The 142,551-nt window shown below is 47.0% G+C and overlaps 3 protein-coding genes and 1 long non-coding RNA gene across 11 annotated transcripts; 2 read left to right on the top strand and 2 right to left on the bottom strand.

Annotated features, from left to right (window-relative positions):
• Positions 1 to 33,588: 33,588 nt before the first annotated feature.
• Positions 33,589 to 70,584, bottom strand: TMEM44 (transmembrane protein 44). 7 transcript variants are annotated; one of them, XM_032337416.1, is made up of 11 exons: positions 70,205 to 70,583; positions 67,687 to 67,813; positions 65,508 to 65,601; positions 64,038 to 64,204; positions 63,765 to 63,851; positions 59,687 to 59,857; positions 57,784 to 57,912; positions 55,680 to 55,784; positions 50,626 to 50,784; positions 41,510 to 41,539; positions 37,261 to 38,942 (listed from the first exon to the last, which is right to left on the bottom strand). In XM_032337416.1, the coding sequence occupies exons 1-11, from the start codon at positions 70,345 to 70,347 to the stop codon at positions 38,754 to 38,756; spliced, it is 1,401 nt and encodes a 466-aa protein (XP_032193307.1). In that variant the 5' UTR covers positions 70,348 to 70,583; the 3' UTR covers positions 37,261 to 38,753. The 7 variants fall into 7 exon arrangements, with proteins under 7 accessions (XP_032193330.1, XP_032193307.1, XP_032193303.1 ...); XM_032337412.1 differs by having other exon boundaries at positions 41,510 to 41,542; positions 70,205 to 70,582; XM_032337439.1 differs by lacking the exons at positions 37,261 to 38,942; positions 41,510 to 41,539 and adding an exon at positions 33,589 to 34,009 and having other exon boundaries at positions 70,205 to 70,584.
• LOC116586919 lies at positions 70,207 to 86,025 on the top strand. Its single transcript, XR_004284203.1, has 2 exons — positions 70,207 to 70,293; positions 85,505 to 86,025. It is a non-coding gene; the product is annotated as an uncharacterized LOC116586919 (long non-coding RNA).
• On the bottom strand, positions 81,827 to 114,103 carry LSG1 (large 60S subunit nuclear export GTPase 1). 2 transcript variants are annotated; one of them, XM_032337395.1, is made up of 14 exons: positions 113,933 to 114,101; positions 112,255 to 112,381; positions 106,457 to 106,577; positions 106,201 to 106,287; positions 105,610 to 105,696; positions 101,200 to 101,260; positions 99,502 to 99,678; positions 94,718 to 95,134; positions 91,638 to 91,739; positions 91,364 to 91,507; positions 89,212 to 89,335; positions 86,902 to 86,981; positions 85,403 to 85,576; positions 81,827 to 82,319 (listed from the first exon to the last, which is right to left on the bottom strand). In XM_032337395.1, the coding sequence occupies exons 1-14, from the start codon at positions 114,029 to 114,031 to the stop codon at positions 82,140 to 82,142; spliced, it is 1,980 nt and encodes a 659-aa protein (XP_032193286.1). In that variant the 5' UTR covers positions 114,032 to 114,101; the 3' UTR covers positions 81,827 to 82,139. The 2 variants fall into 2 exon arrangements, with proteins under 2 accessions (XP_032193286.1, XP_032193293.1); XM_032337402.1 differs by lacking the exon at positions 94,718 to 95,134 and having other exon boundaries at positions 113,933 to 114,103.
• Positions 114,104 to 126,986: 12,883 nt separating this feature from the next.
• Positions 126,987 to 130,493, top strand: FAM43A (family with sequence similarity 43 member A). The gene has a single exon (XM_032337383.1). The coding sequence runs from the start codon at positions 128,003 to 128,005 to the stop codon at positions 129,290 to 129,292; it is 1,290 nt and encodes a 429-aa protein (XP_032193274.1). The 5' UTR covers positions 126,987 to 128,002; the 3' UTR covers positions 129,293 to 130,493.
• Positions 130,494 to 142,551: the final 12,058 nt, after the last annotated feature.

Genomic DNA, 142,551 nt, shown 5'->3' with positions numbered 1-142,551 from the left:
TAGAGCAAGAGGTAGAAAATAAGAGAGAAAAGATAAGAAATAGAGTACTAGTTTGGAAGGTCTTGCATCCAAATTGCAGTATTTTCAGAAAGAGAGAAGAGGAGACAAGGGGTGGGGAGAGGACTATCAATGGTATAATTCAGAAACAGAATGAAGGGCTGCCAGATTGAAGCACTCCTAAGTGGCCAGTACCATTTTAGGGACCAAGAGATTTCACTACTTCCAGAGGGGATAAAAAGTGGGTTGTATACAAAGCTGAGGAACCAGAATGGCTTCTGATTTCTTTCTTTCTTTCTTTCTTTTTTTTTTTTTTTTTTTTTTTTGGCTTCTGATTTCTAATCAAACACTAGAAACCAAATTAGTAAGAAGGATTTGAAATTCTGGGGACGCCTGGGTGGCTTAGTCAGTTGGGTTCAGGTCATGATCCTGAGGTCCTAGGATTGAGTCCTGCATTGGGCTCCCTGTTCAGTTGGAAGCCTGCTTCTCCCTCTGCCTGCTGCTCCCCCTGCTTGTGTTCACTCTCTCTCTTCCCCTCCAACAAAAAATAAATAGAATCTTAAAAAAAAAAAAAAAAAAGCCGAAGAAGGCTTTGAAATTCTGGAGGATGTCATTTCCAATCTAGAAATCTATACATAGTCACACTAACTATCAAGTATAAAGTCAACAAAACCAAAAGACAACTGACAGAATGGGAGAAGATATTTGCAAATGATATATCAGATAAAGGGCTAGTATCCAAAATCTATAAAGAACTATTCAAAGTCAACACCCAAAGAACAAATAATCCAATCAAGAAATGTGCAGAGGACATGAACAGACATTTCTGCAAAGAACATCTGAGTGGCCAACAGACACTTGAAAAGATGTTCAACATCACTCAGCATCAGGGAAATAAAAATCAAAACCACAATAAGACACCACCTCATGCTAATCGGAATGGCTAAAATTAACAAGTCAGGAAATGACAGATGTTGGTGAGGATGCAGAGCAAAGGGAAAGGGAACCCTCCTACACTGTTGGTGGTAATGCAAGCTGGTGCAGCCACTCTGGAATACAGTATGGAGGTTCCTCAAGAAGTTGAAAATAGAGCTACCCTATGACCCAGCAACTGCACTACTGGGTATTTACCCCAAAGATAAAAATGTAGTGATCCGAAAGGGCATGTGCACCCCAGTGTTTATAGCTGCAATGTCCACAATGGCCAAGCTATGGAAAGAGCCCAGATGTCTTTTGACAGATGAATGGATCAAGAAGAGGTTATATATATATATATATATATATATATATATATATATAAAATGGAATATTATGCAGCCATCAAAAATGAAAGCTTGCTATTTGCAACGACGTGGATGGAACTAGAAGGTATTATGCTAAGCAAAATAAGTCAATCAGAGAAAGACAATTATCATATGATCTCCCTGATATGTGGAATTTAAGAAACAAGGCAGAGGATCAGAGGGGAAGAGAGGAAAAAATGAAACAAGATGAAACCAGAGAGGGAGACAACCATAAGAGAGACTCTTAATTTTAGGAAACAAACTGAGGGTTGCTAGAAGGGAGGGGAGAGGGGAGGTAGGGTAACTGGGTGATTGACATTGGGAAGGGTATGTGTTATAATGAGCCCTGGGTATTATATAAGACTAATGAATCACAGACCTGTACCCCTGAAATAAATAATACATTATATGCTAATTAATTGAATTTAAATTTTTAAAAACCCCACCCAAACTGTAAGAAAAAAAAAAAAAGAAAGAAAAAAAAGGAAGGAAAGAAAGAGAAAAGAAAAGAAAAAGAGGTTGAGTTTGCAACAGAAAAATAAAATCAAGTATGAGAGTAAAAACAGTATTTTCAAGTCTGTAAAGTCAAAATTTTTCCTATTGTGCACTCTTTCTCAAAAAGCTCCTGGACAATATACTCCACTAAAAAATAAAGCAAATCAAGGAGAACGATCCAAAATACCAGAGAGAAGAAGAGATTTCCCTGGAGGATGGTGAAGGGAAATCCCATAATAGCTGTGTACCAGATACAGAGAGCAACCATTCCATTTGGGGAAGTGTGACTCAAGAAACAAATCTTATAGGAACTCTCGCCATCAAAATCCCCACTAACATTACACCCTCATTTAAACTGGAGGACCGGGGCGCCTGGGTGGCTCAGTGGGTTAAGCCGCTGCCTTCGGCTCAGGTCATGATCTCAGGGTCCTGGGATCGAGTCCCGCATCGGGCTCTCTGCTCGGCAGGGAGCCTGCTTCCTCCTCTCTCTCTCCGCCTGCCTCTCTGCCTACTTGTAATCTCTGTCTGTCAAATAAAAAATAATAAATAAAAATAAAATCTTTAAACTGGAGGACCAGTTTATCTGTATTTGTCATGCCTTCACCATGTATTGAGGAAATTCCTGCCCATCTTTCTATCCCTTGCTGCTAGAAACAGCTGAGAACATTCATTTCCCCCCAAATTCCCATTTCTGCAGTGTTCTGCTTTGACCTACCCTTGAGAGGTACACGTAAGCTATGGTCCCCTTAGAAGCAGAAAATACAAAGCATCACTCTCCCTCTGCCTCCATTTCTATAAGGTGTTCAGCACAGGGCCCATACTGCAGATGTCCCCAATGCCCAGGCACAGGTAAGCCCTCTCTGCTAGGGACTTACTTACCTTATAAACTTAAGTTCTTTATTCATCATTGCCCCATCCAAGGCCCTGTACCCAATTCAGTACTTGTAATTTTGAACTCATAATTTTTTTTTTTAAAGTAGTCTCCACATCCAGTGTCGGCTTGAGTTTATGACCCTGAGATCGAGAGTCCCATGCTCTATCAACTGGGCCAGCCTGGTGTCCCTAAACTCATAATCTTAAAGAGCCCCCCAAATTTACATAATTGTGAGGCCCAACAAATCCTAGATCTGCCTCTACTCATAATTTTGCCTTCTGACTTCCCCAAAAGAGGCTTATGAAAACTCAGGAAAGGGGCTCCTGGGTGGCTCAGTGAGTTAAAGCCTCTGCCTTCAGCTCAGGTCATGATCCCAGGGCTCTGGGATGGAGCCCCTTATCCAGCTTCCTGCTCAGCCGGGAGCCTGCTTCACACACACCTCCCCCCGGCCCCTGCCTGCCTTTCTACCTACTTGTGGTCTCTCTGTCAGATTAAAAAAAAAAAAAAAAAAAAAAAAAATCTTAAAAAAGAAAAGAAAAGAAAACTCAGGAAAGTGGCAGCTTAACCCAGTGGCTTTATTCCCCTTGTCTTTCTGGAACCATCTCATCTAATACTGGCAAGAGGACTCATTCCTCACATAGCTGGCTTTGTGTTTTTGAAATCTGAGGCATAGATTGTTTAGGGCGTGTAAGGCGGGGAGCAGAACGGTAAAGAAAACTAGAATGATGAACAGCGACGTCAGCACAGTGCTTCCTGGGGACCATGGCATAGTCAGAAAAGGCAGAGACTCGGAAAAGGCACATATCTGGGCTTCAGACATTACTGGGTAACAGGGGTTTGTTTTATTATTTATCTTTAAACTGTGCATATACTTTTCTGTAAATATGATGCACTTCATAATTTAAAAGGAGGCAGAGGTGCTTCCGGGGCACCTAGGTGGCTCAGTCTTTGAGTGTCTGCCTTCGGCACTGGTCATGATCCCAGGGTCCTGGAATCAAGCCCCACATTGGGATCCTTACTCAGCAGGGAGCCTGTTTCTCCCTCTCCCGCTCCTCCTGCTTGTGTTCCCTCTCTCGCTATTTCCCTTTGTCAAATAAATTTTTTTTTAATTAAAAAAAAAAAACAGAAATAAAGGAGACAGAGGTGCTTTCAAGGACCTTGTTTCCTTCCGTAAGGGTGGGAGCTGGAGAGAGCAAGGGAATATGTAGTCGCGGTCAATAGCAAGCTAAGTACAAAAGGAAATGATTGTTTTCTAGCGGTGTCATAAATCTATGCCTGGTTAGAGAGGAAAGCAGTTCCTGCAATAAAATCCATTGGCTGAACAGAGAAAGGGCAAAATCCAGCTGGCTTTCCAGGCCCTCCTGGAGGTGATAGCACCTTGCTGTGGTCCAACCGTGTTGAGGTCCTTGAGATGGGGAAACTGAAAGGACCCCGTGGAGGGCTGCTTGTTTGCTGCCTCTGTCTTTGCCAGAACCTGCAGCCCCGCCTTTCCCATACCTTAAAGTACATACTCCTCATAAAAGGTGAGAAACTTAATGATTTCTTTGGAGCCTTCCAGCACAAGAGATAACGTCTAAGAGTGACTTGTGGCTGGGATGGGGATGGGGGTGGGAGGGTGTCATGATGTACATTTTCCAGACCAAGGACTCACCAAGACCCCTGGCTCCAGCGTATAAGGGACTCATGACTCGTGGAGGACCCTTATTTGTTTTAACCAGTTCCTGGATGCCTGAGAAGACTCATATACCAGACCACAATCCTCAGTAAAAACTCCAACACCAAGCAAAGATGAGACTCACTCTTCTGTCCTTTCCATCCAGAGTCTTACTGCTCTAGAGGAATAGCTCCCTTCCCAGTGACAAAGGAGCAAAAGCCAAGCCGAGGACAAAGCAGAGGGTGACATCCTGCAAACCACCCTCCACCACCCCTGCTCCCTGTGCGATATATGTGACATTCTTCCAGGAAACTTCCAACTACCTTTTTTTAGACTTTATTTGAAAGAGAGAGAGAGAGGGCCTGAGCAGAGCAGAGGCAGAGGGAGACCCAGAAGCAGGCTCTCCGCTGAGCAAGGAGCCCAATGCGGGACTCGATCCCAGGAGCCTGGGATCATGACCTGAGCCAAAGACAGACCCAAGTGGCTGAGCCACCCAGGAGCCCCAACTTCTAACTACTTTAATGCTTTGCTAGAGGGGAAAAAAACAACTTTAGCCTGATAACAGCAAGGCCTCCAGTATCCTGAGAGATTAGATACCTCCCTTTTCCCTTACCTCCCCCCAACCCCATGGTATATAATCCCCCATTCCTCACAATGCCAGTGCAGCAGCTTGTTCTGCCCATAGCTCCTGTCCCTATGCTTTACTAAAACCACCTTTCTACAAAAACATCCCAAGCATTCTTTCTTGGCTGTCGGCCCCGGACCTCACCGACATTCAAAAACTCTATCACCAGGACCTGGAGGGCCGATCCTCTGCTGAGGACAGACAGCACCCACCATCACCCTGCCGAGGGCTGAATATTCAGCCCGGAGACAGTCCGTTGCTAATAGTAAGGGCTCAGGAGTTCCAGAAAGAGACATAGAAGCCATGCAGCTCAGGTTACAGGCACATTTTTTCCCCCAGTCAGTTCTCCTTCTGGTCTCTGCCTCCCTTATCTACCACATATATAACCCTCTAGACAAGCCTGTGGATAAGCTCAAACCAGGAGTTTCTGGACCAGACTCACCCCTCGCAAATCCAGCACAGGTGATTAGAACAATCGGACTAGGCTCCACACAGTCACTGAGAGGGGCTAACTGCCCTGGGGACAAGCAGCTGGTGGCTGTGCCTGAAGGGACAAGCAGAGCGTGCAAGGCCTGGCCCACAGCCAGAAATAGTTTCGATTCCAGAAGTTCTTGCTGTGTCAGAGCAGCTAGAACACTTCCTTTTATCTAGTCCATCAAGAAGCAGCCTCAGAAATGAAGTAGTAAAACCAAGCCTAGAACAGAATTCTCCTAACAGCCCCGTGTTTGTTGTTCTTACCATCATACTGTGCGTCTTTGATCCCACGATCTGAGCATCCCACAGTCAAGGGCCTGCCACCAGCCACAGCAAGGTTATGGGTCTTCTGCTGGCATTTATATAGGGTTATATCTTTGTAACTGCAAAAACCATATGGGCTCAGCTAGGCTGCTGAGTGGATAAACAGTGATTACCCCTTCTTGATTCTACCTTCATAATATGGCAAGTTCTTGGTAGTGAGAATTCTAATTTGCCATCTATTTTGCATTCCCCAGGCCCTGAGGAAATGCCATGAATTAATTAGTGGAATCTGTAATAGCCAAATCCCTGTACATTGTGCATTAGGACATCTACAATAAACTGAAAGACTTACAACTTTTTAGTGAGTAGACTGATACACCCTAAAGGTATGAATTCTGAATTCCTTTCCAGAACAAAATGGGGTATGTATGAATAAATATGTTATCCATGCCCAGTTTAGGAAAAGAGCTACTGTAGCTCTGTTGTTTGTTACTGTAGCTCTGATATCTGTTACTCTGAATGTCAAGGAGACCGGGCACCTTTTTTCTGCTCTATCCTTGGCTTATTTAGAAATAGTGATGTAGGGGTAAGTAGGGAATTACATACAAGATGGGCTTCCCTGTAAGGAAGAGTGAGACAGAAGAAGAAGGATGGCCTGAGTGTCCATGATTCACTAACTGAGAAAATATTCCTTCTCTATGCGAGGTTTTATGTAAGGGGGTGACCGAACATCTAGTAAGATCTGCGAAGAGCCTGACGTAAATAACCACCATACAGGACAAAGAGCAGACAGGATGACTGAGAAAATGTCTGCGGCCTTGTGATGGAAGTGTCCTCAGCAGGAAGCCCAGCCATCTGATGCCAACCAAAGCTTTGCCATTCGCTCTGGGAAAATCACATCCCCTCTATGGGTCTCAGTGTCCTTGGCTGTGGCATTAGAGGTGGGGAAGAATTACAGACCCCCACCTGTATAAGGACCCCACCGTCCATCTGTAGCTTTCAGTCTACGGCTGTCCTACTCTCTTCAGAAACCATTTCAAACCTTCTCCACTTTTCTCAGATCCCCAATCCCCAGTCTTAGCAAATGATCTGGGTCCTTCATGCACAAAGAAAAGACCAGTCCTCTACCAGGGCCTGGTAGCCTCAGCCTCCCTGAGGAGCCTCAGCCTCCCTCTGCCACATCTGCACCCGTGCTCTTCCCTGTCACTCACAGGCATGAAGGAAGCATCCTTTCTCATTGGTGTTTAAATGACACATGTCTCAGGATGCCTGGGTGGCTCAGTCGGTTCAACTCAGGTCATGATCACAGGGTCCTGGGAGCCTGCTTCTCCCTCTGTCAGCTGCTCTCCCTGTTTGGGCTCTCTCTCTCTGACAAATAAATAAAATCTTTAATAAATTAATTAATTAATTAAACATGTCCCAGTCATTCCCACCTTAGAAACAAAACACCTAGATATTCTGCTATGTTACCATCTAAGGGTTTTATAGTTTTGTGTTTTACATGGAGATCTAGGATTCATTTTGAGTTAATTTTTATGAAGGGTATAAGGTCTGCATCTCAATTTCTATTTTTGCTTGAAGATGTCCAGTTGGTCCAGCACCATGTGCTTTAAAAGACTGGTTTTTTTCCTCCATAGAATTGCCTTAGGTACTGTTGCTATACACATTATATAGAAGAAAAGAAGTTAAGGAACTTTCTGTAGGATCACACAGCAAGTCACTGGAAGACAAAATCCAACTCAGGTTATCTGCTGATGAACTTACGCTCTTATCCAGGGATCTCCGTGGTTCCTCTGTTTCATGCCTGTCTATGTATTAATGAAGAAACACATTTCATTCTAGAAATAAACAAAGAGGCTAAAAAGGACAAGTAAATATTAGCTATAAATTTATTACACGGAGATAACCGCTGTTGACCTTTCCACATAAACCCTTCCAACCTTTATCCTCCGCATTCATCCATGGTAGGTTTTTACTATAAAAATCGGATGATGGGGGGGCACCTGGGTGGCTCAGTGGGTTAAGCCTCTGCCTTCGGCTCAGGTCATGATCCCAGGGTCCTGGGATCGAGCCTCACATCGGGCTCTCTGCTCAGCAGGGAGCCTGCTTTCCTCCTCTCTCTCTGCCTGCCTCTCTGCCTACTTGTGATCTCTGTCTTTAAGATAAATAAATAAAATCTTAAAAAAAAAAAAAAATCGGATGATGGGGAGTCCGGTGGCTCAGTGGGTTAAAGCCTCTGTCTTTAGTTCAGATCGTGATCTCAGAGTCCTGGCACTGGGCCCCGCATTGGGCTTTCTGCTCCATGGGGAGCCTGCTTCGCCTTCTCTCTCAGCCTGCCTCTCTGCCTACCTGTGATCTCTGTCTTTCTGTCAAATAAATAGATAAAATCTTTTAAAAAATTGGATGATGATAATGTATTCTGTTTTATAACCTGATTTATTATTATTATTATTTTTATTTTTTACTAATAATAAGCCATGGACAGTTTTCTTGTCAGTAAACATACCTTTGAAACACAGTTTTTATTGATGTGTAATACACCCTCACACAGGTCCCCATTTTTTAGCCTGTCCTTTCTGGTGGGCATGTCATTTGCTCTTCTTTGCCCTTTGTATTTAAATTTTATTCCTCAAGCTTAATTCCTAGCAAAATAATTCTTGGTCAAAGAGGCAGGCACTCACCTTTCTAAGCCTATGCTCAGGCAGCTGCCTTGGTCAAGTGTCCGGCCATAGCCTTCTTGGAACCACAGTGGGAAGGTGTTTGATGTGCCCAAGTCCCAGGCTATGTGCCAGGTTTTCTTTGTTTTTGAAAATGGCAAGTTTCATCTTTTTTTGGAATCCTCCTATAGGAAATTAGCAGAAAGTGCATGGGAGCTGCTAGCCTGGTACCATTTTGAAATAGAAAGTCTTCTTTATCTTGCTTCTATAGAAGTGCCTGAGCCTCTGCCAGTGTGACTGTCGCCAGTGCTAATTTGCCCTCAAAGGGCTCAACCTCCAGTGTGCATGAGTGTGAAGTTGGGGCGGGGTGGGGGCAGAGACAAGGACGGGAGCGTTGGGGGAGGAACCCACACAGCTAGTGAGTGCCATGCAGACTGTGAGAAGTCATATTATAAATTCCTCTGACTAGAGGCATAGCCCAGGGAGGAGAACAAGGTTAATTTAGGGTTTAGGAAGGTGGATTTGAGAGCCAAGAGACAAAGGAAAGGCTTGGACAAAGTTCCCAGAGAGATGTGGGAAGACTTTGCGGCCACACTTGTAGCCATAGTGGATAGAACATTAGAGCGTGTGTGTGTGTGTGTGTGTGTGTGTGTGTGTGTGTGTGTGTCCCATACAGGAAATAGTGAAAAGGATTTGATTTATTATTGTGAAGGGTCTAAATGATATGAGACTTTGAATGAGGAGCCACAAGGTTAGTTCCTGTACTACAGGTACCAGGAAATTAAGGAAGGACTTTCAAAATACTATGTACTCTGATCAGGGTCCTACAGCCAGGAACAAAAACCCACTTTCTGTGAGGCTGTATTCTGGCCCCAGTGTTGTTCCCTGCCCTGCCCCCCCTCCCTCCACACGGCTTGTTAGGAGAGCTACCTGCCTCTCCCTCAGCCTGACAAGTACACGCTCAGAAGGTTTCAAAATGTTCAACACGTCTCCCTTTTTGATTCAGACAATATTTAACTACACTGAGTCTCTTGGGTGGTGAGCCTCCAAATTCCCCTTGTCTTGCAAGGTAATCATTTCGGGAGTTTGGTGGTCGAAGGGCCAAGAGGGTGAAAAAAAAGAAAGGAAGGGAAAGGCCCAGGGTAGAGTTCTGGAACGCACGGGGTCTGGCTTGGTTGCCCAGAGAAGTCACCATAGAATCAGAGAACTGGTTGCCAGGGGAAGGAAGGGGTCCAGGCGGCAGAGGACAATGGTGGCAGTGGTTGGCGGGGGGCAGTTTAGGAAGTTTTCCTGGGGTGCAAAAATTGCTAGTTCCATTTGTGGCTGCTCCTAATATAGCAGTCTGCTTTCCCCTCTAATCTCCGTGTGGCCACCACAGCCTTCCAGCCCCCGGATCACAAGGGCCCATAGGAGCTGCTGTTGAGATCCGGCACCGACAGACAGACACCCCCTGTGCCCCTACTGGTTTTGCTGAACATTGCAGTTTGGACCCCCCCCACCAACTTTCTTTTTTTTTTCCCCCAGAAGACAAGTTTTCATGAGCCCTGGCTTGTATTCCATCCTCCTCAACTTGAAAATTCCTCCACTCCTGGCTGGAGAGCTAGTCCTGAAGCCTGAGAAGACACTGAAGAGGCGTGGGCTGAGGGCTTCAAGCTGCCCTTCCTGGGAAGGAAGGAGCGATTTCCAGGCTCAGGACCTGGTCCCTGCTGTCACACTACAAGAGGGCCTTTTGCGGGCAGACAGGAGCAGAGTTGGGGGGGTGTCCAGTCTGCAGGGGCCCTCCAGGCCTGGGGCTTATCACCGGTCTGAGTGGTGGCTGAAAGTAAATAAGCTGCCATTACCCACTTTTTTCACAACACCAAGAAACTGGAAGAAACTCTGAGTCAGTCCCTATGTGTGTATTTCCACTTAACCCACCAGGAATCTTCTGCCTTGCTTTATGCAAGAAGCTATCATCGTCGTAATCAGGAATGAAAATTTTAGCAATGATGGGTAGGAAAACCATTCTAATTATGTCAAAACAAAACCCACATTTTTCAGATTTTCCTCTTCTCATTCAGCAACCTCTTCTGAAAAGAATCAGAGAGTCAAATAACATTAGCTGGTTCTTCCTCATTTTTTAGGACCCCTTGACAGTTGGGGGGGTGCCTGGAGACCAGCCCCGGGGGCCTCTTCTAATCACCGTGTAGCCCCTCCCGAGGGGGCCGTGGATCCAGCCCCCTGACCTTCCGGCTCGTCCTGTGATTGTTCCCAAATGCCTCTCCCAGATCCAGACCACCAAGTACCACTGACATCCATCACCACACGCGCGGCTAAGAAGCAAGCCTCCCTCACATTTCCCTCGTCCTCCCTTCCTCAAAGCCTTTCCTCCTAGCCTCCTCATCACCCTAAATCAGAACTATTTCCAGCTGCTCAGGCCTCACACCCTGAATTCATCCTACATCCTTCTTCCGCCCTTGCTTCCTATCTAAACCATCAGCAAATCTTAAATTGTTCTATTTCCAAAATCTACATCCTTCTCCCCTCCCCCCTCCCCCATCCTGGGGCCAGACGTCATTATCTCAATTCTGGAGGGTTAGGGGAGGCCCTGAGCTCACCTCCTCAAGTCTATGGGGATCCTTTTGTGACATGAGTCAGATCAGGGGGTTTCTCCTCCCCTGACCCTGGCCTTCTCTCTCTCTCTGCCCTGTCAGCCGGCCCCTACCCCTGACTCTGCTCCAGCTGCTCTAGCCTCTTCCTTGAACAAGGCAGGCACATTCCAGCCTTGGCAGATAACTGCTGGGCTGGAGGCCTTCACTTTCTTTCTCAGTGTCTCCACTGAGTATCACCTTATCAGAAAGGCCTCCCGGTAAACCACGAAGCCCACACCCTTCAGATGTCTCCTGCTGCTTATCCGGTCATCCCTCAGCATTTTATCTATTCCTTCCTTTGCTGATTGTCTGTCAACGAAAGCCCCAGCCCCAGCCCCAGAATATAAACTCAGTGAGAGCGAGGTCTTTGCTGCTAAATCCCCAGAGCTTGGCACTTAGTAGGTGCTCAATAAACACGTGTTAAGGGGGATGGAAAGGCCCTGAGGTCACTGGGGCCAAATGGATCACTTTACACAAGAAGATACCAAGACCAGAGAGGACACGTGTCTAGAGGAGGCCACTTAAGGAGATTAATAGCTATGTTGGAACAATGGCCCAAGTGTCCTGATGAGGAGTCAGCTCTAGTAAATTGAAGCCCACAGCCAAGAGGCATTCCTACACAAATAGCCAATACATGTTTGTCTGTGTGTATTGTGCACTAGTTAACTTTAGTGTATAATATACTCCCATGCTCATATTCTGTTCTTACTCCATTTTGTGAAATTTTGTGAAAAATGCTGACCATTAATTGAACTGCATGAACTGTTTCTGGGTTGTGACCTGGAGTTTGAAACTAGTACTCTATGCTACAGAGTTTAAAAAAAAAAAGAGAGAGAGAGAGAGAGAGAGAAGAAAGAAAGAAAAAAAAATCTTTCTACACCTTCTCCCATTTTTATAGTACTAAGAGACATGGCCAATGCACACACTCATTCATTTTAAAACTTTTAAAAGTGCTGTAGGAAAACGATCTGACAGTAATTCCATAGTGGATGTGGCCATGCAAAGTCATAAAAGAAACACCTAAGGTCTGGTGTCTTGGCTCTCCCAGCTCATGTATATTAATCTCAAAATGTCATCCGATTCCTGATTCTATCGCTGTCATTTTACAGTTCTGAATTTCATGCTATGCCTAGTCACATTCATTTGCTTGGTTTTGTGTCTTGTTTTCTGCAGCAACTCAAGCTTGTAAATTGCTGCTTTGTGCTTACAGTCAGAACAGTGCATTCCAAAAGGAGGCAGTCGGAATGGCGAGGGTTTTCACATAGCTGACTTTGTTTTGACAGTGATGGTATCTGACAGAGCGGGAACTGATTACAGCCCGACACCCAGTTGCATTGTACACACCGACTATTCACAGCTGCTGGGGGTGGGAGGTACACAGGAGTATGGGGGCAAGAGACTGAGAAGTTGATCAAGCCCAGGACAGGGAATACGCAGTTATGCAAGGCACGGAGGTCAAGGTCATGTTTAAAATCAAGTCTTTAAAATAATTGGCTCCAGCATAATAACCCTCTGGTCTAAATTTATCCCCCTCCTAGCTCTCACAGGTCTGAGAGCAGCTACTGTCACCGGTCAGGAAAAAGGGAGAACAGGGTCCAAATCTGTGTCTAAAGAAAATCTCAAATGAAAGACAGAGAAGATTTGACCTGGCTCCTTCCATGTTGTGGGATGCCCCCTGTCATGGGATCTTACTGCAGGAGAATATGGTTATATAAGACTCAAGATAAAATCATCACCTTCATATTTATTGCTGTCGTCAGCCACGTGGCTGGGAATTTCCTTGGGACTGTGCCCCCCTCCCACTCTGCTCCAGGCTCTTCTCACATTGTTGGGGAGAAAGACCGGGTGAGCTCTGAGACCGGAGTCCTCCATATTCTCCACCTGTCTCCTCATCCGTTCCCTGCCCTGCTCTATGCCCTCTGTTTGCTGTGCCCTCTGTTTGCTGTCACACCGGGCTCCCTGTTCCTCTGGCTTCCTGTGGGGCTCAACCAATGGGAGGCACTGGCAAGACATTCCAGGTCGACTTGCTTCCCTCACTGCCTCCCACCACATCCGCACTGCTTTGCTGCCCGCTGGACGGCTCTTCCAACAACGGTCACGGCCTTTGCTGCTCTGGCTTCTGTGGGGAAGCCCTTCTGTCATGGCTAAAGTTGTCAAGGCCTCAGGCACACCATCTGCTCCCCTAATCCTCTGGGTCTGGTCCTACTTCTGGGCACCTGGCCATTCTGTGTTAGTTCCTTCACTCTAGCCATACCTTTGCAAACTGTTCCTTCATGAAGCCCCTATTCTCCCCACTTCCTCCTCTTAAACACTTCTGAGTAGGCACCTGCTGCCCACTGGGACCCTGATGGGATGGGCTCACTCTCATATCCATGAATGCTCTGGGCCTTGCTCGTGCTCTGGATCTCACTGAGGTCCAAGCAGGCAGAACACTTTGTGACCTTAAATCTGACCTATGCTCCCAGCACAGGCCTGTGGCTCTCCCTCTGTATCTATTCAGGTCCTGCTTTTTTTCTCTTTCTTTCTTTCCTTTTTGGATAGTTATCAGCTACTAAACACCCAGCTGAAGGAATCTCTTGATTTTGTTACACAACTTTGGGCAGGTTCCGGTTGGGTCAAAGCTCACGGTGGTCACTCCAAGTTTTTCAGGCCTCGTTCCTTTCCAAGGGCTGGGGAGAGCTGGAAATGTGCTGGTGCAAGCTAGTCCCTAAGGAGAAGGAGATTCTCGGGTCTGGAAAGAACAGGAAAGGTCATCTGGGCCAATCCACTCCCTCTGCCGCTGGGAAAGTAAGATCCAGGAAGAAGAGACACCCTTGAGAGAGTCAGGATGGGAATTCAAAGCCCCTGAATATTTGTCATCAGATCTCAGAGTTGGAAGGAGGACTAAAGGTTGCACCACCTGGCCACAGTCAACAGCGAAGTTCAGGGCTCTGCTGGTTACAAGGGGGCACTGCCAGAGCCACAGTAGCCTCTGGCAGCCTCCCAAGCTGTCCCTAACCAAGGACAGTTCAGACAGCGCTCTGGGGTGTGATCTGCAGTGAAGACACACCAACCATGTCCCCTCTCCTGGCAGGGCACGCTCCCTGCCCGAAGATCGGCCCCCCCAGCGCAGCTCAGGTGTGGGCGGCACAACCTTCCAGCTGGGGGGAGTCAACCCCAGGCTGCGCACTGCCTATGTTCCCGACCCAGACTCACTTCCTGGGTCCATGTCTAAACCAGCATTCTCGGCTCCTGGGGGCTAGATGGGGCCTTGTAAATCATCCTTACCCACAAAAACAAGTGAAAGCGATGGATCACTGCCATCCATGGTGGTGGGGACAAAGCTTCACTTTCTCTTCTGTCCATCTGGCTGGAAGCAAAGGATTCCAAGATGGCAAAGTTAGCAGGGGGTCCAGCCAGGATGCCGATTGAAGTCTCTGGAAGGGAGCTGTATGGGAACCCTGCCTCACCAGTGCCACCCACATCTTACTGTTAGAGGAGTGGGAAATAAATAAGTCTTTGTCACCCCTAATATTGAGATGAGGGGTGGAGGAAGGGGGGGGGCGGCAGCTAGTGCCAAGAGCCCAGGCTAATACAGAAATTGAGTCACTTTCCCGGTAACCCCTCAGTTCCTCAGGCTTGATCTTTGAGAGACTTCTTCAAACCCTCCTGTCTGCCCCTCAAGGAAGTCGCATTCCGCAGTGTCTCCCTCCCACCCCTCCTCTCCCGGCTTCCCCTCTCCCCTGCGGCTACCTCCTGGATGGCTCAAAGGGCCTTCTAGAGGGTGGTTTGCTTCCCTTGGAAGCTCCCTCCAACTCTGCCAGAACCATTTCTTTATGGGGCCCTCTGACCCTCTTCGGTCCTCAAACAACACACCTAGTTTGCTCTGGGAATTGCCTGGGTCCCCATGGTCATCTCTCGGCCAATTTTCTTAAAGCAAAGTTGCTGGTGAACAGCAGTATTCTCTCGGCAAAAGCACACAGAAGGCTCCATTAGCTCCTTTATTGTTTTAAAGGGACAATCATTTAGGAGCACTATTTACAAGTTTTTGATAACAACAACAATAATAGCAGTGACAGAGATGATAACCCCACCTTTTTTTTTCCATTGTAGAAACTTCCAGTCATTCACCCTATCAACCCCTTAAAATAGTCCTTCCTATCTCCACTCTTCCCTTTTGGGACATGACCTGGGTTTCTATGTCTAATCTCCAAGATCCTAGGGTGGTACCCATGTAGAGATTTTTTTAATTGCTTCAGGCCATAGGGGAATTTTCTGCTGAGAAGACAATGAAATTTGTCCTTTTTCCCACCCTTCTGGAGGAAGAAACATTTCAGGGGGTACCCCACCTAAACATCCTGGGCATTTCCAGCAAATCTCAGCAGATGATGAGATGGGGCAGGGGGGAAAAATAGGACGGTTGAACCTGTAATACGGTAGGGTTTTGTTTTGTTTTGTTTTTCAGTCATTGTAGGTGGCCAATTACAATAGATTAGCCTAGTCTTTTACTAGTTTCTCTTGACTAGCTCTTGAGTTCTTAAAAGGGCAAAAATCTTTAGCGAGATGATTATATATGATTATGGGATGGTGCCTTAGTGATGAGAGAGGGAAGGATGGAGTCAATTATTGACTAATTATCCACTGGCCTCATGGTCATGTTAGGGTCATAGAAAGCGGGCTTGCCAGAGTCAACAGACCTGGGCCTAAGACTCAGCCCTGACACTTGGTGTCATCACTGATAAAATGAGGAGTATGGTCTACACAGGGGCTTTTCACGCTTCTGTGTGGACATAGATGGCCTGGGGATCTTCTTGTTTGTTTTGTTTTGTTTAGTTAAAATAAATTTTTTTTAAGATTCTATTTATTTATTTGATAGAGAGAGAGACAGCAAGAGAGCAAACACAAGCACAGGGAGTGGGAGAGGGAGAAGCAGGCTCCCCACTGAGTGGGGAGCCCGTTGCAGGACTCAATGCCATGACCCTGGGCTCATGACCTGAGGTAGAGGCAGATGCTTAACCACTGAGCCACCCAGGTGCCCCGAGATCTTGTTTTAAATGCAGATTCTGATTCAGGAGGTCTGGGATGAAGTCCAGGTTTCTTCACGTCTAACAAGCTCCATGTGACGCCAGTTCTTCTGGCCTTCAGGTCACACTTTGAGTAACAGAGGTCTCAGTGGCCAAGGTCCCTTTCCTAATGTTCTGTTTTTGTCACATGAGTAATCAGTTTGTTCACCACTCAGCTGCCAAACTCCTTATAAAAGGTAAGTTTATTTGACCCTTTGGTGGCTTCCATATAATTCAGAAAAAAATCCAATTTTGGCAATGTAGGCCCACCAAGCCCTAGATGATCTGATTCCCCCCACCTCATGACTTCTCTGACCCCATTTCCTATCACATCTTCCCTTTATTTATATATATATACATATATATATATATATATAGACACACACACACACACACTCACACACACACACACATACATACATAGGCTAGCCGCACTGGCTTCTTTGCTGGTCTGCTCTAGACTCAGAGTTATTTTTTTTTTCCCAAGATATTTAGAGAGAGAGGGACAGAGAGAGTGACAGTGGGTGCAAGCAGGGAGGAAAGGGAGAAGGAGACTCACCACTGAGCAGGGAGCCCGATGTGGGGCTTGATCCCAGCATCCTGGGATAATGACTGGAGCCAAAGGCAGACACTTAACCAACTTAGCCACTCAGGCGCTGGGACTCAGAGCCTTTGCATGTACTGTTCCTTCCACCTGGAATACATTTCCCCCAGTATCTGTATAGTCTGATCTTTGCTCAAATGTTGCCTTATTAGAAAGACCTTCCTGATCCCCCTATAAAAATTATTCCCCCCATCCAATCATTCTGTAACTCCTTACCTCACTTAATTTTTATTCATAGCAAATATGGCCATCTAATATCTTGCATATAGGTTTTGCAGTTAGTCATTGTCTTATTTATTCATTGGCATATTTGCTTTGATTTTTGTGTATTTATTAGGCTATATGTCTATTGTTTTCCTCTCCCACTAGAATATGAACTCTGCAAGAGCAGGAATTTTATCTACTTTGCTCACTGCTGTCCTCCAGGACCTGAACAGACCCAACCATCACTTTTAAATAAGTAAATGAATAGTTGAAAAGTGAGATATGGATAGGCTATTAAAAAAAATAGGGTCCTATGCTGTCATTTGATCCATCGGCCCCCTCTTTGTTTGCAAGAAAAGCTGTGAGTCCCCAAGACTCTGGAGACTGCCAGAAAGAAGAGAGCCGTCTGTAAGGAGAAGGGCTTGGGGTTCACCTTAGCCACAGAGCCGTCTCTCACCTGACTTCCCTTTGCAACCCTTGTCACCTGAGACGTGTCCATCACCCTGGTGTGGGAGTGACTGCAGCGGGCCCCCATTCAGATCACCAAACTAACTCTCATTACTCTATTCTAGGGGCACCATTAGCCTCCTGATTTCCATTTGACTTTGCAAACGGACTCCCCATGGTGAGAAAGAGCAGGCTGGTCAGGCTGACCCAAATGTCCGCTTCACCTGGCATTTATACGTCTCATTATAAATTAATCATTTGGCATTCTGCTTGATCCCCTCCGGTCTCCTCTGAGTGAGTCAGCTTTCCGAGTCCCATGAACATTAGGGCCCTGAAGAGATCAAGTTTCTGAACCTTCAAGGCCAGACCCTGGACAGCGGCTACTTCTACACTGGGTTTCTACCCTGTGAAGGCGCTCAGCAGTGGGCCAGCTGGGCCTTCCCAGGCACCACCCACTATTCCCGCAAGATCTGTTTAGCATTTTTCCACAGACCCAGCAACTCCACCTAGAGGAGTTTGTGCCAAGGAGAGAGTTAGATAAGTTGGGAAAGGCATAAGCAGAAAAATTGTATTGCCATCTGCCTTCTTCCTCAGCTACCAGTGATGGTGGTGGTGGTGGTGGTGGTGGTACATTTGCAGACCACGCAGTCCCCAGAGTGCAGATGGGTGCCACGGTGCCAGTGCCTGCCTCAGAGAGCACCTGTGGGAGTTAATGGATGTGGTGGTATCTCTCGCTATAATTGTGAGGGGAAGAGTTCGTGACAGAGTGGCAGTTGTTTAAATAATCCGTACCCCAAACCGGAAGTGAATGAAACTTTGGCTTCATTTAGTGAATTAAGGAATGAGGTAGCCACCTCGCTCGCTGGGGCTGGGAGCGGAGTCCGGATCATGCAACAACAGCTGGCGTGCCTGAGCTGAGTCCTGGGCCAGGTACTGGCACCGTCCTTGGTTCTGGCTGTGGCTCTGGGCATGGCGGGGTGGGTTAGCAAGGTCAGATGGGCTCCAGTCACTGCCCTCTCCTTGAGGCCTCCACCTGGAGCACGGTAGCTTCACCAGCAGACCAAAAGCCCCCTTCTATTCCCCTTCCCAGTGGGGGGCCGAGGGGGAGACAGTAGCACCTCTCCCCCCTCACCCCCACCCCAGCCCTCACTCTCCGAGGAGCCTTAGCCCCACACTCACTCTCCTCACCACTGGAGAGGAACCAAGCTACTTTTAGTTTCCAGACATGATTCACCCCCAAGGGTGACCAAGATGACCTCTCTCCCTGAAGGAGGAAATAACCCCCAAGTTAGCAAAAACCTGGGAACCACTAATCCCTCAGGCAGGGTCTGGCTCACTGTATTAAGGTGTATTCATACAGCATATTAAGGTTTATCATGAAACTGTTAAAGTGAAAATAGAGATCTATACAAATCGTGAACAAAAAAAGAATGTGACAAAACTGCACATTCTTAGACTCTCGTCCTAATTTTACAAAACTGTGGATATACAAGTGTAAACAGACGTGCATAGAGAAGTAATTGAATGATGCTGCTTAAAATGCTGACAACGGTTATCTCTGGGTGGTGAGATTTCTGGTAAGTCTTTTTTTATTCATCTGCATTATTTAAAATTTCATAATGAGCGTGTTTATTTTATAAATAGGAAAAACCCGACTCTCGGTTCACAAGAAAAAGCTTCCGTTCAATCTGGAATACTGTAACATTCAAAATGCTGGAGCAGCAGCTGGTATGTGGTACCCCGGAAACAAGGTTGAGGATGGCATTCGCCCTGCCCCATATTTGTAGGATCAGCATGCCCTGATCAGATGACCTCCATGGTAGGTCTTCCTATTTCAAGAATCTGTGATTTGAAGACGCCAAACAGTATCTCTAGATCAAAACTATTTATAAGAATCATTTCCTTCATAATGAGCTGGAACTTCCACAAACTGCTTGTATGTTTAGATGACATCATCTCTGAGATTTATGTGAAATGACTCTTTTTCCTTGATGTTATCAAGGAGCTTCAGCAGTTGAGTTCCTTGTATTTCTTTGTGTTTAAATGATATCCGAAGAAGCTGTCATTTGTCAGGATTTAATTGTTTCCATGATTTTTTTTTCCTGGTAAGTTTCCAGATATTGCTGAAGAGATATTATGAGACCAGCAAAGATGTTGAGAGGTGGAACTTCCCTCCAAGTTCCAGGTTCCAGCCCAGCTCTTCCAATTTTTTAATTTATTTTTTTAAAGATTTTATTTATTTATTTGACAGAGAGAGAGAGAGATCGCAAGTAGGCAGAGAGGCAGGTGGGGGGGGGGGGGTGGAGCAGGCTCCCGCTGAGCAGAGAGCCCGATGTGGGGCCCGATCCCAGGACCCTGGGCTCATGACCTGAGCCAAAGGCAGAGGCTTAACCCACTGAGCCACCCAGGCACCTCAAGTTTATCCTTTCCTAGAAGGGAAGCATCAGCTGAAACCTTCAAGGCAAGCCACACAAAGCCACTTTCCTGGGCTGGACAAACTCTTTGCTTGCTACGTGTCTACCAGAGGCACGGCGGCAGAATGTACTCTGTGACTTTAAATGAATTTCAAGCTGAGTGGGAAGGGGTCCTGAAATCACAGAAGGGCTTCAGGAATGATTCTCCACTGAGCAAAGCTAAAAAGAAATCTACATGACATCGTGGAGTGGGACAGAAATAGTCTTCTCGCTCTTTGTAAACAGCCATAAATACGCATGCGTGGTGATACGCCGAGGTCTGCAGGAGCCAGCATGACTTTGGAGGGTGGCAGGCTACAGTTCAATGCCAGGGCACCTCGCAGCTGTTCTGCTGACCTACAGGACAACTGAAGGCCTTACGGTTTTCCTTCTCATCCCCTCCTACGCACCCCCACCCAGAGGGAATGATGTGGGCAGGGGGCAGCTGGGAGAGCTCTCGTCTGAACACCGGGCAGGAGGTACTCTCTTTTCTTCCTGGGACATCCAGGGGGCAGGAGCCACGCAGACAGGCATGCCCCTGTTCTCAGTGGAGCTCACAGCACCTGAGCCCTGCTGCTTCTCAACAGCTCAGTCAAGGTGAAAAGGAAAGAAACAAGGGCTTCTGTTTCATTGACACCACCTTTGTTCTCATGGTGCCATATGACCAAGTCTACTTTCCACCTGTAGCTTGTTCCTCTGTGATGATAACATCCAGCTTCTCTGGGGATTGGAAACATGGTTATTAAGTGCAGGAGTCTGTGGGCAAAAGTGTTATTTTAAAAGTGATGTCCCCTGGCTTCCTCCAGCATTGTGTGGCATTAAGGCAGGGTCAATGGCTTAGGGGCGGGACGCCTGGACATCTGCTTCCTTGGCCTGGCTGTGTGCCTGGGCCCATTGCTCCCCAGGGGCTCTGCCGTTTAAAATAAGGGACTTGACCAGTGGCCTCTGTACAGTGCTGTCTGCTCTTGTCTTTCATGACTGAGTCTAAAGGCTGGAGTGGCCCCATGATGCATTGCAGAAAGTGAACCAAATGGACACCTGAGTTTTTACCCAGCTCTTCAGGGGAGCTCAGAAATGAACCCGTCCTCCTTCTTCACCCTGACTATACGATAGATCTCCAGGGAGACCTTGTAAATCATACCACTTCTCAACCTCACGCGGACCAATTGATTAAGAATCTGAATCCCTGCTTAGGTATTGCTTAAAAAACTCCCCAGTTGATTTGAATGTCCACGGGAGCCTGAAACCACTTAACCCTTCATGACAACAGGCCTCAGCAGAGAGACCCAGTTCCCAGCACTGGCCTGTTCGTTGGCAACAGACCTGGGACTGGAGCTCGAAGCTTGTGAACCCCAATCCTTGAAAAGGACCGAGAAGTGATCAATGGAAATTTTTATATTCCCCATCAATGAAAACTCTTGGGTATCCTCAATAAACATCACTCCTAATCCTAAAGGTAGTGATGCAGGGACATCTTCACAGGGGGAGGGCAGCTGGACTTATTTTCTGAGTCACCTTACCTTTGGTGACCTCAGTAATCACAGGCGCTACTATCTCGCTGGACAGAGGAGCCCTAATTCCCAGTGAAGTACAGCCCAGCCAAAAGCTGAGGGACAACGGATAGGAATTAGCCACGAGAAGCCACATCTTTTAAGAAAATCTGCTCCCGCTTCAGCACACTTGTCTTCTGAGAGGGATGTTGCTTGTCTCCCTGCCTTAGGCCCAGGTGGAAGGCCAGCAAGTTTCTGAGGCCCTTGGGCAGTCATTTATTTATCTCTGTCAGATAAATAAAAAAATAATCTTTTAAAAAAAGCTCAGAATCAGAGAGAAAGGCCAGCAGGAAGTGTAATGTCTATCCCCTACATTCGAGCTGCTTCTCCTGCTAGCTGACACATGGAAGGGCCACCCAGCCTCCAGCCCCACATCTCCCACAGCTGTGAGGCCTCACCAGGGCCCCTTCCTGACCCTGTCAGGAATAAGACGATGTGGGGTGGTTTTGATATCCTGCTTCATCTTTTCCGAGCTAAGAGACCCAAGATCCTGTCACAACAGAAAGAATGGCTGGACGTATAGTCAGCAGGTCTGGTTGGGGTTTTGTGTATTTACTTTACCTGCTAAGACCTTGGGTTGACCCCTTCATTCTTCTGAGCTTTTGGCAACTCAACTTAAAAATGGGGATCTAGAGGAGCGGCGGGAGGAGAGGGAGGAGGAAGCGCACGGAGGAGGTGGGCGAAGCGTGACGGGGAGGGTCATTAAAAAAAAAAGGGGGATTTAGGGGTGCCTAAGTGGCTCTGTTGGTTAAATGTCTGCCTTTGGCTCAGGGGCTCAGGTCATCATCCTGGGGTCCTGGGATCAAGCGCAGCAGCTAGCTCTCTGCTCTGCGGGGAGTCTGCCTCTCCCTCTCCCTCTGCCCCTCTCCCTGCCCTCTGCTCCTGCCCATTGTGCATGCCCCCCCCAAATAAGTAGATAAATAAATAATCTTTTTTAAAAAATGGGTATCAAACTCTTCCCCACTTACCCCTCAGAATCAAGACAAAGATCAGCAACATCTTTAAACTACAAAGACCACTTGGGGGGGGGGCCTTTATTTGGGGGAATCGAGGCTTGGATGGGAGTACAAATATTCAGAAGGGCTAATGTTGCAGAGAATGAGGCATTTCTGCCCAAACATCTGCAGTTGGAAAATAGCTTCAAGGGATACTTGTTTAGGTCTGACACCGATCATCATATTTATGGGCTCCCTGAGGGCACACCATGGGACTGACTGAGAGAGGCACAGCACAGGCCCTGTTTTCTCCTAAGTGGCAGAAGCTGTCCTAGAACCAACGCCCTCCAAAGGAAGGCTACACGCCCCTGTGCTGTTGCTAAGCAAATGTGATGCTCTTCACCCCATCATTATTGTGCCTGGTACATGGAAGATGCCAGACATATTCATTGAGTGAACTGATCCCAATATAAGGTAAAGCCCATGCTCCTCCAATATTCTCTTGAGATCTGCAGCTTGTTAGGGCAGAAGTCACAGATGTGACTGAAGATTAAATTAATTGGGGGAAAAAAAAAAAAAGAAATAGCCAGGGGTGCCTGGGTGGCTCAGTGGGTTAAAGCCTCTGCCTTCGGCTCAGGTCATGATCCCAGGATCCTGGGATCGAGCCCTGCATCAGTCTCTCTGTTCAGTGGGGAGCCTGCTTCCTCCCTCTTTCTCTCTGCCTGCCTCTCTGCCTACTTGTGATCTCTGTCAGATAAATTAAAAAAAAATCTTTAAAAAAATTAAATAAAAAAAAAGAAATAACCAAACCAACTGCTCCAATTATAGAATAATACGTATGTATCTATTGTGGCGAAGGAGTAGGCATTACAGGTATGTACTACACATGCACAACCAAAAGAAATAAGAGCACAATTCCGTTACAGAAGACTTTGCTAGTGACAGTTATTAATATGTGCCTCAGACCACGCTGGCCACGGCTGTAGGCAGGACAGAGAAAGAAATCATCTGCAGTGTTACAATTGGGGTGAAAGACAGGATGGCACCTGGGGAGACCGGAAAGGACTGGAGGAGGGGGAGGTGGTGGGGGAGGGAAGTGGGAGAACAAGCAGGGAATCACGGGACAAATGGAAACTCTAGGGCACATACGATTAAGTCCCGAGAGCCACTGCTTAGCGAGACTTTGCTCTGTGTAAGGGCTAAATGCTCTGTATACACCATCTTATTTGCTCCTCATGGTAACTCCATGAGGAAGATATTTTTATTCCCCTTGTGCATGTGAAGCAACTGGAATTCAGGTGGTCACAAATCTAGTAAATGGCAGGAACAGGATTCAGACTGGCCTGACTCCCCCCAGTCCTTGCCCTTCTGTAATCCAGCAAGAAGGAAGGAACTGCTATTGCAACAACACAACGGGAGAAAAGACAGGATGAAAACGAATCAAGGAACCTTTTGTTTATGGATTCTGAGGTGCCATGAATTAACATAGAAGCTCAGGTGGGGGTGGGAGGGATAGAAGGAGGAAGAACGGAATTAGAATTGTGTCATTCTGGTGGCCGTCGGGAGGGTGGACAAGAGATCAGTCAGGAGGCTGTGGCCATGATCCGGGCTCAGAGCGAGAGGCTCACTGCGGGTCCTCAGGCTTTGCCACTCAGTCATGTGGTCCGGGGGCCAGCAAACTCTGAGTCACATAGAGATGGTCAGAAATGCAGACTCTGAGCCCCACCCAGACCTACTGGTTTAACTATGTTTTAACCTGATACCCAGCCAATTCTAACGCACATTGGAATCTGACCAGCATTGCCATGAAGGACAGGAGCTCCGCCCGGCCCTCACACTCCTTCTAGATGTACACGTCTTTTTTGGATGGTAGATCCCTTTGAGAATCAGAGGAAAGTCAAGGATCCTCACCCCTGAAAAAAGTGCTAATGCATACCAACGGTAACCTACAACTTTAGGGGTATCACAGAGCCTGGAAGAGCATGAGGACAGCTGCTGGTTTGTAAGGAATCCCCGAATCTTAATTCATTGATAATTTAGTTGGGGAGCCATGGTGAGGAGTTTGCAGCTAAAAAAAATTCAAGTCTGGGGGCGCCTGGGTGGCTCAGTGGGTTAAGCCGCTGCCTTCGGCTCAGGTCATGATCTCAGGGTTCTGGGATCGAGTCCCACATCGGGCTCTCTGCTCAGCAGGGAGTCTGCTTCCTCCTCTCTCTCTCTGCCTGCCTCTCTGCCTACTGTGATCTCTCTATGTCAAATAAATAAATAAAATCTTTAAAAAAAAAAAAAAAAAAATTCAAGTCTGAAGTCATGGGTTGTCATCTTAAGAGACCTCTCCAGAGCCTGGACCAGACTTCCGGCTCCATGGCTGGGGCCGAGACTCTGTTCCCATCGTCCCCACCCCACTGGCATTGTTCTCCAAATCCCCCGGGTGATCTGAGCAGATACCCTGGAGCAATGAAACCAGGCCCACCCCGGCTTCCTCCAGCTGGATGGGGCCTGCCTGCCTCTTTTTCTTAAGTCCCAGAAAAGCCAAAATTAGCCTCACTTTTGTTTCTTTTCTCAGGAGCCTCTACATTGTATCTCAGGAAAGGATTATTGTGCTCTGGGGACCCTATCTTATCATGGGGTGTGGGGGAGGTGATGAGTGAAAGGAAAATGATCTTTGACAAATTGGTTCAGTGTGGCCAATCACGTGACTTTCCAGCACTCCCGCACTACTGCTCCAGTGAGGGTATTGTTTTGGCTCCCAAATATTTAGCCAAGCAGGAGCCCGGGAAGGTTGGGGAACGGTCAGAGGCTTGAGGGCATGATAATGCGGGGAAAGGACTGATTTGGGTGACCCTCTGGCATTATGTGGAGAACCAGTGATACCCGGGAGGCTCTGGTCCCACAGCCCGAGTGCCTTATCACTCCCTGAGTTCTTTGGAAAGGTCACTGAGGGTCACTGCCTGAATGCAGAGAGCTGGGCGGGCGAGACCCCTTCTGAGGAATCTGGCTCTGAGGCTCCTCTGATTCAGTAATTACCTGCTTCCTGGCTGGACAGGCTGCCCGCCTAACTCCTCTGGGGCCCGAGGAAAATACTCTTTTACCTCTCACAAAGCACAGTGCTCAGAAAAACAAAACCATGCCCAGCAAGGCAAGGAGCAAATGTGACTTGAGCTGTCAGAGCTAAAGGCTTCACACAGAGAATTCAAGGCCTGACCAGGCATTTGCCCTTGTACGACTTTTCCCAAAAAATTCCTGCGTCTCCAGGGAGAGAACGTTCCTGCTGACCTCACTCAGGCTCACTCAGCCTGACATCACGGGACTTTCGGGAGATGAGGCCACAGCAGCACGTGACAATGTGTGTTATCGATGGGGAACACTTTTCCCCCGTGCTCATGTGGTCATCTGTTTGATATGCCTGTGGGTGGAGGTGGGCAGAGGGGAAGGGAGTGTCCGGTCACCGGCGACAGAAAAGAGCCATGAGGTCATCGGAGCCCGAGGCTTTCCTCACTGACTAGCGGCAGCAATTGTCTTCCTGGCTTGCTTTCCCAGGGGCTCACCTCCGCTCTCATGGAGGGTGCTGATACTGGGGTTCCTGCTTTGGACATACATTTTCTTCCATCTGAAAATATGCTCCAAAAGCCAGATAGGAGATATATTATTTGGCAAGAGATTTAAAATTTAGCTTGGAGAACTGCACTCTTGTTTCTAGGTCCTGATTCTCCCTGGGATGCCCCCACTCTGGGGCCTCACACAACTCCCTGCTTAGGCACGGCTGAGTGGGCAGCCTTCCAACCACTTTGTCCACACCCTCCTCTCACTAGTGGCCTCTCACTAGTTCGGGATTTCCCCCCACTCCTCCACTCCAGAGCCATGGACTCAGCAGAATGTGAGAATGCGTATGATAAGCAGACCCCCCCACACACCCCAATTCCAATGTTTTAGTATCAAAATATTCTGAAGGGGACGCCGGGGTGACTCAATTGGTTAAGCAGCTGCCTTCAGCTCAGGTCATGATCCTGGCATCCTGGGATCGAGTCCCACATTGGGCTCCTTGCTCGGCAGGGAGCCTGCTTCCCCCTCTGCTTCTGCCTGCCATTCTGTCTGCCTGTGCTCGCTCTCTCTCCCTCTCTCTCTCTGACAAATAAATAAATAAAATCTTTAAAAAAAAAAATGTTCTGAGGAATGGCAGCCTTTAGGAAATAAGCACACAGCCATTGGCACGGGTGAGTTTTAAATACCATTAGGTGTCAGTCCTCCTATTTCAATGGTTCTCTACCTTGGCTGCATATTAGAAATACACGTGGGGTTTTTAAAAACTACACACGACATGATTTCGAAGAAGAGATTCTTTCCTCTTCTCTAAGAAGCAAAAAAGCGCCTCAGGATCCCTGGCAGTATTTCCAGTAGAAGGAGGCCTATTGGACACCTGGTAATCTCTTGGGGAATCTTCCTCATGAAGGTGAATAGCTTGGAGCCACAGAGAACAGACAGCCTTCTGAACAAAATGGGGTGTGGGGACCCCAAGACTCACTCTGGTAACTTCCTTTGAAAGAGTAGCCTCAGGGGGCGCTTGGGTGGCTCAGTGGGTTAAAGCCTCTGCCTTCAGTTCAGGTTGTGATCCAAACATGGTCCCAGGGTTCTGGGATCGAGCCCCACATCAGGCTCTCTGCTCAGCAGGGTGCCTTTCCCCCCCCCCCCCCCCGCCTACCTCTCTGCCTACTTGTGATCTCTGTCTGCCAAATGAATAAATAAAATCTTTTTTTTAAAAAAGATTTTATTTATTTGACAGAGAGAGACCACAAGTAGGCAGAGAGGCAGGCAGAGAGAGAGAGAGGAGGAAGCAGGCTCCCCGCTGAGCAGAGAGCCCGATGCGGGACTCGATCCCAGGACCCCGAGATCATGACCCGAGCCGAAGGCAGCGGCTTAACCCACTGAGCCACCCAGGTGCCCCTGAATAAATAAAATCTTAAAAAAAAAAAAAAGAGTAGCCTCAGGGCACTTGGGTGGCACAGTCAGTTGAAAGAGGGACTCCTGGTGTCAGCTCAGTGTGTGATCTCATGGTCATGAGATCAAGCCCCTCGTTGGGCTCCATGCTCAGCACTGACTCTGTTTAAGATTCTCTCCCTCTGCCCCTCCTGCTCGTGCGCGTCTGCTCTCTCTCTCTCTCTGATAAGTAATTGATATATACATATATATTTTTAAAGGTTTTATTTATTTACCTGTCAGAGAGAGAAATACGGAGAGAGAGCACAGCAGGGAGAGCAGCAGGCAGAGGGAGAAACAGTCTCCCCGCTGAGCAAGGAGCCCAATTCGGTACTCGATCCCAGGATCCCGGGATCATGACCTGAGCTGAAGGTAGATTCCCAACTGACTGAGCCACCTAGGCATCCCCAAATAAATCTTTAAAGAAAAAAAAAAAAAGAGTAGCTTCACTGGGGAAGGGGATAGGCTCAGATCCTTAGAGTCCAGGATGGTCACAGAAAAGCTATGGGCGCCGATCGGTCTCTGTGGGGAAGAGGGTGGGAGAATGGAGAATCTGGAACTGCCAACTGAAGGGCCTGGATCCGGGTCTGACTCAGCACCATGAGGCCAGCCGGTCTCCTGGGAGGAGGCTGTGTAGGTGAGCTATTTTAGGAGACTAAGTCAGGGTACCCTCGGCCACTGGTAGCAAAGGGGGAGGCAGCTGACCCTTCTGGAAGGGCCACAGCTGGTCCTGAAAGGCTGCCAGGACCCGGGGGCAAACAGCAATGAAGTGAGAGGCTCGGTGTCCAACACTGACACCACGAGGCCGCAAGAGGTCACGGCAGAAGTCACGACAACGGCTAGTCTTGTCTTGGGTGCTGTTTGCCCCATGTTGATCTCACTGCCTTGAGCTTATTCATTCATTTAATAACACCCAAGAACAGTTCTGGGAGAGAGTCACAACCACCCCTGTTGTACAGAGAAGAAAACTGAGGCACAGAGGTTATACAGAGAGTAGCTGGCAGGCTGCGAACCCGAGCGTCTGGCTCCAGAGCCCACTCCCCTAACCACAGGCAGCCATCATCACTGAGCCCTCACTGTGTGCCCTTATGTTCTCTGAGCTCCTTTAGCCTAGCTTACGAAGGAAGAACTGTTTTTATTCCCATTTCACAAATGAGGTAAGTGAGGCATGGGAAAGTTAAGTGGTGGACGTCCATTGCCCATCCTCTCTCTTCTGGGAATGAGGCCGGACTAGTGCCACCTAACCCTATCGCAGCTCCTTCACTTTGGGGACCAGCTAAGCCCTTAGGGTTCTCGGCGACCCCAAGTGAGGTGGGAATCTTCTAGGCGATGCTGAGCTTCCCGCAATAAAACGTGTGCGGTCCTTAGGGAGAGAGTGGAAAAGCAAAGTGGGTGTGACGATATTTCCACCTCAGTTTTGTGAGAGCAGACCATACCAATCTCAGGGCTCCTGTCCCGGATTTACTGAATCAGAAGATACAAAAGGTGGGGCCAGGAAACCTGGATTAAAAGAAAACCCAAACCAAACCCCAGGTGATTCTGGTGCCTGGCCAGGGTTGAGAATTACTGCCTTGATTTCATAGTAATATTTTACAAGCCCTGGCAGCAGTGATTCTAGGATGCGCTGCTAGCTTTCAGATCATCTGGCTAGAAAGAAGCTGCCTGTAGAAGCTGAAGAGAGAGAAGGAGCTGGTGAAGGACAGGGGGAGCAGAGAATCAAAGTCCACGGGGCTCCAGACTCACCCACACAAGCGTGAGGTGGAAAGCATCTGTTTTTCAAACATAGCCTCAAATATCTGGTTCTCAGTGAACACTTGCCTTGTGTGGGCCCCACTCTTCCAGCCTTGTCCCCAGCCAAAGGACTGCTACCCTGTGAGCCCACAGCGCAAGCTTCCCTGAGACCACTGCTCGCCTCATCCCTGTCCCTGCTCTGGGTTCTCCAGCACCAGGCAAGACACATGGTCCCAAGGCATAAGGTTCGGGCACTCCCCCAGCCGCCTGGCAAGATATCTGGGATACAGAATCTCTCAGAAAGTGCTAGCTGAGGGAGCACAAGGGAAGGAAGAAGGGTAGAGTAAAGACAGGAGATAGAGAAGACTCAAAGAGTCATAAGGGTCACCATAGAGGGACGATGGCTGGTGAAATCTGATTTAGTGTTCATCCCTTGAGCACGTGTGACCTTCGCTCTGACCCACTGCAGGCACTCAGCCTCTCCAGGCATTCACCTGGTCAGCCCAGAACTGGGGACAGAGTACACAGAGAGAGAGGAGTACATTTATGATTTCACCAGGAACTTCATCTTAGGTCTGCGGGTGCTTATAACAACTCTGTGTGGTAAGTGGGGTAAATGTTAATAATCCCATTTTATTTATTTATTTATTTTTTAAAAGATTTTTTTCTTTCTTTTTTTTTTTAAAGATTTTATTTATTTATTTGACAGAGAGAAATCACAAGTAGAATGGAGAGGCAGGCAGAGAGAGAGAGAGGGAAGCAGGCTCCCTGCTGAGCAGAGAGCCCGATGCGGGACTCGATCCCAGGACCCTGAGATCATGACCTGAGCCGAAGGCAGCGGCTTAACCCACTGAGCCACCCAGGCGCCCAATAATCCCATTTTACAGCTGAGAAAACTAAGGCTCACAAAGCTAACAAACATGTCCAAGTTCCCGTGGCTAGCGAGCAGAGGACAGGTTAGTAGATTTTTAAGTCTGGAAGAGCCCCGGCATATCTCCTGATCCAAATCTCTGGGCAATGGTGCATCATCCCCAAAACCTCTTCGAGGAGAGGTTGGAGTGGTGGTGGTGGAGCTGGGTTGTAGACATTAGGGTGTCTGGGAGCTCTGCACGTATACAACTCACTCAGCTCAATCCTTTCCTCCTGAAGCCCGGTCAAAGGCACAGCTCTCTCTCTCTGCTCTCCCTGTTCTGCTCTACCTCACCCAAGAAGCCAAGGCCACATCTCTGACTGAGAGAAGGCCCGCTTGCCCTCCCTTGTAGCTCACAAGACCAGGGTCAGCTCAGCAGCTCCCCCTCACCTCTCCCTCCCTCAAGCCAGCATGGGAGAGTCACCACTTGCCTGTGGGGATTTATTTTCTGGTGAAGGGGTATCAAAGGGGTGACACCTTCTGCTTCTCTTGGTTTGCTCTGGAAAAAGGGAGCATCTCAGAATATCTCAATCCAGCCTGTTTAGAAGTTCAAAGAAGCTTTACTCATACAATCTCAGAATAAAAGTGCAATCAAGGGGGCGCCTGGGTGGCTCAGTGGGTTAAGCCTCTGCCTTCGGCTCAGGTCATGATCCCAGGGTCCTGGGATCGAGCCCCACATCGGGCTCTCTGCTCCGTGGGGAGCCTGCTTCCTCCTTTCTCTCCGCCTCTCTGCCTACTTGTGATCTTTGTCAAATAAGTAAATAAAATACTATTAAAAAAAAAAAAGTGCAGTCAAGGCCTAAAAGACATCCAGGTGAGGTGGACTCAAAAGTGGGGGGGGGCGACAAAATGAATTGCTTCATGCCTACAAAGTCATGACAATAACTGATACTTCACTGGCCTTTAGGAGCTGAAAAGGCCATTCATGGTCAGTTTGCAGTGTGTGGCGCCCAACGAGGAGGCAGGTCAGAGAGGAGTGAACTTTCTTAAGAAGAAGAGCAGGAATCAGTCTCACAGATGAAGGTTTAGAATATAGGTGAGGTTCAGTGGGGTGAGGTCCAGAGCCGATGACCAAGAAAGAATTCCTGAGACATCTTTGGTGCAAGACAGGGGGTTATTAAAGCAGGGGGACAGGACCCATGGGCAGAAAGAGTTGCTGCCCAGGGGTTGGGAGGGGTGGCAGGTTATATACAACAGAGTTGGGGGAGGTAAGAAAAAAGGGAGGTTTCAATAGAACATTCATATGAGTTCATCTACCCAAGGCCTTCAGGCCTTGCCATTGTCAGATTAAGGTTGTTTTCCCCTCTAGCAAGGTATTAACGTTAAGATAGTTGGGAGATTCCTAAGGAATGTCCCACTCAGGAGTGGGGGTGGGGAAGGTTGCAGGGTGTCCGCTTCTGCTTTGTCCTCAGCCAGCCTTCTGTTCCCTCATCATCACAGCCAGGGAGTGGTGGGACCAGGACGTGCCTGCTGGCCTTCTGCATCGAGGTCAATGACTTTGCCCTGTGGCAGGCCAGGGCAAGCCCTACTGGGGACCTCCGCTCAGGCTGCTCCCCCTGGGATCAGAGGCAGCACTTCTAAGCCTGGTCCTTTATTGTGTATTATCTTATCTCAATAGGAAAAGGCAATTCAGGGGAAGAATTTCCTTGTCACGGTGCTCAGGGCTTTCCATTGTCCAGCTTTCTTAGCTCTAGTTCATCCCCAGGGTCTGACAATTACTCATGTCCCTGGAGGCGCCTTATCAGGGGTGTCGAAGATAGAAAACTTATTTTTTTTCTCAGGACCAGGCAAACTGGAATCTGTCCATCCCTTATGTCAGGACATCATCCCACAATTAGCGGGCTGTGACTCCAGCCACACAGGGAAGCTGCTTGAAAAACAGTCCCTAGGAATCCGCCTGGTTGCTTTGCATAGCCCGGAGGCTTCAGGGTCCTCCACTGACTGACCAGTGGGATGGACTGCTGGACAGCCAGACAGTCGGACAGCCAGACAACCATCTCTTGGTGGGGCTGACTATGAGAGGCTTTACTCCTGTACCCTCCCCACCCAACTTTTGACTCAGGAAGACTTCAAACCTACAGAAAAGTTGAAAGAATCATACAACAAACAAACACACCGTTCACCCCTATTCACTCGTCATCGTTCAGTTTATCTCCTTTACTGTATCTCTCTATTTTCATATACATATACACCTGGAAATACATACTCCTCACCCCCCTCAAGCCATTGAAAAGTTGCTGAGTCATGATGCTTCTCTCCTAAACAGCTGGGCATGTGTATCCTAAGAATAAGAATTTCTTTTTTTTTTTTTTTTTTTAAAGATTTTATTTATTTATTTGACAGACAGATCACAAGTAGGCAGAGAGGCAGGCAGAGAGAGAGGAGGAAGCGGGCTCCCCGCTGAGCAGAGAGCCCGATGCGGGGCTCGATCCCAGGACCCTGAGACCATGACCTGAGCCGAAGGCATAGGCTTTAACCCGCTGAGCCACCCAGGCGCCCCGTAAGAATAAGAATTTCTACATACACACAGAGAGCAAGATAAAAATGCATGCACAGGTGTTTATCAACTTGGAATCTACAGCCAGGGAGTTAGATGTAGAAAGAATCAGCCTTTATTGAAAAAAAAAAAATGCACGCACAATATACAGTACAGTTACGTATGGATTTCCCTTTTTCTAATGTTTATGCAGATTTTTAAAATTTTTTATTTATTTTTAAAATTTCTTTTCAGTATTCCAGAATTCATTGTTTATGCACCACACCCAGTGCTCCATGCAATATGTGCCCTTCCTGATACCCACCACCAGGCTCACCCAACCTCCTACCCCCATGCCCCTCCAAAACCCTCAGACTGTTTTTCAGAGTCCACGGTGTCTCATGGTTCGTCTCCCCCTCCAATTTCCCCCAACTCCCTCTCCTCTCCATCTATTTGGGGGACCAGATACGTATTTATAAGTTTCTTTATTTTGTCTAATTATATAATAAATATATACTAATTGAAAAAATGTAGAAAGCATTAAAAGTATAAAATTCATAAACATATCCATGACAAAGTTACTTATACATTTGTGAGAATGAGCAAGGCACTCAGGCAGTGAACTAGATGATTTTAAGGTAATTCAAAGTCTAATACTTCAGGCTGTGGTTCTCCAATCTTTCAGGTTTTGTTTTTTTTTTTTAATCTTTTAGATTTAATGGTGAAATATCATTGCTTCATTGAAGTTATGTCTAATCTGTCCCCACAGTGGGTATGGGGACTTGACAACTTTTTTTTTTCTGTCCTAAATAGTTTTATGAGAACACCTCATGCAAATAGACCCGTTTTAAAGTAATTTCCTTAGGGCAGTGTTTCTCAAAGAGTGGTGCTGGACCATGTAATGGATTCAGTCACTTGTGGAGCTTGGTAAAGATTCCTAGGTCTTGCCCGGATCTAGGAAATCACAAAGGGGTGGAGCCCAAGAGACTATATTTGAACAGGTGCCACACAAATCGGAGCTTTGGAATAGACATATTCACCACGTGCAATTACTAGTTAGAAGGAAAGGCCTATGGACAGCTCTTTTTTTATTTATTTATTTTTTAAAGATTTTATTTATTTATTTGACAGAGAGAGCTCACAAGTAGACGGAGAGGCAGGCAGAGAGAGAGAGAGAGAATGAGAGAGAGAGAGAGGGAAGCAGGCCCCCTGCTGAGCAGAGAGCCCGATGCGGGACTCGATCCCAGGACCCTAAGATCATGACCTGAGCTGAAGGCAGCGGCTTAACCCACTGAGCCACCCAGGCGCCCCTGGACAGCTCTTTTATGGCCAGGATATCTCTGGGAAAGGCCAAAATGGCTGCAGTAGGCGAGGGCACTTTGTCCAGTTGTGCGTTTTGCAAATTCCTCAAACTTGCGCTGGAGATGCTCCAAGTGCTAAGTAGGGATGGCCGGGGGAGGTGTAAGAGGATGAAGGGAAAGGTCAAGTCCAGAGTACAGGAGTGGAACTTGCCAGCCTGCCTTGAAGGAACATGTGAATTGGACCAGGCTGGATTCAGAAGCTGGAAGCTGCTTTAGGAATCACCACATAACCAACGAAGCTCTGGCACTGGAGGCTGATCCCATAGCAACCCACAGGATGTGAAGACAGTTCTTTATACACAGTGCTCAGTACACACGTGAAGCTGCTCTTTCTTATTAGCCCGGAATTTGTGCAAGCTGGAGATAATGCAGCTAAGAGAAAAAAGTATAATCTTAGAATCTGAGAGCCAAAAAGCGTGTTTGAAACCAAACCTAATGAGAAAACTACAAGCAGCAGGTTAAAACTGGTAGGAAGGGGCGCCTGGGTGGCTCAATGGGCTAAGCCTCTGCCTTCGGCTCAGGTCATGATCTCAGGGTCCTGGGATTGAGCCCCACATCGGGCTCTCCGCTCAGCGGGGAGCCTGCTCCCTGCCCCCCCGCCCCCGCCCCGGTCTCTCTCTGCCTGCCTCTCTGCTTGTGATCTCTTTGTGTCAAATAAATAAAGTTTAAAAAAAAAACTGGTAGGAGGAGGAAGGAAGAGGGAGGGAAAAACGGAAGGGGGGTGGGGAAGGGAAAAGAACAGAAGAGAAAAAAGAAAAAGAAAAAGGACGGTTGCTTGAGAAGGAGGGCTGCTGAGGGCAGAGGGGAGGAGCAGGGCACTCTTTTTCTTCATAAACATTTTGCTACAACCTGATTCTTTTTTGAAAACAAACATTACCCGCACTACCTTTATTTATTTTTTTTAATGTGTGTTTAAAACACAAGACTGATGTGCAGTATACCGTAAACTGGTGTCCGGTGGTGTCAACTACGTTAGTCACGGCAACATCTTCTCAGAACGATCCCCTTAAAACACCAGAATGGCGATCCAGACACCAGCAGCCCCTAGACGACCCTCCCCAGTCCCCGCGCGGGCGCCGCGAGGCGGGAAACCGCGCGCGGCGGAGCCGGAGGGAGGCGGTGGCCGCGGAGTGCGCACGCGCTGAGCCCGGCGGCGCCTCCCTTCCCGGAAGTGCCCGGCGGTGGCGGGGCGCTGGGGTTTGGCCCCTTCTCCGGGAGGAGGTCGGCAATAGGAGGCAGGATTCAGTTCTGATTGGGTCCGCAGGGGGTGAGGCGGGGCAAGCGCCCCTGACCGCCCCCCATTGGGGCTAAGCCCTATCTGTAATCGCAGCTAGCAGCAGACTCAGAGGACCCGGGAGGAGAAGAGCAGCGCCCTCGGCCGCCCGTGCCGGCAGCCGGTAGAAAATGCCTGGCGGAGTCGAGAGAGGGTGATGCGTTCTCCAAGGAACAGATTAGTTTGCAGTGAATTTGAAGGCACTTACACGCTAACGCGCTACTGACGTGTCTGACCCAGAAGAAGCAGTTCAGGATGCCTGGTGCCTTGTTTAGCTTTCAGAATTTGGTACGGAAAAAGCAAAGCCGATGTTCTCCAAATCATTCAATTTAGCACCATTTCTTGAACTTCTTTCCTGTTTAAGAACGTCCCTCTCACCTGATGGTGACCTTTGGATTTCTACCGGCAGGATGTGTAAGCTTGAAGAGATCTGCGTCAGCCTTGCGCCGTATCTGGGCTTGTTTCAAGGCCGAGGTTTCTCCGCCAAAGCATTGACCTGAACATGGCGCGGGGGGTAACATTGTAAAGTAGGAGAGAGTAGACCAAAGCTCACATCGTTGGAGAGTGCCAAGAATGATCAACTAGGCACGGAAAAAGAAGTGGAGACCATCTTTAAAGTATTCTGAAGTCAGTCTTGAGACACTCCTAAGACATCAGTGATTGAGCCAGGTCCTTTTACTCACACTGTGGAAAATATTTTTCATATTTCCTTCAATATAAGACATGGTTTAGCAAGAATGTGACTTCACCAAAATAAACTGCCAATAATAGAGCCTCTTAATAAACTAAATGAACTCACCAGAATCCCCAAGTTTGGAAGCAAGGTGGCATAGTTTTTGGTTTTCAGTATTGAAAGGACTCTGCAAAATTTTTAAATGTCAAATCCCATGATGCCTTCATGTTACAAAGACAAATTTTATCTTCATTGGATAGCAAAATCCAAACAGAACTATGGTTATATATTGAATCCCATTTTCAAAGTAAATCTGAAATTTGTCTTAAAAGAGTTTATAAAGATGTCTATCTTGAAGAAAGAAAGCTGGCCTTTCATTTTACAGATGAGGAGACTGTGACCCAGAAAGAAAAATGACTTGAGAAGGATCACGCCAAATCAGATTTGGGAGTTAGAGTCCAGTGACACGCCTTGCCCGAGTGCCTCTCCTTACTCTGTCCAGGCTCATATCCCATGGTAACAAACATGATGTGAGTGTGGCCTCAGATGTTGCTCACAGGAGATATGGAGATAGTGGTTTTTCAGGATCTAGACAGGATTTTAAGAAAGTCTTAGTGATCAGAACTCTCCCTAAAGAGTACAGACATCAGAATATACAATAGTGAAATCTCTCTCTCTTTTTCTGGGAAGATCTTAAGTTGGGGCTACATAATCATTTATTAGGATTGTCGAGGGTATTCAACCCTCTGAAGATCATTCTATTTGTGAGTCTGATATTTTTTTGTTACTGACAGCCCTTTGAGCACCTAAGTGCCCAGCAGGTCTAGGGAGAATGGAAACTAATCCCTTTTCAAGGTTACTTTGAGAGTTAGGTATTATGTTATGCAGTTCATGTACGTTGATTTACTTAGTCTTCACAACAGGCATTGTAGATAGGTATTGTTTCACTCAGTTCACAAAGGTTAGGTAGCATGCTCCAAGCCATGGAGATAATAGGCAGCACAACTGAGGCCACATTAAACCATCACTTACATCCAGATGAGTGGGCGAGAGAAGATGATGACGGTTTGTTTCCCAGCCTTTTCCCTTGTAGGTAACCCTTTCACTGCTCAGTGAGTCTTCAGGGCAAGTAACTCCCATTATCCTCCTGGTCCAACAGGGATGAGGCTGCAATGGAGGCCCAGGACGGAGACACTCTGACTAGGAGAAAAGATTTTGGGTTGGCACCTCTTTACAAAGGCTCTGGGGTTCCAGAGCTTTGCCTAACAGACAGGTTCTTATTGAACAAGGAGACCAAAGTTTGCTTCCAAAGTTTTCAGTTTAATAGTTCACTCTGGGTGAAGAGACTTCTTCAGGATTCAGCTTTGAGACAAGATTGGACCACAACATGAGGAACTGGTTTGTGAAGCAAGGCTGGGACGATGGGAACTAGGGAGACAGACAACATCTGGGACTCAGGTAGTTTGTGCTGCTTAAATCAGCGAGACTATTTGATGTTCTTGGGTAAATGGCCATTTCATTAAGACTCAGGCAATTTCTGGTACCCCCTGGGAGCATGGACCAGCCTCCTCTTGAGAGAAGGAGGATATGCAAAAGGTAAATTCCAGAGATTGTATCCTATCCCTGGGCCTTCTTGCCTTTCTAAAGATGAGCGCACCTTCTGCCCTGCTGCTATTGCTCCAGTTAAATATGTTCCCCATGTTCATACTGTGCCCATGACTACATTTCTGCTTCCTAAAAAGCTGTGGCCTACTGGAGGCATGTCAGTCACCTTCCTACTCTAGTTCTGGTCATGGCTGCCAATGAGCCACGGTATTAAGTGCTAACTCCCTTGCCTGTGTGGTCTGATTCCTTGCCAGCCTCTTCACCACCTAGCCCAGATTGCGCCATCCATTCCGGCCACATCAGCTTCCTCTTTCCTGGACTGGATTCCATCCCTCCCTGGGTCCAGTCCTCTGTAGGCTTTCTTCCGGAATGCACTCTCCACCCCAACTCTTATCTCCTTTCCAAGAACAGCTTCCATGGTTAAGAGCACAAAGCAAAACTGGCTTTGGCAAACTCCATTTCAAGACACCAAGGAATCAGAGCAGTTGGATAAAGGGGATAAATAGGGTGGCTTTAAGTTCTCTTCTAGCTCAGAGGCCACTCAAAAAATTGAGATCTCCGCTGAGGTCTGTGGAATCTCCTTGCTTTCCTGAGGCACCCCCTTCTTCATGCTGCTGGGATTTAAACTACGCCTTTGGAGAAACTGGGTAACTGAAACTAAGTCACACAGGCTCTGAGGGGCCAGCCAGGAGCAAAGCTATGTTTCTTGACACGCCTTCCAGTTCCCTTCATGGCTGGCTTTTGTGGCTGTGCTGGGATTCAGACATCTCTGCACTCCACGGTGAGATGCTCCAACTCAATCATGACTTACTCACTCCAGTAAATTTATTCACTCCCACCTCGGCCCCATTCCCTCCAACCTTCCCCTCTCCCGTGATCATGGTATCAAAATAATGCTAAAATGAGATGACTATGCTTGAATTTAACACCTCCCACCATGCCTCTTTCATGTTAGCTCCTGAAGCAGACAGGCCCGCTACCTGCAAACCCTGCCAGCACACACCTTGGGCGGGTTGGAGCAGCTCCTGGTACCTAGAGCAATGAACTTAGCTTGCCCTTTCAATAACCATGATCTCACAAACTTCTGGTCGACCAAGCAGTCCCATCTCCAACTTCCAGCAGAAAACTCCAGAAGCAGAAAACTTTGATGGGAGCCAGGTCCCATCAGTACTGGTGAGGGTGTCCTAGATCTGCATACGGGCCCACCCTTCTCATCTCCTGGGCGTAGCCAGGACTTGCAGAATGGGGGTCCGTGGAGATCCAAACATAGGAGCTGCTTGTTAGATGAACTCATTCCTGGCACCTAGCAGAGATGTGGAAGATGGCTGAATCGGAAGGGAAAAGGAAGAGAGGGCCCAGTAGATGAAAGTTTCTACTTCAAAGCAAGAGTGGTCTGTGAACTTCTGATCTTCAGACCAAACTGCGCATGCCCAGGTCTATCCACAGGACCCAGAGTCTTCGCTCTGTTCTGAGCCACAACGCAGAGCAGCCAAGCTCAGTGACCACACCCAGCTCCTCACTTTCAGGAGCCACCTCTGCAGAAGCTGAGATGCCTGCCATGGGGGTCACTGCAGGTTGATCCCTGCTCCGTTCCTGACAAACGTTTGGCTGAGGGCTCTGAGCTGATGGCCTTGCATTAGGTGTTCTTCGTCAGACGTCAAGACCACTGGCCCCATGGAGCCCCTGTGTGCCTGGGATCCGAGCATGTCTACGTTGTCTTTGTTCCCTTCAAGGTTTACGTCTTCAGGGTCCCACTGTAGAGAAAAGACACAAATGGTACCTGGATGGAACAGATGCTTCCCATCTCTTACAATGCGCCACGGCTAACAACAGCTCCAGTCCTGGTTCTCACAACCCAGGCACAGACAAGGAGAAACAGTAAGGGCAGGTTAATCAGGCCTGCGTTTCTAGGAACTCATGGGACACATACAACTTTAAAGCAAGGAGTTAACAGACAACCACCCGGAACCGTCAGACCCACTCCCCAGCCCCGACAGACCCACTCCCCAGCCTCCTTTTCCATCTTTACTCTAGTGAGAATGAGTCATGTTCCTTTTATCCCAAGACTTCCCACCTCCATGCCTAAGTCATTCCTGGAATCGATCAGGCAAATTCAACCCATTCTTTATGGCCCAGATAGGTACCTCCTCTTCCAGGAAACCTACTCTGACTGCTTTTACCCATTGAGCTTACACACCCTTATTTCTTTGTATTGACTGTACAAGTCATTTGTAGCTGAACATGGGCACTGCCTTGTCCTTTTAGGTAGAGGATGAGTTCCTTATGAGCAGAGCACCGGTCTGCCCTTGCCACCTGGCCCTCCTCCCCACCACGTCATTTCCTCTAAACTTGAGGCTCAGCAGACTTGTCCAAAGCAAACACTTAAAACTTAATTGAGAAGGTGGTCACTGCCAGTGATTATTCTATTATTCTGACTCACACAAGTATGGGAAAGGTTAAGAGCAAAAAGTTGAGAAAAGAGAAGCAAGTCATATAAGCATTGATGATACATGGTTTGCAAAGACCTCCTCTTGTTCTCATGTGACCAAGGAGAGAGAGAGAACTTTGCATGGGGCCAAGAGCAGGGAATTCTTGGTGAGTCCAGCCACGGAGGCAAGCGGGGATTGGACTCAAGTCCTCCTTCTGCCACTAACTTGCTTTCTCTTCTTTGGGCCTCAGTTTCTCGAGTGGTAAGCCAGGGTGTTGGATCAGCAACTAAATATGATCTCTTTAATTTCTGAGTTTCTATGACTGATAACTTGGAGTGACAAGGTCACATTTGACAGTATCAAGAGACCCAGGAAACAACATAGGAAAAGATCGTGTCTGCCTAGGCCAGATGATGCCTAGCCAGGCAAGGAAACAGCCAGTCATGGCATGCCCTCCAAGAAAAACACTGCCAGCTGCTCAAACTTAAGCTCAATCCAACAGTCCAGTTGTAAGGGTCCTAGATAAGGTCTGTAGGGCTCCCTGAGCTACTGAGAGAAATGCCCGCAGCATGCCAGTTATAAAATACAAAACGTGGCTTTGTTTGAAATAGGAAGAGCCCAATTCAATTAGTGATTTACTGATAACTGAACTGAGTTCCACTACTTGGTGCCTAAAAAAGCATCGTGTTAAAAAGGCCACCTCCTCCCCTAACCCTGCGGGCCAAGGACTAAGCTGATCGGGTTGTTGCAGCTCGGTCCCCCACCCCCGCCCCATACCTGTTTGGGGCTGTGCCAGCCACTTCAAGCGCTAACTTATCTATGCATGATTGCAGATGTGGGCAGGAGATAACAAGCAAATCCCCAAAGAGTCTCCGCTGGCCCTGCAGGCTCCACGGCCCAGGTGCCCAGGGGCGGAGGTAGGTAGGGGCCTGTTTCATTCTTTGAGGGTGGACGGTATGCTTTGTGATGAATGCTGATTTCAGGCTCAGGCCCACGTTCCAGATCACAGCTCTAGGAGCAGGCTGTGATCAATCTCACCAGAAGCGCCCAAGGTGCCCATTAAAAAAAAAGACGGATCCCGGGCATCCACCCTCGCCCCTCTCTGGTTTGGGACCTAAGGTTTGACATTTTAACAAGTGCCTCAGGTGATTTTTAGCGCCACAATATTTCAGAATCACTGCTCCAGCTCCCGAAAGAGCTTCTCCAGAGTTGTTCTTTCTGCTCTTGACCAACTCAGAGGCCACCAAACAGCCAGCCTCTTCAATTAAGTGCACTCTTTGAAGTGGGTTAAGCCTCTGAAACATTTAAATCTCTTCCTTCCGAATTCCTGGAAGACTGCGTTTTGAAACCTCATCTTAAGCAATGAAAACATTGCTGGAATCCAGGCAAAAAGAAAATCTGAGCAAAAGATGATCTCCACCCTTACCAGAAAGAATCCTGGGAGATGAGCAGCACAGGTAGTTGTCATCAGACAAGCTCAGCTCTCCCCTGCAGGCCAGGGAGGTGTGGACACAGCGCCCGCTGCCCAGGGTCCCAGAGGGACGGTGTGGGGGGATGCAGCTGGCCCCCAGCACCACCACCACCACCGCCGCTAACCTGCTGCTACTCGGCTTGTCCACAGGTTTGTCTGCCAAACCATGCTTCTCCTGGGGTTCCACATCTTCTGAGTCCCTACCTGATGATTTGGGAGCATAGCAGAAAGCACTTGGAACTGAGAGAGGCTGGAAAATCCCCTGATCCTCAGACTTGCCTCTCGTTTTCTTTTTTCTTTTTTCTTTACCTAAAGGAATGTGGCATGGGCCCGGCCATCCAAGAAGGGCTCACAAAAACAGGAAATGGAATCAAGCCACAGGACGTCCCTTCTGGAATAGAGAGAGTATGATTGTCCATACCTGCTCCGAGTTTAGGGCTTCCCAATACTTCTGCTGCAGAATAAAAAGAGAGATGGAAACAAGTGTTGGCGAGATTTCGCCAGCGTCACAGAGCAGAGCAGAGCAGGGCTCAGCGCCAGCACGGTCTGCCCAGTGAGCGAGGCGGCAGGGCCCTGCAGTGATCTGGGGACAGAGGAACAGAGGACTTGAGCAAGCAGAAAGGCAGCAGCTCCTGGTGGCTACAATCTAGTTAAATGATCAATAGGATAATTGCGATAATTACAAAGGGCTGCAGGTCCTTGGAAAAATTATAATCTGTACTAGATTTTAAAATTATTATTATTAGAAGTTATTATTATTATCAGGCATAATAATAAATCTTTCGTTTATTAACCACGTGGCTGAGATGAGTCAACTCAAACCCATAAAACTAAGAGATGCAAATAAAATCCCCTTGAAAATACAGAGTATTTTCTACCAGCCAAGATCCAGTTTTAATTAGCCTTTACTACATGGGTGGTTCCACCCCAAGGCTCGAGTATGTCTGACTCAGGTTCTGGAAGTTCGCAGGATGGTCTGCTCTTGTTCATCCAGCACCTCATGCAGTGCCTGGGAGATACGTGTTTCCGACATAGAGTCATGAATCTGCAGATGTCCAGCAGACTTATCTGTCTGTCGAATAGCTGCCGATCTGCACAGTCCAGACGATGTGGCTTTGTCACATTAAAACAAAGCCTCTACTGTTCAATTCTTTTAAATTCCATTAAAAAAAAATTTTTTTTTTTAGGGACACTTGTGTAGCTCAGTCGGTTAAGCATCTGCCTTCAGCTCAGGTCATGATCCCAGGGTCCTGGGATCGAGTCTGGCTTCAGGCTCCTTGTGCCGTAGGTGCCTGCTTCTCCCTGTGGTTGCCACTCCCCATGCTTGTGCATGCACTCTCTTTCTCTCTCTCTCTCTCAGACGAAGAAAATAAAATCTTTAAAAAATTTTTAAAATTTAAATTATTTTTAAATTATTATTTTTTTAAGTTGAAGGTCCAGCGCTTTTTTTTTAAAAAGATTTTATTTATTTATTTGACAGGCAGATCACATGCAGGCAGAGAGGCAGGCAGAGAGAGAGGAGGAAGTAGGCTCCCTGCAGAGCAGAGTCCTCTGCAGAGCAGAAAGCCCGATGAGAGGCCCGATCCCAGGATCCCGGGAACATGACCCGAGCCGAAGGCAGAGGCTTCAACCCACTGAGCCACCCAGGCGTCCCAGGTCCAACGCTTTTTTAAAAAGTAATCTCTATGCCCAATGAGGGGTTCCAACTTACAACCCCAAAATCAACAGCTGCATGCTCTACGGACTGAGCCAGCCAGGCGCCCCTTAAATTTCCACTTTAAACAACTTTTTAAAAAAATTTTATTTATTTGACACACAGAGAGAGAAATCACAAGTAGGCAAAGAGGCAGGCAGAGAAAGGGGAGGAAGCAGGCTCCCTGCTGAGCAGAGAGCCCGATGCGGGGCTCTATCCCAGCACCCTGGAATCATGACCTGAACTGAAGGCAGAGGCTTAAACCACTGAGCCACCCAGGCACACTAAACAACTCTTTAATTGTAGATTTTCAACCATATACCAATAAAAGAATATCTAATGAACACCCAGGGACACACCCTGTTTTATCTGCTCTAGCTCTCCAATTTTTTTATTTGCTTAAGTATTTTAAAATAAATAATTTTATCTGTAAATATTTCAACATGTCTCTCATAAATAAAGACGTTTTCTAAAAAATCCTTAGAACAGTGCAATTATTAGACCTAACAAGATTCGTGATAATTCCACGGTATTCATCTTTTAATGACAGCCTGCTGTGGGAGGGAGACATAAACTGAAAAAACAAAACAAACAAACAAACAAACAAAACACAAAATTTTTAAAAAACAGGGTGAATTGGAGAAGATATGGAATTACTAAAATGATAGCTCAACATACTGCGAATGACAGAAATGTTGGGAGGACGCAGGGGTTGAAAAGTGAAACAACTTTAACAAATGAAACAAATAAAAAGAAATGAAAGAGGGGCGCCTGGGTGGCTCAGTCGGTTCAGCCTCTGCCTTCGGCTCGGTCGTGGTCTGGGGGTCCTAGGATTGAGCCCCACATTGGGCTCTCTGCTCAGAGGAGAGCCTGCCCCCCCCCTTTCTGACTCTCTGCCTACTTGTGATCTCTCTGTCAAATAAATAAAATCTTAAAAAAAAAAAAAAAAAGAAATGAAAGAAAAGTTGCTAACTTTTACCTTTCTTTCGAAAATACAGATGTTCATGCAAAGTAGCAATAGTAATCTGATTTTACACAGTGAGGATCCCGGGAACATGACCCAAGCCGAAGGTAAGGGGCTGTGTTTGTTAAAAAAACATTATTAAATGCAGAAGAAGAATCAAATACAGAAGAGAATACGAAGATTAATGGGAAAACTGGTAACCTCCAAATAAAAGTCTGTAGTTTAGTTAGTAGTAATGTACTAGTGTTAATTTCTCAGTTTTGACAAACAGCATTCTTGTGTAAGATGTTAACATTACAGGGAACTGGGCAGAGGCGCACAGGATCTTTCTGTACTACGTATTATTCCAAAATTTGAAAAGTTTATTTAAAGCCAAGCAAACAGAACTAAGAGTGCCCCAACTGGATTGGCAAGAAAGCTTGAAATTTCCTTTTCCAAACTTCGCCATCGCTGTTTAAAATTTAAGAAGAGTGCCCTCTAGTGGCAGTAGTAGTCGGGATTTCTTTTTAAAGTTCTTTCTTAAGCCAAAAATGACAGTGTGCCCAAGGATGCAATGAACCCAAGTGTCTCTGAGAACTCTCTCCACATCCCCAAAAGTGAAAATAAAATCACATATTCTGGTGCTTTCCCCATTTCAAGAGCAAAATGTGTTAATTTCTGTTCAGGAATTTTTTTCAAAAACAAAATAAATTAAAAAATAAATATAAAATAAATTCTATCCCATAATTCTACTCCAAGAGCCTCATGAACAGTATTGAATAGCTCTCTGAAATACACACAAACACATACACACACAAACCAAAATGTGCAAAGAGCTTTTCTCCCTTATTGTCAGTGGGCATTACCGCGGTCTTGAAATTGTCTTTAGGACGCTGATTTCACCACCCCCATGAACCACAGCAGGTAATATGTCAGTTCAGCTCCTTTCTAAAAGCACACTTTTTCATGCTTCTGAAATCAAAAAGCAACACATAGCCCCCCACCTACAAGGCACGGGGCAACATTTCCTTTGTTTCTGTAGGCTTTGAGGTGTGTCCTAACCATTGAGGAAACATGGTCACTTTCCAGGCTTACATTTTAGACTTCGTCCTCTTATACTTAGGGAGAAGTGACTTCTCCCAAGACTGGGGAGGTGACACGGTGTTGGACTCAGGACCAAAGATGATGAAAGTTTTTTTGTTTCTTCCAATTATAAAGTGTTAAGATTGGCCAGGTACACATCAGCTATGATTTTCTCCCAGAATTCATTAAGTGAATTTCCTTTTGAACTGGAACCTTATAGACTTTTAAAATTTACACCATATGCTTCCAAATGGTACCCTTTCTATTTCTCTAGTTCGTTAAGCTGTTCTATAGCACCTGCCCTAGATGGGGCAGGGTTTCACCTCCCCACGCCTTCCTCCTCCCCACCTGCCCGAACTCTTCCTGCCTTCTCCATAATACACGTCTACACTCAAGGTCATGGTGCTGCACAGGACCTTAAAGACGGCCTGGTCCAGAGCTGGGGTTTCAGAGTGAACATTTATGGGAACAGTACATCCCGACCTTGGTGGAGCCTCACAGCCTTCCCAAAATCATTGTCTCCACTTTCAGAGCAGGCCCAGAGAAAGGATGAGTGCTGCCATACTGATGCCACAGCCAGAAGCTCAGAGGTCATACCTGAGCCCGCCTCCAGCCTGCTTCCCACGGACGCTGTGTGGGGCACACCAGCTGCCCCCCACCTGATCCTCCTATTTACCCTGTAATGCAGGTAGCACAAGTCTCAGGATTCCTAGATACAGAAGGAGAAGCTGAAACTCAAGCAGTCCAGTGGGGGCCCAAGGCCACCTGGCAGGTCAGCGAGAGCCCAGAGAAGCCCGAGTCTGTGCCGTGTCATGCACAGCTCATTTCCCTCTGGGGACCAGGGGAGCCTCTCTGCTCACCCTGGGGGAATGAGCGGACTGAACACACCTTTCAGGAACTATTCTTTCTCATGGTGTCATTGCAAGTGGTGCCCGCTGTCTGGGTAGGACACAGTTCCCTGGAGGGCAGAATGTATGTCCTGAACTTGATCTTGATCTTTGGTACTTACTGGAATGTCTGGCCTCCTTCTTCATACTTACATGTATTTTCTTCTAAAATTAGCACTCTTATAGCCCATTAATGTAAATATATATTTTTAAAAGGTATGCAATAAATATATACATAAATATAAATTTATATATAATAAATATGTATTTTAAACATATTTTTATATATTTTATATATGTGTACATATACATTTTATATATTTGTACATATACACACATACACACACACACACATAATTTTTTTTCCTTAAAAGAATGATTTGGGGGACGCCTGGGTGGCTCAGTTGGTTAGGCAGCTGCCTTCGGCTCGGGTCATGATCCCAGGGTCCTGGGATCGAGTCCCGCATCGGGCTCCTTGCTCGGCAGGGAGCCTGCTTCTCCCTCTGCCTCTGCCTGCCTCTCTGTCTGCCTGTGCTCGCTCGCGCTCTCTCCCTCTGTCTCTGAAAAATAAATAAAATCTTAAAAAAAAAAAAAAAAAGAATGATTTGGTCTTCAGAATAGCAAACAGCCAAAGGAATCTGTCCTGGTCTGCTGGTGCTGAAAGCAGGGTTTGGAGAGGGAATGAGCGGTCTCGGTTGCCAACAACAGCCTTAGACACAGAATTAGCAGGGACACACAGGGACTTGACCCTCTTTAGACAGAGCAATCTGGCATTCCGTCCTGTTCTTGACCCCCACACATGTATACACAAGTGTACACAAGACACAGACTTTGTTCCAAGCCAGAAACAGCCTCTTCTAAAATTTCTACAAAGCTTCTTTCTCCAGATCAATGGCACTGCGAGGGAGCACAGAGGGAAAAATGACTAGACATTCTTTCATCACAAAGCTGGACTTCAATCTTTTCTTCTATCCCGGGGTGGGGGAGGAAGGAAAGGAGAGGCGAGGAGAGGAAAAAGGAGAGGAGAAAGGCACAGGAAGTTTCAGCAACGGGGGAACGTCAGATGCTGGCTACTCTAGAAAGGGAAAAGGCCACTCCCCAAAAGCCCTGCTCCTTCAGGGCCACAGCCCCCACTGCAGACCACAGGGACATTCACCCTTCCTCAGCATCTGCTCAGTCCGCCCTCGGTGGCTCTGCAGGAGTGGGCAGCCTCGTGCTGAGTGAGTGAGTGAGTGAGCGAATGAACCCATGGATCCTGTCTCTGTGCAGTGTGCCTCTCTTGTGGAGATGCCCAGAAGCCCACACGGTCCAAACACAAGGCCTCCCTCCAGGGTCATGAGTCACACTGAAAGCTCTGGCATCATCCGTCGGGTGCCCTGGCCAACCCAGCCCTCCACATTTAAGGAAAGGTGAAAATAACCCGAAGTCTCCCTCCACGTGAGCTCACCCGGCCTTATCTGTCTCTGTCTTATCTGTATCTGTTCTGCTGTTACCGGATTTACTTGCAAGCCCGTGTTTTCTGGCCCTGAGCACCCACGCGGAGCACAGGGCAGGCGGCAATAGTCCTGGACAGCAAGTCGGGTTTCTCTTCTGTCAACTGGGAATGCTGGATAATAAGCCTGGTCCTGCAGACCTCCCCGGTAGGAGTCCCGGCCAAGGCACTGCGGCAGTCAACAGCAGGGTTTCTGGGCCAGACAGAGCTGGGGCCGAACCCCTCGTCCGCTCCCTCTTATTTTTATCATGATTATTATCATTACTATTATTATTATCATTACTATTATTATTATCATTACTATTATTATTATCATTACTATTATTAAGAATGCTTTCTTGGGCAAGCTACTTAAACTCACTGAGTTCTAGTCCCCTCTTCTGGAAAACAAGAATAACAAAGGTAGGGGTACCTCGGTGGCTCAGTCAGTTAAGCATCTGCTTTCCGCTCAGGTCATGATCTCAGGGTCCTGGGATGGAGCCCTGCGTGGGCCTCCCTGCTCAGTGGGGAGCCTGCTTCTCCGTCTCCCTCCACCCCTTCCCCACTAGCTTTCTCTCCTGTGTTCTCTCTCTCTCTCTCTAATAAATAAATAAAAAGTCAAAAAAAAAAAAAAAGAATAACAAAGGTACCTGCCTCAGGGCTGTTGGGAGGATTACACGGAGCGTGTAAAGTACAGAGCACACAGCGTCTGGCATGCGACCCACGTGTCCTCAGGGTCAGCGATCACAACAATCATCCTGACTGATGGCGTGCAGGCACGGAGTGAACTAAGTGTTGTGGGGATGGCCGCCTGCTTCCCTGCCTCCCTAACGCTGCAAGAAGCAGATATTCACCATGGTTGGTATGTGCCCGGCACATGGACCTAAAGCCACCCTCTGAGAGTTACAACATCATAAAGCACCACCGGAGAGATAAACACATCACTTTAACCACACAGAGGGGCTCCCAGGCCTCCATGGTAGGAGCTGGGATGCCATTCACTTACGGGTATGAGGGGACAAGCAGAAGCTATCAAGACAGACACAGACAAGGTGGGGCAGCTGAGGACACAGATCGGGCAGCTGAGGACACGGATCCCAGAGCTGTTGCACTATCTCCTGCTCATCTACTGAACCATCTGTATTGGGAGTTTTCCAATACGTTTGATCTGGTAGCATACGTATCTAGTGAAATTCTAAGTTATTTCTTTTTTTTTTTTTTTTTTTTTTTAAAGATTTTATTTATTAATTTGACAGAGAGAAATCACAAGTAGACGGAGAGGCAGCCAGAGAGAGAGAGAGAGGGAAGCAGGCTCTCTGCTCAGCAGAGAGCCCGATGCGGGACTCGATCCCAGGACTCTGAGATCATGACCTGAGCCGAAGGCAGCGGCTTAACCCACTGAGCCACCCAGGCGCCCTCTAAGTTATTTCTTTACAGGACGCAGTAGCTTTGTCATTCGTGGTGTGTGTGTGCTTTTGAGAGTGAAGCTGAAGGACTGTACCATGGGCTGGGCTGGGGCAGGTGAGCTTCAAAAATTATATTCCTTTTAACATAGGCAAAAGCCTTCCTTGCCATTTGCTTAATTTAAAAGTGTGACCCTAACCCCTTTGTACTCAGATAGTTTCAAAAAATCAATGTCTAGAAAGACAGAGGTAATGGAATCGGGGAAGGACAAGGACCACAAATCACAGAAAGGCCCAAACCTACCACCAAGACAAATTTCCCAAATTTTCAAGATCACTGTCCAGTCCTTACGTCAACTTTGGCTGCCTTTGTTTTCACAGAGCAAATACTGCTGCTGGGTCTCCCCAGCCCCTCCCTGACCCATTGACTTAACTGTCTTTTCCTCCTCACTGAACACACTTAGCCATCAGGCTCATTCTCCCCATCTCCACACACACACCCCACCCGCCCAGCCTTAGATTTCTGCCAAGATTGCTAGATCCAGGCTGCCAAGTCATGTGCTGTGGGTGTCTACAAATTCTGAGACTGGAACCAGGAAATATACAATACTGAATGACATAGCGAGACATAGACCCCAAACGGTGCTCGGTCTGGTGCAGAACTCCTCACTCAAAACCCAGCTCTCAATGACCCGCTGTGTTTTGGAATCGAGGGACAGAGAAATATGAGTGCAGCTCAGGCCCTAGTCCCAAAAAACTCATGCCCAGCTTGTTGGGGAGACAAGCCCCTACAGCTCACCACAGGACACAGCCAACAATGGAAGTTGTGTAAGAGAGGTCTATGTTCTGGCATTCACAGGAAGGAGCCATTAATCTCGTGTGTGTGTTGGCGGGATGAACCGTCACCCAGCAGGTGACATCTGGGTAGGCTTCTGATACATGGGCCAGGAAGAACCCCAAGGAGAAAGGCCCAGAGGCCTGGGTACAGGGAACAGTCCACGGCCAGGGTGGACATTGAGGTAATAAGGGAGGAGGCCGAGTCCCATGAGGCTGGGGTAGCCGTGAAAGGTCTAGAACCTCACACTGAGGAATCTGGACTGTATCCACAGATCAGTGGCTCTGAGTCTTCTGGATTTGGGGGTCCACAACGAGTTCAAGTTTAGGAGAGTTACCCAGGATGGCTAACTGAACTATTTGGCCAGGTAAGGCCATTAAAAAAATCCAAACCCAAACCCAAAACTAAACACAACTACCACTTGCATTATCATCATTTTATAAAAGGGCACTTTAACTCCCAGATCGTACAAGACAAACGCCGGAGGAAGGACAGTCCTCCTTTCCCCAGCCAAGCCCTACCAAAGACGGCGGCCACTCTCCCGTTGCCATCACACGCCTACAGCACTGCCCTTGTTCTCATTTTCCGTAGGCAAAGGGAAAACTTCCTCTTAGAACCGGGCTGGGAACCACAGCTGGGGGACCGACAGTGACTGAACAGCTCGGACCCGAGAGTTACAGCCACGTGTGGCATCCAAAATATGACCTGTGTTTTGTTCACAGATCCAAAGACTCAAAATGAGGCGAAGTTTGCCAAAGTGCTGGGCACGGTGCCCAGCAAAGGGCTCCTGTATGCAACCCTGATAGCGCCATGCGGGTAGTGGGTGCTCCAGCCGGGGAAGAGATGTTCCATGGTCAAATGAGTTCGGGGAACACTCAGACTCTGAACGTTAATCGATTACTTGTGCGTTTTAAATCTTGAACATGCGGATGACTCTAAAACAGCACTGCTACATGCCCTGAGGCCCTAACTCATCTGACTTGGGAAGCTCTCAGTCCCGCCCCGCGTGAGCGCCTTCGGGGGCGGGAGCGCCATGCGTGCTCATTCACCGTCCATTGGGCGTGCGCGCCCCTGGGGGCAGGAACGCCCTGCGTGCTCGCTCACCGGCCAGCCAGAGTGAGCTTAGCGTGGGCAGCCTCGAGAACAGCGGTGCAAGCCCCGCGGAGGCACCGGCAAGTGGCAGTGGGGGACAGCCATGCACCTGGTGGGTGGTAGCGTGTACCTCAAGGTCCGAGTTGATGGAGGAGACCTCGCAGGAGCTGCTGGAAGACACGCGGGCCCGGATGACCTGAACGGGAGGGTACGAGGGGGGCTCCTGCAGGGTGGCATCTCCGGGGCTCATCTGTCCATCGCCGGGCAGCCTGGTGGTGCTGCAGCTTGCCTGTAAGTTGTATGGGGAAGGGCAGGCAGGGAGGCTTAGCTTGCTTTATTTTTGAATTGTCAAAGCATTCCAGTACTCTAGTATTCAAAGGGGACAAGGGGCGCCTGGGTGGCTCCAAGGGTTAAGCGGCTTGACCTTCAGCTCAGGTCATGATCTCAGGGTCCTGGGGGTTGAGCCCCGCATGGGGCTTCCTGCCCAGCGGGTAATCTACGGCTTCATCTGCCCCTCCCCCAACTCATGCACTCGCGCTCTCACTAAAATAAATAAAATCTTTTTTAAAAAAGGTTCAGAAGGGTGTAGAATGCAAGGTCGGCCCCCACCTGCATGCGGAGCCGCCCAGTTCTCCCCAAGAGCAGCCAGGCTCCGGTTCCTGATCTCTCCATATCCAAGCAAATGCAGATAACACAGCTCCCTAGTTCCACGCACAGTGGCAACACATCTACACTCTCCTAGGCAACTTGAGTTGTCTCACTTCACAACATGTCGGGGGCTCGTTCTACAGCAGTGGCTTTGTTGCTCTTTCTGTTCCTTTCGTGGCATCCTGTAGGTGTTCCCAAACTGTGAAACCGTCCTCTACTGACTGGACTTTGAGGGCATTTCCCATCTCTGGCTTTTACAACACTGGCTGCAGGAAATTCTGTTGTACATCCAAGGTTTCAGGGTACTTAAAGGATACATTTCTAGAAGCCAAATTGTTGGATCAGAGGGTATGAGCTTTTGTGATTTGGAGAGCTACTGCCAAAACGCACTGCATGGCCTCATACCCACCAGCAGCTCCGGAGGGTAAAGTGAGGAAGAAACTTGGAAGATTTCTGTCTGTCCGTCCATCCATCCATCCATCTCAGGAGAGAGTTGCCCTCCACAGGGCTCTGGGGACTCTGCTGGAGATCCCCAAAGCCCTGCTGGCCGGGGTTTCAGAACCAGGTGGGATTTGGGTTGTTCCATTGACATACCACAGGGGAACAGCCTGCCTTCTAGAACCACTTCTTCCACAGTGAACCACACACCTTGGCAAGAAACGCATCCTCCTGGAGCCTCAGTTTCCTCATCCAGCAAAAGGGATATTATTCCCTGCCTTGTCTCCTTTGAAGCGGGGGGCGGTCCGCAGGACTAAGATGTGAATGTCCCGGACACATGAGATTGGCTACTCATACTGGGCCCCAAATCACACAGGGCTCCAGCCCCGGGTGGGTCACATGCATGGTTTATGTGAGAGTTGGCTAGACAGGCTGGGGGATGGGGAGCACAGGTGCCCCAGGCAACAACGTTAGAGTCTGTAAATTCCTCAGGGCCCGATGACACCTGAACTGGGTTTTCAAATATTCCAAGTCACTGATCCCCATGACCCCACAGCATTCAGCCCCTGAGCTCCCCCTAAACTCGGCTGCATCTCCTGGGAAACCTCTTCCTGGGCCCAGTGCCAAGGAGGGACTGCTGGGAAGACAAGTGAGCATCCCTGTGGGCCTTGTTGTCTACTCCCAGACAGCTGTGCAGACAGGACACACAGCGATGCCCATGGCAACAAGGGACCTAGTTCATTACAACCTTGCCCCCAAGGACATTGTCATGAAAAAAAGAAAAAAAATTGGCTAACTGAGCAAGGCATGAAATGAGCACAGAGAACATGTTCTCCTTAAAAAAGCTCGGGTCTGGGGCGCCTGGGTGGCTCAGTGGATTAAGCCCCTGCCTTCGGCTCAGGTCATGATCTCAGGGTCCTAGGATCGAGCCCTGTATCAGGCTCCTTGCTCAGGGAGCCTGCTTCCCCCTCTCTCTCTGCCTGCCTCTCTGCTCCCTCTCTCTCTACTTGTGATCTCCCTCTGTCAAATAAATAAAATCTTTAAAAATAAATAAATAAATAAAAATAAAAAAGCTCAGGTCCCAGGCTCAGGCAGGCTTGAAAGCCATTCCTATGCTTTCCTAAGTATGAGATCTTGGGCAAATTACTTAACCCTCCTTGTGCCTCAATTTAAAATCATAATACAGGGGCGCCTGGGTGGCTCAGTGGGTTAAAGCCTCTGCCTTCGGCTCAGGTCGTGATCCCAGGGTCCTGGGATCGAATCCCACATCGGGCTCTCTACTCAGCAGGGAGCCTGCTTCTTCCTCTCTCTCTGCCTGCTTCTCTGCCTGCTTGTGATCTCCGTCTGTCAAATAAATAAATAAAATAAAATCTTAAAAAAAATATCGTAATACAACAGTTAATTATTCAATAATAACAATAGAAATAATAGTTATGAGAATTTGCATTAATAATAATTTGAAAGCCAACCATTGGGGTGCCTGGATGGCTCAGTAGGTTAAACAGCTCAGGTCATGATCCCAGGATCCTGGGACTGAACCCTGCATTGGGCTCCTTGCTCAGTGGGGAGTCTGCTTCTTCCTCTCTCTCTGTCTGCTGCTCCCCCTACTTGTATGCTCTCTCTTTCTCAGTGTCGAATAAATAAAATCTTAAAAAAAAAATAAAATAAAAGCCAACCATTTATAAAATGCTTACTTGGTGTCAGACATTATGTCAAGTAAGAGGCAGTGTTGCCTGGGGGGCAAGGGCACAGACAGGTCTGAATCCTGGTTCTGCCATTGGCAAACTGTGTGACATTGAGTAAGTTGCTTAACCTCTCTGTGCCCTGTCGTTCTTATCTATAAAATGAGGTTAGGGGTCGGCTGTGAGGTTTACATGAGTTCATGTACAGGAAGCCCTTAGATCAGAGGGATCACTTCTGTGGTTGGTTACAAAGCACTTAGTCCAGTAATCTAAGCGCTATGACCAGCATAAGAAGCATCACGGAAGCGATAGCTGTTACTACTGTCTCAAAGACTGGCAAGTAGTTAGCTTTCAATAAACACACTGGGAGTGGTGGCCCTAGAGCCCAGAGAAGCAGCATCCTTCCCCAGGCTGGACCTCGGCGCTCAGGCTGGCTGCTGGGAGCCTCAGCGACAGAGGGCAGTGGCCCTCTGGTGGACACAGAAGGAAGAAGCCAAGGGAGTGTATTTGCTCAAAAATGTGCCAGATGCCTCAGTAGAGGAGAATAAAGGAGGGACACACTTTTCTTTCACGGAGTTTGTTCTGCAGCAGGACTCCATTCAAGATTCAGGTGCTGGAAGGGTTAGACTGAATGCAAGCTTTGCACTATTATTTTTCAAAAGTTTGATAATTTAAAAATTTCTAGTGCCAAATGTTCCCAGATGCTGCCAGGTTCCCTGCTCTCTCCCCAGACTTCCCATCCTAAGAAGGGTTTAACAGCCTAGGTGGGTTCTTCACTGTGAAAGCATGCTCTGAATCTCTCTGAATGGTACTGGCATCCCGGAGTTACCTGTGCCCACTTTCCAAGGAGACAGAACAGAGAGTAAAACCCATCTCTCAGGCCCAAACTCTTTCTGAGCACCAGCCCATCCCACGGGGGCCACAACTACTGAGCTCCAAGCCTGCTCCAAAACGTCCAAACATCCTTTACCAAGGGCCACATGCACCAGTGGCTGGGCAAACAAGATAGAAGGAGGCAAAGTTTACATCTCAGAAGGAGAGAGACAAAAACAAAAGTAAAAGATAGTGAGAAGTGCTTTGTAGAGCATTTAAAAAGGCAATAAAATAGAGATATATTGGGGTGCCTGGGTGGTTCAGTGGGTTAAAGCCTCTGTCTTCAGCTCAGGTCATGATTCCAGTGTCCTGGGATCAAGCCCAGCATCGGGCTCTCTGCTCAGCAGGGAGCCTGCCTCCCCCTAAAAAAGCAAAAACAAAAACAAAAAAAAACAAACAAAAATAGAGATATATGACAGGTAGAGGCTACTTTTGAGTGTGTAGTCAGGGATGGCCTTTGAGAAAGTGACATTTATTATTATTATTATTTTTAAGATTTCATTTGAGAAAGGGAGAGAGAGAGAGAGAGCGAGTGCATGAGCAGGAGGAGGAGCAGAGGGGAGAAGCAGACTCCCCACCTGAGCAGGGAGCTCATGCGGGGCTCAATCCCAGGACATGACTTCAGCCAAAGGTAGACGCTCAACAGACTTGAGTCCCCCAGAGAAGGTGATGTTTAAACTGAAGTCTGGAAGACCGGAAGGAGGCACCATATAAAAGCAACCTGGAGGAAGAGCATTCTAGGCACAGGAATGGAGAGAAATCCCAGGCAGCTAGGAGGAGTGAGTGAAGAGGGAAGAGAGTGGGGAGGGAGGGGGTGCTGGGCTCCAGGGTCTTAAATTTTCTTCTGTATGACATGGGAAGCCAGGGGGTTTGGGTCCCGAAAGGAGCACGATGTAATTGCCCCTTCTGGCTGCTGACTGCAGGTGGAGGGGGTGGGACAAGACTGACCGTGGAGAAGGTAATGAGGTAGGAGGCTGCTGGCTCTATTTTAAAGGCGGTATTTAGGAGACTCAGACATGGAGTGGACATGCAGTGAGGGGGAGAGAGGAGTCTGAGGCTTGACCAACTGCCAGGAAGATTACGGCGGAGGGAGAGGACGTGGCAATCCCAAGTTCTGTTTGGACATGGCCAAGTGTGGGATGCCATGTGGTGACACTGCCGGGACTGGGACTGAGGGAGGGGAAGGCGTCAGGACGCACACCGGGGATAGCACAAGAGCTGGCACAGAGAGCTAGTCTGCCCCCCAGCACTGCCTGAGTGATGCCTCTAAAAGGCACATATGACCCTGAGTCTCTGGTCCTGTTGCCTCCTGGACTCTTGCCCCTCAGGATGACAGTCTCCACAGTAGGACAATCTCTCCCTTGCCTCCTCTCCAGTCTTTCACCTGGCCTCCACTGAGGCCTTAGAGAGCTCCTTCCTCCTTTAACATGCTTTCTTGCCTCATTCTGCCCATCCCGCAGCTAAAGTGTCACCTCCTCCAGGAAGCCTTCCACGACTATTTCCCACCCTTCTCGTGCTTTGGCTGTGGGCCACAGCCATGTACCTGCTGCACCGGCTCGATGGTCAGCTCCAAGTAGCGACTGATGGCTGCCATTGTCCTGAGTGATTTGCAGGGTGGAAGTGTAGTGAGAGGCACCCAGTCTGAATTCTTTTAAGGGGAGGTGGGGAGACAAAAAAAGAATTCTTAGTCAGGAGACATTTTTCCAAAAACAAGGTCCCATTTTGTTCAAAAGAATCCCTAAAATATTTTTTTTGTCCTTTCATGGTACATTTCACTTTCTGCTTCCTAGAAGATATTATCTTATCTCCTTTTCTTTCTTTCTTTCTTTTTTTTTTTAGGATTTTATTTGAGAGAGAGAGTGAGGGGGAGGGGGTCAGAAGGAGAAGCAGATTCCCCGCTGAGCAGGGAGCCCAGTGTGGGGCTCCATCCCAGGACCCTGGGATCATGACCTGAGCAGAAGGCAGATGCTTAACTGACTGAGCCACCCAGGCATCCCCTCTTATCTCTTTCTTTGAGGTCACAGTAGGTCAGTGGTTCCCAAACTTTGTTGCACAGTAGAGTCACCCGAGCATCGTAAAAAAACAAAACAAAACAAAAACAAGCTAATGTTTAGCTCTGCCCACCCCCGGCAGACATTCTGAACCATTGGTAGAGGTGTGATCTGGTATTTCAAAGCCCCCCAGATGATTCTAAAGCATGGCAAAATCTGGGAATCACTGCAGTAGGCACTAAATAAATACTTTTATAAACCAGTGGTTCCCAGACATTAGTGTGCATCAGAAGTATCCAATGGATGCATTAAGACACCCTCAGCTTCAGAGTTGGCGGAGCTGGTGGAGCCCTAGAATTGCATCCCCAACGAGTCGGTGGGCAGTACTGGTCCGAGGACCACATGGAAAGAACTACAGAAGAGGGGTGCCTGGTGGCTCAGTCAGCTGAGCGTCTGCCTTTGGCTCAGGTCATGATCCTGGGGTCCTGGGATCGAGCCCCACATTGGGCTCCCTGCTCAGTGGGGAATCTCCTTCTCCCTCTGACCCTCCCCCTGCCCCACCATGCTGTCTCTTTCAAATAAATAAATAGAATCTTAAAAAAAAAAAAAAAAAAGCTACAGAAGACATTGCAAAGGCTCTACTTCCTTCAGAACACCAAGACACATGGGGCTCTCTTTACGCACATTGGCTCCCTTTGGGGATACAATTTCCTAGGTTTCTGGAATGGAATGAAAATAACCTCCTGTTAGAGCCTTGCTGGGAACATGGGAGCTCTGGGCCGATCAGTTACAACACTCCTCTACCTTGGTCATGCCCCACTACCTTCTGTTCCATGAACTGAGTCAGATTTCCGTGTTAAATCTAGAAAGTTCGAAGGAGTGGGCCAGTTTGCTCAGAGAGTCTCCTTTAGGCTCTCTGAGAGAAAAACGAGGATGGTGAGGAGCCCAGGCAATAGGCAAGATGTCTTTCCTCAAGAAATTATCTTAGAAAAGTGAGAGCTGCTTTATTTCAGTCCTTATAAGCACTGCTATATCATGAGGTGACTTCTCAGTTATTGGGAACCAAGGACTTTTGACAAAGGTAAACTGTCTCAGGAGAAGAGAAGCTCTGCCTACTTACAGAGGTCACCTTCTTGAGTCAGGAAAAGGGGACAAACACATGTGCTGGTTTGACGTAATTGTAAATGGCAGACACGACCATAAACAACACTTTGAAAGGCCAGCTTTTAGCAATACCAACTGAAATAAGGCTGTGTTAGTGATGGCGATGATGCACACGTCACGGATGCACGTGAAAGTGGGAATACAAGTTTCTCCAAACTATGAGGGCAAATCATATTATTTCTAATTTGACCTGTTAATTTATATATATATATGGAAGTAAATTGCTAAAGAGCATACATGGACATTTGACTATTCCATCTACGTTGCTAAAAATATATTAAAGTTATTAAATGATCAAAAAAACGTAAAAAAAAACGTTGTAATTGGAAAAACAGAGAATCCTACGGGCACCCTTAGTGTTGGGCAAAAAGTTCGTTGTTTTTTTTTTCTTTTTTCCATAAACAGTAGTTTTTTAAAGTGACCAAGTGTCCTAGTTCGAGGGACATGCAGCCCCCCGTGGGACCAGCAGGTTTCCAGCTGGCAAGACCTTGCCTCCTGGCTTTCTTCCTCTTTCTCTGCGCAGGTCAAGAGGGCTTGGGTGTCCGGGCTCTCTCTGGCTTCCGGGGCAAATCCCAAGGCCCGTCTCATCTTGCTCTTCATCACCCAGGAGAGGAATATGATCTGAGAGGGAGAGTTAAGGTCCAAGGAAGCAGAGCATTTCAGCCGCCCCTGGCTGCCTTCACCTCTGCACCCTGAGGGCCCCCTATGCCCAGGCTCTCTACCTCATGGGTTGATTCTGCCAGGGTTGGCCCCAGAACAGACATGAGCTCATTTAAGAATGGAAAGAGTTTGGGGCGTCTGGTGGCTCAGTCAGCTGAGCGTCTGCCTTTGGCTCAGGTCATGGTCTCAGGGTCCTGGGATCGAGCCCCGCATTGGGCTCTCTGCTCAGTGGGGAGGCTGCTTCCCCCGCCCCCCAAGCTTGCCTCTCTGCCTACTTGTGATCTCTGTCCTGTCTGTCAAATAAATAAATAAAATCTTAAAAAAAAAAAAATGGAACCGAGTCTGACTTTCTCTACATATCCCTGGCAAGGGCCCAGCAGCCAGCAAGACCCTGCCTCTAGAATTTAGTAAATACTCAGCAAATACTCATTATACAAAAGCATTTTGAAAACATCTTCTTTGAAGGGCTTGGCTTACAGGGACAGGTACACGGAATGGGTTGAATAGTATCCCGCCGCCCAAATTCATATCCATCTGGAAATTCAGAAAGTGGCTTTATTTAAAAATAGGGTCTTGGAGGCCCTGGCTGGCTCAGTTGTGGAATGAGCCACTCTTGATCTGGGGTGGCGGGGGGAGGTTGTGAGTTCGAGCCCTTGCTGGGTATAGAGATTACTTAAAAATAAAATCTTTTTGTTTTCTTTAAAGGGTCTTTGCTGATATAGTTAAGATGAGGTCATAGTGGGTTAGGATGGACCCTTTATCCCATGACTAGAGTCCTTGTAAGAGCAGAGGACACACAGAGATAAACGAAGGGAAGAGGTTTTGTGAAGACTGAGGCAGGAGATAAAATTACACTACCAGAGGCAAGGAGCATCAGGGGCTATCAGAAACTGGAAGAGGAAGGGAAGGTTCTCTCCCAGAGCCTCCAGGAGAGTGTGGCCCTGCGTGGACTTCGGACTCGTAGCCCGTGGAACTGTGAGAATACACTTCTTTTGTCTCAAGCCACGAACTTCTAGTAACTGAATATGGCAGCCCTAGAAAACAAATACAGCCCATGAGAAAAACCCCCTTTTAAACTATTTCTAAACTATTTATGATGAATCCACACGTTTTCATACACAAATTACCCACTGTCTACCTCTCTATCTGCCCACCTTCTGAGCTTAGCTTGCCCTTGAGGCTCTCACGTCAAGGTCCCTCGGGTGTCCGTGCGTCACGCAACACCCTCTGGGGAACCAGAAGGGTGCTCAGCAGTCACTGACAAAGGGCAGCCCCTGTGAGTTTATCTCTGCGTCCCCAGCCCAGGCCAAAGACAAGAGAACGGGGATGCTTAGCCCTGCACGGCACGTCGGCTTACAAAGCCCATTCCTAGCCTTGTGAGAAAGGGCAACGATGAGGAAAACGGGTCTCTGGGAGGGTGGGGCCCTGCCCAGGGGAGGAGCAGCAATGAGACCTGTGCACGGGTCTTCTGCTCCCAGGGCCAGGAACCTGCACACTCCCCCTCGCCGCTCTGCAGTGCTCCAGCCAAGAGATCATTCCTTCTCTTACTTGTACATCAAGGAAACAAAATACAAAATTGCAAATAATTGCAATTGCATCTATCTGCCCCAGGGCTCAACCCTAGTCCCTGACCCCTGGGAGAGAGCTCCATCTAGCAAAAGGGAAAGAGGGCACCACAGGGACAGGGAGGAGATGAGACACGAGCAGTCAAGCCTCCTAGGCCCCAGGTGGATACAGAGAGGTCCAGTGCAGCTTGACCGAGAGAGGTCAGGAACCAGGGCGTGGCCCGAAGCAGGTACTCAGGCCGCCGGTCATGGGCCACGATAGCCGAGGCATAGAGGAGGCCAGCCAGGGCCGACAGGAGCCGGGTCCACAGGTGGATGGAGGGAAACGCCTTACCTTGGCACTGGACAGAGAGAAAAGGGAGCTGGGCAGCGGGGAACACTGTCACTCCCCAGCTTCCTCTGAGCTGAGTTCTAAGACCTAGGCTCTTGGCATGGCAGCCCTCTCTCTGCCCATGGCTGGTTCCTAAAGGTGCTGCTTTAATAACGCTTTTGCTCAAGCTGCTTCCTTTGCCTGGTGAACTCCTATTCATGCCTCAGAACCTGGCTTAAACTCAACTCTGGGAAAACTCTCATACTACCTCCACCCTAAGGGGGGTGAGAAACTCCCATTTCCAGGCCCCATGACACATGACGCATCCCAGCAGACAGAGGGCTCCTGAGAGCGTCCTCTCCATTTCAGCATCCCTGACACCCGGCACTGGGGAGGGGCTCATTAATGTCACCTGGGAGAATGGGAGGGAATTAGAAGAATTCTGAATAGCCAGGGACTGTCGTCTCTTCCTGAGACCGTCAGTGCTGAATCTGGCCAGCCGGGAAAGGCCAGGAACATTAGAGATAAGGTCCTGGAAGTTTTGAAGTCAGGGATTATTTTTGGAGAATGAGTAATGACAATATTGATTAAAAAAAAAAAAAAAGGCAGGGACGCCTGGCTGGCTCAGTTGGTTAAGTGGCTGCCTTTGGCTCAGGTCATCATCCCAGCGTCCTGGGATCGAGTCCCACATTGGGCTCCTTGCTTGGCAGGGAGCCTGCTTCTCCCTCTGCCTCTGCCTGCCACTCTGTCTGCCTGTGCTCTCTCTCTTGCTCTCTCTCTCTCTGACAAATAAATAAATAAAATCTTAAAAAAAAAAAAAAAGGCAAATAACCCATATTCAATATTCATATGTTAAATACCCTTTACAGGTATGAAGTCACTTTATATATACATTTATTTATATGTGTATATACAAATACTACATATTTATAATTATATATAATCACACGGTATATTAAAATTTATATAAATATAAATTACATATAATTTATTTTACTTATTAAATAACTGAATTTAGAGATATACAGGCTATGATTAGAGAATAAAAAAAAAAAAAACCCAGAGGAAAAAGCAAGGTTTGGCTGATTTTCCCCATTTTTATTTTAACTCTGGAAAAGACTGCTTGGGAATGTTTCCTTTCCCTCTGCATTTATTCAAGTTTGGTTCCCCACGGCTCCCTGTTTGTTTTTTTTTTTTTTGGCCATGCCCAGAAGACTGGTTCATAGAGACCACCAGTGCTCTGGCTGGGGTGGGGGGCGGGGGGCCCCTGACCTTCCAGCCACCCTGGCCTCAGCCCAGGAAGCAGCAGTCTGCACTGCTGTGATGAGAACTCCTGGGGGATCCCCCAGCCTGCCCAGCTCCATTTACTGCGGACAGAGGGCTCGAGAGAGGAGGTGACTTGCAGGGCCAGCTCTGGGACCTGCCTTGACCCTTGACCTTGCACCTGCTGCTGTTTAGGATGATCCCAAGCCGGGTGAGCTCTCTGCTGTCACTCATGTGTCCACCTACTCCTGGCTCCCACTGACCTCAACACTCAGTCTCTCTTCACTGTCAGCACAAGAGCCTGTGGGGCTCTATCTGCTGGCACACTGGACACACCGTGGGTGCTGAGCACCCACTCTAGGTTGGGGTAGGCTTGGTAACTCAGGATGTGGCAGGTTCAGCACCTGTGGGCTTTGTCTGGCTGGTCACAGAGAACCCAGGGGCGCTGTCCAGCCCCGTGGCTGCCTGGCAAATCCGCGCTGGGGGCTGGAAGCAGGTGGGGCATCCTGCAATGGCGACACTCCCAGTGCTGCCAGCAGAGGCCATACTGGTCAGGGGGTGTGTCACTTCCGGAAGAATGGGAACCTCTTCCACCAAAGCCACCCAAACATTCTGTTCCTCAGCACTCGCACCAGCGGTAAATTAGAAGCAGCTTCTAGGGGATCTAGCATTCACAGCCATGCTGGCTAGGCTTCCCAGAAAACCCAAGCCCTGCTGAGTTTCTCCCTCACAAGGGGTACTTAGCTCTGGGCTCTTCTGCCTGGGACCAGAGACGGTGCCTCCGAGACTGCCCAATTTAATCCCTAACACGACCTAACTCTATATGCCTGCCAAGGGCTATCAGGCTTGAATGCCTTTAGTGATGGGGAGCCCACTCCCTCCTAAAACAGGAATAACGATACTGATCACTTTCTACATTCCAGAAACTATGCGAAGCATCTAAATTATAAATGTGATGCCCCCTCCAACCCATAATCTCTTTCCAGTCTTGCTTTTGGTTCTCTTCCCCAAGACCACAGAGAACAGCACTGCTCTTTGTGCCCTGAGGAAGCCCTTCCAATTCCTGCTTCCACAAGTTTCCTTTTTCCCAGACCAGATTAGGTCAATCATTAACAAGTGTCTTCTGGCACCTACCACGGGTGGGCTCCAAGCACCTGCAATACAGAGGGAATGAAACAGACCAGACCACTGCCCTCAGGGCGCTCGTGTTCTAACAACTTGGTTAATAACTGAAGGAGCTAACTTCAGGCTGTGACAAATGCTGTGAATAAAATGAACAACAGGAAGGACATAGTCATGGGACTATGTTAGGTGCCTGATGCAGGGGTTGACTTGTTTTCCCCCTCACAAAAGATGCTCCCAACCTCCAGAGCCAGTGAACGTGGCCTTCAAATGACCATGTTCAGATGAGGCCATTAGGGTGGACCCTCGCTCAGTATGACCATGTCTTTAAAATAGGGAAACTGAAGCACAGACACATACAGAGGGAAGGCCGCATCAGGACACACACAGGGAGGAAGAATGCCGTGTGAACCCTGGAGTTATGGAGCCATCAGCCGAGGAACTTTCCAGAAACTTGGGAAGAGGCCTGAAAAAACTCCTTCCCTAGCACCTCCAGAGGGAGTTCGGGCCTGTGACACCTGGACACTGGTCTGCAGGCCTCTAGAACCTTGAAGCCTGTTGTCCCAAGTTTGTGACCCTTTCTTACGGTGGCCCCAGGGCATTGATACAGGCAGGCACCTGTCCCTCTGAAGGTCTTCGAGCCGCATGTCCCAGGGATTCCCACACTTCCCTCCACTGATCTGGAGTTGGCATGCCCGGGGGGTTCCCAGCCAGCCCCCCAGGCTTCTGCTTTCCACAAATGACCAATGAAGCAGCTGCCATCCCCGAATCCTGTTCTCCTGGAACTGCTATTAAATGATGTTCTGGGGAAAGTGATTTTTTTAGAGGCAGTGAGGAGCCCATGATGCTCACCTTTGCCTCCTCTGGGCTTCCCTTTGGTTTGGAGCCACGCTGAGGCAGCCCTGGCATCACTCCCCGCCCCCACCTCCCAACCCCACCCCCGCCTGGCAGTGTGACGTTTTCACCCTCACTCACTGGAGCCGCATGGGAGCCCTCTCTCCTTCTGAAACCCCAAACATTTGATTCTTTCTCTGAGCGTTTCTCCTGCTTTGCATTTCTGTGTCTTTCCACAGGACTGTAAGTTTCCCAAGGGTGAGCACAGCATCTCAAGTCACGGCTGCGTCCCCTCCAGAACCGGCCAACACGCGGCTTCCCTCAGCCTAGATGCCCAGGAAGTTTCCGTGGTGAGATGCTCCCGGAAATCCAGAAGCCTGGCGGCTGTGTGATGCTCTCCTCTGAAACCATCTCATTTTCCTAATGGGATGTCTTAAACAGACATCTGAACCCCAGTGCCTTTTCCCTGACAGCCTGCTTTTCTTCACTATGGAGAGAACACAATGGGTTCTCCCGTGAGAGGCCCTAGCAGGCCTCATGAGCTCCCCTGCGTTGGCTGACCAGCCCCTGCACGTGTGGAAATGCACACACACACACACACACACAAAATACACAAGTGACACAAGTATCCATCCCAGGACCTAGAACTTGGAAGAGGCTCCCAAGGGCCCCAAGACCTGCCATGGTAACCCACAGTCCCAGCCCCGACCCAGCCTCACGATTCTGGAGAGCGGGGGGATCCGGGAAGCCCAGGAGCCAAAGACAGCAATGCCACCCAGAAGGTAGCCGAGGACTTCAGTATTGTCCTATGGGAACAGGTGACAGTGGCCTAAGGAGACAGTCCATACATCCCAGACCCATCCTTTCCCAATTTTAGTGGTTTCCTCCCAGTGACGGTAAGCCTGAACCCTACCCCTACCCAGGGCATTTGCTGGGACCATGAGGAGTGAAGGGACACGCCCACCCCCATGTCCTCCTGGGCTCAGCCTCACCTGCAGCAGGCTTTCCAGCAGCCTCCGCTGGGACCCTCGGATGGGGCCTGAGGCCTTTGGGGTGGTGGCCCAGAGAGCCCAGCCTGGTCCCAGGCTCAGTGGCAGGGCCAGAGCAAATACACTGGCCCTGAGCCGCTGCCTCCTTGTCCTCTCCTGGGAGCCTCGACCTGCAACAAACAGCAAAATGCCACAGGCTCCTGGGATCTAGAACTCGACGGACAGCGACATGTGCAAACCAGCTGTCAGCCCAGCCCTGATGCCAGAATGGGTTCCCAAGTTGTTCTGTGGGCCAGATCCTCCCCACCCTTCAAGGCCCCACGGCTGTGCCTCCTCTTTGGAGAAGTCCCTCCTCCCCACCACCCCAGGCCATGCACCCTCACGGACTGCTGCTCTTCTCCTTGCTCGGCCCTCTCATGGCGTTCTGTTTCACATGTATCTGTGCACAGAGTAGCCTCCACAAGACTGGAAGCCCCGGGGGCAGGGCCCATGCCCCAGTAGCTTCTGGAATCTCCGCAGAGCCTAGCACAGAGCAGAACTGGCCCAGCCTTAGGGAAAGCACCACCATGCTTGTGCTGGCGCCCAAAACCGAGCAAAAAAGGAGCACGGTCTTGGAAGTGTCCTTGAAATATAAGACAGATGTCCTCCGAAAAATTTTTTTTTTTTTTAAGATTTTATTTATTTATTTGTCAGAGGAGAGAGCCCAAGCAGGGAGAGTGGCAAACAGAGGGAGAAGCAGACTCCCCACTGAGCAAGGAGCCCGATGTAGGACATGATCCCAGGACCCTAGGATCTTGAACTGAGCCAAAGGCAGACACTTGACTGACTGAGCCACTCAGGCACCCCAGTTCTCTGAAGATTCTATTAAAAACATGTCCCTTCTAGGCAGTACTGAGAAGCTGGAGACATCTTACCTCACCCCACTGAGGCAAGCACTCCCTTTCTGGACACAGATCTGGACACACTGCTGCCCCTTCTCAGGAAGGCCCAATCCCACAGAGTCAGGGTGACCCATCCCGGCTCGGTGACTTGCAGTCCCCGCTGGGCCGAGGTGGCCCACGCCTACTCCTGGCATCCATTTCCGGAAGTTATGGGGCTTTGTTTGGCCATCCTGGACTTGCACCGTGAGATAGCTTGGTACCTCCCCTCAGCCTTGTCCTATCCCACCTCCTGGCCTTTGCTCGTATGATCCTTTTCTCCTGGATTATCTTTCCCTGCGGCCCCCGGTTTCATCTGGATTATCCTTTCCTGACGCCTACGGGCCCCACCTTCCCTCTGGTTGCCCGTGGCGTGTGCACACCGTCTCACCAGCAGCACGGATGGTTCTGTAGGGCCCTGCCTCCTCTCTGACTGGGGTCGAGGAGCTCATTCTTTTGTCTGTGCCCAGGAGAGGCCTGGCTCAGGCATGACAAGGAGCACAGGGCCCGCTGAGGAGAGCGGATGAACACACAGGAGCGAGGCGCACACACTCACCGCGACGAGACTTCCACTGGCAGCGGCAGATGGGGAAAAGGATGAAGACAAAGTTCACCAAGTCAGCAGTGGCGAGGTAGGCACCTGTGAATACCTGGGAGAAAAGGAGACAGACTCTTGGTGCTCGAACGTTCTCCAGCTTCCGCAGCCCCTCTCATCCTGCGTCTCCTCTCCCACTACTGTGGTGATCCCAACGAAGCCGCCTACTGCCCCCCAGGAAAGGCTGGTTATCAACTCCACTGGACTGAGGAGGGGGGGCGGGGGTGTGGCGTGTGAGTGACCCATCCCTTGGGCAGAGGCCCACCAGCAGAACCAGCCCTGCCCTTCTCACTCCACGTTCTTCCCAGTGCACGGCCAGTCTCTGCTGTGGGACTTTAGCCCAACCACTGGCCTTCTCTGGGCCTCAGTTTCCTCCTCTGTAAAATAGGGATAATAACAGTGCCTCCCTCAGTGCTAAGCAGATTACATGGAGCAATACATGGAAATGCTTAGACCAGCTCCTGGAGGAACGGACAAGGCTCCTACCTACCGGGGTACCAGCTACCCTGACAGTGGAGTCACTGGTTCACAGAAGACTCTGCAGGGGTGCCTGGGTGGCTTAGTGGGTTGAGCGTCCACCTCTTGATTTTAGCTCAGGTCCTGATCTCAAGGTCATGAGACTGAGCCCCAAGTTGGGCTCCATGCTCAGCTTGGAGCTTCTTTCCCTGCTTGGGATTCTTTCCCCTTTCCCCTCCCTTTGCCCCCACCCCCCACTCACGTGTGCACGTGAGCTCTCTTCTCAAAATAAATAAATAAAATCTCAAATAAATAAATAAATAAAAGAGTAGATTCTGGAGTTTGAATCCTGACACTGCTGCTTAGTGGACCTTGTAAAAGTTATTCAACCTCTAAGCCTGAGGATCCATGTGTGTAAAACAGGGCTAAGGAGAGCGCCCAGGTCATAAGATAATTTGAGGACTAAATGAAGTAATATGAGACAAGCCCTCAGTGCCAAGTACACAGTTAAGTATTTACTTTATTTTTAAAAGATTTTACTTAGGGGCTCCTGGGTGATTTAGTTGGTTAAGCGTCTGCCTTTGGCTCAGGTCATAATCTCTGGGTTCTGGGATCGAGTCCCACATTGGGCTCCCAGCTCAGCAGGGAGTCTGCTTCTGTCTCTCTCCCTACTTGTGCTTTCTGTCTCTCTCTCTCTCTCTCAAATGAATAAATAAAATAAAAATTTAACAATTTTTATTTATTTGAAAGAAAGAGAGCCGGCACACATGAGTTGGGGGGAGGGGCAGAGGAAGAAGCTGGCTCCCCACTGAGCAAGGGCTTGATCCCAGGACCCCGAGACCATGAATTGAGCCGAAGGCAGACGCTTAACTGACTGAGCTACTCAGGGGCCCCTCACAGTGAAGTACTTAACAATGACCCGGATGGAGCTGGGCCTCCCTGTATTCTGTCAGCGAATGAGAATGAAAACCGGAAACAAAAGGTTGTTTGTTTGTGAGACAATATTATTCGAAGAAGGGTTAGAACTCTCCCAGTGTGTGTCACAGCCATGAGGCTGTCTTCCGTCATATCCACCTGGGTGGGCACCAGCCTATTGGGATAGGCCCTGTTTACACAGCTTTGAGGGCTTAGACCGTGGGCAAGCTTGACATTGTTTATCACTTGCCCCAAAGCCTGCATCACTGCTTGGGAAAAGCATTCAGCCGCTCCTGTTGAGCTGAGGCTCTGAACACAATCACCACAACCATCCCTATTTACTGAGCATCTGCTCCGTCCCAGCTGCTGTTTGAAGTGACAGGGATAAAGTAGTGAGTACAAACTCTTGCCCCTGGGGAGCTGACCCTCTAGTAGGGGTTAGCATACCATAAAGCAACAAGCACAGGAAGTAAGGAAAGCAGAGGGTGTATTGAGGGTCAGCTATGGGAAAAAACAGAGTGGGGTGAAGGGGCTGAGTTCCCTGTGGTGGAGGTAGGGCATGGGTCGGCACGAGTGCTCAGGGGAGGCCTCACCGAGAAGCTGACCTCTAGCAAAGCCTCGAAGGAGTTGAGCAGTGAGCCACATGGTCATCAGGGCAAGAGCTCCGGACAGGGGCAGAAAGACCAAAGGGTACAGGTCGGAGGCGAAAGCGCCTCTCGACAGTGATGGAACCAGACAAAAGCCACTGTCACCTGTGGGCCTGACGCACCTGGATCGTGAGCTGTCTGGCCAGAATGGCCCCGATGGTGTCACACAGGCTGGTGAGGAGGCAGCAGGCAACGCACAGCACTGACTGGTCCTGTCCGGATTTCTTCGCACACCTCAGATAGAGAAGCCTGTAGCAATAGGTAGGGGAGTGGGTGGGTATGGACAGGACACAGCAGCCAAAATTGGATTCCCAAAGCAGGTGTTTGAAAAGGGCACTTGTGACTTTGTGTCCCTGTGAAGCACTCTCTCCCCCAGGGATTCAGCAGGTATTTTTGAACTTGGTTCACAGATGGGAAAATCAAGGATCAAAGACTGCAGCACGAGCCCATGGCAGGAGCCAGACCTGCCCCTCTAATGAAGAGGAATTTCTTTCCTCCTACAAATCAGGCCAACTCAAGTTCATGACCTACCACTCAGTGCTGACAAACTAACTGTCAGGTTTGATTACTGAAAGGAAACATGCCAGTTATAAAAGTAATTGCCCAAATTAAAAAGGCAACTTGTTCCTTTCAAATTCACGTGAAATCCTTCAAAGCTGGCTGTCCCTGCAGAGGGATGGCCTGGCTTCTGCCAGCCCTTGCCCAACTTAAGCATGTTCTTTACACACACACAGAGAACAAAACTTCTTAAAGATGCCATGGCACTTTGGGCTGACTTCTCCCTACGGGCCCCCACTGCTGTCTTCGCTCCTTACTCCCCTTTTCCTGCCCTGCCCCTTTCCCCCAGAACAAGCACAGAAAGGCACAACAGCCTGGAAGGGGTGAGAGAGCTCTCAGAAACACTGGGTTGGATCTCAGAAACACTTTGTTCTAGAAGTTTCCACGCTACATTTTATGGAGAAACTGAGGCACCCCTGCAGCTCTTGTTTCATTTCCTTCAACCACAAGATGTAACTCACTCCACGTTATCAGGACTGTTTGGCTGGTTCGGAGGGCCTGCCCTGGGGAACAGTGGAGGAGAAAGGAAGGCTGCTGGGTGCCCAGTGGTTTCCTGATCTGCCAGCAAAGCCCAAAGCTCGCAGTGAGAACAGAAACCTTCCATTTGGGCTCTGGGCTCCTGACACCAATTCAAAGTCTAAGAGCAAAGACTCTAGAGACCCTCGGACTCAGATGAGAAGCAGTTGATTTCAACCCTCACATTGGAGAGCTGAGAAAAGGTGGGTCCATCCTGACTAGGTGAGTTCATGGCGGACCCTCTGGCTTCGAAGGTGGAGGCTTTGCTCCCTGCTGTCAGGGGAGGGGGATCCTGGGGGACCCTTCCCCAGGCCACACCCAGCTTGGAAAACATACAATCCCTGAAGACAAGACTGGGTTCAGGGAGGATGGTGTCCAGACAGGACGCGGGCTGAAAAAGCAGAGGAGGCATTTGTGGGGTTTGTGGGGGGGTACCTAACCTCTCCCAATCCGAGTTTCCAGGTCAGGAAAATATCTAATAAAGCACCTAGGCTGCCTCATCCTCACAAGCCTGCCCCTTTCTATAAGAGTCTGTGGGATCCGTTCTTTCCATTCACTTGCGCAAGTTAGTTAACTTGTCAGAATCACCAGAACCCTGAGTGCATGGGAGTAGTAACAGAATGGGGTGAGTTAATAAATGCCACACTGGGCCCACAGTAAAAGTGTTAAGGTTTGTTTGTTTGTTTTGCATTCCAGTGACTGGGTAGGGGCGCTGCCAAATTTCCACAGCAATATCACACAAGGGAGTGGAATGTTCATGGGTTGCCCAAGCTGAGCCACTGCCGGCCTCCCTTGGGGTGCTGCTCCTTTCTCCGCTGCCAGGGAATATTTGGGTAGCACCAGCTTGGGACAGGGTGGCCCGAGACCTGGAGGCCATCTTGGGCCAGACTTCAGCCAGCTTAGGACCCAGGTTACGGTGACCACCTGGCCAACCGGCTCCAGATGCTGGACAGGGCAAAGGCTGTGGTTAGAGTCAGATCCTCGCCAGTCCTCCTAGCAGATCAGAGGGCCTGGGGCAAAGGGAGGCCAGAAACACGAGGGGAGCCTCGTCCTAGGTCCTGGCCTTTGCCAAAGGCGGTGGCAGGGCGGGAGCAGTAATAAGGATGTTTAATGAGCGCTAATGATACTAAGAGCTTTACCGGGACTAACTCATCTAACCCTGCCATCCGACCCATGAGTTATCAACCCCATCTACGTGAGGAAATCGAGGCTCAAACAGCTTGCCCAGCTCACACCGCCAGTCGGCGAGGAGACGCTGACAATAGAACCCCGGACTATCGGCTGCCGCCCCGGACCCCATGCACTGCACCACCCAGCCTCCTCCCGCGGGCCGCGCGCCAGCCTCCCCGTGCGCGGAATCCGGAAAGAAGTCCTGTCCGACTCCAGTCCGCCCCCGAAAGCTCCTTTCGATCGCGGAGCTGCGCTGCCTCCTGTCTCCTCCTTCTCTGCCCCCTTCCCTCCAGGTTTCCAGGAGGGAGCTAGTGGGGGAGGGGGAGGTTAGCGCCCCGCGCCCCCCGCGGCCAACCCGGCCCCCACCCCCGCGCCGCCCGGTCCGGTCCCTGTTACAGCGTGTGGGCGGCGATCCAGCAGGAGGAGGAGCAGATCCACAGGCCGAAGGAGATGCAGACGCGGTGGCGGGCGAAGCAGCGGTCCAGGTAGTCCCAGTCCCAGAGCGCGGACGCGGGCGCGGGGCTGGCCGCCTCCCCCATGGCTCTCCCGTTCCGCCGGGCCCGGGCCCCGGCCTCCCGCACGGCCGCCCCTCGCCCCCTTCCTCCGGCTGGTGCCCCTTGCGGCGGCGGCGACCCCGGCTGAGCGCACGGCGGCGGCCAGGAGATGGGCGCTGGCGGCGGCGGCGGCGCGGGGGGAAAAGTTTCCGGGACCGCGCGGCTCCCCACCCGGCGCGCTATTGTCGGGGGTCGGCGGGCCGGAGGCCGCCCCCCAGCGGCGGGAGCCGGCAGCGGCCTCCGCACAAAGGCTGCGGCCCCCGGCGCCCGACAGCCGCGCCCGGACGGACCCCTCGCGGTCACCCCCCGCCCCCCGCCGCGGCGGCCAGAGCCGAGTGGGTCACGGTAAGGCACTCCATTTTTCTGAGCCGAACAATACACCTTACTTCGCGCCTGGTGCAGCGCTTGGGTGCTGCGGCTCCCGGCGGGAGCGGGAGGTCTGATCCTAGGGTATAACGGACAGGGGGCGGTGGGGGGCCAGGCAGAGGGACACAACCCACTCCTACCCCGCAGTCCCCAAGCCAGACTTCCAGAAAGTCACCCTGGAAGGTGCCCCAGCGAGCCGAGGAGGGCGGTGGTCTTGGCCATCCTGCTGTCCCCTCCAGCCACATTGTCACACAATGCTGGTACCTAGAGCTGTACTTGAAAACAAAGCTATGATCATCTTAAAATTTCCTCGTTGATTTTAGTAAATTTGCTTAAACAAGGAGGTGACCCTATCATTTAGGCTTTTGTTTTGTTTTTAAATAGCAGCCTTACAGACTTCTCATTCATATACCACAAAATTTACCGTTAAAGTTTACAATTCAGTGGTGGTTAGGGTGTCCACAGGGTTGTACAACCACTACCACTATCTCATTTTACAACATTTTCATCACTTGCCAAGAAGCCAGTGCTCTTAGAAATTACCTTCCCCTCCACAATGGCAGCCTTAGGCAACCACAAATCTACTTGCTGTCTCTACAATTTTTGTGTTCTGGAAATTCTATTATTTATTTAGTTAGTGAAAGGTTTTATTTATTTGTGTGTGTATGTGTGTGTGTGAGAGAGAGAGAACTCGCAAGCAGGAGGAGCAGCAGGCAGAGGGAGAAACAGGCTCCCTGCTGAGCAAGGATTCCCCATGTGGGGCTCTATCCCAGAACCCTGGGATCATAACCTGAGCCAAAGGCAGTTGCTTAACAGACTGAGCCACCCAGGTGTTTCTGTTCTGGAAATTCTATCTCTTCTTTCACTCCACATAATGTTTTTAAGGTTAATCCATGTTACAACCTGTGTCAGAACTTCCTTCTTTTTTATGGCTGAATAATAATCTATTGTGTCAATACATCACATTTTATTTATCCGTTCATCAGTTGACGGACGCTTGGGTTGTTTGCTCGTTTGGGTTATTATGAATAATGCCTCTGTGAACATTCATGTAAAAGGGTTTGTGTGCACAGAGGTTTTCAGTTCTCTTGGGCGTGTCCCTAGGAGTGGAACTACTGGGGCTCCTGGTAACTATGTTTGAGGTTTTGGTTTTTTTTTTTTTTTAATGTGATTTCATTTATTTTTTTTTTAAGATTTTTAATTTATTTGACAGAGATCACAAGTAGGCAGAGAGAGAGGGGGAAGCAGGCTCCCCGCTGAGCAGAGAGCCCAATGTGGGGCTCGATCCCAGGACTCTCGATTTGTGATCTCTCTTTCTATGTCAAATAAATAAATAAAATCTTTAAAAAAAAAAAAAAAGAAGCAATAGAATAAGTAGAAGTCAAATGAAAATATGTTATTCAACAGAAGGGGCCAAAATCAAAATATGGAAATGATTAAGACAACTAAGGCAAGATTAAAAGTTTAAGTTAAGGGATGCCTGAGTGGCTCAGTGGGTTCAGGCCTCTGCCTTCAGCTCAGGTCATGATCTCAGTTTCCTGGGATTGAGCCCCGCATCGGGCTCTCTGCTTGGCGGGGAGCCTGCTTCCCCCCTCTCTGCCTGCCTCTCTGCTTGCTTGTGATCTCTGTCAAATAAATAAATAAATAAATAAATTTTTTTTTAAAAAAAGGTTAAGTCAAAAGGAAAAAATCTCCCTCGCTTTTTCTCAAATACATAAAATCTTTAAAAAATAAAGGAAAAAGAAAAAATATAGTAGCCGAGTTTCTCGTAGGCTATAAAAAACACCCACAATCTGCAGGCCCGGCCTGCTGGTTCTTTGTGGGTTCTTCTGGCGTACGTGTGGATACTGACCTGTGATTGCCTGGATCCCGGGTTCCTCTGGTCACGTGGCCTACCTACTGTTCCCAAAAGAGAATCTGTTCCACGCACTATCTCGCTGAAATGAGGACATACCCTGCCTGTGTCCTGTCACCCTCTCACAGGGCTCCTGTAGGGTAGGGGCTGCCTTGGGCTCTGCCTTGTTGAGGCTTGAAGACACCAGAATTTAATTGGTTTGCTTCTTATGAAGACTTCCTTGTCCCTCAGGCTCAGTATAAACCCTTGGAGGCTGGGCCCGGTTGGAGAAATTGCTTCATTCCTCCCCACCCCACCCTGGACCAAGTTTGGACCCCTCAGTAGTTTTTCGTTCTGGCGGTTAGTTCTTAGCCTTTTCAGTGAACTCTGAGAATTTGTGGAGAAAACCTCATCCGCAAAAAATAAAAACATGTGTGCACACTCACACGGTTGTTCATACAATCTTAGGAATTTGTGGAAGTCCTGAAATGCAACTACGGATTTCATGCAGGATGAAACCCCAGACTAAAAACCCTTCGTTTGAGGGGTTAAGCTCGGAGGGAGTCCCCTCTCTAGTCCCTCTGGGCGGTGAAGTGTGAGGATCCCTGAGCTGCCTGTCAGAAAGGACCCCTGCTGAGTCCAGCTCTCTGGGCAAGAGTGCTTGGAATCTGCACTGATCCATTACCTGTCGCTCTGAGTGGCTTAAAATAACAGAAATATATTCCCTTCCGGTTCTGAAAGCAGGTTCCGGGGACCACAATCAAGGGGACTCTAGGAAGGGAATCCATTCATTGTCTCGGCTGGTGGCTTCCAGTGCTCCTTGCTTGAGGCCTCAGCACTTAACTCCATCTCTCCCTCTGCGCTCACATCCCCCTTTTTCTTCTGTGTCAGATCTCCTCCCTCTGCCTCTTTCCCAGAAAGACTGCATTTGTGACCTGCTCAGATCATCCACACTACTCCCCATCTCAAGATCCTTAACTGAATCACGTCTGTGGACTCTTTTCCCATATAAGGGGACATTTACAGTTTCCAGAGATTGGGACCTGGTATTTTGGGGGGCCACTATTCAGCCTATGATGCCGACTTCCCACAGGCTTCCTGTGAGATTCTTATGAGAAACTCCGGCTTGTGGAGATGGCCTTCAGTGGGGGCGGACAGACCGTGGGGAGTTCTTGCCAGTCCCTGGACACGCTGGCTCACAGGAAAACGCAATGGGAAGAGTGTGGGCTTTGGAGCCTCCCGAGGCAATCTTCCCTGCCCAGGCTGCTCTGCGTCCTGATCCTGTAGGGACACAAGCCACTGGGCCTGTACTCTTCCAATAGTTACTGAATGAATGAATGGATTAAAAAAAAAAAGATTTTTCTATTTTAGACAGGGGGTGGGGGTGGGCAGAGAGAGAGAGAGGGAGAGTCTCATGCAGACTCCCCAGTGAGGGCATAGCCCAGTTCAGGGCTCAAGCCCAGGACCCCAAGATCAGGCCTGAAACCAAGATCATGGAGCTGAAACCAAGAGTCAGATGCTTAATCGACTGCACTGCCCAGTCAATTGATTTTATTTATTTATTAAAGATTGCATTTATTTATTTGACAGAGCAAGAGAAGGGGCGAGAGAGTATAAGTACGGGGAGAGGCAGGAGTGGGAGAGGGAGAAGCAGACTCCCTTGCTGAGCAGGGAGCCCAACCTGGGGCTCGATCCCAGGACTACGAGATCATGATCTGAGCGGACGGCAGACCCTTAACCGACTGAGCCTCCCAGGGGGCCCCAACTGAATGGGTTTTTAAACAGCCCATACAGATGGGGTAGGTACTGTAGTTAGAGCGTGTTTAAGATCCTTTTGTGCCCCTACCATTGTGCGTGCCGGCATGTTGGGAGGGCTTTTAAGAACCCCACGAGGGGCGCTTTGGGGAGTAAGCTTGCTTTTGGCACTAGGAGATAGGCCGGATGGCGGGCAAGCCACCCAGCTGTCAAAGAAGTGGGACTTCATCCATTGCAACACTTGGGATTATATAGGCTAACCCATGCCCTCCCTGCTGTGCAAACCCCTCCCAAATTCGGCCAGGACCTTCCAAAAGGATTTTCACTCGGTGGGCCCTCAGGAAGTGGATCAGTTCCTTTCCTGGGCTCCGCAGAGGCCCTGCAGCAGCCCTGCCCAGAAGCTAAAGCTCCCGTTTCTTTGGCCATTGTCCAGAGCTTGCCAAAAAGAAAAGCTAACACAAGGACCAGAACACAGGTCCTCCCTCCCCCGCTTAGAGGCATTTCCTGTTGGCAGGAGCCGTGAGCCCAAGGGCTTTGTCCTGGACAGGGAGGGGCTGCAGCAGCCTGGACTTTGTCCTGCAGGGGCTAGGGCCACGAGTGCCTGGAGGTCCCAGCCACCAGGCAGGGTGGGGGAGGGGACACACACAGGCCTGCAGCTCAGCTGCTTTCCCTTCTGAGGACATGCTAACCCCCCTGCCAGCGTTCCTGTAGGGCATACTATTTAGAGGAAGGGCTTGTGGCTGCTACTCAAGCATGAACACTAAAAAAGGCTCTCTGCCAGTGTGATTTACCTGCTAGGAAGACAGAGAAACCACTGCTTGGCGGATGCGTTTTGAAATAATGGCATTTCCAAATCCCAGTCAGGCCTACTGTGGACACGCTGGAGTGTCATGAGGGAAGCAGGTGGTAGGACTCCTGGGGCCCGGGGTTCTACTTAAAACTCAAACTCACATCAACTCACTGCTGGGTCTTGTGAAAATTGTGCTTTTTCTTCCCCTTTAATAATAACATCCTGCTCCTTAAAGTCACTTACTTCACAAAGCTTAGAAGCTAAGCAGGGGCTAATGGAACTCATGGATGTTGAAACATTACATCAAGGAAAGCCTTACCTTTTTTTTTTTTTTTTTAAAGTAATCTCTACCCCCAATGCAGGGCTCAAACTCACGCACCAAGACTCAAGTCTCACACTCTACCGACTGAGCCAGCCGGGTTACTCACCTTTTTAAAGAGCCAACTAAATAGAATTCAGTACTTGAATATTTGAAACTCTTGCTAATTTAACTCTTGCTAACTATTGCAAATCTTGCTACTTTAGAAGTAGCCAAGATGTACAAATTATAAATGTGAAGTCCACCCTTTTCCTCCCCCACTCTCATGAAAAAATTCTCACCATTCTGACCCTTGATTATTGGGCCGGGCAAGAGTTAAGAGTCATTACTGTTAGCAGTTAACTTCTGAAGTTGTTACGAGTCACATTTTAAGTGCCTAATAGTCAACATTGGCTGTGGTTACCTATAGAATAGCCCTGGATTATAGAACATTTATTTGCATTGTGGCCAGAAAGTTTTATTTGACAACCCCTGTATTACAACATCTACGGCAGCCCTACTTTTTTTTTTTTTTTTTTTTATATATTTATTTATTTGACACAGAGAGATCACAAGCAGGCAGAGAGGAAGGCAGAGAGAGAGAGGAGGAAGCAGGCTCTCTCTGAGCAGAGAGCCTGATGCAGGACTTGATCCCAGGACCCTGAGATCATGACCTGAACTGAAGGCAGAGGCTTAACCCACTGAGCCACCCAGGAGCCCTGGCAGCCCTACTTTGAAAAATCAGAACTCTCTGGAGAATAATGATGTGTCTGTGTAGGTTCCCTGTTAACAGATGTACCATTGGAGTGTGGGGTATTGAGGGTGGGAGAGGTTGTGCCTACATGAGGACTGTCAAATATGGGAACTCTGTACTTACTGCCTAATATTGCTGTGACCCAAACACAGTTCTAGAAAATAAATTAAAAATTAAAAAAAACACAAGCCTGCAAAAACATCTTCATGTCCATCAATAATAGAACCATAAACTACAGCAATGACAGATTTATCACTATATAAGAGACTGTGGCCACATCTCACAATGTTGGACTGAAGAAGCCAGATAGAGGAGGACACACTAGATTGTGTGTGTGTCATACAAAATCTGGTGAAAAGGTCAGAATAGCAGTTACCCTGGGGAAGATCAGTTTGTGGCTGAAAGGAGGCATGAAATGCTGAACCTTCCGCGTCTTCATCAAGGTGCTGGTTGCATCAATGTGTTGTTTGTGAAAAGTCAGCTTACCTATACTCTCACAATTGTGCACTTTCTGTATACATATTACACTTCAGTAATATGTACTTCAATACAACATTTACAAGATGTATTCGGAGTCTACTGTGTCCTGGGCACTTTCCACTTACATGATGCCTTTCACTTCCAGATTGTTCAAAATTGTTTTCCCTTCATATCAGAGTCTTTTTTTTTTTTTTTTTTAAAGATTTTTAAAATTTATTTGACAGAGAAAGAGATCACAAGTAAGCAGAGATGCAGGCAGAGAGAGAGTGGAGGAAGCAGGCTCCCTGCTGAGCAGAGAGCCCGACGCGGGATTCGATGGGGCTTGATCCCAGGACCCTGAGACCATGACCTGAGCTGAAGGCAGAGGCTTAACCCACTGAGCCACCCAGGCACCCCATATCAGTCTTTTGAAAGCAAAATCTTTCCTTTCTGTAGGGCCCTCAACTGGTCAATAGTATGAGGAACGCACGGACAACAAATGGTTACGGGTGGGTATTTTGAATGATTTTCCTCACTTCTCCCCACAAAGAAGTTAGAGGCGTGGCATTAAGCAGATTTCTGGCTTGCTGCCACATTTTCCAGTTTACCTTCAAAGAAAGCATACGTGGCTACTGGCATCTTGACCAAAACCTTAACTTCCTTCTAGTTTCCTGAAAAGTAAGCAGACGACAGATATGTAGCAGGTTCTACTTTAAAAGGGCGGTGTATTTCTTGTAATAAAATGCTGGGAAGATATTCCAAACAATAGAGATAATGTCAGTGACTGGAATTTGTAAGTGTAAAGTACTAACTGCTACAAAATGGGTGAGAATACCTAAAAAAAATCGAAAGGATGCTTAATGAGACACATTGTGGGCAGAATCCAAGATGAAAACAGAAAGCCCCTTTTCAGGGTGTTCTAGTTTTGGTTCTTCAGACTCTATCTAAGCAGAGGACGTAGGTTTAGTTAATTTTCTTGACTGGAGCCCAATGCGGGGCTTGAACTCAACCTACGCTGAGATCACTATTGGATGCTTAACTGAGTCACCCAGGCATCCCTGAAGTTTAGTTTATTTGGGAGGCAATCCTGCATTTCTGCATGAAGCAGAAATGAGGGAGTGGAGAAAGTGAGGGACGGGAGAAAGGCCACGGGTGAGTTAGTGAGAGGGTGTTGGCTGTGGGCAGGCAGGGCTCAGCTCCCCTGAGGACACGGTTAAGGCATGCGTACAGTGTGTGCACCAAGTGACAGACGCTGGGGCACTTACCAGCCCCCGTTCTTTACCAGTTGGTGGTGGTTCTGGGGGTGTTACAGCCCCAGCCCTTCTAGACTGCCCTGTGTGCAGGCTGAGCAAGCCCTGTGGGGCAGGAGAAAGGAAAGCAGGGAATACAGTGCTTGTGGTGGGAAAACCTGCACAGGAACTGCCCACTGGGGCTGCAGGTGACCCCACCGTAGGCTAAGGGACGTGTAGTGGTGTGGGGCATCCACACAAACATCTCTTAACAGAAAATTGAGTCAGATGCTCTTCACAATTGTTCCACACTCACGAAGTTAAATACCAAAGGGTATACATCCAGAAATAAGCCCTCACGATTATGTTCAATTCTTGACAAGGGTGCCAAAACAATTCAATGGGTAAACACTAGTCTTTTCAACACATGGTGTTGGGACTACTGGATACCTCATGTCAAAGAATGAAGCTGGTCTATCTACTCCATACCATATACAATAACACAAAATGGACCACAGACGTAAATCTAAGAGCTAACACTTTTAAACTCTATGTAAAAACGATGTAAGAACATAGAGGGGAAATCTTAGTAAACCTTGGATTTGTCAGCAGTTTCTTAAACTTAACACCAGAAACATAGCAACCAAAGAAAAAAATGGATACATTTGGAATTCAGCAAAATTAAAACTTGTGTTCCAAAAGACACTATTTAAGAAAATGAAGACAGCCTATTTAATGGCAGAAAACATTTGCAAATGACAGATCTGATAAGGGACTTGTATCTACAATGTACAAAGAACTTTTGTAACTCAGTAACAAGATAACTCTAAATTAAAGAATGGGCAAAGGATCTATCTTAATTGACATTTTTCCGAAGATGATATATAAGTGGCCAGTATGCACATGAGAGGATGCTCAACATCACTAGTCATTAAGAGAATGCACATCAAAACCAGGAGATACCACTTCGTACCCACTATGATGGCTAAGACAAAAAGACAGACAGTAACAAGTGTTGACAAGGATATGTAGAAATTAGGGGCGCCTGGTTGGCTCAGTCGGTTAAGCATCTGCTTTCAGCTCAGGTCACCATCCCAAGGGTCCTGGGATAGCGCTGCTAGGCAGGAAGCCTGCTTCTTCCTCCCCCTCCTGCTCCCCCTGCTTGTGCTAATAAAATCTTTTCTTTTTTTTTTTAAAGATTTTATTTATTTATTTGACAGAGATCACAAGTAGGCAGACAGAGAGGGGGAAGCAGGCTCCCTGCTGAGCAGAGCCTGATGCAGGGTTTGATCCCAGGGTCCTGGGATCATGACCTGAGCTGGGGGCAGAGGCTTTAACCCACTGAGCCACCCAGGTGTCCCTCTAATAAAATCTTTAAAAAAAAAAAAAAAAAAAGGATATGGAGAAATTAGAACCTGTTGATGGGAAATGTAAAATGGCGTAGCCATTCTGAAACAGTAGTTGCTCAAAAGGTTAAATGTAGGGCAGGTCCACTCCTAGATATATACCTGATTTAAAAACCTGTGTCCACACAAAAACTTGCACACAAATGTTCAGAGCAGCATTACTCATATAACAGAAAGTGGAAACCCACATATTATTATTAATGATTTGAGAGAGAGAGTACAAGTGGAGGGAGCAGCAGAGGAAGAGGGAGAAGCAGACCCCTCGCTGCATGCAGAGCCTGACGCGAGGCTGGATCACAGGAACCCAGAACCCCAGGATCATGAGCTGAGCTGAAACAGACCCTTAACTGACTGAAGCCACCCAGATGCCCCTGGAAACCCAAATGTCTTTTAAGTGATAAATGGATAAACAAGATGTGGTATATACATACCTCCAATGGAATGTATTATTTGGCAATTAAAAGCAATGAAGTACTGAGAGGTGTTAAAATACATATAAACCTTGAAGACATGGGCTAAGTGAAAGCCAGTCACAGGTCACTTAGCTTGTGATTCCATTTATAGGACTGTATAGAAGAGGTAAATCTATATAAAGTAGATTAGTGGTTGCTTGGGGCTGAGGGGATGAGAAGACTGGGACCCAATAGCTAAAGGGTCCTGGGTTTCCTTTTGTGGCAATAATGTAGAATTGATTATGGTGGTTAAGTTACACAACTCTGAATATACTAAAAACCATTACACTGTGTGCATTAAATTGTGATTTTGTACAGTACATGAATCTCAGTAAAACTGTTACAAAAATAAGAGCATGGAAGCATATGTACCTACTTTTTCTATAAAGTCTCATGTTTTAGCTATTACATTATCATTAAAGCAAAACTTATTCTAAATCCGTACATGCTTTGTTCATTCAGTATGGAAGTTTTCTCCCACACAACTGTGTGCCTGTTCTTCAGTAAATGGAACAAAGTATACATATATATATATATATATTTTTTTTTTTTTTTAGAACACTTTATTTATTTATTTGACGGAGACACAGCAAGAGAGAGAACACAGGCAGGGGGAGTGGGAGAGGGAGAAGTAGGCTCCCCGCTGAACAGGGAGCCCCATGTGGGGTTTTGAGTGGATCACGACTAAGCTGAAAGCAGATGCAGAACGACTGAGCCACCCAGGCGCCCTGGCACAAAGTGTATTTTAACATGCCAATGCTGTTCCTGTCATGAGCTTTTTTTTTTTTTTTTTTTTTTTTTTTTTACTAATTCTGTCTCATTTTTCTCAGATTAAAAGAATGACTAGAAGTAGATTATTGCAGATGGACCAACACCATTTTAGAACCTTCTTAGCTTTGCCTCCTCTCAGTCTACCTCAACCTTGGTCTGGAGTAACTTTTCGCTCCACATTTAAAGAAGAAAACAGTAATCCCCTGTTTATAAACCCTTCCTCGGCTTATCTAGTACTTTTGAGGAAACATCCAGAATCCCCCCATAAGCTCCAAGGCCCCGTGTGGCGGCTCTTGCTAATGTCCTTCCTGCTTCAGGCCCTTCTCCTGCTGGGCCATTTTCTAGTGCCCTTTCCTGCCAGACAGGAGGGTTTGTTAAATGAACAAGTACACTTTTTTATTCTCTAGGTGGAAGACATTTTCAAATAGATCTAAAAGTCCTTATGGCCACACAGGGCAAGGCTTAACTGCGAATTCATAGATGAACTTTGAGTGTCTGTGTTTTTTATGGAAATGTGCATTTTTCTGGAGAAAGCATCCATAACTTCCATTAGAGTTTCAAAAATACCTATCACACAAAACAAGCAGGTCCTACAAACCTACCTACAAAACAAGGTAGGTTTCTGATTTAAGGGAATAATGAGGCTCAAAGAAAAACGGAGACAAAAATAAAGTGAGAGGCTCAAACAGCCATGGTGTATTTATCACACACAATGGCACTATGAAACGTAAACTGCCTTTGTCATTCTTTTTTAAACAATATTTTATTTATTTGACAGAGAGAGAGAGACATACACACACAGCAAGAGAGGGAACAAAAGTAGGGGGAACGAAGAGGGAGAGGAAGCGGGAGAAGCAGGCTTCCTGCAAAGCAGGGAGCCTGACATGGAACTCGATCCCAGGACCCTGGGATCATGACCTGAGGCAAAGGCAGACGTTTGACTGAGCCACCCAGGTGCCCCTATCTTTGTCATTCTTGATGGTTATAAGTACCAAGGTGATCAGGGATCCCTATGACTAAAACAAAATCTAGCTGCTTATCCCCCGATTTTCTCACCCCTGCAGATAGCCACAAAAAAACCGCTTGCTTCCTTCTACAGTAGCGGCTCATGTTGATGGTGATTTTCCATGGAAGGTCGTGCTCTCCAGAAGTTTCTGGAAACTACACACGCCAGTCTCCTATTCCAAGATCTGATATGCCTTCTGTCATCCCAGGGGTGTGCTGGGTATGTGTGAGGTTGAGAATCATTAACCTAAATAATGTTCCCCAAAGAAGCCATCTAAAATCCCAGTCATGTCTTGCAAATTCAAACTGTTTAAAGAATGTGAAATGTCCAAATGGCAGTGTATCTACATAAACCAATAAAACATGTCAGTGGCAATTTAATTTTAGTACTTTTCAAAAAAAACCCCAACTTACAAATTAGTATGCATCAGTGTATCTGTTCTCACACACATATACTCATTCGTTCCCTCATCTTAAGTTCAGCCTTCTACAGGACAAGGTTTCTGGGGCTCCAAGATGACTGTGTGAGAGTCTATGCCCCAACGAGCCTCTCCGTCTGGATACAGACTGTTTGGTGTGGCCACGGCATCGCAGGCCAGAACAGCTCCTCTTCTATTCTGGATGCACAAGGCAGATGCCATTACGTCACAGCCCACGTTCACGTATCCAGGTGCTTGTAGAGTCGGCGACTTTTCTCTTTTTTATTTCTGTTGCCATGTCTTTTCCAGGCCTTCCCAGTCCTGCTCTCAGAGCTCACAGTAGCTGCAGTCACCAGGCCACTCCCTGGCTTGTAGCCCATCACAGTCTGGACTCCTTTGGTCAAAGCTCTCACATTTTCCTAGGAAGTAAGACAGCATTATTTGAGATGTGAGCACAGAATTACTTATGGAGAACTCTAAGACAGCAGACTTCCACTTCCTTCACGCTCCTTTCTCTCCTCACTTTTTTGCTCCCCTCCTGAGATCATGACCTGAGCTGAAAGCAGACGCTTAACTGACTGAGCCACCCAGGTGCCTCTCTCTCCCCATTCTTAAATAAGTTTCTCAGCATTCTGTCTTCAGTGCATTCTTTGTTCTCAACTTTGCTTAGTCCCAGAGCTTCAAATACCATCTCTCACTAGCCACAACAGAGCACTCCCATTACCTTCCTCGTGCATTGCATACACCCAGCCACTGAGTTCTCTGGATTGCAGGCTCTAGGGTTTGGTGCATCTATCCCCTCCTCTCCACCACCCGGCTCTAACCCTGGTATTCACTGACTTTTACTGCAAGTGAGAGGAGTCTGCAAGACTCCTCTCATCCAGGCTCCAGGCTTCCACTAGACTTCTCCAATCACATATTCCTCTTCCTGTCCTCACAAGCCTCTGGTGGCTCCCTGCAGCCTGGGGAATCGAGTTCCTATTCCCTCACAATGTGCACAGGCTACTGACAGCATGGACTGTTTACTCAGAGAACCTACACCCCCATCTCTTCATGCCTTTGTTCAGACTACTCCCCCTGCCCGGGGCGTGCCCTCACTACTCCCTGCACCTGGCACATTTCTAGCTGTCTGTCAGAGTCCAGCTGAGGTCTCATCACCCCTCCGTAGTTTCACTCGCCTACTCTCCTCCCAGCCCCAGGAGGAACTGCTCCCTAGTCTGGGTTCACAAAGTACTTGACTTACACCTCTGCCCTAGACCTGGTGTGTCATGTTATTTGTTAACTTGCCCATCTCCCCTTAGCTAGAATGTGATCTCCTTGTAAACAGTGTCTTATTCATTTTGGTATCCTAGGTCCTAGCATAGTAGGCACACATAGAAAGTGCACAAAAAAGTTTTTGTAAACTTGTGACTTAAGTGGAACACAAACAAACAAACAAAAAGAACTAAACAAATTTTAAGTTTACTGGGTTAAAAAAAAATAAATCCCTCATAATCCTGGAAATGCAAAGCAGTATTTCATGATCTTCTTATAACAGTAAAATGTTACTCTAGAGGCTAAATAAAGCTTTGGTATCTGTGACTTTTTAGCTTTCTTGCACATGACCTTTAGAAACATTGTGTAAACACGTAAAACTTCCATTTACACGTTTTGCATGACAATAGCAGGCCCAAGGAAGAACCTGTAATCTTTCTGCATATCATTAAATTTCCTTCTAAATATTGGTAAGACTGAAAATAATTCAAACCAGGAGCCACAACAATCTAAGTTCTATCTCAGCTTTGCCATTTAAGACAAGTGTCCTTGAATAAGTCACTTAAATTCCGTGGGCTTCAGTGTCCTCAATGGTAGATAATAATGGGGACAATACTATCTGCTTGGCCCACCTTAACAAACGGTGTGAGGGACACAAATAAAGCATCATATAAATACAGTTAAGACTCATTCTCTGGATACAGATGACCCCTGCCCCACCCCAACTTTTCTGGCTGTAGCAGTCACAAAAGCATTTAATAAATATATTAAATACAGTTACAGGATTTAACTGTTCTACATATATATTTGTTCTTTAAAATTAATATGTATTGGCTCAGAAAACCCACTTAATGGTAAACAATATTTGCATATTATGACAAAGGCTTATATTGGAACATATAAAGAATTCTTATAACTCAACAGCAGAAGTGTTCTCCAAAGAAGACATTCATGTGCTCATGAGCACATGAGAAGATTATCAACATCATTTATCCTTAGGGAAATACAAATAAAAATCATGACATATCACTTCACATATACTAGAATGGCTAAAATGAAAAAGACAGAAAAGAAATACTGGTAATGGGGCGCCTGGGTGGCTCAGATGGTTAAACATCTGCCTTTGGCTCAGGTCATCATCTCTAGGTCCTGTGATCGAAGTTGGGCTGCCAGCTCAATAGGGAGTTTGCTTCTCCCCTTCCCTCTGCCTCTCCCCCTGCTTGTGCTCTGTCTCTGTATCACTCTCAAATGAATTAAAAAGAAAAAAAAATCTAAAAAAAATTAAATAAAAAAATTAAAAAATATATATATATAAAAGAAATACTGATAAGGATGTAAAAATTAGAGCCCTCATACACTGCTGGTGGGAATGTATAATGGCACAGTCACTTCGGAAAGTTTGGTGGTAAATCAAATGTTAAACATGGAGTTACCACTGGACCTAGCAATCCCACTCCTAATTATATACCCCAAAGAACTGAAAAATCTTATGTTCAAACAAAAGCTTGTACATGAATGTTCACAGTAGCACAGAAGAAAGAACAGCCAAACTTCATCTATAGATAAATAAAAAAATGTGGTCTATCGATTCAATGGAATATTATTTGGCAATAAAAAAGAAGTACTGATACATGGATGAACCTTGATGTCATAATGCCAAGTTAAAGAAACAAGTCACAGGGGCACCTGGGTGGCTCAGTGGGTTAAAGCCTCTGCCTTCAGCTCAGGTCATGATCCCAGGGTCCTGGGATCGAACCCCGCATCGGGCCCTCTGCTCAGCAGGGAGCCTGCTTCCTCCTCCCTCTCTGCCTGCCTCTCCGCCTACTTGTGATTTCTGTCTGTCAAATGAATAAAATAAAAAATCTTAAAAAAACAAAACAAAACAAAACACAAAACAACTAACTGTATTAAAAAAAAGAAAAAAAAAGAAGCAAGTCATAAAAGACCACAGAGTGGGTGATTCTATTTATCTGGATAGGCCAATCTATCTAGGAGAAAGTAGATGAGGGATTGGCAGGGGCTGGGGGGAGAGGGGAATGGTGAGTCACTGCTCATGGGTATAGTATTTCTTTCTAGAATGAAAAAATGTTCTAAAATTATGGTGATAGTTGCACAACTCTGAATATAGAACAAACTACTGAATTGTATTTTAAAAGAGTGAATTTTATGCTATGTGAATGAGTATTTCAACAAAACTGCTATATAAAATGTGTTGGATCAGAAAGTAAAGAAGAACTTTAAAACTTACTTGATGGAAAAAAGTTTTATCAACTATATTTTCAATCTGTATTACTTTTTTACTTCGGCCTGAATGTATTTTCAGTCCGCCACCATTTGTTCTGTTCTCTAGGAGTCGCTGGTGTTGCTGCTGAAAGGTCACAGGGTCTCTTCCAGGAGGAGGATGACAGTACAGAAGTTTACCCTACAAAGACAACAAGAAAAGTAACAGCACATGACAGGTGCCTTGTGTGTTATCCCAGAAGAAAAAGTCCTCTGAGAAGCTGTCTCCGCCAGGCACCCTCTGGCAAGCTTCCTGCTTTTTGATGCAGAGAGCTGAGCAGAGTTCTGTCACCTATAACCACAGCCCTAACAAACACACGACAGTGCTCCTTCTTACCTTGTCTGCATTTTCTACAGAAGTGTTCTTCAGTACACTGACATGAGTAGACTTAGGGTAAATATTTTCCAAAAAAAAAAACCAGGACACAACTGCAAAGTGGGACGATACTAATGGGGACACTGGGCTGGCCGTGGTTGCTCACTGGGCGCAGATTTTCCACTTCCCACTGTAAGCACTCTATAAACTGTGGTTGGTTTTAACTCATCTTCCATGGTTTTATAAATGGTGAATCAATACATAATTTATCCATACGAATATTCTACTAACTTCTTTCTTCCAGAACTGAAGGCGAGAGGGTATGCTGCCCAATCTGACTCCTGTGCTTGCCAGAGCTCTGCTGACATGGCACTGAGAAGGTCAAACAAAGCCAAATCCTCATAGCCAGTTATTACTGGAGATCCAGAATGCTTTGTTTGTGAAAAGAATTCAGCTTAACCCATAAATACTATTGGGGGTTAATTATGCGCGAGGGCCTGAGCTTAGTGGTGTGTGTGTCTCCACATACCTGTATTTTTCTCATTTATTTCCCATAATAATCTCATGAGATAGGTACTATTAATTCTTATTTTACTTACAAGGAAAACCCCAAACTTGGCAACTGTTCATTTGTAACATGAGAATAATAACCTCATAGACTCGCTGTGTATTTTTAACGAGGTAACACAAAGAAAACATTTCACACTGCCCTCAGCAGGGCTCGCTGGGAGTGCTGCTGTTATGAGGGCATGTGCAGGGAGAAAGGCACATGACCAGCTACACTGCAGGGAGGGCGGGGACACAGCTGTCACAGGAACCAGCAAGGGCTGTGGGAGATGGAAAAACCAGAGGCACCATTTTCTCACTTTCACCGATGACAGGTTCAGCGCCCTCTTGCCTCGCCTTATGCTGCTCGTGACATGCCAGGTCCAGATGACGCTAGCTGCCCTGGTCAAGAACGTCTGGCCAAGGCTGTGGATCCCCTTACCCAGAAGAGCCGCGAGAACCTTGCCCATGTGGCCTCTCTGACAACACAACCTCAGTGAGGAAGTATTTCCTTTCTAACTTAACAGGCTGCCGGCATCTAAAAAGCACAGTGTGAGAACGAAGGCCTATCTACTCCAGAGCAACAAGGAGCCAGGCTCACTTACGTTGACGTAGTCCTTCAGGATATAGCGAGCAGACCGAGGCTGGTCTGGCTGCCCATGCGCTGTCATGAATCCTCGCATGTCTGTTTAGGCAAATAACAGTGCAAAACCAAAGTCACAACAAAGACAACCAGGTGATGGAAATTTAGTCTGTTACCCCACTAACTGTGCATCCTGACTTGTTAGCTTTATTTTTTAAAAAAGATTTTCTTTCATTTGGCTGGGGGTGGGGGGAGCAGGGGGGAAGGGGGAGCATAAGCAGTGAGGAGAGGCAGAGGGAGAAGGAGACTCCCCGCTGAGCTGGGAGTCCAACATGGGGCTCAATCCTGGGACCTGGAGATCACGACCTGAGCCGAAGGCAGACACTTAACCATCTGAGCCACCTAGGCACCCTTGAGTCACTAGCTTTCAAAAAGCAACCATCACTGCAGAATATAATCTGGTTAGCACTATAAAGACATCTGACAATCCAGGTGAACAGACGATACTGTTCTGATATCCTAGCACCAAGTGGTAACAGAGACATTCAATTTCTCTCTTCTCCAGTTATTTCTTTCATCTCTTCATTTTATGAACATTTAATCATGGAGGCTACCTGTAGAATGCTATGTTGTCACTATTATTAGCAACACCAAAGGAAAACAGTAAGTCTCTTCTTGTTTAGTGATCTAGCTATGCTTTTTTCAGCTTCTCAAACATACTGCAAAGATCCCTCTAATACTGACTCAACTAGAGGGAGTAGCACAGCATAGTGGTTAAGAATATAGGCTTTGGCAGAGACAGATGGGGTTCAAAACTCGGCTTCCTCACCTACTAGCTGTGTAGCAGGCTCTGCCATTTTGGAAGAAAATAAAACTCTAGTTCACATAATATAAAAAAATACATTTAGGCAGATTAAAAATCTAAAGTATTAAGAAAAAGATATTAGAGGGAAACAATTTTGTCCTTAGATAGGGAAGACTCTCCCCAAGTAAAACACCAAACCCCATCAAGACAAAAAGGGAAAAAAAAAAAAATAAAAAGGCTATTAAAAATTTTTAATGTCGGGTGCCTGGGTGGCTCAGTTATTAAGAGTCTGCCTTCGGCTAGGGTCATGATTTCAGGGTCCTGGGATCAAGCCTCGCATCAGGCTCCCTGCTCAACAGCGGGAGGCCTGCTTCTCCCTCTCCCATTCCCCATGTTTGTGTTCCTTCTCTGTCAAATAAATAAATAAAACCTTAAAAAAATAAAAGTCTCTCAACCTAAGTTCAAGTTCTGGTTTAAGTGTGTTTCATATCAAATCACCTTTCTCTGTGAGAAAAATACAGGTTTTTTTTTCTCTTTGTATCAAATCACTCAAATAAACTCAATTCCTTCCCCGCTGGTGGCAGTTCCTTTAAAGGCATGTATGCCACAGATGTGTGGAAATGTTTCTAACACTGCTATCTCTTTAGGTAGACAAAGGTTCTTCCAGACCACCTTTAAAGTTTCTATTTAAGGTAAATAAACCACAATCAGCTGAAGAATGATAGGCAGCTAGCTCCCACGTAGCACTGGGTTAAGACACAGAGGTGGGAGAGTGATTGACTCATTTTAAAGTCAAACAAGGTTTTCAAGGGACCGATGGAAGCAAGGGAGACTGTTTTGTGTCCCCTTCTTGACCATGCTCCACTCTGTCCCAATTTCTGAGGACTTCCTTTTCCATGCTGTCCTCCAAACTCTCCTATCCTACTATCACAGCATATTCATTTTCTTCCTAACATTCCTTCACTTCTGTTTGGGAGAAGACTCCAGAAAAAGCCAACATGGCTTCAGTCAGAATGCATGTCTATACCTGAGTACCAATAAACCAGTGAATGCCCTAAGGGACTTTTCTTCAACACATGTGACAGCTGCTGGCATGCCCCCAGAGCTTTTGACACTGTCTGCATGTAGGCCTCCTACAGGGAGGGGCCGGAGACCAGGAGGGCAGGGGAAATCATGTCTCCCCTGGAGTGGGACTGATTGCTACTGTCAAGGTCCACAAAGGGCAGACCTGAAGAGTCGTCCAGGGACTCAAATGATCTCCTTCTCTAACTCCAGGAAGCGCTTAACACAATAAAGTAATCTACTACTCAGGCAGTGGTCAGCTCTCCCTCCCTCACTGTTGCACTCTGAACCCACCTGCAGGATAGCTTGTGGGCAAGGCCAACAGAGACAACAGAAGTACCAACAATGTAAAGGACATGGCAAATACTAAGGAATAATGTGAATTTGTATCTTTGCAGGAGTAGGTCTCTCATTAACTATATTGTTACTTTATCGTTCATATTTTAAAAATAAATCACAACTCACATCCATAAGCTGTCAATAGTTCTTCTGATGTTGGAGGTCGATGTGGATCTTCATCCTCTCTAGGCTTTATGATATTAATGCCATAGGTAGCTTCTAAGACATGTCTTGGAATATTCTGGCAAACATAAGCTTGTCAAGGAATCCATTCCCTTGAACTGAACCTCTCCCCACCACAGCTTCAGACACATGCTTCCTAATTCAGCACTTCCAGGACAGAAACTTTTACCTCTCCAGAAAAGAAGGGTAGTTACTCACTAATTTCTGAATACTTTTTCTTCCTTTAAACCCCATGCTACCTTGTACCAGTTATTCATGGACATGCTCCATCTGACCACCCCCCAACTGAATCTGGCAAGGGCAGGATCCACGGCTGATTGATGCCTGTAGCCTCCATGGAACCCAGCCTAACCTGGCTTGTGATAAGTACTCAGTACATACCTGATTACTAATTCACAGAGAAGCTGAAAATATACAGAGAAGAATTTAGTGTAACATGTGTTCCCATCTATCAAGAGGTAGTAACAATGTCATCTATTAAAACACTGTACTGAAGGGGAGCCTGGGTGGCTCTGTGGTCATGATCTCAGGGTCCTGGGATCGAGTCCCGCATCGGGCTCTCTACTCAGCAGGGAGCATGCTTCCCTGCCCGCCCCCGCCCCGCCTGCCCCTCTGCCTACTTGTGATGTCTGTTTGTCCAAAAAAAAAAAAAAAAAAAAAATCTTAAAAAAAGGTGCTGAAAATGCAAACCTTTCAAACACTGTACCAGCCCCACCTCGCCCCCTGGAGGTATGTGAGTCTGTGTGCAGTCACTAGGCCACTTTGCAGACTTTGACATTCACCAGTATCTATTAATTCAAAGTACGGTTCTGCAAGATGACAGTTTTTACAGAAATGGTGTCAGAGCGTATGTGTAATGTTTTCAGATTTACCCAGGTCACTACAGGTAGACTTAATGCAGTGTAGTCTTTTTAACTATTGTGTACTATTCTATTTTAGCAATACACTGTATTTTACCTATCCTAAATGAATTCTTTCTTCCTCATCTTCTTACAGAAAGAGAAATTACACTGGGGTGCATGAAAAGCTGTGGCCTTCAGGGAGGTCATGAAGGATCATGTCAAGAACTGTAACTTACCCTACCTAGGAACTAACAGATTGGTGTGCCGGTCTCAGGGAGTCGCCTGTCTCCCGCCAGCACACACAGAATAGTAAACAGGCAAACATGCTGGCTTCTAAGAACGGTAAAACCTTAAGACACCATGGTTCTTAAAAGGTTTGTCTCTGAGTACTTTTTTTTTTTTTTTTAAAGATTTTATTTATTTATTTGACAGAGAGAAATTACAAGTACACTGAGAGGCAGGCAGAGAGAGAGAGAGAAGGAAGCAGGCTCCCTGCTGAGCAGAGAGCCCGATGTGGGACTCGATCCCAGGACCCTGAGATCATGACCTGAGCCGAAGGCAGCGGCCTAACCCACTGAGCCACCCAGGCGCCCTCTGAGTACTTTTTTCATGTCAGACACTATTCTAGATGCTTCACAGAAGGTAACTCATTATGCTGGGAGGTGACAGAGTTCCTAATCAGCTGCTTACTAGCTGCTAGATCTTGGCAAATTGTTGAAGTTCTCTGTGCCTGACTTTCCTCAAGCTTGAAAAAATGCGAACAGCAGCAGTACCCACGTCAAGGGCTGCTTTAAGAATTAAATGAGATTACCTGGTAAGTGTTGTGTGGAGCACACAGTAAGCTAGCAATAATGTTGGCTGAAATGATTACAATTCTCACTGTGAGATCATCAACTGTGAAGTAGTTTTTCGGAATTTTTCAGGAAAGGAATGTTTCTGGAAGGTTATGCAAGCTTACAAAGGTAACAGAAATAGTCTAACACCAGTGTCAGGATTCAACTGGGAGCCGAGATCCAAAGGCCGGGCTCTCCCACTGATAACAGGCGACACAGTTGCCATCGGGACATGAGGTCTTCCTCCCACAGTCCTGAGGCTACCTCACTGTATAAACTTAGAAAGATCACTAGCCAGTATTTCAGGTTTTTCCATTCAATAGCATTTGTGAATTTATCCAATGCAAAGCAATGTCCCAAACAAACCTGAAGCCCTAATATACACAAGAATAACCAATTTTTATAAAGCGGAAAGGATATTAGTGACACAGGGGGGACGTGGTCTCTCATTTGGTCAATTGGGAGGATTCCACTGCAAATCATCTCTGCCTTAGTAGAGACGAAGGATGGCATCACCAGGCCGGGGCAGTCACACAAGCAGAGGCCAGGTTCCACATAGAGGGTCTGAAAGATAAGTGAGAAGTTTATGCTGGGCACAAAGCAGAGGAAGGGAAAAGACCAGCACACGAGCAGCAAGGACCTTCAAAGCAGCACCCAGAGGGAGGAATCTGAGAAGTCGATGCTGCAGAAATACCTGGAAATGCTTGGTGTGGCCAGGTGTGGCAGACACAGACACTTTCTTGTCACCCATGATGGTGTTGATTGTGGAACTCTTACCAACATTTGGGTAGCCCACCTGCAAGAGACACCTCAGTTACTGAAGAGTCAAACACTACCTCTGTCGAACCCAAAGTAAATACACACAAAGGACAACAGTAGTGTAAGTGTTTGGGGGCTTTAAAACATTTGAAATAGATGCTGTTTGTTGACAATCTTCTCCCCGGTGGTATGGGTGTATTTATTCAGACAAGTTTCCTGGTAAATCAATTCTTCCTCATCACTGTCTGCAGTGATGAATAGTCAAGCTAAGTACATTTTACTTTTATAGGTCTTGCTGTAACAGCAGATGTTACGATAAACCTCAGCCCTCTGTTCCCAGCTTTCCCCAGGATGTCCCATCTCACAGGCATTTCGCTGTTTCTGCTGTGTTTTTCACACTGTGGGTGAAGTCAAGCATTAGACAGGCATTTTAAACACCACCACATACAATTAATCTTTAATTTTTAATGACTCGTTAGGAAATTTCTGTCTTATTGGTTAAAAAAATTTTTTTTGATTGGTTAAAAATTTTAAGTGGCACACTGACTTGATATGGGTTAGCAAGCTCTTAAAGCTCTTCAATTACTCCTAGCAGGATTATATAAGGGTTCTCATGGCAGCCTTGCTCCAGGCTTTTCCTCAGGCTTCCTCCTGTACCTCCAAATCCAATTCCCACTTACTTCTAAGAATCCTTTATCAGTGTGACTGGAAGATTATAAATACCAATTCCACTAAACATAAAACCCCAAATCTTCCACCTCTATTCTAGGCCTCATTACAGACAATATCCATTGTTCCAGTCTTTGCTCTCGCTCCTCTTCACACTTAGCCAAACTGTTATCTGCTGTTCCACGAACATATTTCCATTCCTGAGGCTTTGCTTGAGCATTTACCTTCTGTCTGTCTGGAAGGCCCTCCCATGGTCACTTTGTCAAAACCTCACATTATACTTTCAGGTGAGAAACCTCTTACATAAAGATTTCAGATGACTGCTCATCGTTCTCAATATTCTCATGTTTTGTGTTTGTTTGTATCTTGATTATATGACTTATTACTATTTGTTTCGATGGCATGAGTTGGGGGGAGGCCACTGTTGTAGCTGTTCTCTCCCCCACCTTCTGTAGATCAGGCTCCTTCACTACACACTCCTACAGGCTACAGGATGTATTCTCACACGCACCACACCTAGAACTCCAAGCTCTGGGAGGGTGAGGACTGGGTCTGTCTGCTCCCAATATACTGCTAGGGACCAACAGGATGCCTGGCCTGCGGCACGTAACCAATAAATGTTCGTAGACTGAGGAAATTAACCTATTCTTGGGATTTCTAGAGCAAAACATTCAGAAAGTAGAGGAGCTGCTTAGTACTTCCCTAAGTGTGAGAAAGAAACTAGCTTTTAGGGAAGCTGGTTTCTGGTAGCATGAAAAAATGAATTTTTAGCAATCATATTTAAAAAAAAAGAAGCTGAAGCTCTGATGCTGAGGGAAATGACCTAAGTTCTCCAAGTTTCACAGCAAGTGAGTCCATCCCACTGTAACTAGGCAGTGTACTAGGTCTGCCCAGCTCTAGGGACAATTCCTTTAACTAGCACTCTGAAGTGAAACGTTGATGTACTACAATCATTGTAAGTAGGCTTGTGGTGGGGGGTGGGTGGGAGCACACTTTGAAACAATTAGGATTAGCTATACTTGGCATGTAATTTAAGAGTTAGAAGATTTTAAACCTGTCATGATCTACTTTCCCTCATGGTTTTGTTCTCTTGGATGAGAGACCTTTACAATAACCTTCTCTGACATCTAACATCTCCTTAGCTAAAGATGGGGCCTCTGGAGCTGTGCTGTACATCTTTGAGGTAGCACTTCTCACAGCCACCTCTAGAACTAGTGTATATGTAGCTAAGGATGGGATCTCCTTTCCCCTTATTTTTTTTTTTTTTTTAAGATTCTATTTATTTGACAGACAGAGATCACAAGTAGGCAGAGAGGCAGTCAGAGAGAGAGGGGTAAGCAGGCCCCCAAGCCCCAATGAGGGGCTGGATCACAGAACCCTGAGACCATGAACTGATTCGAAGGCAGAGGCTTAACCCACTGAGCCAACCAGGTGCCCCTCCCTTTGTCCTTATGCAACTAAAGCAGCATTTTACTTGGCCCAAAGATGCTGGGATTTTCCCTAAAATACACCTGGAATATTTACAGGACAAGTTGGCAAGGATCACATGACACCAAAAGCCTAAGATTATTGAACTTGAAGTCTGAAGACAACTTTGAAGGCGTTCTCATTCTGCTACCTCTTTGTAAGTCACAGGACTGGTAGGGCTGAAATGGAAGACAAGAGAAGATAACTGATATAAACAGGGCTGTAACCAATGTTAAGTCTTGAGAGCGTTCATTCTTTTGAGCTGGACTTTAGCTATTCCCACAATGCCAACAGGCAACAAGAGGGCAATAATGTTCCCTATGATGCCAAAAGGTTGGTTGGTCTCTTGGGTTCCAGTGTAGCTACCAAGATCAGAAATAAAGGCACCCATGTGGTGGAGCACGTGGGTGGTACAACCGGTTGGGCGTCTGGCTTCGGGTTTTGGCTCAGGTCGTGATTTCAGGATCCCAAGATCAAGCCCTACTTTGGGTTCCATGCTCAGTGCACAGTCTTCTTGGGATCCTCTCTCCCTCTGCCCCTTCCGCTTCTCTCTTTCCAGTAATAAAACTTACTTAAAAAGATTTTATTTATTTGTCAGAGAGAGAGATAGAGGGAGGGAGGGAGGGAGGGAGGGAGGGAGGGAGGTGGAGAGAGAGCATGAGCAAAAGCAGGGGGAGCAGGAGACAGAGGGAGAAGCTGGGTCCCTGCTGAGCAAGGAGCCCGATGTGAGACTCGATCCCAGGGCTTCAGCAAAAGGCAGATGCTCAACCAGTTAAGCCACCCAGGCAGCCCCCAAATAAGAAAATCTTAAAAAAGAAAGAAAGAAAGAAAGAAAAAAGTACCCATGCAGTAACGATCTGAGGACCTATTTCATTTTACCAGTCCAACTGTAAGTTGTCCGTCTTTCACCTTCTTCCCAGTGTGCAGCTGCTTAAAGATCTCCAACAATTCCTGCCTCGATACCAGGTGGATGAAATTGTGTGTGCACTCCTTCCGCAGGGTCTTCCTACCCTGAGCCTCAGAATCCACAGGACAGCTTCCCTGCCAGTCCAGGCCACAGGCCTCTTCATCAGGATTGCTATCCTCTTCCGAGCAAGTCTGCCAAACCTCTTCCTCCTCCTCTGGACAGTCCTCATACTCACTGGAGTCTTCATCGCTAGGGGCAACGTCACTGAGTGCGAGGGAACTGGTGTCTGGGAGATGTCTGGGCTCACTGCATGAGATCACAGCCTCATCACAACTGGACTTTTCGGACTCGGCTGTGTTGGTTTCTCCAGCATCCCCTTTCACCTGCTCCTGAAGAGAGGACAGAAACCAACAAAGCTCAGAAGTGTATGACAACGGCACCTTCCACTCTAGTGAATGTACTCAGCGCTGGTTATCTCAGGTGAAGACAGGATAGGATAAGTTATGAAGGAGACCAGAAAAGATGAAAACAGGGAGACATGGTAAACTTTTTGGTGAAAGGACACAACAAACTAGCAGAAGTGGTGCTCTCTGGGGATGGGAGGAGCAGTGGACCTTCACTTTACACATCATGTTTGTAACAGATACATCTCTAAAAAAAGCAAGAGTTTAGAAAAAGCTGGTGTCAAGCTGACTTCTTTAGCAGTACATTATTTTGCACCAGGCTGTAGAACAAAGCATTTCTCATTAATGATAAAATATTTAACATTCTCTTCTTTGCACAAAACAAGGGCATGGTTTATAATTTGAGTTTCTTTTTACATTTCCATTTTTAAAGACCATGATTTGCATGTTACAGGGAACTGCTATTCCTTTGTAATTGCCTTTAATAAGTCAAAGCACTGTGGAGCACAGCTCCCTCTGGATGAAACGCAGAAGCAAAAAAACTCAACTCCACATGTGAAACTTACGCACATAAGCAAAGAGAAAGATACGAATCATTTACTCTTCAAGGATGTGTTAATTCTTTTGAATTCCTACTGATAATAAAGCAAAAGCAAGACAATATACAGTATTATTAATCTGAATTAACAAGAGGTCTGGGTTTGGATTTAGAAGTGATGTAAACTTTAAATCATTTCTAAATTACCTAGTGTTAGAATGAGTAGCCATCACAGAAGAGGACACTATGAACTCAGTTAAACAAGTATCCTAAATTTTAGGAAAGTAGAGATATAAACAAAATGTTAGGAAAAATAGGCATGATTTCATGCTCAGGCCTGGCAGGTCAAAAAGAAACATGGCAGCATGGCTTATAACAGAACTACAGAACTAGAAGCAATTTCTATGAGAGCAAGGAATATAAAGACGGTATGTCTTCATTATGAGCTCTTCTGGATTGTTTAAAATATCAAAGAAACAGAAAACAATAATGTGAACTGAATGTGAATGTATATTAAAAAAACTACTAAAACTAGAAGCAGTTTAGGTTCAGAAAAAATGATAAAGACAACAAAAGAACTTTGTGCCAATTATATTAAAAATAAAAAGATGGGAAAAATCAATCCCTTGGTGGGGGGAAAAGAGTGCAATTTAACAGATAGCCAAGAGAAAACAAAAGTACTCAGCTTGAAATCTGAAATTTTTTTTTCCCCAAGTAAGAAGGGGTCAAACAACTGCAAAGGAAGAACCAAATTTCATAGAGGTGAGGAAACAGTGACTATCAAACTATTTCCAATAAATTCATGTTTGACAGTCAAATGACAGATGTGATGCTAGCTTGGATATCACAACAGTAGCTGGTTATTGGTCTCAGGAGATCATGAAAAATGGCAGCACTTCAGAAGACTTGAGAGAAGTAAAAGACGGCTAACTTAAAAAGGGAGAAACAGTATTCTCCATTAACCAGGCTCTGCCAACTCAGAACTGGGTATGGAAGCAAGTCTACATGGCAGCTGGGAGTCCTAGAAAGACAGTCACCAAGGTACTACTTGGTTAACAGTTCAGGGAATACCACGTATATAGAAACTATCTTTTTTCCATTTTTTATAGTTATGGGGTTGATACATCAGGGCTAAGTAATACAGTGATAAGTATTTATTAAAAAAAATTTCCTTAAAACACTCATTTCCAGAAAAGAGTTGAAACACAGAAATAACGGTTAAGAAGACAACCCAAGAAGCCAGACTGACTGCCTGAGGATAATAAGCACTTACAGTTATTGCTGAGATGATTAAATGAATACAATGTATAAAGTGCTTAGGACAACGTAACTGGCACAGAATAAGCTTTCTATGGTTTAGTTTAGGTTTTTTTTTTTTTTTTTTTAAAGATTTTATTTATTTATTTGACAGATTACAAGTAGGCAGAGAGGCAGGCAGAGAGAGGAGGAAACAGGCTCCCTGCCGAGCAGAGAGCCCGATACGGGGCTTGATCCCAGGACTCTGGGATCATGAGCTGAGCCCAAGGCAGAGGCTTTAACCCACTGAGCCACCCAGGTTGCCCTATGGTTTAGTTTTTATTAACAGTAGTTAATATTAGTAGTTTTTATTAACAGTAGTAATAATGGAATAATTATTATTGTTACATCCTTGTAAACACACCTGTATTCATCACATCAAAATGCTTACAGGGGGGCTCAGTAAGTTCACAAAAGCCTTGGTCCTAATCTGTTTAACAATGTTATTAAGGACTGGAAAGAATATAGAGGACAAACACACAAAACTTGTAGATTCAAAGCTAAGAGGAGAAAAAAGCAAACTGTACAACCAAAATGAATTCTCTATCTTAGCCCTAAATCTCTAACAATATTTCAGAGTAATTACATGTCCTAAATTGAGGTAAACACAAAATGAAAAACTTGTTCCACACGTAATTATGGGATCAGATTTACATAAGTTTTTTCTTTTTTAAAAAATATTTGAGGGATTTTGTTGTTTACAGGTTAAATGAGCCACGAGCTTCAGCTCCTCTGAAATGGGGTGAACCAACAAAAACAAAAACAGAATTACTGGGAGTATTCTGGTCACAGGACATAGTCATCCCTCTGAATATTAACACACACAATTAGGTGCCACCAACTCTTAAGTGTTTCCTGACAGAGGGAGACAGGCACTTGAGATGAACAGTGTCCCAGATACTGTGTCCATGATGAGTAGGACACCAGAAAATATACACAGAGAGAACTAAGGGGACAAAGAAGAGTCCATAGATCAAAGGCTAGGGAGACTGCCTTGGCTTCACTGAACTGAAGAACTTTCTAAAGGTAGAAAGAAAGAGTGAGCTACCTAGTCTCTATCATTTAACACAGATAAATAACAGAGGTTATATGACTGTCTGCCATGAAGGTGAGGGAAGGAATTCAGAGAGCTACCTGTAAACTCATCAAGGGGAGGGCATTTTGTTCACTGGCACTCAGCTCAACATACAAAATAGCCTACAGATGGTTGACAAAGATGAAAGGAAAAGGCTAGGGAAAAAGGCATCACTTTAAGTCTCTTTCAGCTCTAAGATTCTACTACTAATTGTACTTCATAGCTATTACTAGCTAATAGTTATATTTTTTATTAGAAAATATACCCCAGGGGTGCCTGGCTGGCTTAGTTGATGGTGCATGTGACTCTTGATCTTGGGGTTATGAGCTCAGGCCCCACACTGCGTGCAGAAATTACTTAAACAAAAACAAAAACACTCCAAACTGTTTCTGTAAAATTTAGGTTAAAAAGTAACATTGTATATTGGGGCACCTGGGTGGCTCAGTGGGTTAAGGCCTCTGCCTTCAGCTCCGGTCATGATCCTGGGGTCCTGGTATCAAGACCCACACGGGGCTCTCTGCTCAACAGGGAGGCTATTTCCCCCTGCCCCTTGCCTGCCTCTCTGCCTGTCAAATAAATAAATAAAATCTTAAAACAAAACAAAACAAAAGAAAACAAAACATGGTATAGGGCGCCTGGGTAGCTCAGTTAAGCATCTCCCTTTGGCTCAGGTCATAAGGCCAGGGGCCTGTGATGGAGCCCCGCATCATCGCATGGGGCTCCCTGCTCAGCAGGAAGTCTGTTTCTCCTTTTCTCTCTACTTCTGCCCCTCCCCCTGCTTGTGCTCTCTCTCTCTCTCTCTCTCTCTCTGTCTCAAAAAATAAGTAAAATCTTAAAAGAAAAAAAACAAGATAACATGGTATATCTTTAGGATTACTTCACTTGTTTGTTTTGAAAACAATGTTAAAAGAGATTCTAATCAAGTCCTGAGAAGTAGAGTTAAACCCTTCGGTTGTACCGCCTCCTATTAAAAACAATTACAAAGTCATTATTAGACTTCCTATACAATTTCCTGTCAAAAATCTAAAAAAATAGGGGCGCCTGGGTGGCTCAGTGGGTAAAGCCTGGGCCTTCGGCTTGGGTCAAGATCCCAGGACCTGGGATCAAGCCCTGCATCGGGCTCTCTGCTCAGCAGGAAGTCAGCTTTCTCCTCTCTCTCTCTCTGCCTGCCTGTCTACTTGTGATCTCTGTCAAATAAATAAAAAAATCTTAAAAAAAAATCTAAAAAAATAAAAATTATAGCTTGTATCAGTGTGTACCATACAGCCCCAGAGACGTTCACAACCAGGGAAAGTAACCTTGTGGCTCATTTTTCTATACATCACCCTACTATCAGAGCATTTGGATTCCCAATAATCTTCAATAAGAGTAAACAAAGCTTACTAACCAGAAACTGAAATCTTCTTCCCAGAAACGCAACCTTAAAAAGTCTCCCAGGGTTACCTCAGAGTCACCAATTAGTTGAATGGCTTCAGCCAAAGCTGACCAGAAGATAATCTTCACATTTTCTTGTTCAAAATATGTGGCCCAAGCACTCCGCTGCTCAGCAGTCAACAAATCGGCCTTATTTATCAGAATGACGTTTTCCTTATTATCATCTATTTCCTTCACGTAACATTCCTAGGTAAGACAAAGGTATTTAGAAAGGCCTCTTCAAACAAGTGAAAATTGGGCTAATTATACAGAAAGCCCCCATATAGTATTAAAAGCTTTTACTGCCCTCAGTTTTAAGTCAATCCTAATTTAAAGATTTTCCATCCTGGTACTTTTCTACTGATCCTTCTCAACAAGCTCTGAAAAAGTTAGATAATATATACCTAAAAATACCCTCAACATTAGCAACTGGAAAGGGTAAAAGGAAATACTCTCCTACCCTGCTGAAGTATAACAGATTCTTTTTCTTTAAATAATGTAGCTCCTCTCTTTAATAGTGCTGAGTTGTTTCTTTTATACAAAAGTTTAAGAAATGCAAAATTAGGGTATTTCCCAGCCAGCAGGGACTATTTTTCAGCCAAGTGATGACAGCCAATATAATCTCATCTTTTCATGTAAAAATACTTTTTGAAGTCTAAAAGAAAAACAAGACCCAGTAATTGAAATTAATTCCCAACCACAGCTCTTCATTAGGAAACAAGGTATAAAAGCAGACTTCATAAGAGTTTTAGCATTCTGATTTTTGTCCCTCACCAGTGAATTTAAAAATATTCTGCAGCAGGGTGCCTGGGTGACTCAGCTGTTTGAGCATCTGCCTTCAGCTAGGGTCATGATCTTGGGGTCCTGAGACTGAGCCCTACACTGGGCTCCCCGCTCAGTGGGGAGCCTGCTTCTCCCTCTCCCTCTGCCTGCTGTTCCCCGTAGCTTGTGCACTATCAAATAAATACATAAAATCTTTTTTTTTTTTTTTAAAGATTTTGTCTATTTATTTGTCAAAGAGAGAGGACAGCACACAAGCAGGAGCAGCAGCAGGTAGAAGGAGAAGCAGTCTCCTTGCTGAGAAAGAAGCCCTGTGTGGGGCTTGATCCCAGGACCCTGGGATCATGACCTGAGCCGAAGGCAGATGCTCAACCAACTGAGCTACGCAGGCATCCCATAAATAAAATCTTTAAAAAAAATATTCTGGACTATTACTATTATAGACTCAAACACTAATAGGAATACTTCACATGTGTACAGTGTTTTATTAATTTACAACCTGTATTTCATTTCATGTAGCCTTTACTCCTTAATTGTTACTCCTGCTGGTGTTTTACAAACTTAGTTTGCTTGTAAAATATCACAAGAGGAAATAACTAAGGTGTGAAGAGAGAGAACTTAATAGTATGGGTAAGCTGTGACTAGTAAATACAATGCCAGTTCAGCTGATGTCTCTTAAAAAATGAGAAACACTGGTAAATGTCTATTAACAAACTGGCTTCTAAACTAAAAGCTAGAAAAGTCATGTGTTTGTCCTTCCTGCAGATGGTAATACTAGTTTCTGAAGGAAGACACCTGTCTAAGGAGCAGCAGTACGCATGAGGAGGCCTCCTTAACCACAGCTAGAGGAGAGAACTGAACGCTTGCCAGCAGGGACTGCTACCAGTGATGCTGTCCTCCCGCTGAAGCTCCAAGAACTTCACATCTGAATTGTCACACTTCACTTACCAAATCCTCACATCTAAACAGGAGTGGGTTTCGAGCATCTACTATCTGGACCACGATATCACTGAAAAAGAAAGAGGAGATACTCTAATCACTGTGAGGTGCAACACTGACCATATGATAACAATAGCAAACAGTTTCAGCACATTAAGCATTTGACACATTTAACGTTTTAAGGTACAATTACCCTCAGTTTATCTATGAGGAAACTGAGGCATAGGACAGTGAAGTCACTTGTCTAAGGTCACCAGCTGCTAAGTGATGGAGCTGGAATGGGAAGTCAGTCTGGACCAGAGGACATGCTTGTAATCATAACATTCTCTTGCTAGAGAGCCTCTGATGTTTCATTCTAAAGCTTCAACTGTATCTTCTAGTAAACTCTTCTGGTGAGGTAAAAGTATTCCAAATACTTCAGTCCAAGGGGAGGTCTACTGTGTACTCAGTACCTAATCTACACTGGTGGTCAGGCCTCAAAAGAAAATGAATAAATCACTTGCTGACAGCTGCCACTATCAAAGCCTGTATCTTAGTTAAGCCCAGGGATGAAGAGAAAAAAACAAATCTAGCAACTCATCATCCACCAGTTTCAACAACGCGGCATTTAAATGGCTAAAATACAAAACGGGAAAAATATCAACTTAAGATGGCACACTGAAGCAGGACCAAGGAGTCCAACTTCTGCATCACACAGAAGATGCAGCAACAAGAAAACTTTCTGTAGCCGACAGCAAGCTCCTCAGAGCCCTCACAAATGCATTGGGGATTAGAGTAGCCAAGCGCTTTGAGAATAAATCTCCCACTGCTCTGGGAGGATCCTCCTTTCATTCTGCCTCCATGGCTAGGAAAGATGCGCTAGTGGCCAGCTGCCACCAGAAGGAAATAAGCTGCAGGCATGCTCACAGCGGTCTCCTAAAAAGCCGAGTCTGGTTAGCCTGTTCTGAGGTAATGTTTATGCAACTAGACTGGACACGGAGGAAATGTATTAAATCAAACTTACCATTTAAGGCAGGGCTTTAAGAATCCAAGTGCATTTTCTTTCAGAATAGATTTCCAGCATAATATTGTGATTCCAAGAACTCACAGACTTGCTAATTAATGACAAATTGTTAAGTTCTCTAATTAAGTGGGTCCCAGTATTTCTTCTTTAAGGTATTACCTACCACTTTCAAACTGTGAGGATTTAACAGTAAATGCAACAATGACTGCAAAACATGGACAAAGTCTAATAAACTAAAACTGCAAGGTCCACCAACATCAGGTCTACCCGCAAACAAGCAGACACCAGAAAGAGAAGACAAACTTCAGACCGCTTGCTTCATGTGCTGCCTGAGGCTGAAGAGCAAAGTGCTGATCGTGTACCAGGAAAGGCTTCCGCAGTACAATAGTGCCTTATCTTCCTGAATACAGAGTTCTGCCCTCCGTGTCCCAGCAGCTTCCTGCATTTCAGTGACAGGGTATACATCAAATCTTTTCCAATAACTACGCTTGAAATTAAAGAGGCAGATGGCTTAGCTAGCCTGTTACCAAACAGGAGACATCTGTTGTACCAAACACATCAATAAATATTTCCTGTTAAAAAATGTGACAGTAGTCACTTCAATAATATTTCTATGTCAATCAGAACCACTTCCATGTGATAAAAACCATATACCGCAAGTTACAAACATGCTTTTATAAAAAAAGAAATACCTCATAATGAAAGTAACAGACCAAGTAACATTGTAAAATAACTGAAGTGAGGAGTTTCAACAAGTACAACAAGCTCCCTCTCAGGAAACCAGGTGCTTATTTAGGGACATAAAACATGGGTAAAGGGCCATTCTGTCAAGTGTGAAAGAATGAACACATATGCTTCCCTCTCAAAACCTCTAAGAATGAAAGTAAACTCTGAAGCTTATTAGGACAAAGAGAAAGAACAGCAGCAATTGAGACATGGTAGCCCAGTCATATTCCTGGGTATATGGTATATGGTAGCCTGTTCATATTCCTCAGCCCTGAGGGAGCAGGTAAGAAGTGTCCGATGCAAGGTCTCTAGGCAAGGGTGAAGTGTAGAACTGTAATCAATCTGAATGAGGAGCTCTTAGGTCTGCTTCCCTGTGCCTTCGAGGCAGGCAACTATACCTCTTCAATCTCCTATCCTAATGGCAAAAGGCTAGGGTCTATTATGGAGAAAATGAACCTGAGAAGCTGAAGACTTGGGACCTCAAGCACAGAAGGTGGGAAAAAGGTGCCATACAGAAGAAGAGGGGATTAAACAAGTCTATGTACCAAATAGTGAAAATGTACAACTTCTTTGCATCCTAACACCCACCATGTTTAGCCATGCTCTTGGCAGGAGACCATTCTCTTTAAGAAACTGACTGGCTCTAGGGAAAACCCCTACAAATCCTAACATCTTAGGGGTATTCCAACAGAATAAAATTGACCCCTACTTGGTCCTATACAGTTAAGTCCACAGTCGGCAAATTCCAACCAAACAGGTAGTCTTGTCAATCACGTTTATAATGCTTCTGCTGCTTCTTCTTTTTTTAAAAAAATATTTTATTTATTTGTCAGACAGAGTGAGCAAGAGAGAGCACAAGCAGCGGGAGCGCAAGGCAGAGTGAGAAGCAGGCTCCCTGCTGAGCAAGAAGCCCGATGCAGAACTTGATCCCAGAACCTTGAGATTATGACCTGAGCCTGAAGCAGACGCTTAACTCACTGAGCCCCCCATAGGTGCCCTAAGAATTCATTCCTAAATATAATCACACTGGCTGGGTGGCTCAGTCGATTAAACATCTGTTTTCAGCTCAGGTCACACATGATCCCAGGGTTCTGGGATCAAGCCCTGTCTTGGGCTCCCTGCTCAGTGGGGAGCCTGCTTCTCCCTCTCCCCCTGCCCTACCCTCCTCCCTGCTCCCCCTACCGCTTGTGCTCTCTCTCTCTATCCCCCAAATAAATAAATAAACATCTTTAAAAAGGTCACTTGATACCTGAGGAAAGCCTCTTACATAAAAGTCAGAAACCAGAATAAATTAAAAAAAAAGGAACAGGGAGTAAAGTCAGGCAATGTAGGAAGTAGGAGAAAACCTAAAATCAAAAAAACAAGCAGAAAAACAAAACAATACTGTTAAATATAAGATGGGGGCATTCCAAGGCCAAGTTTCCATATGTTAAACCTTGTTACCATTTTTCTTTGGAAGCAGCAGTACACATCTTTAACTGCTCAAGAGGTCCTAAAGAAGAGATCCACTGTACTCCACAAAAGTTCCCCAGGAGATCAGTGGGTCTTCCCGAGCCTCGTTCAAGCCTAACTGAATCAAAGGGGCCTGCACAGAGTCTGGGAATCAGCAGCAAGCTTCTACTTTCTAGACTCTTTAGAGATTTGCCTTGTTACCCTGACACCCTTATATTCCAGCCCAACAGCCTTCTCTCTGCCCTTGCAGGAGCAGGATGGGGAAGGTATGCAAGTGACTTAAAAAAAAAAAAAAAAAATTGAGATATAATCCATACATCATAAAATTAACCCTTTTATTTTATTTATTTTATTTTTAAAAAAGATTTCATTTATTTATTTGACAGAGAGAGATCACAAGTAGTCAGAGAGGCAGGCAGAGAGATTTGAGTGCCCCAAATTTAAACCTTTTAAAAGTTTACGATTCAGGGGTGCCTGGGTGGCTCAGTGGCTCAGGTCATGATCCCAGGGTCCTGGGATGGAGCCCCACATGGGGCTCTCTGCTCAGAAGGTAGCCTGCTTTTCCCACTCTCTCCTCTCTGCCTGCCTCTCTGCCTACTTGTGATCTCTGTCAAATAAATAAATAAAATCTTAAAAAAAAAAAAAGTTTATGATTCAGTAGTATTTAGTATATTTGCAAAGTTGTGCAACCATCACTACTAATTCCAATTAAAACAAATCACTCCTTGAGTCTCACAATCCTTACCAGGTGCTCCTTCCTCTGTTATAACTCGGCCCACTGTCTTTCTATCTGTAACACAGCAGGAATCACACTCTGGATTTACCATGTACTGATCATCTGAGTACAAAGACTGCACTTCATTCCTGTGTCCCTGATCCACCCCCCCGCAACATATTTTCTCTTTGCAAGCAGACATCTACCTCTTTCACACCCATATTTCCAACAGGAATCAACAGACATTTGTTGAAATAACTGTAGGTACTTCAGAACTCATCTTACAGAAAACATTCACCATTCTCACACGCTTATCAACATGTTTACCTAATTAAAAAAAAAATCTATACTTGAAAGAAATACAGCATTACACTTTCGGTTTTTATAATAATTCTCAATAGCCATCTGCATAGTTTAATCCCTGAGCACCCCTGCTCCCGGGGTCTATGAGCGTTTACCAACATCTGAATCTAATCTAATACCATTAATGTCTTAGTTACACAAAAGGAAAATGGTAACTTACCTTCTCTCAATCACCCTCCAGAGCTGGCGCCAAAAGTCCAAATTTCTTTCAAATGGAGTCAACAGCAATTTTTGTTCCTCTTCTAGCCTGGCTTTAGAATGAAAAGTTTTTATCTTTGCCAGATTATAATCGAAGGTTTCAAATAGTAGAAACACTCATATTTACTGCATCGCAATTATTAACTATCAAACTGTTATTAATTTCTGCTAAGCCAAATGAAAATCAAACTTAAAATTTTATACTTAATTTATTTAAGCCCTAGACATTCAAAATGAAATTTCTTCCACACACCTCCTTCTGGAAGAATGCTTCAGAGAGCAGTGATCAACTCCAGGGTGACTAATGGCTAGAGAAGAGTATGAGGGAACGAAGGCTAGGAATGGAGTGGAGTAATCAATTTATCATCTTTATGCAAAGATGCACATGTACCCAGTATAACGCTGGTCACACACAGAATTTTCACTTGAAAGAAGAAATTTACCAGTTCCTTTTTAAAAGAATCAGGCCTTCAAAATGCAAAGACCAATGCAAACACACCAAAATGCTAGGCTCAGAATTTCAAGACCAATCTTTCTATATTCCAACACTCACCGGACAAGTTGACGTCTCCATTCTAGAAAGTTATCTTTCTCTGCCTGTTTGAGTTCTTCTGGACTAGTGTTTTTGTCCCACTTTGGTCTGAAACAATCACAGAGGAAAAAAAATTCCATGTGAATTACCAAAATAAAACAGGGGATTTGGATTTAATAATGGCAGTGATAAAAGGAAACAGGAAAAGAGAGAACATCAAATGAAAAATTTTATACTTAGGATGCCTTGTAATGTCCTACATTTCTGCTCAACTCACCTCCGTGGCACACTCAAGAACTGTTTGTTTTCTTCGTGGAGTTTCTTAATTCTCTGGCTCTCCTCAAAAGACAGCAGTCCAGTTCTAGCCTCAGGATGCACAAACTTGATATTAAGCTTCTCTGTTTAGAGAAGAAAATTAAGGATTGTAACTAAAGTGGCAATCTATTGAGTGGTATTAGTCATTACCTTAAAATGAAAAAATAAAGCATCTAAAACAGAATTTGAGCTTTCTTGATGTAGATACCTCCAGCCTTGGATAAATAATTTCCAAGTGAAGTTATCTACCAAAAAAGGAATGAAAGAGAAAAATCTTTACTAAAGTTTTCAAAAGGCCAATCATTTTTTTCAAATACTCATTTTATAAAACTCCATATACTGAATGCATTTCAAGGAAAGAGAAACCGTAGGAGTGGGAAGGGATTGCAAAGATTGAGTACAACCCATCTCATTTTACTTATGGGGAATAATTATCACCCAATGGGAGGGCGTGGGGAAGTAAAGATTCAGCAAGGAGACTCACTCCAGTTAAAACTGGTGAACTATAACTGGTGAACTATCACACAGCCATCATTTATGTAGGATGTTTTATGATGAATACCCAATTCACAATTACTACTATATAACAATTCAAAGGAATAATAATAATAATAAAAAAAAGCCATGTCCATGTACAAACTACAGAGCTCTCTGCTCTAGGGCTCTGGGTCTCTATTTCACACACAGCCACCTAGTCTCCATGGGCAGGTGACTCACTGAGAGAAGCCAGTTAAGCTTCTTACCTAATGGCTACGGGAAGGTCCTATTCAAAGATAACAGAACATCTTCAGCAATGTTTCTCTTGGAACATCTTCAGCAATGTTTCTCTTGATCTTTAAGCAGATTAGTCGGCTACCCTTGTCAGACCATCAACACCATCTAGGAACTCCATCTGCCTAGTCCAGTCCATCCAACCACTATTTTCATTCATGCATCCTCAACCAAGAGTCAAAAAACACACGCCTCAAGCCCCATATCTGGTAATTCTTTCACAGAATTCCTCCTTCCAAGGGTGATCTCCCAGCTGATGTTCCTACTCTGCTTTGTCTAATCTCTACATGCCTCTAGCCCCTTGAGTCTTTCCTTTTCTCCTAGTCCCTTGTCCGGCTCACAGATTCATTTCTTTTCCTATTTGGCCAAAACCATATAGTACAACCAGTCTCCAACTAAACATCAAAGTTCCTTACCCACTGCCTCATCTCCCAACCCTCAGATAAAGCCAACTATCCATTCTCGTTCTCATTTCAGCAGCATTACTCTGAGGGCTGCGCCAAGTAGCACGATAATGCAGCCTCTTGGCTCTGAACTCTTTTTACTCAGAATACTCCTGACACCCAATGTGTCTTTTCCCACACCAGGAATGAGCTCTCCATCTCTCCGGACAACAACTGGATGTCCTACAATTCCATTATATTCTGACACTATCAAGAGTTGTATGAGCCTCCAAAGGTTTAAAGGCGTAGTCCCCCAAAACTGTTGCACTTCAGATGCCAAGTCTCTGAATGGGCTTTTATGGAGGCTTTAATGCACAGGCACGACTGATTTAATCACTGGTTACCAGTGGCAAGCTCAATTCTAGAACCTCTACTGAAGTCTTCAGAACTCCAAGCCTCTAATAAGAGGTTTGGTTCCTTGTGCAAACAGCCCCCTGCAGAAGCTACCTAGGGTCCACAAGTCACCCCATGAACATAAACTCTGGAATGGCTGTAAGGGGATTATAATGAATAACAAAAGACACTCCTCTCACCCCCAACTCAGGAAGGGTTTTAGAAGCTCCAGTTATTGGAACCAGGGGTGAAGACAAAACAGCGCAACATCATGCTTACTTATTTGCTGAAAATAAAGAGTACTACCTGTGTCATCTTTTAAAAGTAGAGTTCCCAAAGAACATTTAGCATTTCTTATTATTCTGCCCTCCTTGGTTAGGCCAGGGGCCCATATAAAAATTTATTTAAAAACCACTGACCCATCCAAAAACACGCATTTTCTCTCTCTCACATGCACACGCACACGCACACGCGCGCACACACACACACAAATTTGGCATGCAGTTTGCAGGGTTCACACAGACAAGTGAAATATGTAGTTTCCAGATTAAGAACCCCTATCTCTGTATGTCCAGTAGGATCTTCAGACTGTAGAAAACTGAAACAGAATTCTATCACCTCTGCATTACTAAGGGAAAGGATGAGAAGGTATGAAACAATGAGGTTTTAATGGATTTTTGAAAGGTTTATGAAGGTTTCACTGTGTAGGCATGATTGATTAAATTACCTTTGTGATTAACTTGGTAGTGCCGAAAAATTTCAATCCTCTAATTACCAACTAGGTCTGTCTAGAGACCAACCCTCATCCTGAAGCTATCCTGAGATTCCTCAAGCACCAACTATCTTACTAGCATACAGAAGGACATTCTTATCATTACAGAGATTCCAAAGATACGTAAAATATATATTAATTATATGACAATTCAGTGTCACTACAAATGTTATGGGCTCAACATTAGGTAAGTCCTAAGACTTGACCTAGAAGGAAGACAATCTCTCTATATTCTTGGTTCTTCCATTCGCTGAACTCTAACTACATTCCCTTCAGATGATCTTCTACCTTAATAGAAAAATTGAAACTATTAGATACCCACCATTTTACCCTCTCATCTACCCATTTCTTTTCTTTCTTTTTTTTTTTTTTTAAAGATTTTATTTATTTATTTGACAGAGAGAGATCACAAGTAGGCAGAGAGGCAGGCAGAGAGAGAGAGAGGGGAGGAAGCAGGCCCCCTGCTGAGCAGAAAGCCCGACGCGGGACTCGATCCCAGGACCCTGAGATCATGACCCGAGCCGAAGGCAGCGGCTTAACCCACTGAGCCACCCAGGCGCCCCTCATCTACACATTTCTTAATGTGTGCACCAACCTTCAGCTTCCTTTTGACCCCATTCTATTCCCATCTCCTTCCAGACTCAGACTTTGTTCCATTTCCTCATTAAACTCTATTTCCCCTCATGTTTCTAAAAATTAAAAAATTTTTAACTACATAATACATAAACTCTCCTTTTATTTTTTTTTTTTAAGATTTTATTTATTTATTTGACAGAGATCACAAGTAGGCAGAGAGGCAGTCAGAGAGACAGGAGGAAGCAGGCTCCCTGCCAAGCAGAGAGCCTGATGCGGGACTCGATCCCAGGACCCTGATATCATGACCTGAGCCTAGGGCAGAGGCTTGACCCACTGAGCTACCCAGGTGCCCCCATAAACTCTCCTTTTAAAAAAATTCAACCATAAAGGCAAACATTCTCTTTGACCCACCCCCAACCTTCTTCTGCCCACCCCTGCAATCTCAGTTCTCTCCCTGGAGATTACTGATTAAATGAGAAGGCCTCTAAGTTATTTCCTAATATACACATAAATATACAGATTGGTCAGATTATTTCCTTTTACTTTTTTTTGGAGGGGGGAGAGAATCTTGAGCAGACATCCCGATGCAGGACCTGACGTGAGGCTTGATCACAAGGCCCTGAGCCAAAATCAAGAGTCAGATGCTTAACTGACTGAGCCACCCAGGTGACCCAGTCAGATTATTTTCTTAATGCAAATGGTACCATACCATGTGTACTACTCCACAACTTGGTCTTTTCATATGGTAACAGGACATGGACATCCTTCACTTAAGTATCCACACATTTATCTCATTCCTTTTACCTGCCACATAGTATCCCATAGCATGTCTATGCCACAGTTTATCCATTTTCCCACCTATTGAACACTTAGGTTGTTTCCAAGTATTCACTGTTTAAATACAGCATTATCTGGGAACTTGTCAGAAATGCAAATTCTCAGGCTCAACCCATACCTATTCAATCTCCAGAGAAGGGGCCCAGGAATCTTTCTAGGTAATTCTGATGCTAACACCTGAGAACCACTGATCTAGTGTAGATATTGTGGAAACACCAGGTCATAAAATATGCACTTCACGTTTTTGATACTGTGAAACCAAATGTTGTATTTTCAACCTCTCCCTCTCTGCTGGCTCTTACCCTAGAGCCTACCCACCTGCTGGTATTAACCTGGATTACACAGATTTTAGTATATGTGCTGCCGAAGCGAGCACAGCCTGGATTACACAGATAAGCTCGCATGCACACATGCACTTCTCCCTGCCATAGTCAACCATCTCAAAAAGAATACAATATGCTCACGAACTCTACTTCCTCACCTTCCTCTCTTTCTATGCCCTTTTCTCTCTCTTCCAATGCTGGCTCTACCGCTCCTCACTCTTTTGCACTTACTCCATGCCTTTCTACAACATCTGGTTTGTTCCATCTCCCTATTAATCTTGTTCTGATTCTTTGTGCCATTCTTCCATCACTACTATTTCAGTCTGGCCTACTTCTCTTGCTGGACTAATGTAACTGGTCATTCCTCCTCAAAATCCATCAGTGATCCTTCAAAACAATGAAATCTAAAAGCATGTTTGACACCTGCTTAAACCTGTGAAAAGATTCCCTTAAAGCCCTTATTCTCGGGGCGCCTGGGTGGCTCAGTGGGTTAAAGCCTCTGCCTTCGGCTCAGGTCATGATCCCAGGGTCCTGGGATCGAGCCCCGCATCGGGCTGTCCGCTCCGCGGATAGCCTGCTTCCTCCTCTCTCTCTTTCTACCTGCCTCTCTGCCTACTTGTGATCTCTGTCTGTTAAATAAATAAATAAAATCTTTAAAAAAAAAAAAAAAAAAGCCCTTATTCTCTCAGGCTCTAGCCCTTGCCCACCCCCTAGTGTTTGCGCATCAAATCTTGTCCCTGTGTACTTCAAGTATCCGCAAGGCCAACTTACAACCATTTTCTGAATAAGGTAAGCTACTGCTCACATACTAGTTTGAGTCCTCCACCTGCCTGGATACGTCGTCCTGTGTCACCTCACCTGTCTTAACACCTACTCATCCTTTGAGACTCAGTCCCAGCGTAAAGCTTTCCTTGCTTGGCCCTAGCCGTCCTTCAGACAGAATGAATACTAACTACATCTTTTATGATCCCATTGTTTGCTACAGACTTCTTTCATAGCCCCTAAAACAAAATTATGCAGAAACAAAGTTATCTTATTCAACACTGTACTCTCAGTAGCCAGTACAATTCCTGAGAGCAGCTGGAGCCCAATAAGAACATTTAAATAAATGAATGAATTCGCTGAACAGCACAATAAGGTTTACAACAAAAGAGCAACAGAAATAGTTTATAATGCTACCTGTGCCAGGTACTTTTCTAAGTGCTCAGAAGACACATACAGAAAAACATGGGAGAGCAGTGATTAAAACAAATTACATGCATGGAAAATTCACTACAGTGTGTCAACAAGTGCTTTAAAATACAATCCAAACTGCTTACATAACAACAGCAGACCCGGGGAGTTGGCTTCTAACAATGGTATCAGAAAACATTTTCTGGAAAATTCTGGTACTGCCCGCCACAATGCTGATCGGTCATTTCTCTACAAAGACTGAGTTTCTTGAACTCGATACAATGTATAATCTGAAGGTTTTTTAGAGTTTAATTTTAAAACTGTGGTACATTCTGAATGTCACAGCTTGATTCTACTTGATTAGACAGACCTTCCTACACTCTTCTGGGATATCTGGCTTTGGGTTAAAGACTACCCATTTATGAGTTTAGTAGGGTCCACAAAACACTTCCAAGTAGACAAATCTGCATCTAGTCAGCAAAGCTGGAAGAATGACCAGTGTGTCTTATGTACTTGGGAATAAACAACTTACCAGCTACAAACTCTGTTCCTGCAAGTTCTGCAGTCGCAAGGAAATCATCCAGGGAGCTTTGTTCAGTCACTGACTGAAGATTAAGACGACCCCAATCGTAGCCATCATTGAGCTCACTTGTGTGTAGCTATGAATAAAACACAGGGTAATAATACAGCTGTTCTCTTCTGCTTCTGACATCTGAACTCTAACCTCCCAAGGAACTGTTCCGTGGTCGTGAGCATGGTGTCAGCCCCTTTACAGTCAAAGCTAATACCAGTTAACATTTAAGTAGTGTAAACATTTAGATACGACAGGCAAGTTCTCTTCATTATTTCATTTAATTTTCAAACCTTTTGAAATAAATTTTACTGTAACTCTATTTTGCTGACAAGAAAACAGTTTCAAATAGATAAAAATAATTTGTCTATAGGTTCTGCTAATAAATGGTAGAGAGAAAATCTGAATCCAGACTCTCTGATCCTGGCAGACATAATTGAAAATTTTTATGGAGACCCACAGTAAAAAATACAGATTACACAGTGACTCAAATGCTGTGATACACACAATGATTCAATTCTGTGCCAAGCAGTAGAATATGCGGGGGGGAAAAAAAAATGCTGAAACGAAGTTACCTTATTGCATATAATACACTCTGATATTTTGAGTTCTATCCTGTTGGGTTAAAAAGCCACTAGTTGGAACCTACTTAACTGATTTCCAGGTGCAATCCAGAGCTTGATCAACACTATTCTAGCTACATGCTCATTACAGGTACAAATAAATAAAAAACCCGAAGGTTAAAAGAGCAGGTGGTGGGTTCAAGGCCACAAAAAAAATAAGAGTAAGAATCAAAATCCAATTCTTAAGAATTCATATTCACTGCCTACTTGTGATCTCTGTCAAATAAATAAATAAAAATCTTTAAAAAAAAAAAAAAAAGAATTCATATTCAATCTTCCTCCCACTTCCTAAAGGTTATACTGTAACAAGTTCCCTCAAAATCAACTAAAAACGATCTAATGTAATCTAATGTCTAGAGTCACCTGGACCTGATGACTACGGAAGGGCCCCGTATGCCTCTACTCTGTGTACAAAATGGCTGGACATCAGATGGTATTACAGTGGCGCACACACAGCACAGTGAATCTCAAATACCTAGGGGGTATGTCAGAAAAGCAAGCATCAGACTACTTCATCCATTTTTCTAGGATCCTGAAACTGTGTTCATCCGTAGGTCCAGGGAAGTCCTGGGCCAGCTCACCACAGTTTGGAGATGCAGGGTTCCTCGTCCACCGACACCGTTAGGGAATAAAAAGGATGCAGCAAGCATCTGAGTTATTCTGTATTTCTGGTGGCAACCGGCCGCTCCAGGAGGAGTCCTTTGGACAATACCAAAAGAAGTAGCTTTTATGTGTCTTCTGCTCCGCAACTATCAAACGCTCCCTACATTCACAGCGCTTCGAGCTCTCCCAACAGCCTCATCATCACACTAGCCCTCCTTTCCCGCCTCCACCTCGGGGCCCTGTGCCTGCGTATCCGCCGGAGGGGAACTTACACACACTCCTCTCTCCGAGCCCTCCTGAGGCGCCGTTTTCCCTACAAAATTTTCCTGTGACTTCCGACCCCGAGGCTTCGCAGCATTCAAACTCTCATAGCTAGAAAAAAAGGCCACGAAACACGATAAGGTCTGTCTTACCCAGAAGTCGCTGTGACGGTGGTTACGGCTTCGCTGAGTCTTCTGGCGGATAAGGGCCCGGCCGAGGGTCTCGGGACCTGCCGCTCTCCGCCGGCCCATGGCAGCACAGCGCTGGCAAAAACGCTCCCGGCACCGCACGCGCGTTTTCCGGTATCAAGAGCTCGGTCCCCGGAAGTGACGTATAAGCGAGCCCAAGTAGCGGAGGCCCGAGTTGAAAAGAAGGCGGAATGACTTACTCCAACCTACCCTTCGTATACCTCTCCTTGCCACTGATACAGAATATAAATATGAAAATGTCCAAGGAACTTAATTTCTATAGCTATGTCTACGAATATCTCAAATTCGGATAGAATGATTGAATCAAAAATAATGGTACCTTCCAGATTCGTGCGTCGATCTTTAACGTCCGGTGAGGAACGAGGAGACTTGAAAAACATGGCCGAGCGTACTCCGCGTCTTAGCCCGCCTCCCAGCTGCTTTTGTCACTAAAGGGCGGAGACACGGGTGAAGGACATTTCTGCTGCGCCAAGTGCCGTCGCAGGCTGGCGCTGGTTTTCGCCTGCGCCACGAGGTGTGGCCCCAACGCCGTCAAGCCCAGAATCTAAATAGTTTTTGTTTACTTAGTCTTTCCTAGCTGTGAACTGGGGAGAAAAGTCCCGGCCCGGATGGGAGCTCAGAAAGGAAGCGTCAGGAATGTTTCCAGAGCTTGGCAAGGTTGCAAGGAAAGCCAACCGGATGACTTAAATGCTTTATTTAAACAACAACAACTCCACTTAGAATTGCACTAACATTTCCTATTATTAAAGTGAAAACAGGGAGCCGGCTCGCTCTGCGACCTGGGCTTTTGGGGCCCACTCCATCGTTCATGGCCCAGCGACGGGCAGATGGAAGGCTGGGTGAGGGTTGTGGGGTGCTGCGCGTTTTGCTTACATCGTGAGAACCACCGCAGTGTCACCGCTTCAGAGAGGAAGAAGCTTGCTCACGTCGTGGATGGAATTTGTATGGCGTCAGGTATCAAACCCCAGATCTCATCAGTCATCTCGTATGTTGCTGGGAAAAGGGAAGCATGAGGGTTGTTAGCGTGCGTTTCAGAACCCAGTGCTTCTCCGACTTGGTCATGCCTGTGAATCCTCCGTGGAATGGCGTCAAAATGCAGATCTGCACTTCTAACAAGTGTCCGGGTGACGCCGATGCAAATGCTCTGGCCCAAGGGCCACCATGGTTTGGGTAGCAAGAGGAGTCCACTCCCTTCGGTGTAGGGGAAGGCACTGGACTGGCTAAAAGGTCAACCACAGCGAATTAGGGGCATGACCTGCTGGGACCATATCACCCACCATCTCTGGATTCCCTGCCCAGCCCACTATGAGCTAACTCTTAACTGAGTTAGAGTGAACTTCGGGAAACAGCCAGGGGATTGCTGAAAAGCAATGTAGTAGTTGGCAAAGCTTCCGGAAGTCAGTGACCGCAGATCAGTGAAGGAATGAATCAGAATGTGTTTCCCTCCCATTTCCTAACATAGAAATGGTGTATCTTTAAATACTGCATAATCTCCATGGTAGGATATGGGAAGGATCCATGGAAGAGAGTAAATTGACAGTTCCTGGAATTCCCTTGAAGCTGAGTGGTTAAAAATAAAGCTTAACTCTGGGGCACCTGGATGGCTCAGTGGGTTAAAGCCTCTGCTTTTGGCTCAGGTCATGATCCCAGGGTCCTGGGTTTGAGTGCCACATCTGGCTCCCTGCTTCCCCTCCTCTCTCTCTGCCTGCCTCTCTGCCTACTTGTGATCTCTGTCAAATAAATAAATAAAATCTTTTTAAAAAAGTAAGGCTTAACTCATAAAGTAAGATTGCATGGATTTTACAACAGTAGGTGAGAGAAAGCAGCCTGCCATCTCATTCCTAGAGCTTAGTCAGGAACTTGGGATTGCACCCTCGTTTCCTTTTCCAGATTTTGTCATCTCCAGAGATTTAGAGAGAGCAAGCACTTTGGGGTTCTATTGTCATTATCTACAGGCTCCAAAAAATCTTAACCAAATAAAGTGAAAATTTAATCGAGACTAGCAGAGAGTCAAACAGACACTGACATTGTAAGATCACAATAGCAGCAACTATTCTTACCTGACAAATAAGTAAGACAAAAATAATTCTAATAGTTCCCTCAAGACATTTCTCAAATCTCTCACTGTGGAAAAAGAACTATCTGAGCCTCAGTTTTCTTGTTTGTTTATTGGGGTAAGAATAATCCCTGTCCTGCAGAAGTAGCAAATAAGATAATGCTGCAGGATCATTGCCTCGTAGTTCATGGTGTACCAATTTTCACAGCTGAACAGTTTCTTTCCCGAACAACTGGATGATGCAGGTAAAAATCCACATGTGGGATTATGAGACTAGTTCATTAAAAAGAAGGAGGAAGGCAATTGAGGGTCCTGATGAGATAAGATTATAGGATCCAAATTGAGAGGAAAGTGACATTGAGTTGGTAGTGGTGAGAGTAGTGGTGAGGGTAGAGCACAGTGCTGGCTACGGACCAAGTGGAAGGTGTTGCAAAGACAAATCAGCCCAGGTTCCTGCCCTCCCACCGTAGAAGCCATTCTACCCACACACTTTGGGGAACAACACAACCCAGCCAAACTCCTCTCATCACTTTGACACGACAGTGGAAATGCTCATCTACCAGGTCCATGTTGGAAAACTGGTCAGATCCTCCTGATTCCCCACATAGCTGAGATCTTCTGTTGAAGCCGAGATTCTCTGCACAGCTGACCTCTGGAGGAGGTTCTGTTGATATTGATTCATATCCAGCTTCCAAATAGCAACAGAGAGTGAGTGTTCCTCATTGACAGTGTTGCATAATCCTTGACTTACCTCGGCTAAACAAATGTAGTTGCAAACCCTGACACCCACACCCAGGAACAAATTTTGGAGTGGCTTTCTGCTCACATATCTCCACACTGCTGTGCCTCCCTGGACCCCACATCTGTCTGGGGAGGGAGAAGGGAGAGTGGGTGGGTTTCCGTTTTTTCTTTTTACCCTTTGGCCAAAAACAGGTCAGTGGCAGAAACCTGGTTCCAAGGCAAGCTTGCAGCCCTGCTCCTCCCTCTCACCCATTCTCTACAGCACCTCGTTCCGTCGGGACAGTAAAGCTGTTTGCCTGAGGCTGAGGGTTGTGAAAATGGAAGTCTGGCAGTGTCTGCAGTCATTCAGTCAGTAAGAAAACTCCCTTCGATCATCTGCCATTCTCAATTTATCCCTGTAAAAAGTGGGTGGATTCTTAGCAGCCCTTAATTGGGTTCTTGTAAGTGACTAACTTAAATCGCTTCAAACAAACATTGATTGCCTGCTGGTGCAAGTCATTCTGTGTGCAATGAAAAGTGTAAAATACCTTTTGCTTTGGTGATAAAGGCTACAAGAGCCTATATATATTATATTAGAACCTATGAATTTTTCCCAAACTCTTGTAGTTTCCTTTTTTAAGAATTTATTTATTTATTTATTTGAGAGAGAGAGTGAGAGCAGGGGAGGAGCAGACGGAGAGAGACAAGCAAACTGCTAAGCATGGAACACAACATGGGGCTCAATCCAATGACCCAGAGATCATGACCTAAGCCAAAATCAAGAGTCAAACACTCAAGTGACTGAGTCACCCAGGCGACCCCCAAAACTCTTGTAGTTTTATGTGGAATAGCCAGGGATTTTTACTCACAGATGACTTTGAAATTATTTTTGTCCTTACAGTAGTCAAGTGAGAAAGGGAACTTCTATTTTTCGGAACTTTTTCCCCTGTACCCATTAAACAGTAACTTCTCATTCCCACCTTATGCATTTGTTTTTCTTTTCTGGGGTGGGAAAGTAGCAGAGGGAGAGAGAGAATCTTAAACAGACTCCACGCTCAGTGCGCAGCCCAACTTGGGGCTCCATCTCACAATCCTGAGATCAGAACCTGAGTCGAAATAAAAAAATCAGACATTTAACCAACTGAGCCAACCAGGCGCCCCTATTTTTCTGAACGTTTAGTTGCACAAATTGAGACCCAATAAAGTGAAGCAAAGTAAAGGAGAGTAGATGTCGTTACTGCAGCTAGGAAGTGCTAGGTTTTCCTCATTCATTCATTCATTCATTCACTTGTTCATCGCTAGGCCCAGGGATTCAGTATTGGACAAACACCCTGCCCCTATGAGCTTAAATTTTAGTGGTTGTCCTGCAGCCAACCACTGTAGAGGGACTCAACCAAGGTTAAATAGCTCAGGTCAGTGGTGGAGCCATGACCTACACTGCCAGTTAGACCCTACTCAACCAGAATGGACTTCCAACCACTCCCCTTAAATTACTCTAATATGCTAACAAGTGTTAGCATGTCAACTTGGATGGTGAGGGAATGAGAAAAAGGTGAAGGAAGTATGACTAGCCTTGGGAGTGGGGACTCCAAGGATATGTGGGGGCCATTTCTATTTATGTGAAGGACTGTTACAGGGAAGGGAGAGAAGATTGCTCTGAGTAGACACAAGGCAGCCAGAACTAGAACAAATGGGTTGAAGCCACAGAGTGGCAATTTTAGGTTTAATTTGTTTGAATAATCAGAGTGGTTCAAAAATGGAGTGGACGGCTTTATAAGATAGTGAGCTCCCTGCTACCAGGGGTATTCAAGCAAGCATCAGGATGTTCTAAAGCAGGTTCATGCTCCAAAGTGGGGGCTGGAATAGATGATCACTAAGGTGCTTAACAGACTTCTTACCCTGGAAGGTTCCCTTCCTCTTCTCACTACACTATGTCACCCCAGTATTTGACATAACAGGGTGGTCTCAGGAAGGGTGCTCAGACTGGCAATTGCAGGGCATGACTTCACCATGTAGCCTGGGGGAAGATGACATCCCACAGTGCTTGTCTTGGGAAGGCTGAGGGCACCGTGAACCGCCATCTAGCAAATTCACTCAATGTTCGTTACAAATGCTGTTATCACAAGTGAAAATGTTAAGGGGCTAGGTTCTGTGTGTTTTAAAGCTAACCATGCAGGGGCTAACGATTTCTCCTCCCTCCAGCTCCAGAGGGGACAAACCAACCAGGTTCCTGCTTCTGGTGGCACTGATGAGAAAGGCTCTCTCATAAGGCTCAAGGTTTTGCTTCTTTTGATTTCTTTGTCATGCCTTTGCATTTCTGGCTGGGTGCTGTCTAGGCGGCAGACACTGTAGGCCAGCGGTCCGTGAAAGGAGGGGCGTCATGGCCAACATGGGCCACAGGGTGACTTCGGGAGTTTGTAGGTGTCTGACTTGTTAATTTCCTCTCTCCTTCCTGCAATTTCCTGTCATGGCGTCTGTTTTGAGTTGAATGGTGTATCTCAAGAAGAAAGATTATCGTCCTAACCCTAGATACTTGTGAATGTGGCCTTATTTGGAAAGAGGGTCTTTACAGATGTAATCAAGAGAAGAGGAGGTCATACTGAATCAGGATGGGTTCTAATGCAATAATGTGTTTTTATAAGAAGATACAAATTTGGACACACACAGAGAAAGCACGGGGGGGGGCGGGGACTGTGAGGACAGAGACAGAGATTCTTAAGTTCGGGAGTACAGGAATTGCTGGCTAGTGCTGGAAGCTAATAGGCAAGGAAAATGCTTCTTTCTTCTGGCCTCCAGAATTGTGAGAGAAAAAAGTTTCTGTTGTTTTAAGCCACCTGTTTATGGTAATTTGTTATGGCGGCCCTAGGAAACCAGCCTCCTGCGACTAAGGACTAGGAGGGAATTTTCTCAGCTCAACACACTGGGAGGACAGGGCTCAGAGAGGGGCAGTGAGTCAGGCGGGGATGGGGGTGTCTGAGCCATGGCTCTGATCACAGCAAGTCCCTGCTCAGATGCCTAGTGACTCACCACAGCTTGGGAAATGCCTCCACCTGCCATTCAAGGCTCTCCAGGGTCAGGTCCTCACCTGACTCACACCCAGAGAGCTGGGCAATCTTAGGCCAGTTTCTGAACTCTTCCAAGCCTCAGTCCTTTCCCTCTAGTGAAGAGAACATCACGGACCTCACCACACTCTTAGGAGAATGAAACATCTGGAAGGATCCAAAGCATTTAACACAGAGTCTGACACCTAGTAAGTGCTCAGTATGCTTGAGTTCCCTGCTTTTGGCCTAGTTGTTTAGTGTTCAACACTAACCACCGTCTACATGGGCCATTTTCTCCCTCTGGATTCCTTTCCTCTGTCTCTGTCCATAGCAACCTGCTTGTCTTTCAATGGAGCGTGAAGCCTGAAGCCTTCCCCCTCCCTGATGAGTGTCTTCAATGTCCGAGCAGATTGTTTTTCCCCTCCGAGCCAGTGTTTTGTGTTCAGCTCAGCCTGTGTTAGCTCAGATCACATTATTTGCACCTGTATCTCCTCTCCTACAGCATACCGAAAGTACCTCAAGTTCTTTCAGAAACAACGGATACTGGATTAGAACCTTCAAGGTGAGACCTTGAGCATCTCCCCAGCACCTAGTGGGGCGAGGCCAGTGCCCTTACCGTTTGTGATGGAATAGTTGTAACTTTGCCAGCTCATTTGCATAGGCTCGCTAAAGATGCACCAGATCAACATGCCCAGAGAGACGTTCCAAAACAAGAGACAAACGAAAACACAAGTTGCATAATATCCTTTCTCAGTGTGAAAAGCTCCAAGCATTTACCATGCACATTTAATTTCATTGGTCCTTCTTTATGCCATTTCCTGTAAGATAAGAACTGCTACAACTCTCATTGTTTTTGAAGTGAAAACCCCAGAGAAATTAAGGGTCACCGGGCTGAGCAGAGGAGCCCAGTGGGCCACCAGACTCTCACGGACCTGGACGTGATTTTGACTACTAGAGAGACCAAAGTCTCACTGTGTAAATCCCATGACAGTCATGCTTGACTCCGACTTCTTTGGTGGCAGCAACAGCTAATAACAAGGGGAATTTCCATTAAGGGACCCGGCAAATGGCAGCTTAGGTTATGGGGGAAGTGTTTGGTTGATGAGGGCTGAGTCTGCCCATTCAACCAAATGAAGCCATGAGCCCCCCAACCCCCAGATATAGCCCTTCCTAGAAGGAGGGAGCAGGAAATGTGCTCTGCATATTTGTGTATTTAAAAGTCTCTGGCTTTATGTTTAGCTGAAGGAGATTCAGGCCACGTGGGTCCTACCTGATTTGGGCTTGGCTGCTGAATAATGGGTACAGCCATGCATGTGCACTCTTTGGACCTGAGTGTCCTCATCTGTGAAGCCAGGAGAGGGGGGACTAGATTGTCCTTGAAGGAGTTACCTGGTGGCTCAGTCGGTTGAGCATCTGACCCTTGATTTCAGCTCAAGTTCTGATCTCAGGGGGTAGGATCGAGCCCTGTGTCAGGCTTCATGCTCAGCATAGGGTCAGCTTGTCCTTCTCCCTCCCCTCACTCTCTCAAATCAATAGAGGAATAAAATCTTAAACAAAACAAAACAAAAAAGATTGTCCTGAAGAGCCCTGCCAGTTCGGACAGCCTGCGCTTGTGACAGTTCGCTTGCTGTGAAAATAAACATGGGGTTAATGTTTGTTCATTGTACACTGTTTATCGAGTACTGATTTGGTGGCAGGCATTGTGCTAGGAGCTGAGGACAGAAAGATGAATTCAGTGTAGCTGCTGCTCTCCAAGAGCTCACAGTCCAGTGAGGGAGGCAGAGTTAAAGACAATGACTTATAAAAGGCAAGTGCAGAGGTAGGGATACAAGGAGCATGGAGAAGGGGTTAGGGAGGCCTGGGCCTCTTTTCTCGACCAGATGGTGCCTGAGCTGGCTTTTTAAAAGAGAGAAGGGGTCGGCCAGGGGAAGTCGGCGAATGAAGCTGGAGAGGTAGGCAGGTACCAGACCTGAAAATTCTCATGTATTCTGCTGAGACGCTGAGGCTGCAACCTGTGTTGGTAGGAATCCACCAAGTGGTTATAGTGGGAGGAGGTACAAGGTGAAATCTGTGGCTTGGTATTGGTGTGTGTGTGGGGTGGATTTGGGAGTGACAGGTTAAAAGGAAAAGAGACTTCTTTTTAAAAAAGATTTTATTTACTTACTTACTTACTTATTTGAGAACAGAATAAGCAGCAGCGTGGAAGGGAGAGGGAGGGGGAAAGAATCTTGAGCAGACCCGGTGCTGAGCATGGAGCCCCACGTGGGGCTCCATCTCAAGACCCTGAAATCATAATCTGAGCTCAAGCCAAGAGTTGGTCGCTCAAACGACTGAGCCACCCCTGCGCCCAGGGTGCCTGGAGGAAAGGGGTGGGAGAAGGTATGGCTGTGGCTGAGCGAGTGGGTTAGTTGGGGTTGGCACACCATGGACGTTGCTCTTACTGCCTTGGTTTTCTTGAAGAAGCTCTAGGTCCTGAACTTGGCTTTGCTGGGGAGTGGGCAGCTTTGGAAGGGTGGTGAGGATGGAGGGTGCTCACTGAGGTGAGTGGGGGAGGAAATGGAATTAGGAGAAGAGATGAGATAGCTGGTAGGGAGCAGTAACAGATGACCTCATCTGTTACCTCTGTAACAGATGACCATACGCTTGGTGTAAGTCAACGGGAGCTTGACAATTCTGTGGGTTAGAAGCCCAACCCAGGTCTCAGTGGGCTGCAATCAGGGTGTCACAGGGTCCCCTTTGTGGACGCTCTGGGGGAGAATTTGTCTTGACCTTTTCCAGTTTCTAGAGGCTGCCTGCCTTCTTTGGCATGTGGCCCCTCCCTCCACCTTCAAAGCCTACAAGGGAGCGTGGGCTCCTCACATCACATCGCTCTGACCTCTCTCTGCCTCCTTCTTCCATTCTGGAAAAAATGTGAAGTAAGGTGCGTATACCATAAAATTAACCATTTTGAGGTCAACAACGAAACAATAATTAATGTTCACAATGTTGTACGGCCACCACTCCTATGTAGTTCCAAGACATTTTCATCACCCCAGAAGGAAGCCCCATATCCACTAAGCAGCTGTTCCCCGTTCCTTCCTCTCTCCAGCCCCTGGCAAACACCCACCTGTGTTCTGTCACTGTGCATTCACCTAATGCCTACAGTTGCTATGAATGGACTCCGATGATGTGTGACCTTTTATCTCTGGCTTCTCTCACTTAGCACACTCTCCTTGAGGGTTCCCCCTCCACTTTGAGGGAGCCTGGAAAGGGGGAGAGGGAAGGATAAGAGGCTAGGCAAGTCGGTAGTGGAAGATATGAGGTGGGTCAGGGCAGGGGGCTCCCCAAACTTCAGGATGTGTTCAACCACAGAGGTGTTTCAGTGGAGATTCTGATTTAAAGGACCCAGAAACTGGCCCAGGGGCTCCTGGTGTGGCCTGTGGATGAGTTCAGCCTGTAACAGATGCTGATGTCAATCCTGGAGGTCTTGAGGAGGGTAAAGAATTGATAAAATAGGAGTTAGAAATGAGGAGGGCTGAAAGGCCAGAGGCCGTCATCACACAGTAGGATTTTTGAAGCTGGGGAGTCCTTGAACCCCCTGAGCTCATTCCCACCTTCAGGCCTGCATGGTAGCCTCGCACAATGCTCTCCAGATCTATAGCTGTGAGTGTTCTAGAACCCACAATAAATAGGTAAAAGGGAACAGGCAGAATTAATTTTAATAATATGGCATATTTAACATAACATAGCCCAAATATTATCATTCCACATATAATTATTATGAGACGATTGAGACATTTTCATTTTTTCTAAGTCTGAAAAATTCAGCATGTGTTTCACACCTGCATCACACTTCAGTTTGGACCAACTGTATTTCATGTGTGCAATGGCCACACGTGCCTTGTGACCTCCTTACTCATCAGCACAGGCTAGAATGTTCCTGCATGGCTGACTCCATCTCCTTGAGATTACTGCCCAGAGACTCCTTTCCTGGCCATGTGGTCTCAACTAGCCACCTTCTGCTCCTAGCCCTGAATTTTTGTGTGTGTTGAGACTTATCACTGTTTGAGATTTTATTATTTGTTTGCGTATTATCTGTGGGATATAAATCCCATGAGGGCAAAGACCTGTCTGTCTGCTTTCATACAGTATCCCCAGCAACTACATCACAACCACCGTAGACTCACAACAAAGGTTTATTGAATGACTTCGAGGATCCTAGATTAGTCATTTGTTATCTCCGAAGCCAACAGGCATTCCATGGGGTGTTGGGGGAGGAAACCCGAGAGGGAGGACCATGATGTAAGAAATAAGGTGGGAGAGAGCTGGCCTGGAATGCTTTCTGTGAGCTCAAAGGCTGACTCTCGATGTCAGGTCTGAGGCCAGGTTTCTTACCTGCTGTGAATTGGCCGTGAGTTGATTCAACCCCTGCCTTACCCGGTTGGAAGAGAAACCAGCCCATGAAATGGCACTTCTGCCTGGCACCAGCAGATGGGGCAGCATCACACACAAAAAGCCCAGTCCAAGGTCTGATGCAGTTGCTGACCTGTTTCCCAATGGCCGTGGCTCCTGTTCTGTTCTGGAACTGCCCTGTGTCTCAGGTCCATGGTGTGGGCTCATAGATGGTGCTACCAGTTTTCCCGGCTGAAGAAACTCCGCCAGCCAGCCCAGGCTCAGGCCCAGGCCCAGGTCCAGGCCCTGGGCCCAGGCTAGCAAGAGACAGCCTGGCCCTCCTCCTCCTGGGTCTGTGAGTCCCAGCACAGACTGTGACTCACACGTCAGACTGTTCACGTTTATCTAGAACCTCTCTGCCCTCCCAAGGTTGAAAACAAACTTATTGAGAAGGCCGCCCAGGCGTCGCAGAGACCAGCCCAGAGGAGCAGCTTTGTGGGCCTCTGCCCCCAGAACTGATGTCCTCGTTGCCTCAGAGAAGCCAGGCTGGCCAGTGGAACCCTCCCTGCCCTTGTAGTCCCCAGCGCTCCCTGCTACCACCTGATGCCGAAGGGGGTGCCCTTGTGGAAGCTGAGACCAGCCTTAGTTCCCACCACTGGCCCTTTCTTGTCTTCCCCAAGCCCTTCTGACCCTCAGACCTCTGAGCAACTTGGAAATGGTACCCGCTTGAACATGACATCTACTTGTAGAGTTTAGACTTGGAGATTATGGACCATCCAAGGGTCACTTAACACAGGTGAATCTGGTGTGCTTTTTTACCAGACTTTTCGGTTTGGAGCCCATGCGGTCTACCCGATTGCCTTTGCAAGATTTTCCAGGAATTGGAGCGGAAGAGGAATTCACCTTGACTTAAGCGGCTTATTATTGTCCCTAACTAGTTCATTCCAGCACCAGGTCTGGTGTCCCTCCATTAGCCCATTAGTGCAGCTGGGAAGTAAGGCATCACACCCTGGGGCAAGACTTAGCCATGAAAAGGCCTTCCTTCCCTCAGAGACTAGGAGGGCCTGAAAAGCACCACCGGGAAACTTTCTTCTCTCCTTGTTATAATCATTAAACTCCACCCTCATCTGCATGTGTGCACGCATTTTCACGTTCTAGAATTCTGCTGTCCTCCATATCTAGAAAGCCCTTTAATTCTTTCTTGCTTGGAGAAAGCCTGCTCATTCCTCACACATCACCTTCTGCAGAGCCTGTTCTGATTTTCCTACTCAAAAAGAACTTTCTCTTCTTCCTGCTTCTCATAGTACATTGGGTCTTTCTCAGGGCACATAGCCTGCTCTGTCTTCCTGTTCACGCGCACATCTCATTCATTAATTCAGCAAGCAAGTAGTGCCTATTTGTGTACCAGGCACTAGAGGACACAGGGTGCTCTCCTAGATTTAGCGGAAGCCTGAGCTGGGTGCAGTTTGCATCCTTTGTTGGACTGGGAGCTCCTTGGACACAGGAACTGGGTCTGCTCCTAGCTCAGGGCCTGGCACCAAAAAGTACTCAGGAAAGGTATGTTGAAACTCAGCACCAATGAGTCTGAGAAAATTGGGTTAGAATTTAAAGAAAGGTTATTTAAATTTAAAAGAAAGGCTAAAAGTTGGCAAAGGTAGGGCTCCAGAGAATTTCCAGGAGGGGCTGCAGGGGTTCTGAAATCAGTGGTTTTGGCATGGAAGCCAAAGATATCCAAGATCCTCAGGGGATGAGGCTGCTGGGGAAAGGGGTTCCATTGTCCTCTTCTGGGACAAACTTGGCAGTTTGATGTAAGATCATCTGGACATTTATCCCACACTCAGAGTTGAAGTCTTTTTGCTTTCACTGAGCAGATCACCGAGGCAAGCTTGTTGTTTGAGGATCCCAGAAATGAGTTACCAGCCAAGGGTCATGCTGGTCAGAGGACTGAGGCTATGCTGTTCAGGCAGCCCAGGAGAAAAGGATAATAATGTGATCGTCATTCCTAGTGGATGGTGGCTGAGTATTATTAGTGAAATAAAAAATGTCATTTGGATTTTCACTAGGAATTCTCACCCAAAATGTGTCAATGATGTAATAAAACGGAATGACTGGCCTGCGAAAACAAAATGGGTTCTAACCACACATAAGAATTACTTAGGAATGGTATAGGTCTCTGAAAACTAGTCTTCTCTGAGGCCTGAGAGCAGGAAGGGCCGCTGCTAGGGATTAAGGACAGAAACACTTTATTTATGGACTCTGTACAATATTGTTCACCCCCATCAGGACATCTCACTTCTCACTATCTGCTTGTCTGTGGAGAAAGGGCTCCAAGACCCTAAAAGATAAGTCTCGCTGTTTTCCTTGCTTCCTTTAATGAAAAATAAATTGTGAAAAACTACATTATTAAACAACACCAGTCATTCTCAGAGAGCTGTCACACAAGGAAAGAACCACTCTTTCCCCAACCTCTTTACATAGTAAATTAGTCTAAATCCCATCTTCCACCACTTCCCCCAGAAGTTTCGATGTAGACACACATTTATTTAGTGAGTTGCAATTCAGCCGGAGGGTGGAGTGTCAGAATTCAAGTCGCCTTTCCCGAGGGGGTAACCCCGGGTCTTGGCGATACCTGTAGATAAATGAGATGCTGGTAAATTTGAGAGGTAATTGCGGGATTGGACCGGTTTCCCCTTTCCTTCGACGAATGACTGCAACTAGGTCCCTTTAAGAGACCAGGAACTCGCCGGGCGTCCGGGCCCGAAACGCATCCTCTTCTGTGCTCCTCCCCTGTCCCCGCGCGGCGAATGGTTCGCGCCGGCCTATATTTACCCGAGATCTTGCTCCGGGACCGCAAGGATGTGAGGCTGGCGAGCCGGCTACCGCTTGCAGCACCGGAGGGGCGCGCCGCAAGGGCGGGCAGCAGACCTTGGGGACCTCGGGAGCGGAGTCGGACCCCCCCCCCCGGAGGGAAGAAATGAGGTAGCGACCGTCCCCGGAGCCGACCATGCGCGCGCCCCGCCCTCGGCGCCCCACGCTGCCCTGGCGGAGCCAGCCGGGACAGTGAGCCCGCCGAGTCCGAGTCCCTGCGTCGGGCCGGAGCGAAGATGCAGTGAGCCACCGCCGGAGTGCTGCGCCGGGCCCGCCGCGGCCAACCGGGGCAGCATCTGACCGCACTCGGGGCAAGCCGCACATTCTGGGATCAACCCCGCCGAGGGGCTCTCGGTTTCCAGCACCCCCTAGGGGAGGGAACCCGGACCCCTGGGCACACTCGCTATCGAGTTTCCGCTCTTTCTAGTTCCAGCCTTGGGGAGTGTGTGTGTGTGTGTGTGTGTGTGTGAGAGAGAGAGAGAGAGAGAGAGAGAGAGAGAGCGCGAGCGAGCGCGGGGGCCCTTTCCAGGTTCACCGAAGAGTTCCTGCATATTCTCGCCCCGTCCCGGCTGCTTTGGCTGGGGCTCCCTCTGCGCGCGCGCATCTCTTATTAACGTTCCACTCTGATTTCGTCTTTCTCTCAATTTGCTTGCCTAAGACTCTTTGCCCTCGTCCTTGCCCTGGCTGGGGTAAATCTGTGCACGCTCCTCCCCGGCCCCCCGCCCCCAACTCGCAGCTGATTATTTTCTTCTCTTTTAAAATTTTAACCCGTACCCACTTCGGCGGGGTCCCTGAGGACGATACTCCCTAAGCCCCTCTCTACCAGTGGGCCACTCCCAGCTTAGTTTTATTTTTCTGTCTTGCCCGGGCCGAGCCCGGCCAGGGCGGGTGGCTCAACGGGGCTCGTACCCGGCGCTCCGCCGCCGCCGCCCATCTGCGCGGGGGCGCCCTCCGGAGATGCTGCCGTGGAAGAAACACAAGTTCGAGCTGCTGGCCGAGGCGCCGCCACGGCAGGCGTCCAAGCCTAAGGGCTACGCGGTGAGCCTGCACTACTCGGCGCTCAGTTCGCTGGCGCGGGCGTGCCCCGAAGGCGCGCTCAGCCGGGTGGGCAGCATGTTCCGCTCCAAGCGCAAGAAGCTGCACATCACCAGCGAGGACCCCACTTACACTGTGCTCTACCTGGGCAATGCCACCACCATCCAGGCGCGCGGCGACGGCTGCACTGACCTAGCGGTGGGCAAGATCTGGAGCAAGAGCGAGGCTGGTCGTCAGGGCACTAAGATGAAGCTGACTGTGAGCGCGCAGGGTATCCGCATGGTGCATGCTGAGGAGCGCGCGCTGCGCCGCCCGGGCCACCTTTACCTACTGCACCGCGTTACCTATTGCGTGGCAGACGCGCGGCTGCCCAAGGTCTTCGCCTGGGTATACCGGCACGAGCTCAAGCACAAGGCGGTAATGCTGCGCTGCCACGCGGTGCTGGTGTCCAAGCCCGAGAAGGCTCAGGCTATGGCCCTGCTGCTGTACCAGACGTCGGCCAACGCGCTGGCGGAATTTAAACGGCTCAAGCGGAGGGACGATGCGCGTCACCAGCAGCAGGAGCTGGTGGGCGCGCACACCATCCCGCTAGTGCCTCTGCGCAAGCTGCTCCTGCACGGACCCTGCTGCTATAAGCCACCGGTGGAACGCAGCCGCAGCGCGCCTAAGCTGGGCTCCATCACCGAGGACTTGCTCGGTGAACAGCAGGAGCAGGAGCTGCAGGAGGAAGAGGAAGAGGAGCGCACGGAGAGCTGCCTGGAGGAGGAGGAGGAGGAGGAGGAGGTGGACCGTGCTGAGGAGGGGGACGCGGCAGCGGAAGAGGCCGAGGCGCAGCGAGCGCTGGTGGTGGCCATGCACTTGGAATGCGGGGACTTGCTGGACACACTGGAAAGTGGCCGCGAGGAGGCACTAGGGGGTGGCGGGGTCTCCCTGGGCCCTGGGGCTGGGCCGCCGCCTCTGCTGCTGGGCAGCGCCTCGGACATGAAGGCCGAGCTGTCTCAGCTTATTAACGACCTGGGAGAACTCAGCTTCGGCAACGACGTGCGCAGCCTGCAGGCCGACTTGCGGGTGACGCGCCTGTTGTCCGGCGAGAGTACCGGCAGCGAGAGCTCCATCGAAGGCGGGGGCCCGGACGCCACCTCCCCTGCTACCGCAGCCGACCGGTCGGGCCCTAACGACGGCGCCAACCCAGAGGAGCCCCACTCGGGTTGAGATCTCAGCAGCCCCCTGTGAGCACCCCTCGCGCCCCCGTGACTCCCCACCTGTCTTTTGGACAACACACATCTCCTCCGTCCCCCGCCCGCCCCCAGGAAAGGGGAAATGGGACACTTGAGGCCCAGAGTTACCCTGGCCCTCTCCTTCAGCACACTTGGCTCTGTTTGAAGCGGGGCTCAGGTTGCGTGTGGAGATGTGCTAGGGGTCAGACTGCACGGAGGGAGAGACAGGGCTGGGGGCGTGAGGGTGGAGGGCAGGCAGACGGTGAGAAAAGGGCCCGCTGGTTAGCAAGGGATGCCTGCCAGCTGGCCAGTTTCCTGTTTGTGGGGCAGCTGGGGCCTGAGGAAGAGGGGTTAATTTCCTCCCCTGACCGGACCCAGTAACAGGGAGCGGCCTAGCGCTGTCATTGACATGTCATTAAAAAACATTTTTTTTTCTCTCTCTCGCAACGTTTTAGGCTGTAATGCCACCTCCTTGCCCCCAGTCTTTTTGGTGCGAGAGCTTGGGTTGTTTACCTCAGACTCAGACCCTTGAAATTCTGCCAAATTCCTCAAATAATTGTTTGGGGATGGAGGTGGGGGGAAATGGAAGAAAGTTGCATTTTGTTTACAGTTAAAGACGTCTAATATCTTTAAAACAACAAAAAGAGTTTTCCTTTAAAAACACACCTTCCTTCTGCTCAAAAGATCTCCCTCCATGATCCTGTGTAAAATATTTTGCACTGTTGTGAAGTATTTTTGACATTTTTTTTTGTACATAACTGTGTTCCCAGAGCTAAATGTTTATATCTTTTGCTGTGCAAAAGGGACATGTAAAATGTTGTTCAGCTGTATATACAGAAATGGGTATAAAACATTTTGTTATTTTTTAAGAGTAGCACTGCTCTGGTTGTGTTTGCACGCCAGTGGGGAGAGAATAAAGAGGACAATGTCACAGAACAGGTGAGCGTCTGGAAGTGCTGCTGAAAATTCTGGGGGGCCACAGGTCTGGAAGAGGGCCTGGCCATTGGTGCCATGGCGCGGTAGGACAGGGTTTGGCCTTCACGGTGCTTGGAGGTGATTCCAGAACCCGCTGTTTGCGTAGTCCAGGGCCTCTGTCGCTCTCCAGCAGGGTGGGCGCTGCGGCTGGGGCCAGCCCTTGCTTTCTCTTTGAGCCTATCCTCCCATATTCTTTATGCAGTAAACTGTGGCGGTGTGGACTTTCTGGTCTCTTGGAGTTAATTCTTGGAGGTACAGGGTGAGTTCTGTTCCTCACTCCCAGACTTGTGAGGTAATTTAGGAAGGAGTGACTTTCAAGGTTTTCTGAGGTTTTACCACCTTCTTCTGTGGGTCACCTTTTCCCTTACAAACAGCTCAAGGGGCTTTAAAGATCAACCGGAGACCTCAAGAAAGTGTCCTTGGGGCTCTGTGAGGAGTGGGGCCATCTCTGTTTTTCCTGGAGGAAAATCAAGAGAGAGGAAGGTTGGTAAGTTCTGATCATGGCGCGAATGAGTCATGGCGCAGGTGGGGCCGGTGGGGAGGCCGGCGGAAGAACCTATTTCCTTCCCTTCTACAACCCAGCGTGACCCAGTGGGGGAATAGTGTGGAGGTCAAGGCAGACAAGAACTGGTAGAGCTTGGTGTGTGTGTGTGTGTGTGTGTGTGTGTGCGTGTGCAGGCTTTCTGTGAGCTTGTTTCTGTTGTAAACTCCAAACAGATGTCTCTGGTTTGGCTATACCCGATCAGCCGGAAGTTGTAATGAGACACTGCCAAAACTGTGCCTTCCTCAAATTATTTTCTTCCCGTTGCCCCTTTGGGCTCCATTTCCTGTGTTGCAGAAATGATCCCGCTTCTGGCCTTCCATGCTGTCCTGAGGCCGTTCTGTTTTGTTTTCGTCGTAATTATGTTTTGGACAGCTAGACCCACAGATCCTGAGGAGTCTGGAATTTGTTAGAACCATAGAGGGATGGTGAAAGATTGTCTTCCTAATTAACAGAGTTGGTTTGGGCACAAGATTAACTTGAGAAACGTGGGGCGCTTGGGTGTCTCAGTTGGTTAAGCGACTGCCTTCGGCTCAGGTCAGGATCCTGGAGTCTGGATCGAGTCCAGTATCCGGCTCCCAGCTCCACCGAGAGTTGGCTTCTCCCTCTGACCTTCTCCCCTCTCATGCTCTCTCTCACTTGCTCTCTCAAATGGATAAATAAGATCTTTGAAAATAAAGAAAAGATTACCTTGAGAAACGAAAAGCAATGTGTAAGTGGGTGGGAAATAACTAAAAAAATACTCAGAATCACTTTTTAAGGGCATTAAGACAAGGTCCAGGCTTTTGAATCTTATATTTTGGTTTGGTTCAGAGTCTCTACCCCTCTGCCCAAATACCTCAGATATACATCATTGCATGAGCTTTAAAACCCCCATATAGAGAGAGGTCGGGAGAGTCTAGTCCTCCCTTCCCCAGATACTCACACCATGTGCTTTCCGTACAGCTCTCACCAGCCTGGCAGGCAGCTGTGTGGCCCATCACTATCTTGCATGACTGGATTTCACATTTGAAATTATTTTCACACATTGCCAAGTTCCTGTGCTCTTTGAAACAGATAAGAACATTAAAGAGGGTGAAGATCACGTGGCTGGTACATGGTGGTGGGGCAGGGTCTGTGTGTCTTCATTCCCTTTTTTTTTTTTTTTAAGATTTATTTGAGAGAGAGAGAGTGTGTGTGTGTGTGTGAGAGAGAGGGAGAGAGCGAGAGAGTGGGGGGAGGGGCAGAAGGAGAGAGAATCTCAAGCAGACCCCACTGAGCACGGAGCCTGATGCCGGACTCCATCTCACGCCCCTGAGATTATGACATGACCCGAAATCAAGAGTTGGGCATGTAACCAACTGAACCACCCGGGTGCCCCTGTGTGTTTTCATTCTTAACCAGTTAATGGTTTAATGCCAATGCCAAGGTTGGCTTTTATCTGTGACTGATGGGGGTAGGGCGATTGGTCAGAAAGTGCAGACAAATGACATTTAAACCAACACCATCAATAAATGGAAGGCAACTGTTTCTTTAAGTCTGATTTTTCCAGTTATTTGATTTATAAATAGGGAAGGGGGGTCTAGGGGTTGAGGAAGGAGGAAGAAGAAAATAAGCAGCCTGCTAAAGAACCAGTTCCCTCCCTCCCTCCTGGTGCCCTCCCTTCCCTCCTTCCTCTGCTCTCCCTTTTGGCTTTTATCCCCACTGCACCCATAGCACTCTGGCTGCTGTAATTCTAGAAGAGATCCGAAGGTGATACACGATTCACCTCTTCTTACATCTCAGTCTTCCAGGGATGATATCACTAGCATCAGAAGAGAAGTCTGCATGAAAAAAACAAAAACGAAAACGAAACACTGCTTTGCTCCTGACACTCGGATGGGAAAGAGTGGTGCCCAAAGCAAAACGAAGCCCTTAGATAAAACCTGCCTTCCAGAGAGCAGTGAGGTCTGGCTTACTCATCCTATCTAGCTTTACCTTCCTGCGAGCTGGGGTTCAGGTTCCTCCTCTGCGTAACCTGATGGTACTTTAAATGCTGTGAGACACTTTCCACATCCTCCCCGAGCCTAAGTAATCCTTTGTGTCCAACAACACACCACGGACTGCGTGAAAAATGAAGTGACTTCCGGTGGCAAGAGAGGTCTTGTCGGGTGGCAGCGCGAGTCCCCAGAGGATGCGTTTCTTGGACTGGAAAAACATCCTCCCCTATTCATTTGTACCATGTGTGGTGTGCGTTGATGGGGAGCGAGGGAAAGATGGGACAGCATGAAATAAACAGTAGTATTACAAACCTTCTCAGCACTGAGAGTTGCAGAGAACACCCACTCCACGCACTTGCACGCTGGTTCCTAAAGCAAACCTCCCACCCACTGCCCCCAGAGTCAGCAGAACAGATTTTAAACAAATGAGAAAGGTTCTGTTAGACTGAGAAAGCACAATTCCCTCCCAGAGACAGAGCTGCTTTTCAAGGGCCCTGCTCTTGAAAGGAGAGGGAACAGACTGGTAGAACCCACCCCTGGCATCACACTCGAGACAGAAAAAACTGCACGGGAGTCCACCAAGGATCATGAGAAACATGCAAATTCTGTTAGGAGCCAGTTGCCCTCATTTTTAGCAGGATTTAGTAATTTAATAAGCAGAACACTTTCCTCCACGTGGTATGCATCAGTGGTCCTCGCATCTGCTGGGAAGTGATGCACGACGGAGCGAGAAGTGTGTGTGCAACCGGCGCCTGGGAATCATGTGTGACATGCGGGAAACTACTCCAGGCTCGGGGAGGGCTGGGAAGCCACAGGTCAGGGCACTCTGGACCCCCAGTACCAGGTTTTCCAGCATATGGCCACATCTGGATCTGGCTTTTTTGTCAGCTGGGGCCTTTTCTGCTCCTGCTGGCCCATCCCAGGCCACAGGCTGACTGGGGCCACCCACCCCCACCATGAGCCGCTGTGAGGTGATCCAATTTTGAGCAGCTCTGAATAACCACCACATTGGTGGCTGGAATGGCTCGGTGGCCCTGGAACGTGGCACCCATTCCCTCCCCTCTCTAGGTCTGTTCAGTGGCACCAGCAAGGGTCAGGTTTCTAACCCCCCAGACGGTGGCCCTTCTGACAGCCCCCTCTTCTACATCTCCTCTTCAGCTCTGTCCCATCCCCCATTTCCTCCTGTAAGGCCTCATTTCCCTCTGGCTTCTCTCATTGCCCAGCTTCCCACCTGATCCTGTCTTCATGTCTCCTCCTTCCTCCAAGCCTAGCTCAGACCTGAAACCAAACCTAAAAGAAAAGGCAGCCCAAACTTTAAAGGACAAACAAATCAAACACACAGTCATTAGTTGGCCCTGGTCCTGCAATCCCTGGGCTCTGTCCTTCATTTACAGATGAGCAAACTGAGCCCTAGAGGGGAGATGTCGTGTCCAAGGTTACACAGGAGGGACCAAGACCCAAGGTTCCAAACTCTGAAACCCATGCTCTTTTCACATTCCTCCCATTCTCATGGCTTATAACCCAATTTTTCACTTTGGGATGGCAGAAACTGGCAGTGGAATTTTTCTGTGACACCCCCCCCTTCTTCTTTGATACCTCTACATTTCATGCTTGGTAGATGCTTGATGATAAACACTTGTCAAGTCATTCTTAAACATGCCATTCTTGCCACCAGGTGTGAATGAGTATTTGCTGGCTGCCTAATGTTGGAGATAGAAAGGGCAGGTGGTGTCCTCCTGGCAAGAATGCTCCTGGTGGGTGGGGTGGCGGCCCCCAGAGGAACCTGGTCTCCTCTTGCTCCTACCCCGAGATCTGGTCCAGTGAGATCTCACCCTAGAAGAGCAGGTCTAGTTTGAGGGTGGGGGAGCTCTTCCCATTGCATCATGATTATTAATTATCCGTATCTTTTCTGGTTGGCTGAATACTCCAAGGACAGGCATGTGTCTCTGATTCACCAAACTTAACACAGAGCCTTGCACCTAGTTGGTATTCAGGCAACAGCAGTGAAGGAGTAAAGGAACCATTCTATTTCAGCCTAAGAGAATAGGCTGATAAAGTTCAAGGGCATTACCTAGATGGAGGAGTCAAGGTTTTTTTGGTTTTTGTAGTTGTTGTTGTTTTTTGTTTTTAGAGAGAGAGTGTGTGTGTGCTTGAGGTGGGAGGGAGGGAGGCGCAGAGGGAGAGGGAGAACGAAAGTGTTAAGCAGGTTCCAGGCCCAGCAAGGAGCCTGATGCGGGGCTCAATCTCACGACCGTGTGATCATGACCTTGAGATCATGACCTGAGCTGAAATCAAGAGTCAGATGCTTAACTGACTGAGCCACGCAGGTGCCCCTGAAGGTTTTGAGGACATATGTTTGGAAAGGAGGGAAGATTGGGGTTCAACTGACTCCTCGTCTCTACACGAGGTAGATTCAATTCTCAAGAGTTTCCTTGGAACTTCCCTGAACTTCCTAGGGAGGGGTGATTCTGGTCTGGAGAAGGGAAGTTTATTTGGAATTGGCTCTGGATGGAGTTGGAGTCCCATTCCTGCTCATCCCAGCCCCAAGGTTATGGCCCCAATCCCTTTAATTTGAGTCAAATGAAGTCTCAGATAATGAGGTATGGCAGAAAGCCTTCAGGAAGAGCCTTGGATGCAGGCCTTGAAGTGACCTGGAATCCCTTCGCATTAACCTAATCAAGTCACTAATCCCCCTCTAGCCTCAGGACCTCATGAATAAAATGGATGTGTTGGATTATATAATAGCAAGACTTTCAGCATTAATGTTCTGAATTGAAAAAGGAGTAAAGGTTAAGTTCAAGTGTGTTTCTGCCTTCCTCCATCCCTTAATGGGAAGCATAGAAGAAACCTCTGTCCTGTGGCTCTAGGGACCAGGGCTCATCATTGGGAGCCCCCTGTGGCCTGGGTCCCCCCCACTGGAGTTTAATGCAGAGGTTTTCTCGACCAAGCCAGAGCAAGACTTGCTTGTTAAGCAGCCCTTTCTCTACCTCAAAGCTTGGAGTCCATAGTGGGTCCTAAAATGGGGACCCACATTGAATCTAAGGACCAGGTTAGGGCCAGGTAAAGGACCATAAAAGGACTTGCCTAAGTTTGATCACTCAGCAAGATGGGGCCGGAATTCAGGTCTCCTGACTCTAAGTCCTATACTCTTTTCCCTGTGTCTTTTGGGTTGAGATAGGTTAAGTTTGGAAGCAACCCAGCCACTATCAAGAGAAACTTGGCAGAGCCCAGGCATCTGATCAAAGGCCCTGAGGGCACCAGGCAGCAGAGTGTTTGTTCTCCTAACGATGGAGACCAGGACCCACTTGCAGCAAGTCTGGGAATAAGAGGAGGTTGATAACCTGGGGCATGCTTTCCTACCTCCCCTGGTGACAGGCTACTCCCTGCTCCAGGACCCACCCCAATTCAAGATCCTTCTCCTAGGAGAATTTCTTCTTAGCTGCTTGTCAGGGATTCTCCCTCTGCTCTGTTCCAGGACTAGCTAACCTTCAACTCAAAAGGTCACCAGCTGACTCCCTAGCGCTGAGAGCCTGAGAGCCAGACAGAACATTAGCACTCCTCCAGCTCAGTCCCTTCCCTCTACAGATGAGGAGACTGAGGCCCAGGAGAGGGAAAGACAGGTGTCACAGGGATCAGAGCTTGTAGCAGGCTTCTATTTTCCCCTCATCTCTTTCCAAGACACCACATTACCCTCTTTTAGAAACACTTAACAGTAATGTGGGGAGTCCCTCTCCCTTTGTGCCATGGGCCCACGGTGTGTGTCTGATGTGTAGGGCTCCCCTCCTCTCTGCAAGAGGTAAGGTCTGCAATTTTGTCTTCTCAAGCTGTTGTTCCTCAGTCTACAGTGGCTGTCCCATACCTAAAGGGCCTTTTTAGGGACTTAACATTCTAATAGGGGACTCTTGAATATTCAAAGCCTTTGAGATATAAGATGCCAAATAGGAAGGATGTTTTGGGCACCATGATGGAAGGAGGCAGGAAGAAATATTCACATTACAGATGTTCTGACCCCATAAGCCATATTCCCTGAAGGTTCCACTCTTGCAGCTGAATGGCTATATAGAAAAAGAGAAAGTGATAGTTCCAAGGTCATGTGAGTTCAAGGAGGATGGGTGGGGAGGGCCACAGGGTCCTGCATCAGCACACTCTCAGTTCTGTGTTCCAGTTCAGGGCTTGCAAATGATTCCCAAGTACCATCTACCAAACGGCAAAACCACGAGCACTTCCTTATTTATGGCTGCTGTCTGTCTTCCCCCAAGGCCTCCTCTGTAGAGAAATATATCTTAGCCTTTGCATTTCAAATTGCCCCCAATGTTCCCTGATTCTCAGGGAAAACTGTTCACCACCTGGTTTCCAGCAGAGGAGCTCATCTCTTTAAAAGAGCATCACATGATTTGCTGCTCCCATCTGTGCTTCGACCAAACCACATAATGGTTGTCCGACAGTGATATGTAAACATACCAAGGTGTGGGGGACCCTTCCTCTCATATCAGCAGCAGTTGCTGCCACGGAAGAAAGCTCCCAGAGACCACGGCTGGTCAGACCTGTTTGGAGATGTTCACACGCTGAAGTTAAAAGAGGTATTAGTCTTATGCCTTGACTCAGGTCTTAGCAAATGTCCCATATTAACTGAAAGATGTAGGACTGGGTAGCTATGGTGGATGGCGGGCAGTCTTCCTGTGGACAAGGCTATAAGGTATGGCTGAAAGAGAACTGGACTTGATTCGGTTCCAGCTCTGGTTTTCCTGTACAGTAGCTCCTTGACCTTGAGCAAGTCTCCTTGGGGGCCAGTTCTTTCTGTGAGATGGAGACAGTCACATTTAAATGTTCTTTCAGATTGTTTTGAGGTTCAAAAATCTAAAATTTGGATGAAAGAGCAGATGTTTTGTCAAGGGTAGTACAGGAAAGGAGTGGTTGCTACTGAAATATCCCGATTGAAATAACACAGTTGGGATGAGTGAGCCTCGGTGGGGCTCCCTCATAGTGCAAATGTGTCGGGGGCAGGAACATTTTCCATGAAACATATTCCCAGGACTGAAGGACGGAAAACAAGGCAAAACGAGAAGTAATCTATTAAGAATAGGAAACAGTAGGTGGGTCTCTAAATGGGGTGCTTTATGTGGAAAGATTAGGGGCTAACTTTCCGTCTGAAGCTCTAGATACCCACATGTACCATATGGCTCTGTGTCCAGCCCAATCTCTTCCATCAGGCGTGGCAGGAGAGCATGGTGCCTGCTTGTGCTCTCTGGAGGGATTTTATTTGTTCTTTGTAATGGGATTCATTTCATCAGCATGAGATTATCAGCCCAGATCAGTAATTCCACTATGGTTAGTACTCTATACTCAGGCACGCGCCCACACACACACATCCACCTTTCCCCAAAACGTTCCACAAATATTTGCAGTCATAATTTAATTCACCTCTCAGATAGATGTTTATGACTAGGACAGAGTCCTCTTAAAGTAATTCTATACACTGTTTTGTACAAATGTGGAGGTTCAGGCACCTGGGTGGCTGAGTCTGTTAAGTGCCCGCCTTCGGCTCAGGTCATGATCCCAGGATCCTGGGATCGAGCCTCGCACCAGGCTCCCTGCTCAGCAGCGGAGTCTTCTTCCCCCTCTCCCTCTGCCTCTACTCATGTTTACTCTCGATCACTCTCTCAAATAAATAAATAAAATCCTAAAAAAAAAAAAAAAAGAAATGGGGATGTTCAAGGTTTTTATCGGAAACCCTCTATATAGTTAGAGTACACACAGGAAAATTTAGGGTCCTCTTGTCCTGATGGAACTGGTGTGTGTGTGTGTGTGTGTGTGTGTATGTTCCTGTGGGTATGCCTGGGACTGTGCTCAAGGGTGAATATGAGCTGTACTGTAAACTCAAGCTGTTGTGGTTGGCATTAGTGTGAAATGATCAGTGAAAACTCATAGCGCAATGAGAGAGCTATGTTGATCCTCCCACATTTCTGCCAAGAAAAACTTCAAATCACATCACCCTTTCCTTTCCATTGTACCCTGAGTTTCTTTTTTGTTTATTTTTAAGCTTAAAAAAAGTCCTTAACCTAACAGAAATCACCAAATTCCTTTAAGAATGCTCGGTATCACTGGAGACCTTGATCCAGAGAAGCCTACTGCTGGGGTGGCCATTGATTCTGGTTTGCTCAGGACGGTCCCAGTTATGCCCGAGGTCATCACATAATTATAACAGAGCCACCCTTCACTCTCAAAGTGTCCTCGTTTGGATGATAAATGATGTAGTTTCCCAATCTATAACTCAGGTAATATTGACCTTAACTTTCGCAGGTCTCCATCCATTCATTCCTGTTCTCTCCCTCACTGAAGAAACATTTATAATGCATCTACTGTGTGTATTTATTTATTTATTTACTTTAAAAGATTTTTATTTATATTTTTGACAGAGGGAGACACAGCAAGAGAGGGAACACAAGCAGGGGAAGTAGGAGAGGGAGAACAGGTTTCCCATGGGGCAGGGAGCCTGGTACAGGGCTCGATCCCAGGACCCTGGGATCATGACCTGAGTGGAAGGCAGATGCTTAACAACTGAGCCACCTGGGCAACCCATACTGTGTACATTTATAATGCACCTATTTGTGTGCCGAGCACTGTGCTAGCTGTGGGGGAGAGATGGGGGCAGTGTGAATTGGGGGAATGGAGATGGGAAACAAGAAGGAAACAAGGATGGAAACCACAAGCAGTTCTTGCCCTCATGAAGCTCATAATCCAGAGGGAAAGACCAAAATATGTGATATCCATCCAACATCAAAAGAGGTAAAGTAAATTTATGTGTAAAGTACTGAGGGAACACAGAGGAAGGACATCCCCCCCAACCCCAATCCATCCAAGGGAGGGGATGTAGTTGTAGAGGGCTTCACATAAGAGATGATCATCCTGTTCAACCGTCAAAGTGGTCTCCTCAAAGGCTCTGACGGAGTCATCAAACCTTGCCTGATCTAGGTTCTAGAGGAAGCATAGTTTTCTATAACTTTTTTTTTTTTTTTTGATGGGGGAGGTGGTTGTAGGATGTGTTTGAAGATCTCCTACCTGCAACCTCTCTCCAGCCCTGTACTTCTGAAGGCCAGATTAATATTTGGGATTTCTTTCTCATTGGTCTATTTCCTAACCCATGAACTTGGCAACCAGAAGTAATAGAATATGGTGGGTATAATTAAATAGGATAAAGAATTCTAGCTGCTTTAACAGGTCCCACACTCACTGGCTTAACATAGGAAGAGTTTATTTCTCACCTATGCACTGTTCTGAATGAAGAGTCTTGGTTGCCAAACCATCAGTCAGGGCCCAGGCTCTGTCTGTATTGTGACTCCACCACTTTCTAGAATAGGAGTTGGTTAAATTGGGCCTGCTGGCTGTTTCTGTATCTGGAGTTTTATTGGAACACAATCTTGCTCATTCATTTATGTATTCTCTATGGCAGCTTTGCATTACACAGTTGAGTATTTGCAACAAAGATCATAGCCCACAGGCCTAAAATATTTACTATCTGGCCCATTACAGAAAACATGTGCTGACCCTTACCCCAGTGTCTCAGAAGTCTCTCTGTGTCACCTGCTTCTACCAGACAATGTCTTCCAGTGGACAGAGAAAGAAAGTGCATGATCTTTTGGAGATTTTAATAGGCATGCCTAGCAGTGATGAACACAACTTCTATGTGTGTGGCTAGGACTCAGCCCCTAGCTACACATAACTACAAGAACAGCTTGGAAATGCAGTCTAGCTCAGGTTTATTTGAGCAATGACCTTAGGAGGATCAAGAGGAAATTGCTATTTATAAGAGTTTATGAAGGGAAGCATCATTCAGTTGACACCTGGTCCTAAGGGTTGCTTTGAATAGCTCAGGACCCAGAACTCAAGTAACTTTTCAGACACAGAGGCTGCAAACATCTGCTCAAGACTAAAGGAAACATTTGAGGTGGGCTCTCTCCTCCGTAGGGCGTCTGGGAATTTCTGCCATCTTTGGGAGCAGACCTCTCTCCTGAGATAGCCCCGTACCTCGAGGGGCAGCTGTGGTTCTTGAAAAGTTCTTCTAAGTTTTGCCTTTCTGCCATCTGTCACACTTTCCTGTGAGACTGCAGAGTGGGTCGGCTCATTCTTCCCCAGTGTGCCAGGCAGAGCAGAATCCCTACAAGGAGGTTCCTTCTTCACTCACTTCCGGCCACCTGAGGGGAGATGCTTGTGCTCTTCTCTCCCACTGAAGGCTCAGCTCCTCCCTCCATGGAGCCCAGACACTGGGGAAGAGGGACAGCTCTGCTTTCCAGGCGAGAGGGGGACCTGGCCAGGTGTGTGAGTGGTTGCTGAGTGCTCCTGGAAGGGCTGAAATGAATTCCAAGCCCCACCCAGTGGTCCAATAGAGGTCCTGCTGTCTCCTGTCAGAAACATCTCTACCAGCCAGCCAAGACTGCACACTGGCCCAGGGGGTAGGAAGGATAGGGGAACTTTTACTTTATACTTTATACTGTATTGTACTGGTGGGGTTATTTTTTTTTATTAGTGTGTTACATTTGTAATAACCTAATCTAATTTATTTTATGTTTTTAAGGGATTTTGTTTATATATTTGAGAAAGACAGAGAGTGAGCAAGCGCACATGAGCTGGAGGGGCAGAAGGGGAGGGAGAGAGAATCTGAAGCAGACTCCATGTTGAGCACAGAGCCTGACCCAGGGTTTGATCTCCTGACCCTGAGATCACAAACTGGGCTGAAACCAGGAGTTAGAGGCCTAACTAACTGTGTCACCCAGGCACACTTAATTTAATTTTATTTTTTAATTTTTTAAAATTTTTTTGAACTTAAATTTAGTCTTTTTTTTTTTTTAAAATTTTCAGCATAACAGTATTCATTATTTTTTCACCACACCCAGTGCTCCATGCAATCCATGCCCTCTGTAATACCCACCACCTGGTATCCCACCCCCCGCCCCTGCCACTTCAAATCCCTCAGATTGTTTTTCAGAGTCCATAGTCTCTCATGATTCACCTCCCCTTCCAAATTCCCCCAACTCCCTTCTCCTCTCCTAACTCCCCATGTCCTTCATGCTATTTGTTATGCTCCACAAATAAGTGAAACCATATGATAATTGACTCTCTCTGCTTGACTTATTTCACTCAGCATAATATCTTCCAGTCCCCTCCATGTTGCTACAAAAGTTGGGGATTCATCCTTTCTGATGGAGGCATAATACTCCATAGTTTATATGGACCACATCTTCCTTATCCATTCGTCCGTTGAAGGGCATCTTGGTTCTTTCTACAGTTTGGCGACCAAGGCCATTGCTGCTATAAACATTGGAGTACAGATGGCCCTTCTGTATCTTTGGGATAAATACCCAGGAGTGCAATTGCAGGGTCATAGGGAAGTTCTATTTTTAATTTCTTGAGGAATCTCCACACTGTTCTCCAAAGAGGCTGCACCAATTTGCATTCCCACCAACAGTGTAAGAGGGTTCCCCTTTCTCCACATCCCCTCCAACACATGTTGCTTCCTGTCTTGTTAATTTTGGCCATTCTAACTGGTGTAAGGTGATATCTGAATGTGGTTTTAATTTGAATCTCCCTGAGGGCTAGTGATGATGAACATTTTTTCGTGTGTCTGATAGCCATTTGTATGTCTTCATTGGAGAAGTGTCTGTTCATATCTTCTGCCCATTTTTTGATATGATTGTCTGTTTTGTGTGTGTTGAGTTTGAGGAGTTCATTATAGATTTTTATTTTTAAGATTTATTTATTTTAGACAGAGAGAGAAAGCACGAG

Source organism: Mustela erminea, chromosome 1 (assembly GCF_009829155.1).
Source record: "Mustela erminea isolate mMusErm1 chromosome 1, mMusErm1.Pri, whole genome shotgun sequence".
Classification (NCBI taxonomy): Eukaryota; Metazoa; Chordata; class Mammalia; order Carnivora; family Mustelidae; genus Mustela; species Mustela erminea.
This window is presented reverse-complemented; position numbering and strand designations above follow the sequence as displayed.

Excerpts from the sequence above, each read along its gene's own strand:
- TMEM44 (XM_032337412.1), bottom strand. The coding sequence starts at position 70,347 with ATGGGGGAGGCGGCCAGCCCCGCGCCCGCGTCCGCGCTCTGGGACTGG. Across the intron at positions 63,852-64,037 it reads TGCTGGAAAGCCTGCTGCAG|GACAATACTGAAGTCCTCGG; the intron begins GTGAGGCTGAGC and ends CTGTTCCCATAG. Across the intron at positions 38,943-41,509 it reads AAGCCCTAAACTCGGAGCAG|TGGGACCCTGAAGACGTAAA; the intron begins GTATGGACAATC and ends TTTTCTCTACAG.
- LSG1 (XM_032337395.1), bottom strand. The coding sequence starts at position 114,031 with ATGGGCCGGCGGAGAGCGGCAGGTCCCGAGACCCTCGGCCGGGCCCTT. Across the intron at positions 106,288-106,456 it reads TTCTTGAGTGTGCCACGGAG|ACCAAAGTGGGACAAAAACA; the intron begins GTGAGTTGAGCA and ends TGATTGTTTCAG. Across the intron at positions 91,740-94,717 it reads GACAACTTACAGTTGGACTG|GTGGGCTACCCAAATGTTGG; the intron begins GTAAAATGAAAT and ends TGTCTCTTGCAG.
- FAM43A (XM_032337383.1), top strand. The coding sequence starts at position 128,003 with ATGCTGCCGTGGAAGAAACACAAGTTCGAGCTGCTGGCCGAGGCGCCG.